General features: G+C 43.7%; 6 protein-coding genes and 2 long non-coding RNA genes across 28 annotated transcripts in view; 4 read left to right on the plus strand and 4 right to left on the minus strand.

Moving 5' to 3' along the window:
- Positions 1–1,754: 1,754 nt before the first annotated feature.
- On the plus strand, positions 1,755–47,261 carry ZNF532 (zinc finger protein 532). 13 transcript variants are annotated; one of them, XM_080571906.1, is made up of 11 exons: positions 1,757–2,082; positions 2,810–2,972; positions 4,590–4,699; positions 17,172–19,528; positions 25,261–25,442; positions 28,485–28,661; positions 35,142–35,304; positions 38,949–39,227; positions 42,963–43,075; positions 43,955–44,102; positions 45,376–47,261. In XM_080571906.1, the coding sequence occupies exons 4-11, from the start codon at positions 17,192–17,194 to the stop codon at positions 45,868–45,870; spliced, it is 3,894 nt and encodes a 1,297-aa protein (XP_080428032.1). In that variant the 5' UTR covers positions 1,757–2,082; positions 2,810–2,972; positions 4,590–4,699; positions 17,172–17,191; the 3' UTR covers positions 45,871–47,261. The 13 variants fall into 13 exon arrangements, with proteins under 13 accessions (XP_080428030.1, XP_080428026.1, XP_080428029.1 ...); XM_080571908.1 differs by lacking the exon at positions 2,810–2,972; XM_080571905.1 differs by lacking the exon at positions 1,757–2,082 and having other exon boundaries at positions 2,498–2,972.
- LOC308184657 lies at positions 46,368–61,120 on the minus strand. The gene is made up of 2 exons (XR_013942762.1): positions 59,898–61,120; positions 46,368–56,946 (listed from the first exon to the last, which is right to left on the minus strand). It is a non-coding gene; the product is annotated as an uncharacterized lncRNA (long non-coding RNA).
- Positions 61,121–61,366: 246 nt separating this feature from the next.
- SEC11C (SEC11 homolog C, signal peptidase complex subunit) lies at positions 61,367–68,675 on the plus strand. Its single transcript, XM_080571944.1, has 6 exons — positions 61,367–61,526; positions 61,715–61,824; positions 63,077–63,226; positions 65,458–65,577; positions 66,804–66,861; positions 67,265–68,675. Exons 1-6 carry the CDS (start codon positions 61,485–61,487, stop codon positions 67,316–67,318), a joined length of 534 nt encoding a protein of 177 aa, XP_080428070.1. The 5' UTR covers positions 61,367–61,484; the 3' UTR covers positions 67,319–68,675.
- Positions 68,676–79,913: 11,238 nt separating this feature from the next.
- GRP (gastrin releasing peptide) lies at positions 79,914–86,041 on the plus strand. Its single transcript, XM_080572489.1, has 3 exons — positions 79,914–80,226; positions 82,045–82,295; positions 85,666–86,041. The coding sequence occupies exons 1-3, from the start codon at positions 80,079–80,081 to the stop codon at positions 85,717–85,719; spliced, it is 453 nt and encodes a 150-aa protein (XP_080428615.1). The 5' UTR covers positions 79,914–80,078; the 3' UTR covers positions 85,720–86,041.
- Positions 86,042–88,107: 2,066 nt separating this feature from the next.
- Positions 88,108–96,368, minus strand: RAX (retina and anterior neural fold homeobox). Of its 2 annotated transcripts, none has more exons than XM_080572025.1 (3): positions 96,031–96,368; positions 95,698–95,912; positions 88,108–94,917 (listed from the first exon to the last, which is right to left on the minus strand). In XM_080572025.1, the coding sequence occupies exons 1-3, from the start codon at positions 96,305–96,307 to the stop codon at positions 94,465–94,467; spliced, it is 945 nt and encodes a 314-aa protein (XP_080428151.1). In that variant the 5' UTR covers positions 96,308–96,368; the 3' UTR covers positions 88,108–94,464. The 2 variants fall into 2 exon arrangements, with proteins under 2 accessions (XP_080428151.1, XP_080428152.1); XM_080572026.1 differs by having other exon boundaries at positions 95,686–95,912; positions 96,031–96,347.
- A 352-nt stretch (positions 96,369–96,720) lies between these two features.
- Positions 96,721–138,355, plus strand: LOC308184700. 8 transcript variants are annotated; one of them, XR_013942873.1, is made up of 6 exons: positions 96,721–97,654; positions 99,418–99,522; positions 99,658–99,939; positions 100,076–100,747; positions 109,793–109,939; positions 137,861–138,355. It is a non-coding gene; the product is annotated as an uncharacterized lncRNA (long non-coding RNA). The 8 variants fall into 8 exon arrangements; XR_013942874.1 differs by having other exon boundaries at positions 96,721–97,290; positions 97,469–97,654; positions 99,658–100,747; XR_013942875.1 differs by having other exon boundaries at positions 96,721–97,070; positions 97,469–97,654; positions 99,658–100,747.
- On the minus strand, positions 100,741–126,380 carry CPLX4 (complexin 4). Its single transcript, XM_080572027.1, has 3 exons — positions 121,646–126,380; positions 118,520–118,607; positions 100,741–105,208 (listed from the first exon to the last, which is right to left on the minus strand). The coding sequence occupies exons 1-3, from the start codon at positions 121,810–121,812 to the stop codon at positions 104,981–104,983; spliced, it is 483 nt and encodes a 160-aa protein (XP_080428153.1). The 5' UTR covers positions 121,813–126,380; the 3' UTR covers positions 100,741–104,980.
- Positions 126,522–141,710, minus strand: part of LMAN1 (lectin, mannose binding 1) — a 20,023-nt gene continuing 4,834 nt past the window's right edge. Inside the window, exons 5-14 of the mRNA XM_080572007.1 lie at positions 141,142–141,241; positions 139,518–139,641; positions 139,084–139,142; positions 138,362–138,494; positions 137,472–137,665; positions 137,284–137,354; positions 131,980–132,133; positions 131,157–131,278; positions 129,446–129,514; positions 126,522–127,131 (exon numbers count right to left, since the gene is read on the minus strand). Coding sequence (XP_080428133.1) covers positions 129,478–129,514; positions 131,157–131,278; positions 131,980–132,133; positions 137,284–137,354; positions 137,472–137,665; positions 138,362–138,494; positions 139,084–139,142; positions 139,518–139,641; positions 141,142–141,241 — 994 coding nt within the window. The 3' untranslated portion in view covers positions 126,522–127,131; positions 129,446–129,477. The remainder of the gene's footprint in view (positions 127,132–129,445; positions 129,515–131,156; positions 131,279–131,979; positions 132,134–137,283; positions 137,355–137,471; positions 137,666–138,361; positions 138,495–139,083; positions 139,143–139,517; positions 139,642–141,141; positions 141,242–141,710) is intronic.

The raw sequence follows: 141,710 nt of genomic DNA on the forward strand, positions 1-141,710 counted from the left end.
ACTTGCCTTGCAATTTTCTCTTACTTTGTGTGCTTGAACAAAAAGGCCATTGGAGAAGGGCCGTCAGCTCGGCGCTGCTTGTAAACGATACTTTAAATTCTCTTAATTTAAATTCTCTTAAATTTTATTATTTGAGAGTTAAATATTTTGGGTGACAGACTTTTTCTTCCATGGAGCTGTCAAAGACACCTGGTTGGAAAGAAAACAAGTAGATCTGTATGAAAGACTGCACACACAGGGACCTTTAACAGGGACTGTATAAACTGTGAAATCAATTAACGTTTTAGATATTAACATAAAAGTAGTAGTAGCAGCTGCCATCTTCTTTATACTATTATGCAAGCAGACCACAGAAATCCAGTGTAAGAAAACAGACTGCCTTTTTCACCTCTTTATCAGTTTATTGGTTAATCAGGGAAAAAAAATGTTAGAAGTATTACAGTCTGGTTCTACAAGTCACTTGCAGAATGAGCCCTAGGCTTGTGCGAGCTGAATTTTGTGGCTCTTCCTGAACATTATAACTAGTGCAGAACACAAATCTATTTATTTTTAATATAATTTATCAATTTATGATATTCAAATCCTACAAACTTGTTGGACTCGCCAATTGCATAGCTGGTAATGTAGCAATTTGCTGGGGTTTTGGTTAAGACTGGAAACAAGTTAGAACTGGTATCTGATGAAGTCCCACCTGCTGGGGTGCGAGCAGCCCAGCCAATAACGCCTGTAAACAGAGCTTCTGGCAGGGCATCTTCCCAGAACAGGCTGCTTTAGGAACAGTGCAGTAGCTCTAGGTGACTTGCTGCATTACCAACGGGCTTATAAGAGGTGTCAATACAACACCACTGTTTCAAATAGGATACGTAGTTATTTATACAGTCTATAAAAAGTCAATTTATATCTTAAACTTGATATGGGTGTTACTGATTCACTGCACTTATAGCCATTGCTATCATCCAATAAAGCAATTCACACGTGAAACTTTAAATTCCAGGAATCATGCTGCACACTTGTAAAAATGACAGAAAGAGAGAAAACTTCATTTTGATGAAAATTTCATTTTAACTAAAAATCGCAACAATGGAGTGACGTCAAGCTGCCTTGCAGCAAACGAAAAGCAGCTTGTCACAGAGATGGCAGCCAAAAAGCACAGGCCGTCTTCAGGAGGGGCTGCGGAAACTCGTGTTAATCTTTGTTACTGTGAGACGTAACAGCACCAGCACAGGAGAGCTGCGGGCTGTGCTCCGCTGCGTGCAGGAGCGCGCAGAAATGGCTCGCCGCCGCCAGCAGGCGGGGGGCCCGCAGGTGCTGCGCGCTCCGCCGGGCACGGGGCCGGCGTGCGAGGGCCGCCCGCGGCGTGCGGCCGGGCAGGGCGCGCTCCCTAAGCCCGGGGGCACGAGGGCCGAGCGGCGGCGCCTCGGGCGGCCGAACGCGGGCCGGGCCGGGCCGCTCCTTCGCCCCGGGCCGTCCGCCAGCCGCAGCCCGGGGACGCGCGGGCAGCGCAGCCCCGTGGGCAGCCGCTGAGAGCGGCGCGGCCCGGCCCGGCCCGGCGGGACTCCGCGGCTCCGGGCCGGCGGTTGCGGCGCTGCGGGCGCGCCCGGAGCTGCCGCGGGCACGGCGGGGCCCGGGCCTGCCCCGGCCCGGCCGCGGCCTTAGCGCGGGGAGGGCTCGGGCTCGGGCTCGGCCCCGGCCCCGTCGCCGCCCGGGGCGGGCTCCGTGACCGCCTCGCCTCGGCGCGTGCCGGCGGCGGGAGGCCGCGACCTGCCCGGCGCCTCCCGCCCGGCCTCGGCCTCGGCCCCGGCCCCGGCCCGGAGCCTGCCCGCGGAGCGCCGGAGGCCGCGGCAGCCCTCCCCGCCCCCGGCACGCTCCAGGGAGCCGTTTCACAGGAATCACACGGGAGCGTCTCCCCCATCTGTGCGAGCCGAGGCACCCCCACCCCCGCCTTCCCGCAGTCCCGCAGAGCCTCTCTGCCATTATGCTCCGCCGTCTCCCGGCCAGGCCCCTCTGCAGGCGGCCGGGGCGGCGCGGACCCTAGCCATGCCCGCCTGAGGCCCCGGCCGGAGCAGCCGCGGGCCGCAGCAGGTGTGTTTGCATGGGGTGCGGAGTTTGCATGCGGGGGGGTCGCCTCCTCCCGGCCCGGCTCCCGCACCGCCTGCGCGCAGGCCCCGCCGCGCCGCGGGCAGGCTGCGGGGAGCGGCCTGCGGGGCCTGCCCGGCTCGGCGCGGCCCGGCCCGGCCCGGCTCTGCCCCCCGGGGCGCTGCCAGGCCGGCGGCGGCCGGAGCCCCGCGGCCACCCGAGCGGCGGCGCCGCCAGGGTCCGGCGGCTTCGGCCCGGCGGGATCCGTCTGGCCCGGTGGCCGCCCCGCCGGCGCCTCGCCCCCCCGTCCCCGCCCGCCCGCCGCCCGAGGGGCCGCGGCCTCCCCTCCCCGGGCTGCCCCGCGCGGAGCGGGCCGCTCCCCCGCCACGGGCTCGGCGCCGGGCCGGGCCGGGCCGGGCCGGGCAGCCAGCGGGCCCGGCGGGGGTCGGCGGCGCGGGCGAGGGGAGGGGGCCGCGGTCCGTGTGCGAGGTGCCCGGGGCCGCGGCGGCAGCAGAGGCCGCAGAGGCGGGGGCAGCCCGCCCGGGCTGTGGGGCCGAGGGAGGGCCGCCTGGGGCCGCCTGTGCGGAGCAGAGGGGCCGAGGCGGCGGCAGAACGTGGCAGCGTTCCCCGGGGTGGGGTGGGGTGGGGTGAGGGATGCGGAGAAGGTGCCAGCTCTCGGCCGTCTCCGCAGGGGAAGGGGGGTGCGGGTTGTGCCCAGGACCTCTGCTAACAGTTGCAGGTGCAGCCTGGAGAGAGACAGGGGCTAGGTGCTGTAGCCTGGCGTGGCAGCTCCTTGGAGGAAAAAGCCTCGCCGAAGAGCCATCCCACAGCACATCCCGGCGAGGATGGGGCTTGGCACGTAGCAGGAGGTAGTTACGGGTTGTGCCAGTGCAAGGGTGAGTAGCCAAACAGGAACGGGGTGAACAATGCCTGGACCTGAGGCAGCTGTCAGCCTCGCAGGAGGAAAGGCCCCGGGTTGCAGAGAAAGCGGGGGGCACGGGCCACGAGCAGCGCTGCGTCGGGCGAAAGCGGGCACAGGGCCCTCCTCTGGAAGGAGGCTGGCACCGTGGGGAGCCGTGCCACGGCGAGGCGTGGGCCCAAGGCGGCCGTGGGACGCAGCGCAGGGCTGCAGCCAGCAGCCATCTTTGCGGGGTGGGCCCCGGCCTCCCACGGCTGCGGCTGTGGGAGCTGGGGGGTGCTGGGGCGCGGGTCCGCAGCCTTCGTTTCGGTGCCTCAAGGAGAAGCTGAACAGCAAAGAAAAAAAATCGGCTCAGCAGCCAACTCGGTGCTGTTAGGAGGGGGCAAAGGAACTGTTTTGCAGGCATCTCGCTGCTGCGGAAATGGATTTCTTGAGGGGAGGGAGGTGCGTGTGTGGGTAATCTTTGTAGTTAATGCAGTACGGAGCAGGGAGAATGCCACTCGAGCGGCCCCAGATGCAGCGAGCAGTGGGGCGGGCGGGCGCAGACCCCCATCAGCCGTGGGCATGAGGGGGCAGATGTGCCGCCGAGCTGCAGCCACCCGTGTGCCGTGGGGAGCGGGGAGGGGGAGCAGCCCTTGGTTAGCAGCCCGTCTCCCAGTGCTGTGGCCGAGCCTGCCTGGTGCTGCAAGAGAGATCCTGTGAGGATTTTTATTGCGGTCTCTTTGTTAGCTACAGACAGGCACGCACACACTCACAGCTTTCAGCCAGGTTGTGGGAGGTAAGTGGGGGAGGAGAGGAAGGGGCGCGTGGGGCGGCACTGGGGAGCAAGGGGCCGCGCGGGCCGGCCGGGCACGGGCTCGGGCACGGTGGGAGCAGGGGGACCGGCTGCAGTCGGCCCCACCGCCACAGAAAGCAGAGCCCCTGCAATTCCAGGGACTTGTTGGCAACTCAGCGAGGGTTGCCATAGCTTTTTATGTAGGGTGACCAGAACCGGCTGGAACTGGTTTGAGGCAGATCAGCTCCTGAACACAATGCAGTCACTGAGCTGCTACAGTGGGATAGCTTCCTCCCTTCATGGCAGCCAAAAGCAGAGGAGCTTGCAGAAAGATACCATCCCAAAACAGTATGTGAATGCACACTTTAGACACACAGCACTGGTATGTGGCTAATGTAGTCATAAAGGGTTCTGTATATAAATGTACATATTTGCAGTAACTGAGATTACTTTGGCTTTTTGTGCCTTTTTATGCTTAAGGAATGGGCAAGAGCTGAGATTTATGACCCTTATTAAAATATTTTTGCTTTGCAAGGGTGGGACACTGGTTATGCAGTCTATTTTAAAACTAAACTAAATAAAATTGATTGAATGATTTGTAATTGTAGTTGTGCTTGTGACTGAAGAATGCTGCTTTGCATGCTGTTTTATTTACAGGGTGCTGTCTTGTGGTTTTCTTCTTTAGGAGACGTTGGGGGGGGGGGTCTGTGCCTTTCTGAAAGGCCAAAAGGAAACGATATTGTTGTAGAATTGTGCATAAAAGCATTGCAAAGATGCTGTAAGGCATACTCGTTTCTCCCTTTTTTTTTCTCCTTGTAGGCCTATTGATTGGGGCTGCCTTTAACCCTTTCATATTTGCAGAGGTAATGCATCTGTGGCAGTAACTGAGCATTGGCTAAAAAAATCTTTCAAAGGTCAAGGTTCACAAGGTGAGATGCGGTGTTTTGGGTATGAATATAACAATAGTACGAAGGTACTTGTATATGAAAAGTAAATCTGGCTCCTGATTGCACACTTGGCACATTAGTAAAAGAGACAATGGTTTAAGTGTTAGCAAAGAAATACTATTAACCTCCAGGTTTAATAGGATTAAAGCCATTGTTTGTAAAGTCTTACGGATACCTTAGATAAATACAGTATTTTCATTTAAATATCTTATATCCAGATAGACGTTTTTCACAATGTGGTGATAAAGGATAGGCCTCTGAGTGACAATCATAAATTGTGGACCACATGGCAGTGAACCGTTCTGTGCTGCTTTGCAGCATTGCACATTCAGAATTCGCCGTCTAATTATTTAAAGGTTGCTTGTTTGGCCATATGTGAGTAACCTGATGTTTATTTCTGAGTTGAGGTCTTCGGTGTTAAACATGTACTTAATATATCCGACACAGGAAAAAGAAAACATATAAAATAAATAGTAAGCATGGTGTTTCTTACTATTGTAACCCAGGGAGAATTTTGCAGCAGCCAAGTGGAAAGATGTATTTTAGAGATCTGATGGAGCTCCAGTGGATTATTAGTTGCATGAATTATAATACTGTGCAGTAATGAAATAAGAATAGGATACCGGATGGGCAGTGCATCAGCTCCTGAGGGATGACTACTTTTAACTCAAAGCAATGGATAATGGATAGGATTTTTTATTTACTTATTTATTTTTCATCTAAAAATAAATGTGTACTTAGGTTCGAGCTGGCATTTGCATCTTATAGTGAAAGCTGGAGGATTCAGAGAGAGGGAGAGGGGGAGAGAGAAGAAAGCAGTAATGAATATAGCAAAGGGAAGAACAAAGGCTGCTAGAGCTTGCACATTGGAACACTAAACATTTTGCTTTGGGGATTCTTTTGCCAGAGCTGTTACTTCCTATAACAGGAAATCAGCAGCTCTAGAATCTTATGCAGTGTTATTTTAAAAAAATCTGACCAGCCTTGGCTGTGTTAGCTGGTTTGGTAATCTACAATCAAGATAAATATGGAGGCAAAATGGTGAAAATGTTCTGGTCTAGTGTGAAATGATGCTTTTTTTCCTCTGTTCAGCAGAATAAAGTAGACAGTCTTAAAAGCCTTGAGAGATTGTGGATATTGGGTAAGTTTTATGGTGGCTGATGATAGGCAGGGTGCCTGCATCAGAGTGTGACAAATACAAGAGAACCTTTTTTATTTCTGACTGCAGCGGATTACATAAGATACTTAGATATTAGTTGTAGAAAAGTGGAAGTAGCATGCCGATGTTTAGCTTGAAATTAATGTTTCTGTGGTTTTTAATGCAGCTGCAATGTATTGTTTCTCAGATTTGATAGGGCAGTAAGTAGCTTGTGTGGTAGAGCAAAATGCCTAACATCACTGTGCTGATTTGTGTCCATCTTTTTCTGTAATTTGTATGCAGAGGTTCTATATATATTTGACTGTAGACATCTGTAGCAAAATTATGCTTACAAACATGAATTCTTGTTGCATGATAGGAATAGTATCTGTCGCTGCTCTTAATGCTCTTTTTCCAAGTGTCAGCTAAAATGCATGTAACATGAGAGCACCTTTTAGATTTTTTTTCCCTCAACCAGAATAGAAAGGTCCTTAAAGTTTTAAGTACTTGAATGGTCACCAAATTCAACGTATCTGTTTTATTCGGATTTTTAAACAAGATCTGTACTATGAATTTTTATTTTTAGCAAAGGATTTGAATTTGCGGGAACTTTGTAGGCAGTAAGATAAGAAACCTGAATAGATGTTGGAGTCTGCAGTATTCTTGGTGAGTTGTTTTTTTTTTTTTTCTTTAGACTAAAAACGTTTGCAAATGCTCTTCACCGGGTGATTTTGATTTTGCACATAGGCCAGCTTCTCAGCAGAAAATGCTGCTTAATGTTTGAGGGTTGGTCTTCTGTCTCAGCAATCATGAGCTCATCTTCCGTTGAGGCTTGTCTCGGGAACTTGATCTTGAGAACAGGGGTAATGACTTACCAAATTCCAAGTCTCTTTTGAATTAATTAACTAGGTTTGTTTTTCTTGGAAGTATGAATGTGTGATAAAATGTAAATATGCACACAGATTGCTGGGAATGGATGTTTAAAAAAAAAAAAAAAAGTTGACCCTAATGTTTTAGGGTCTGTTCGTTGCTAGTGTTGCACGGGCAGGCCCTGCCTGACTTGGAGCGCTCTCACTGGGGTTGTCTGGAGCTGCTTCACACAGTTCTCAAGCAGAAATTGACATCCACTTAAAAAATTAAAGGAAATGGGCAGGAAGCAAGTGTAATTTAGAACGTGATTCAGAGTTGATTAAATGACGTGATTTAGCGATGGGACTCAGTAGGTCAGGCTGATGGTTGGAGTTCATGATCTTGAAGGTCTTTTCCAACCTAGATGTTTCTGTGATTCCAGACTGAGAATCTCAGAATTCACGTTATTGTTGTACATCCACTCTAGTCAGGTTACTGTACCAGCTCACTTTACATATAGAATTATAAAACTAAACCATTTTAAATGGCATACAAAAATAATGGTTTGAGGACCTACCTGCTTTTTATTAATTCATCTTAATTTTAAAAGAAATTCAGGAAGTTATGAGGCCCAAAACTTTAACAGGATCTCTTTGCAAATGTAGGTAGTTTTTATTTGGACAGCTGTAGATAGAGATGGTCTGTTCAGCTCCCTGTGGTGTGGGAAAAGAGATAACCTGCCTCCATGTTGAAATACTCCCTTTCTTTTTGCCAGCCAGAGGCTGGTAATAGTGAACTTTGAACCCATTGCTTGTGGTTCTCTTCAGACTCTGCTAGAGGTGTTTCAGTGGCCGTGTGCGAGGAGACATTGGCTAGACTTCAGAAGATGGCTCTTCTTTTTCCCTTCCTGTACTGTCCTACTCAAAGAGGAGAACTTGAGATAACCCGTTTTGAAAAAAAAAAAAAGTTCAAAAAATCAGTAGTTAGACTGCAAGATGAGGCTTCCAAGGAGTTGTAAATTACAAGGGATTTTATTTTGGCTGTGAAAAAAAAAAGTGGGATTTTGCATAAGAAAATGAATAAAAACTCTAAGGCCTGTCTTTACTTAATTATACCTATTGGGGGAAAAAGGACTAGAATTTCAAAAGGTAAGATATATAGGGTTGTATTCAGGTGCAGGGTAGAGTAGAAAAGAGGACGAAGTCGATTAGCCACTCGTAGATAGCCAGTTATAGGAATGGATATGTTTTGAAAGAATGTGGTAACATTCTTGTAATTGTAAAGCAACTCAGGCTGCTTTTGAGAATAAACACCTGACTTGCTGGTTTGATAAGGCTTTGCCATACCTCATGTTAAAGACTGAATAAGAGACTCTTCTGCAGAGATCTTGTGTTCCTAAAAGTTCTACCTGCACGAACCAACAGCAAATGGCAGTGTAGGTTTTCAAACTTCATTCTGGCTGCAAGAGCATCTGCATTCTGTATGTGGAGATAAGTATCATCCTCATGGCCTCTGGGGACTCCCACATAATTTTGTTTACTGGGAAAAGACAGTGTGCATACACATGCAATGTAGGTCTGTCTCTATGCCAGGTTTTTAGCAATATGCTGTGAACATTGTGCAATTGCACAAGTCCCATTCAGGTCTTTTTTGTGTGTGTGATTTTTCTGTAACTTCATGTTCTGCTATCCCAACTGTAATTTGTTACGGTTGCTTTCATTTCTGCTGTCTGTGATTTTGAACTTCCACATTTTTTGCGAAAGACACTCCAGAATTGAAAAGTTAAAAATACTGTAAACAATTGCAACCAAACTGAACTTTTGTACAAATCAACAGAATATGCTTGGTGACACATTGACTTTAGTGCTTTACTACGGGTTTGCTTTCAGCAGTCGCCGGTTTAACACAGCTTTTGCAGCCTGTGTGCGGATTAACAGGCCTCAGTGATAGTCTAGAACTAGGCAAACAAAAGTAGAGTGAATGGAGGAATCTTTTTTTTATTATTTTGTAAGTATTTTAGCAGTTATTACAAATTAACGTCTTTTGCATACAGTACTGGACAATATTTTGGATTCATGGTTGAGAAGGATTGATGTTCTAGTTATTTTCCTCCTTAAGGCATCCAGATTTGTTTAAAGTGTCTTTATTGAACAACTTGCATGAAATTAGATCAAAGTCACATGTGAACTGGTACTGTCTGTTGTGGAAGCATTTTCTTTCTACGCTTCAAATTTCAGAATTTTCCTTTAAAATACCAAATCTGACTTTCTCCTGTTACACTGTATACATTTCCAAATTATGCCCAAAGTTTTGAGAAACAAAATCAAGAAGCCTGAACTAGCTCCAGTGCTGCTAAGCAAGGCTTCCATAGCCAGCGATGGTCTTTGCTTGAAACCACATGCCTGCAGTTGCTCAGGGGTTGGGGATAAAAGAGAGGAGAATGTGGACATTTCCCCAAAGTTGTTTTGGTTAGGACCTGACTGCATATAGCTAATTATAGTTTCAGAAAACTAAAGAAAAACCATTATGTATACTGAGTTGTGCCATCTGCTTCTGTCTGTACGCTTTTGGCAATGTATGGTAACATCTACATTTGTCTAGGCTGGTAGAAATAACTTCTGTTGAAAACCAAAATACTTCATTTAATCATTTTATTACAGTAAAGTTGTGCCTTTGACTGGTGGATACACGTGCTTGAATGGTCACATTTTATAAGGGCAGAGCAGTTTATTGTGAAGGGTGCAGAGACAGCCGTATAAATCACAGGTACTGGCTGGGCATTGTGTAGCATCTTACCTTGTCCCAGTTCCAAAATGTTCTACGTGATAGTGCTGGGAGCTGGGATTGTGCTCCAGATCAACAGTTTATGGGCAGTGTTTCGAAAAGCTTCCATAGCTTGCTTCCATTTGATGGAGGACACTAAAGACGTGTTTAGATACTGCCATAATTGGGTAATAGGGCAAGTGTCATAATTGGGTAATAGGGCAAGGTAGGTCTGGATGCTCATTACTGATTTAAAACTATGGTGAGAGTGGTCAGACACTGGAACATGTTGCCCTGAGAGGTTTTGGAGCCTCCATCTTCAGAAACACTGACAGCCTGACTGGACAATGTCTTGAGCTGTAGCTGACTCTGATTTGAGCAGAGAAGTTGGAGTTCCAGAGGTCCCTTTCAACCTCAGTTATTCTGTACTTCTGTGAAATGGCTGTTGGAGACTTCTAGGGGCTAGTAAAGAATAAATCTTTAAATTCGTCTGAAACTATCAACAGTTGCTGTTGATAAATTTAAAAAAAAATTTTAATACTTGAAATATGTTGATACTACTTGCCTTCCCAAGCTTTTTTGAAGAGGAGGAAGAGGAAGTAATAAAATTGGTAGACTGTTCTCTTAGAAAACCAGAAATGCAAATTCAAATTTGTCTTACTCATTGAAGGTTGTATGTGGAGACAAGTGGGATTTTCCTTTTGTAAGGGAGCTACTGTGCATAATGTTGAAATATCAGATTGCTTGGTATAAACGTTAACTGTAAAACACACCAGTACTTCAAAAAGATGGTCAAAAAGCTAAGGACTGGCACAACAGCTGCCTGTTATGAAAGTTTTATTTTTGGAAGCAAGAATCTGCCCGATTTTTTTCAATACTAACAAGTCATGGGATCCTTGATAAACCAAAAGGAGCCTGTATTTTATGTGAATATGATCAGCATTGCAGATTGTGGTTAAAGCGGCCTCTTGCATATCCTTCTTGCCTGCTGAGTATTTCAAACCACACTGAGTCATGATTTGAGATGTGGTTCTCATTTCCTGGAAGAGTTTTGGTGGTTGAACTAGCATATTGCTTTTGTCTCTCCTTAGATACTTAGCTTTCAAACTAGTCAGAAGTGTTAGTCAATCGTCATTGCTAATATGTCGGATAACTAATGAGCTGCTAAAATTTGTGTCAGGCTAATATTTGCCTAAGGTTAGGATATATTACTGTAATTCTGGTTGAATCACTTAAGTCTTCTCTGTATGATGAAATTTCTTGGCATAATGATACAAAAATAAAAAATATATATTTTCGTGCAGGTGAGGCTGGTATTACTCTCTGTGCATGCATTTTGTTCCAGAGTGAACGTGTTGCTATATAGGTGTCATAACTTGCATTTGAAAGCAGAATAATTACACCAGATTACCAGATATTTGTTCTGGAATACCGTGTCTAACTGGGAATTTATAAATAATTATTATTTTGCTATTGCCGTTTCATAAATCTTCTTACAGAGGCTAGGCGTTACCATGTACTAGACACCAAAAATGCTTTCTCAGTGCTGTTGTTTCATGGTACTGAAAAGCTTGCTAATTTTCTTTAAAGAGTGTACAAAAGGAAATGTGTCTGCCCTAGAGGGAGAACAGTCCACAACTGTACGTTACACAAACTGAAGTAAAAACGGTAGGAAGTGTTTAGGGAAATTAAAGGAGTGTAGTCACAGGAACATGAGTTCCATAGGTAGATGAAAATTAACTTTTTTTTTCTTTTTTTTCCTAAATAGTGAACAGATTTGTTGCTGAAATAAGCTTAAGTTGCGTATTTGAGCAGGAGCATGGAGACATACAGTCTGTGTAGATGGTCAGGTGGGATTTGAAGACAAAAGTTGGGAATTTAATACAGCAGAAAGGACAAGGCTGGTACAGGCAGTTAAAACAATTGTGTGCTGCCATTGGATTTGTTGTTGAGAAATGAAGAGTTGGATGGGCAAGAGTGTGTGTCAAGAAGGAAAACTTCTTCAGTTTTTTAAAGGTTAATGATGAACAAAAGAATAAAAACTGAGTATGTTAGACCATGCTTGTGATTAAGAATATGTTGCTAGAAACATTAATGCAAAGAGAATGTTCATTGGGTAAGTACTGGAAAGGCAGTTGGATTCTTTGTCAGTGCTGGGTCTGAAAAGCTTAAATTGTTCTCGTACCTGACAGACAAAATCAGTGTTTTGAGCAGTTTGGAGCTATAACCTGTGTGGGAGCTGGCAGATCACTCTGTTTTTCTGCCTTCATTACGGTGGTAACTTCCCCCAAAAGTCTGACTGCTTGCAGTTGCTTAGCTTTACACCAAAAAGTACCTTTTAATTTCTGCAGCAATTTAAAGACAGCTTGGTCTGTCTTGTGGAGAATAATGTGCCCCATCTGCAACAGTCCTAAAGCCCAACTGTAAGATGGATCATATTTAGTAACTGAGTAAAAATATTTTCTTCTGTGTTTTTTTCCCCTCGGCAGAGTGCGTGAAAAGGTAGGTTTGTTTGTTTTTTCTCATATGGCTAGAATCCCTCCACCTGGAACCAGCACAGATACAGGGCTTGAGGAGGAGCGACAAAAATTCCCTATAGTAAAACAAAACTGCCTTTAATCCTTCAGAAGCAGCTATTTGCTTCTAGGCCCTAATGTTTCTTCAGTTGCTATTTATGTCATCACGTTTGAGCCTTCCTCACATCTCTGCAAACAGTCACTGTAAGAAAGCTGTATTTCAAAATAGTATCTTGAATCTATAACAGTAGAATAGGAGCTTTCACATGTACTCCATCTTGCCCATGTTCTCCCGTTTTTCTGGAATCAGCCTTAGAAAACCCTTGCATGCATCCTTAGGTTTTCCATTTTAACAACTAGGATACGACAGCGCCAAAAGGTCTACAAGGATGTAACTATTCCTTATGGGTAAGGCAGCAGATTCTTGTCCTGCTCGCTTACTGTCTCACAGAGAGTTCTCACAGAGGGGTTCTTGTTTTGACACAATTACCAAGCGAGTGCTTCACTGGAACGTGTTACCAGATGAGTGAAAAGGCTAACTGGGAGAACAAGACAGTGGAACAGCAAAGCAGTATCTTCCTTTGGCTGAAACCTGGGCCGTTTTCTCCATGCTGTTCATAGGAAGCCCTTATTTGGGAAATGCATTTCCAAAGAAAGAAAAAATTAGGATCATGAACAAATGCTTTGAACAGGGAAACAAAATGATCTTTGTGTCTCCTGCAGCATTTAATTCAGACCTTACATTTCATCAAGATAATGATGTGCACCTAACAGTGGACTTTATCCCCAGAGAGACTGACGGAAACCATGAAGCGAGGATATCCTTACAAGTCTCAGAGTCCTTTATCTTCTGGTCTTAAGACTCACTGGTAGTCTTACCAGAAGTCCAGTCACCCACCTTCAAAAAACAGACCCCAGAAGCATCATTTCTCAGTGCACTATGGCTTTCTAGCTGTACAATTCCTGTTGGGCATATCCAGTTTTTTTTCCCTCTTCTCTTTTATCACTGGATAATCAGGAATGTAATGCTTAAATTTTTAAAGAACCTTTTAAAATTATTATTTTTCATAAAGTAATTCAAATTCCATTGCAAATGTGGCAGGCTTTTTGTGACATTCTCCTGGTAACAATCAGCAGACAGCTGGGTGGAGAGGCAGGAAATGGAGTTAGACCAAGGGAAGTAAAAGGAGTTTACGAAGTGCAACCACCATCGGAAAATGAAATGGTACTGTGGACAGAGAGAGAACATCTAAGAACTGTCTCTTTATATAAGTGCACCCCAAATTAGGGATATTTAATTTATGGTATAATCTATCCAGTGTGTTTAGTAATATATGCTTCAAGTTAGTAGTCCCATGTATTGATGTGATTTTCATTTCTGTTATTTAGAAAATAAAAAGTATTTCAGACAAAGATGTTTGAGGAGGAGGAGGTCTTGCAGGTTGTTTCTTTAAATATTTTTGTTTGCTTATTCTTGGTTAGACATGTTGCGGACTGCTTCTCTGTTTAATTCTGAAGATCTTTCTTTGTTAAGTGCACTGAAAGTCATTAGCAATAAAAGAGAGAATTTTAATGGCAGCCTTTTGATGCGAGGTGGTTTTTTTTTTTCATCTTTGTATGTCTCTTGGGAGACATTGAGCTTTGCTCACAGCAATTCTCAAAGAAAGCAGTTGTCAAAGAAATTCCAGTTCCTGGAAAATCACCATTTCCTAGGGAACCAGGAACTTGCCTCATTTCCCATTCTGAAGTATTTACAGGCTTCGGGCCGGCCCAGAGAAGGAATAGACCAACAACTCGTCTGGCAGCCAAGGCATCAGTCAATTTCAATCTGAGATAAAAGGCAAAGTTTCATCTTTAAGGGGAAGGGTTATTGAAAGGTGTTTGTGGAAGCCACCTTCCTCTCTTTTTAATGAGTCCTGCCAATTGTGAAGGAAACATAGTTTATATACTGAGTCTTAAATTCATACTAGAATAACAAGGAAAAAAATAATAAAATGTCAAGGTTTACAACTCTGTTTACTTGTGTAGCAAGACTTGCCATGCCTTTTCTCCCTTCTTGTTTAATTTAGATTGCTTTACAGGTTTGAAGGATGGGAGAGATCCTCTGCAAGGTCAAGAGCAGTTCTGGGTGCCCTGTGTAGGTGAAACCACTCCATTCGTGTGCTCTGGTAGAGTGCGGGAATCGGTCTGGATGCCTGAAAGACAGTTGCAGCTTTATGCAGTGTGCTCTCTGTGGATAAATTTATGATCTCAGCTTAAAGCGTCAGACTTCTTTTGAGATATTTTCCCATTTTGGAATTAGCCTTAATGAAGTTTCTTAGTAAAGAACAAATGTGTCTCCTCTGTTACGTAGTTTTGCTCTTAAAGATACATGGATAAAATACTGTGTGAGTGGCCTTTACTTAATTCATTGCTATTGTTAAATGTTAATGAAACTCCGTTACATATAATTGGAGGAAGTTTTAGACAAGGAACATTTTATAGTTCTTTTTAGCGTGTTTAGTAACTGCAAAAACACATCCATAGATAGATGTACAGTTGGAGTGCAAATTAGTATATCAAATCATGAAAAACTGTCAATTAAGGCTTTGTTTTTGTGGGTTTGTGTGGATTTACATGCTTTGGTCTCTAGAAACTTCTTCACTTAAATCTTACAACAACTTTCTTTGTAATGTTAATATTATGTGTGTATGTGATTCTTCCTCTTTGTTAAATAAATAAAGTAAATTAATTCATAAAGATGTTAACAAGTACCTTACAACCCAGCAACCTCTGCTCAGTAATTTGTAAGCAGAGTGTTAAAGTTGCAGTTCAGTCAAGGTGAACTATTACTTAAATATCCACTGTCTTTTTTTTTTTTTACCAGCCTAGGTAGCGACTTAACTCAGAATTGTTCTCGTGCCTGGTTTATGTTACCACAGTTGTGATTATTTACATTGTGAATAAAACATAGCTGGGGCAGAAAAAAAAGGTCATTTTAGACATTTGTCTTTCAGGTTACGTTCATTATGGTACATTCAGTGTCTTTTCTTAATTCGTGCTTCATTTATGATAAGGTATGCATCCACATGGAAACAAGGGATAAAATCAGACTGGTAGCTCTAGATAGTCTTCTGTCCTTGTCTGCTGTGCCAGGTTCTGTCACCAAAGACAGAAATGTTTTGATCTGTGGTGTTCACTGTAGCTTAGTATTCAAACTAGCAAAGTGGCTTTTCTTACATTTTAAGTATTACTCTTGAAGGAGTATCTTGGCAGAGCTCCTCTTCCAATGTCTTTACGACGGCCGAAAAGCAAGAGGAAGCAGGCAGCAGGACAGCACCTTTCCGAAGCTGTGCTGCGGCCAGGCTCCTTTTGAGTGGGCCCACCTTCTGGTTGGCAGCTCTGTCCTGTGCAAGTTACTCCTAGTGGGTAATTCAGCGTCATGTAATAAATGTGTCTGGTCTCCTGGGATCTACTCTGGGTAAGGGCTGATGACACAGTGGTACACAGATACCTGAGACAGTTTTAAACTGAGTAGTTTAATGTCCCAAGAACAAAGCAGTCACGACTGTGCATTTAGGCTAACTTACTCTTTGGGGACATCTGTGCAGGGAGGATTTTTTCCCCTATTGTGCTTTATTAGACAATTAGAGAAGGCATTCTGGAAAGGTTTCAATTTCTTGTTCTTTTCCGTTATTATTCTCACTGATGTAGGGTAAGTGATTATTGCAGTCTTCATCCATGGATTATATAAAAGTCTTTTGCATTTCAGAAATGCTCATTTGTCTCTTTCTGTCTTGCAGGGAATAACTTAATGGCTTTTAAGGTTAGAAGGGACCATTATGTTTAGGTAGTGCGACCTTCTGCAAAGCTTGGACCAAAGAATGTTTCTCAATAACTTTTGTATCAAACCTGTGTGTGTTCTGTATGTGGAGCTTTTTGAAAGAAATTGAGAATAGTCTTAAAAACATAAACAGATTAAAAAGGAAATTATACCAGTGCGGGATTCCTTTTATTACAAAATCACAGAATGATTGAGGTTGGAAGGGACCTCTGGAGGTCATCTGTTCCTCCCCCCCCCCTTCTGTAATTGATCTTTTTAGACCTCTACAGGTGATTCATTTTGCACACCTTTGCATATTCTTGAAACGTATGTGGAAAAGGCAAATACCATAGTGGGATTTATGAAGGAAAAGTGCACTCAAAGTTAGCTTTCCTTTTACACAGCATTTGCAAGGTTTCAGTTTTTAGTTATCTATTGGGTTTTGGAATGGGAAGGAAAAAACAGTGATAGTGGCCAGTGGTGAACAGAAAGAATGGGATCTGGAAATTGTTATCAGTAAAGGGGAAAAACAAACAAACAAAAACAACAAAAGAAACCCCTAAGGATCTGGTATTGTTTACCCTAAAAAGTAGACTAAAGGGAGGTAATGGTCTCAGCATAAAGTGCTGTTGCAAGGAGTATAGGTGAATAGAACCGCACGTAGTTCATTCAGGTTGCATCAAGAGAGATTCAGATTATTCAGTAGGAAATACAATGGTGAAAATTGTGAATGACTGGAATAAATTGCATTGGAGGTTGTAGAATGGGAGGTCTTTAAAGTCGATGAGACACCTGGCAGCAGCAATGCAGATACAGTAGATCCTTCGTTGGAGTTACTGGAGCAAAAAAATGCATTGTGGACGCTGGGTGACAGATATTCCGTTATTCATATAAAGCAATTTAGCTTATAGAAAACAGTGCATTAGTCTTGAACGGTTAGTAGAAATACATCTGTTTTGCTCACTTTGAGAAGGTTCATGAGGTTGATAGTGCAAATGTCAAGTCAAAACTAGACTTACGAGGAATTGCAAATACCTCATTTTTCTGAAAGTCTAGGTATCTTGCTATAATCATAGCATGGGTGGGAGATGGTAGCAGGGAGTGTAGGAGAGTGGACAGGAAGAAGGTCACTTGAAGAGAAAATTTGTTTGTAGAATAAAAATACTAGGTTACAGTCTGTGAACTTGATGGATTGCTGTAGCTCTTGGCATTGTAATCCAACTGTACCTCTGCACTGGGATACTATTCTGTAATGCGTAATTTCTGAAAATACTACTTCAGAAGTGTAATAACACCTTTTTGCATGGCATATGTGAACATATGCTTATTTTGTGTGTGTGCTATTAGAACTTAAAATACTGAGATGATTTTCTGCTTACTTTACAGACTTGCTTACAATCAAATACATGACCATGGGGGATATGAAGACCCCAGATTTTGACGACCTTCTTGCAGCCTTTGACATACCAGACATGGTTGACCCAAAAGCAGCTATTGAATCTGGACATGATGAACATGAAAGCCACATAAAACAAAATGCTCATACAGATGAAGATTCTCATGCACCTTCATCATCTGATGTTGGTGTGAGTGTCATTGTGAAAAATGTACGTACAATTGATTCTTCTGAAGGAGTGGACAAGGATGGCCACCATTCCACAGGCAATGGCTTGCATAATGGCTTTCTAACATCATCAGCTCTTGATAGTTACAGTAAAGATGAAGGGAAGTCATTTAAAGATGATGGGTCAGCTTCTGAGACTACATTGAAGGATTCAGCTTTCAACCAGTTTAGCCCAATTTCAAGTGCTGAAGAATTTGATGATGATGAAAAAATTGAGGTGGATGACCCTCCAGATAAAGAAGAGATGCGTGCAAATTTCAGGGCAAATGTCTTGGCAGGATCTGTATCTCAGCAGGAATATGACAAACTAAAAGCACTTGGGGGGGAGAACTTGATTAAATCTGGTATCCCAATTTCAAGCAGTATAGATAAAAGTAAAGTTGCTAAACGAGAGACAGAGACAAACTCTGTGAATTTAAGTGTTTACGAGCCTTTCAAAGCTCGGAAAGCAGAGGACAAGTTGCTAAAAGACAATTCTGAGAAGCTTATTGAAAACAGGATACTTGATGGAAAACTGAGCACAGAAAAAAGTGAAACAAGTCTTGCCAGCATTTCACAGTCCAAAGCAAAGTCATCAGCAAAGCTTTCTTCATGCATTGCCGCGATTGCAGCACTGAGTGCTAAAAAGGCAGCTACAGATACCAGTAAGGATTTACAGTCTAATTCAAGAGAGTCTTCTCCATTACCAAAGGACATGAGCGAAAGTCCCCGGGCTATGGAAAAATCACCTGAATCTCAGAGTCTTATTGATGGTGCTAAAAAGCCATCTATTAAGCCACCTGATAGTCCCAGGAGCGTATCAAGTGAAAACAGTAGCAAAGGGTCTCCATCTTCTCCTGCAGGGTCAACACCAGCAATTCCTAAAGTTCGCATAAAAACCATCAAGACTTCCTCTGGGGAGATAAAGAGAACTGTTACTAGAGTGTTGCCGGAAGTTGATTTGGACTCTGGTAAAAAGACAGAACAGAGTGCTTCTATGGTAACTTCCATGACGTCTCTCCTGTCCTCTCCAACTTCTGCTGTTCTTTCCTCTCCTCCTAGAGCTCCTCTCCAGTCTGCAGTTGTCACCAATGCAGTTGCATCTGCAGAACTTGCACCAAAGCAGGTCACTATCAAACCTGTGGCTACTGCCTTTCTCCCAGTTTCAGCAGTTAAAACAGCAGGTTCACAAGTTATTAATTTGAAGCTTGCTAACAATACTACAGTGAAAGCCACTGTAATATCTGCTGCTTCAGTGCAGAGTGCCAGTAGCGCCATTATAAAAGCTGCCAATGCTATACAGCAGCAGACTGTTGTGGTGCCAGCATCAAGCCTTGCCAGTGCTAAACTTGTGCCAAAGACAGTCCATCTTGCCAACCTTAATCTTCTGCCTCAAGGTGCTCAAACCACCTCTGAACTCCGCCAAGTGCTAACGAAACCTCAGCAGCAAATAAAGCAGGCAATAATTTCTGCAGCAGCCTCGCAGCCTTCTAAAAAGGTGTCTCGAGTCCAGGTGGTGTCATCTCTACAGAGTTCTGTAGTGGAAGCATTCAACAAGGTGCTGAGTAGTGTCAATCCTGTCCCAGTTTACATCCCAAACCTTAGTCCCCCTGCCAATGCCGGAATAACGTTACCAACACGAGGTTACAAGTGTTTGGAGTGTGGCGACTCATTTGCTCTTGAGAAGAGCCTGACACAGCATTATGACAGGAGGAGCGTGCGAATTGAAGTGACATGTAATCATTGTACAAAGAATTTAGTTTTCTACAACAAATGCAGTCTTCTTTCCCATGCTCGTGGACACAAGGAAAAAGGAGTTGTAATGCAGTGTTCCCATCTGATTTTAAAACCAGTCCCAGCAGATCAAATGATAGCATCTCCTTCAAGCAATACTGCTACATCTATGCTTCAAAGCCCTGTGGGAGTCGGCACGCATACTGTAACAAAGATACAGTCTGGCATAACGGGGACAGTAATATCAGCTCCAGCAAGTACTCCCATCATTCCAGCTATGCCACTAGACGAAGATCCATCAAAACTCTGTAGACATGGTCTAAAGTGTTTGGAGTGTAATGAAGTTTTCCAAGATGAGACATCTCTTGCTACACATTTCCAGCAGGCTGCAGACACGAGTGGACAAGTAGAGTATCATATGTTTAAATTCCAATGTTTCACCTATAAGCCTAGGAGACTTTGGATATGTTTTTCTTTCATTTAGATGTTAATTATCTGAATCTCCATGATTAAAAACATAAACTAAAACCACAAAAAAAGCTTGCGAGCACTTTTATAGTGAACGTCAACGTTTTTAAATAAGACTTTTCTTAGAGTTGCTTAGGTCCTGAAGTCTAAAATTTCCATTCTATATTTTTTACTAGAATTTAGCATTAGCTTTTTTACAGGTGAACATTATAATACTGAAATTGATAACGGCCTTTAAGATTTTTTAATGACTATCTCTGTGCTTTGAAATTCGATTATCCCGTGGAATCCACTTAATTGTCACCCTCATTAACAGCACGCTTTTTAACCTGAGAAATATTTTTAAGTGATTCATTCCTGAGCCGTCTTTGGTTTTTGTTATTTTCATATAGCACTATAAGTGAGGTTGGCATTCCTATTACCTACAGGGACTCTAGCCAGCAAATAAATGGCACACTGATTGTACTGAAAGGGTACGCGTGCTGTGTTCTTCAGGTCTTTCTTAAACAGAAAGTGGTGTTGACTAGCACACATTACTTGCTATGTGACCATTTACATATTTGTGTTGGTTTTCCTTTCCTCTCATGATTGCTAATGAATTAAACTTACTTTAGTAAAGAATTCTAAAATGGTTTGTGTGTGGCCTAATCTGAAATGCCTCATTCAATAAAAGTTAGTATTAATCAGTGTGCCATGTATTTTATAACCCTGTAAGAATTAAGATCGTTAATTAAATGATATAGCTGGATTTCCATCGGAGTGTGCCAATTAAAAGGGATTCTGGCACGTTTCAAAGCATTCAGTTGATCTTGATGTTGCAGCTTGTTCCTGTGCATCAGCAACGAAGCTGAAAGCCTGCAAACAGGCTCTGACTGATCAAGTCAGGGATGCCCTGGGAATATTCCTGGGACTCTCCCAGCAAAGTGCAGAGTAAAGGATTACGTCCTGCAGCTAGGAAGAAATCCGCTAGTAATAGAAGTGCAGAGAGGTCCTTGTTGGAATCTCTTCACTGATCTTAAGACCTGTTACGTGGCCATGAAGCAGGTACGCTGTTCCCACCAGTACAAGCAGTGATGCAAAGAGATATGAATGTGGAGATGATCTTGATTATATGGATTATGTGGCTCTGCCTCAGCTCCTACTTCACGAACTGGTTAGCAGACTTAGGCTGAAATTGCCTGGATTCATAGTGAATTGCAATGTGAGTGAGTTTGTGTTCGTAATGTACTACAGATAGGCCTACCTAAAGCCAGCTTATTTAAGCCTTATGTCAGAAAGAGGTTAGCAGAATGTATTCTGTCCTTAGATCTTGCTGCAGTTTTGAACATTTTCTAATAGCTGACCAAGAGCATGTTCTGCACCAGCTCTCAAGTTGGCCAGTATGCAGTAATTGTTTTTAGCTAACTCCTCTGTTGGTGCATGTTAGGTTTATCTTTTTTTTTTTTTTTCATAATAGGTCCATTAATTATCATTTGTGGTATGGTAAGATCCAGTAGTCCTTGGGAAACCCCTGTTGTGTTTGGTACTATGAAAATGAGTAATTAAGAAGGTAGTTCATAAGCAGAAAGCCTCCAAAACAACCAAGTGAGTAAGACAGACAAAATAGGTTGGGAGGATGGGGCAAGGATAAAATGGAAAAAATAGAGAACAACAAATACTTAAAAAAAAAAAAAAAGTATTGTACTTGCTTTTGGGGGGGGCCTTTTTTTTGGTATGGACAGGTAAACAGGTTTGTAGAAACACCTTTGGCCTTTCTTGCTACCTCTTATTGGTGCTTGTGCTCTGTTGCTGCTGAGTGTGCTTTGTATGCATGTCCTCTTAGATACTGTTTACCCTGGTGAATTTACTGTGGGAAAGCAATGAGATCTTCATACAGCATCAAAATGTAACATCAGTTAAGCAGAAAGATAAGTATGGGTACACAGATACTGCTGTTTAAGGAGGAAGCTTATGAAGATACAGAAAATAGCATTGCCTACAACCCACCAATGTGTTTCTCTCTCTTGTTGGAAAGCCACTGTCTTTTAAGAGCTGAGGTGTGAAGAAGGCATTAATACCTGCTTACTAGGCCATGGTTTTCCAGATTTCAAAAAATAAACAAAATAAAGAAAAATAAAAGCCTTGTGCTGCAAAACAGAAAGGAAAAGAAGCAATTTTCATGTTGTTCCATTTTAAAAGAACACAATCAACATTGTTTAAATGTTTGTTGAACTACCTCTTAAAGCTGACTTAAATATTTTTTATAGTCCTTTTAATAGATCAAGCAGCAGTTTTCAGTTGTGCGCTTTTGTTTATGTTGTGCTCTATTACATACTGTAATGACGTAGCTCTACTGCTACATCATGGTAGCTGCTTAACTGAGCAGTTGCTTTGTAGTGAGAGCAATGCCTCCAGCTTTCTTAACAAGTTAGCTTCTTGTCCCCTCTTCAGTTAGCATGAGCATCACTACAAGAGTAGTGTTTGCTGAAGAAAGTCTGTGTACAGGTGTTTATTAATAGTATGTTTCCCCTTTAAAAGCTTGAAAAAGAGCTTTATTGGACTTCTGTTCTATTAGTGCTTGGCACTGGGTTTTTGTTATGAAACTACAATTAATTTGGGGGGAAGGAAACATGAAAGTTATATAAAATAGATATTTTCACTTGAGGAGGAAGGAAGGAAAAAATATTTGGAGTTTGAAAAAAAAATAGAAAAAATAGTTATTATTGGCAACTTACCATTCTTTCTAGTGCCTACCTCCTTACTCTTGAAAAGGAAATTGCATACTGCTTTGTGGTAAAAGTAGGAAGTAGCAGTTACTTCTCTTTAAACTCCTGTTATAAAGGTAGAATGATTCTTTTAGAATAACTTTAAAAAAAGTAAAACATCAATTAAATGAACAGCAATTGAACAGCAATTAAAAAATGTTCCCTATAAAGTTGTTACTTTTCTGTAACATCTTCTTTCTGTTAGTAGTCCTATTGAAAAGAACCAGACCACTCACTGGTAGATTTCATGGCTGAATGTAACCCTCACCTACTTAGTGGGGAAACAAAAGCAGCAGACCCGGACTAATTCGTGTTAATGTTTGTCTTACTTATAGCTATAAGTGTATTGCTCTCGGGGACACTACACAGTTCATTTACCTTCATGTTCATAGTTCTTGTGTATCTTTATTTTCCACCTCCACCATTTTTTCTTCTAACCTTTTTTTTTTTTTCTGGAACTTTGACTTCAAATGCAGGCAGGTGATGATTTTCACAAACTGTGTTTTATTTTGGTATGGGTTGGAATGAGAGAACTGGAAGTTAATGCCACCTTAAGCCCAGAATAAAATGGTAAGCAAATGTGCTGAATTTCAGAATTTTGCAGTAGATTATTCTTGATCTACTGTAATCAGTTACAATTAAACATTTTACAAGTCAAAATAGCAAACCAGTAGCCTTAACAAATAGCATTATTGGCATTTCGCGTCAGTCTGAATTACTGGCATTGCAGATGAATCTTGAAGACTGCTTGTTGCAAAATCACCATCTGGGATGCGCTTAGCTGGGGTTGGAATGTTGCATGGCTTTTACGTGGCATAGCACCAGGTTTCCTTTTGTAGTGCTGCAGACAAAATGCTTGGGAAGGGCTGTGAAAACCCCGTATGTTTCTGTGATTGGAGTAAGAAATTTTGTTTTGCTGGTTTCCTACATAATCGAATAACATTCCAGGCCCTCCAGTATTATATTGCTACTTATTAATACATATATGACAGAAGATAAATTTTAGGAATGGTACTGAAGGCTAGTAAATGTGGCAAGCACATTTTAAGTAGAGTTATGGTTAGTCACGCGTTTGCAGCCCGTAAGCCTGAGCTGAATACAAAATTCACATCCCAGACCAGTTCTGTTCAGTGTCGACAGGCATGAGTCACTGGTTCGGACCATGGTTGTTTGGTCAACTGAGGACAAACTCTGACATTTCAGAGTGGATAATATGACTGTATATAGTCATGTTTGTATGACTGTAAAGCCTTTTTGCTTCCGGCACTGGAGTTAGTATTTGTCTTGCATTGATTAAATGGGTACAGGTGATTTTTTGTACTGGCAAAGTTTCCAATACTAGTAAGGCAAACTCATTTGAAACCTATTTGTAACACTGTAGTATTTCTTCTACAATGTTAGCTTTGATTATGCTGTTATATGCTGTGAATCTTACTGTTTTTTAAAAGACACTTACAGGTTAGTGGCCTAAACTGGAAGAAAGGGGTGTCTCTTTGTGAAGCCCCTGTCTTTCAGTAAGAAACTGTTTTATCATGAGGGAAAGGATTATTTCTTAATTATTTGAGGATTTCTTTATACGTAGGTTAGTAAATCATTTTTAACACAACTCTGGAGATCTTGTTTTTTCTACATTCTTGCAAAATGTACACATTACTCCATCTGCAAGACTCTTAAGGATAACATTTCTAAAAATACATAAATATCTTGTTCAAAAATACCCATGCCACGAAGGAGTCTTAGTTTTGCTTTTAAATCTTCATATGTCACTGATGAGATTCATAATTTCCAGGTCATAAGAGAGAACAATAATTTAAAAGGCCTTACAAAGCAAAGTTGTACAAAATGAAGTCGTTCTGCAAAGACTTTTATTTGTGCTTGACTTTTAGCCAGTGTTTCTGTTGAAGTCAACGAAGCAGCAGCTTCTGTGATAAAAGTTAAACAGAAGTATTGCTCCATACAGACTGTCAACCACCTGCTTAGAGATCTTAGTGATGTAGTACTCTAAATGAAACATTTTCACAAATGGTTTTACAGGTTCTGCTCTTTGTGCTCTCCAGTAATGGAAAGCAACTGCGAGCAGAAGTGAAGCGTATTTCCAGCTCAGTTGCATCATTTACATTTCACCCGAAGAATGACACACAGTACCCAAAGAATTCCGTGATTCTGATTTGGCAAATGGTCAACATGTAGTTGAAGGGTTTTTGTTTTTTTTTTAATTATTTATGTGTAACAAAATACTAGAAAAGAATTGGTACAGGAAGTAGTTCCTGCACTTAGAAAGATTGCCCTTCAAAGAAAAGCTTCTGAAGTATTCCATACATCTGCAGTTTTTACTCAAATGCACAATATTTTGATATTTTACAAAGCAGATGCTGTAGTCTAGCCTGAGAAATATATTTTGAAATTATTTATAGACTATTTGATTGGTAATACTCTGTTTTATTGGCATTGAGAATATTGCCAATAGAATTCATCAAGAGCAAGTATCAAAGAAAGTGAAGATAATATATTTTGTTGGTTTTTTTCTGTATTTATTTTTTTTTCTTGTCATGGTGCTTTTAGATAAAGCTGCTAGGTTTTTTTCTCAAGTTTTACTTAGACCCCTTGCACTATTAAGGTAGTCTTTTGAGGCACCTAATAAAATTTAAATAATCTGACGTGCATCTTCTATGGTCAATGGTATGTGAACGAGCTTTGTTTTGTCAGAATCTGGCCCAAAGTGCCAATACATCCCGTTGCCAATATTCTTCACCTCAGTCCCATGAGGTTAGTCAGCAGAATCCAGAATTTAGTCCTTGACTACTTCTTTTGGTTCAAATCACAGTCACAACATTTAACCTTTTGTTTATATTACAGTGTTTGACACAAGAAATAATGTCTAGCTGAACCAAACCTTTTGTTTCATCTATTTTGGTTTATCGTTTAGAAGACATGCAATATCTGCCAGATGCTGCTTCCTAACCAGTGCAGTTTTGCATCACACCAGAGAATTCATCAGCATAAATCTCCATACACGTGTCCTGAATGTGGAGCAATCTGCAGATCTGTCCACTTCCAGACTCATGTTACTAAGAACTGCCTGCATTATACCCGAAGAGTTGGTTTTCGGTCAGTATTATGATTACTTTGTTGTCAATTTATATGTAATTTATGCTTTCAAAAGTAATTTTCCATTTTCATAAGCATTGTTTGTAGAATACAGCTTCATGGGTTTAAGGTTGTCATGGAAACAATGCTATTAGTACTACAAATTTTGGAATAAATACTGCATTAGAATTCAGCTTTGTTTTGGGCATCCGCTTTTGTATGTTATTAAATCAGAATATTAGCTAATCTCATCCAACCATAAAATGTCAGATTCAGGACTTCACAGTTTCTAAGGTCTAGAAAATTCAGATGTATTTTCTTAATTTCAGGTTCATAACAGACTTCTTGAGCTTTTTCAGGACATTGAATTTTAGGCTGTTCTTTCTGGTAGAACAGTCGTTTTCAGTATTTATTATCAGGAGAATTTATTATCAAGATGTGGATGGGCATACCGCACCAGTCTGGTAGCACAGCAAAAACAACTTTGTAAAGTCCTTTTTGCTCTTATTTGCTGTGGGAAGTCAAGATTTGTCTCTTTACACTGCTTGAAAATTATCTTCTTCATTCAAACAGCCTGCTCTTCTGGTTGTTCATTGTTAACTCCTTCAGTTTTCCTTTTATGCTTTCCTTTCCCTGTAATGGCAACTCACTGAGAAAATGGGGATCAGAGGCATTTCATGGAAATGTTAAGTTTTGAAAGGCTTGAAAATTGTTTTATTGTCAGAACTTTACTGACTCTGAGTGGCGGGCAGCACAGCAAGAGATCGGAAGAGCAACCCGTACAGCTGCGCTTTGCTCAGCAGTCCTCAAGCATTTCCATTTCATCCTGTCTGACTGGGGAAGGGTGATTTAAAGTCCTACCCACTAGAAAGCTTCTTCCCCTTCAAGGTACCGCAGTTCCTTTGCTAGGATGGCTGTGACGTCCTTCCACGAAGGGAAGAAAGCATTTTTCCTCCATCAAGGCAGCTGCTGTGGCAGTTAGTTTTCAGACTAAACCTATGGCCTGACACAACTCTCAAATCTTCATGTTTCTTTGGATTCTTTTATTTTATCCTTTCCTCCAAAGCAGTGGTCTGTCTTGTCCTAAGTTTCTTACATCTGCTTCCTCCACTCTACTGCCCTTCCCAATAGTCTGTACCTCTTTGTATCATCTTCAGGGACTCTTGGCCTGCACCAGTAACACCAGAAGATTCATAAATCCTTCACAGTGAATCATGATAATGTTCCTAAGCTTTCTGAGATTTATCATAAACATCTCATGTCACACTAAGTCAGAATTTATTTGGTGAGAAGAAACCAAAAATACTTAGGCAAGGAAAAGCAGCATCTGGGAAAGTTTAAGGTCTTCCTTCATTAACTCCTCAGCCCCTCGTTATCACCATGACACATGCGCTGCTGAAACGCATGGTATGTCTTGGACCAATGGATCTTGTAAGGCCAGTTTGGTTTCAGTGGTTCAGGCTAACTGTCTGAACTAAATAAGCTGAAAATGTCAACCTTAAGTTTGATTGCATCCTAGTGTGTTGAGAACAAGAAGGGTGATACAACAGTCAAAGAAAGGAAGGCTTGGGCCTTAGGAGTTGTTTTAATATGCAACGGTGGATGCTGAGGATCATTTATGATTTTGCATCACTAGAAAATAAAATCCAGGCAAAATGGGATGGAGAAGGGAGAGGAGGGATGTGCCCCAGCTCTACTGAGGTGACACCATAGCAGTAGAGCTGTTAAGGATTCACTGCAATGAGAGGGCCACACTTTCTACTGCTATGAAGAAATGTTCATCTCTATATGAACAGAGAAGAGCTTAACAGACCCCAAGAAGGTGAGGACCATTTACTTTAGAAAATGCACTGGCAAGTGGAGACTAGATAGCTATGGACTTATTTATTAGGATTTACTAGTTATTTACTTATTTACTAGTATTAGGGATGTAAATTAAGTGCTTAAGAAAGAAAGGGTAACATTTCATAAAATTCCATGAAGATCTATTTTAAAAGGAAAGCAGGATTGTTAAGTGCAATTTATAACTATCTAATGCTTTATTGCTATCATTAAGGCATTAAAACAGTATCCAAAAATTATTTGATGTTTATACAAAAATGATCATGCTAACATGATAGATGCCAAAGTTATTATTTCAGAAGCTAGGGGCCTTCCAAGTTGAAACTAAAACTCTTACTGCAAAACACTGATCACTAAGAAATCTGTTGATTTGACAGGTTACGTTTTAATTGCTTATTTCAGTATATTCGCAGATTTACTGGGTATATATACTAAGACTGGACTGGAGGTGCATGGCACTATAAAAGGGGCCATTGTGGGTAGAAATTCTCATGTGCTAATTTTAATTCAATTTTTTAATCATTTTGTTTTAGAATAGATGCGGAAAGGTCACAAATTTTCAACATTGCAGAAGTACGTTTTTGAAAAATACTTTCAGAATTCCAATCTGATATACTGAATTGATTGTAGAGATTCCGTTTAGTTGTTTTGAATTTAGATTTACTTTTTTGTTTGTTTTAATCCAAGCATTGATTTGATTACTAGCACAGAAAATCATTGCCATTATGTTTTCATTAAGTCTAAACAAGGGAAGTGGTGAAAATGTTTTGCTTACTAGTTTTCCATTTTGGTGGTAGCTTCTAAATTACTGTGGTGTACCTTACATAATCCGCTGCATGTGAAAAAAAATGCATTTTATAAAAGCTCTTTACAAATTTGCAGAGGATTGAAGCATTCTTTTTATAATCAATAGAATATTTGTCTGACTCTTCTGTCTATTCTGTTGTAATATCATAAAACGTGCTCTGACTTCATATCTCTTAGATTTTAGAAGTTAAATTTGGGAAAATCCTTTTTTTTCTCCTTTTTGATATGCAAATCTCTGCTTATAGTGATTCTTACTCTGTTGTTTATACTTTTAAATTGACAGTATAATGTAGTTTTAACTGGTTGTATGTATATGCTTAACTCTTCCACTTGCTTGAAAATCAGTGTTGATTCCATTTCTTTCAATACTGCTTTATGCTAGGCTGAACTGACTCTTTTCCACTCTTTTTGCAGCTGCGTGCATTGCAATGTTGTATACTCTGATGTGGCGGCACTCAAGTCTCATATTCAAGGTTCTCATTGTGAAGTCTTTTACAAATGTCCTATCTGTCCCATGGCATTTAAATCTGCTCCCAGCACACATTCCCATGCCTATACACAACACCCGGGTATCAAGATAGGCGAACCAAAGTAAGCAAAATTACTATTTTTACTGTACTTGCTTGCGTTCTAATAACCTTTGAAATTGCGTTCTGTCCTGTACTTACAATCTTAATTCAAGTACTGAACAATCAACAGTTTGTCATCCATTTGGTAATGCGTGTCATTCTTCTAATATTTTCAAGAGGTTTTAGCTAGGAATTTATTTGGCAAAGGTTAAATTTCCATGAACATAGCAATAGCAGTTCTTTAAACACAGCACTACAATAAAGTAATGCAGTAATTACAAAAACAATTCAGCCTGCTCGTGTGCTGCTTCTCCTTGTTTTCTAATCCACTTAACCTCACGTGCATTTTTACTGTGAATTGAGATATAATGTGATTCCAAAAAGAACTGCTAAGGCTCACCGGCGCTTTTGTAGTGATTTTTTTAATGTCTGGTTGAAAAGGCAGAAAAAAGTGATTTTATTTTTTCTGTTATGTGTTTACAAATAGTTGTCTAGATGAATTTGGGAAATTGGTTCTTCTCATGCCATCAGCCCTCGGGTTGGGGTGCATGCTTGTGGCCGGGGTGTTAGATGCAGCTGCAGTTGTCTCTGGGCAGACCTCAGGCAGCTCTTGCGGGCTGCAGCCTCCTGCGGTGCCACAGAGGTGGTTCTGATCAGGCAGCTGCTCGCTTATCAGGCGGTGTTTTCCGCTGTCTGCTAGATGTGTCCTCGGGAAAGCTGTAAGTTTGGAAATGGTGAGCTAGGTTTTAGCTTCACTAAGACTGTCGTGTCTAAAGGACAACAATCCCTGTCTGGTAAGTGAGAGGTGCCAGCCTTTAAACCTTTTCCAGCCTTGCCCTGAAATTCAAAATAAATACAGAGCTATTTTTATATAAGCTTTTTTCTGATACAAAATCTCTCTTTTCTGGATTAAGGCAGAAGCGTTTCCATTCTTCACCTGGGATGGTGGTATATAAACACAGAAAGTCGTTTACTGAAGGCAGTAAGAAGGGGCATAATTCAGGGTCTTCATTGTGAAAATGTTGAATAATCAAGGCAGGGGGAGCTGCAGGTGTCGACACGTATGAAAATCAGACTTCAAATTGCGTAGGCCTTAAGCCCAATGCCTTCTAATCACAGGCCTTTTTCTTCTCTCTTCTTCCTCTGCTGGTATGAATGCAGAACAGAGTAAATACTCAAATGTTTAACTCTGTTTTGTTTCTTTAAACTGCTTGGAGCACACAAGTACATTTTAACAAGTTGCAGAGTCGAGAAAAATATAGAGCAGATGAAAGAAACAAGGTATCCTGCATTGTAATAACCAGATTTCACAAGAATCTGGCATAACACTTTTTCTTCTAGCCTGTTAAAAGGAGATCTGTTTTTTCTTTTTTCTTTAGCAAAATAGCAACAGACTTACTGTGTCTGATACTAAATTCAGACATTTCCACCAGTGACAAATGATACCTTGTTTTAATTCAGGATAATATCTTAGTGAGAGGCTTTGACATACCAGCATTTAATCTAAAACTTGTTTAAGGTTCGCATGATTTTCATTACAGAAAACTGAAAGATGAAGATCACCAACTGTGTAAGATACTCCACATATGAAAAGTACAGAAGATTTACTGAGTTGTGCTTTTATCTGTTGAACTTCTCATAAATTTGGTGAATTAAGTATTTTGCATTAGTTTCCTTTCCATATGAGAAGGAGTGTTTTCTTTAAATTTGCCCGTTTAAATCAAGATGCTGTCTCACATGCTTGCAGAATGACTAGGAAGGTTTTCCCAGTCTTTGCAATGTTTGGAGTTCCTTGTTTCTGTTTCACAAGCACCTGTAGGTAGTACAGTGTCAGCACCAGGGCTCAAGATGCTCATTGATTACTGTCTGACCATTTAATAAGGTCTATTTCAGGCTATCAGGACCTGTGGTTTTCCTCAGAATTAACTGAATGTATTTATGCTGTTCAGCACCAATGTAAAATGGAAAGTATTTTCTTGTTTGGATTAACTGGTTGCTGAGGTTATTTCTCACGTATGTTAGTCAAGTGACATCAAGTTTTCATAGCTCAAATTCTCTTTTATCTACTGTAGTGTTCCACATTGTACTGGAAGAAATTTATTCTTGTTTGACGAATATGCCAGTGCCACTGCTGGTTTACCTGTCGTGTGTTACCTGCTATCTGTGCTGCACATGGCCAGCATACATTTTGAAAGCTTAACAATTTGTTGTAAAGAAGCAATATAATACAGTATTATAATACTAGAGATATTACCATGAAAGTTCAACTGTTTGTTGTTATGAAGTAAGCGTTTTAAAACAAATGAAAAGCACTGTACAATACCCTTTTATGTTTTAAAACAGGAAGCTTTCAAGCTTTTGTGTAGTGCTTGAAGGTCATTTAACCCAGATTTTTAAATGGGAGTTTCAAACCTTATGCTGATAGGCAAATGTTTTTGAACTCCTGTCTGACCACAGAGCCTGGTTTCTAGAGGCCCTGATCACGGCGGTGCTGCGGGAAATGAGGCTGTGTGTGTGAACGAATCAGGGGAGCTGGGAAGGATTTATTAGTTCTCCCTCATAAATGGGCCGAGACCAGCTCAGTCCTGAGGCTCTGTTTATTTGTTCACACAATTTTTGTTTACAGGAATTAGGCTTAGCGGGTAAATGGCTGTGTGCCTCTGGCATTTACTGGAATTGTATGATTTATAATTATATTACAAATGGTTGTTTCAGAACAGATATAGTAAACTATTTGCTGCATGAAAAATGAAGTCTATATGCAGTGATTCTCTAACAGTTGAAATTAGATTATTTTAATATAGGGAAATGGATGGCTTTCAACTTTGTCAGCTCTCTCCTGTAACATACCTAGGATGTTTTGATGTGAAACCAAAGCTTATATGTGATTTTGTTTTTTCAGTAAATAGTGGAAGTCCATAGGAACAGCATAAAGGTATTTTTCATGGCTGATCTCTTTTTGGATATTGGAGAAGTTCTTGTTTATGAAGCCAGATTATGAATATATACTGTACTCTCAGTACAAAATGTATTATCCTACAAGTACTTTTTTTTTGAGGGAAAAAGTGCAGGAAGGAGAAATACCGTGCTCTGCAAAAGCTTTCAAAATGCTAGACATCTTTAATGCGATATGAAAGTATTTTTCTGTGAGATACATGTGTGTTCATTCGAAGATAATATATGAATATTTATTACCCAGATTTTTGAAAAATGAAGAAGTATATGTATCATGCCTATTTTGGTGTGTACTGTAGAGCAGGAGTAGTTAGTGAGCGTGTGTAACTACCCTGGTTGTGCAGTGGCAGTTGAACTGGCTGCCCTTCTCGAGGATCTTGTTGAACTTAGGCTATTGTAAATTATGTCCTAAAGAAGCATAACTGCCTTTAAACTTTGGGCAGGGCTTTAAGCTGATGTATGTTAAATACCAATTACCTCAGTTTTAAAGCAAATCAGCACACTCAGTTGCATGTGTTTAGGATGAAAGTCATGCTTTCAAATGTGAGTCAAAGTAAAACTTGGTGGATGTAGTCACAACACGTACTGTTAGGTATCTTGGTATGAATTTGAATTAAGACAGAGATCTGAGTTTTAAAGTTAGATCTATACCAGATAATTCTTTTGCTTTTGTGAAAATAGAGTAATGTCATTTAGCTTTCATAGAAAATATAAGTATTCAGCTCCTGGTGTTTTTAGAGAGAGAATTTTTTTATATATGGTGAATTCACAAATAAGTGAATTTTTTTTGTAGCAGATTCACTTTCTGCTGCCAGTAGCACCTGTAAGTGTTAGTGAGCAGTGCATTACTCAAGGTGGTGGTCATTAAGGGACTGGGAAGAGCATTGGCAACAAATCAAGGGAGATGATCCTTCTCTTATCTCTTCAGTGCTGGTGAGACACATCTGGAGTACTGGGTCCAGATCTGGCCTCCCTGGTAGAAGGGAGACGTGGACATAGTGGAGTGAGTTCAGCACAGCACTACTAAGGTGATGCAGGGCCTGATGCATCTCACATGTGACGAGAAGGTGAGAGAGCTGGGACTGTTCAGCCTGGAGAAGAGAAGGCTCAGGGAGACCTTATCAATGTGTATCAATGCCTACCTGATGGGAAGGAATGAAGAGGAAGATGAACTCTTTTTATCAGCAACCACTCACAGGACAAGAGGCAGTGGGCAGAAATTAAACCACAAGAAATTCCATCTGAACACAATAAATTACAGGTTAGTGAGGGTGGTGGTCAAACAGTGGCACAGGTTGCCCAGAGAGGCTGTGGAGTCTCCACCTGTGGGGATGGTCAAAACCTCACTGGACATGGTCCTAGGCAGCTGCTCTGGCTGACCCTGCTTGAGGCAGGGCTGGACCGAATGACCTCAAGAACTCCCTTCCAACCTCAATCATTCTGTAATCTTGTGTTACTTTAGGCACATTATGAATCTGAGCCATATAATAGGTCATAGTTTATTTGAATGAATTACGTAAGCCTGCAATAACAAATTTATGTTCTACAGACCTGAAATTGTTCCAACTTGGATGACTGTCTAGTTCCACGACAGATGATAAAGCAGGTTTTCTAACTTCTCTTTTGTCTAATTTTATTTCCAAGATATTGTTCGAATAAAGATGTCATGAAATACACAGAGAATAATTTTTAATTCTGCCAGTATTTATTTACATCTCATTAACCCAGAACACTGTAATTTTACTCATCTCTCATTAGCACTTAGCAGTGGCATCGAGTACTCAGTAAGAGGCACCAAAATTCTGGAATTGTGGTTGTTATCAGTGGTCCATGAGCAAGGAACCAGAAGGGTGAAAAGCGCCCTGCCAGGGGCAAGGCTTTGATACAGTCTTATGCCTCGGGTTGTTTGCCTGGTTAGTTAGCGATCAGGTTTTGACATTTTGTTACTTTTGGACAAAGTTGTTGAGGAAGATGTAAAACAGTATTATAAAAGAAAGGACTTAAAGGACGGAAGAAAAGTATTTGGTACCCCAGAACCAGGAAATATCATCAGGCAGTTAGTACCTGCTCTCAGTTTGTGTTCACAGACATATTAACTACAGAATTGTAGCAAGTACTTCTCTGAGGAAATTACATTTTTTCTTGGGTGTAGCGAAGGCAGCTGGCAGTAAAATCTTTGCTTCAAATTATCTTGAGCTGTTCTGCTGAGAAAGGATCGAGATGTTGGTTTAGAGTGCTGAGATGCTCAGCAGCTGTGTGCTGTGGCTGGGGGAGATGATCTGGTGCATAGTAAATCTTTAGGCTCTTGCTTTTCTGTTTCCCTTAAACAGTGCATCCCATAGCGAGTGTCTGTAATAGTGCCCTGTGCCTGGGCAGATTCACATTCTCTCCATTTCAGTCTGCATTCACTTCAGCTTGTCTGCCAGGGTGGTAATCCACTGACTTATTTCCCCGGGAGTTGTCTCTTACAATCTCAGTTAAAACTGTTAGTAAGATAAGTGAGGTTTTATTGATGTGAGATATATGAGGTGAAACTGCATTTTAGAAACCTCTTTTTTTTCCTTACCAATTAATATCAAGAAACATTTCCTATTTCTGGCAAGCTCTTTAACACCTTCCTTACAGGAACTTACGCGGGCAATGAGAAAACTTAGCGTGCTAACAAGCAGGGGTTTTGTTTGTTTGTTTGTTTTTTAATGGAAATCCATTCTTTAGGACAGAGATCGACCTCTAAGTGATGGGCTTTCACAGAGGAAGTGCCTGTCTTGGTACTCAGCACCTGTGCTTGAGTTTCCTTTATCTTATCTGAAGTTTTTCTGAAGTACCACTACAGATGGTTAATGGATTTGATTTCTCTCTCATCTGAAGATCTATGGCAAATTTCTGTATTCCTTTTCTTTCACATGTCATTTCCTTTCATTCATTTTCCAAGTTTAAAAATGCATATGCTTTGAGAGAGGAAGTTGCGGTTTTGGTGGTATCTCTACATTGCTGTGATAGACAGATTCTTAAAGGCCTGTAATTGCAGAACAGGGAAACATCACCCTGTGAAGTCTCAGTTTCAGAACATTAACAGAGTCTAGACTTGTCATTCAGGAGGTTCAAAGCCATATACATTGACAAAAATAAGTGCATCGTGAAGTATATTACTGATTATAATCAAATCAGTAACTCCCTTAAAATACATTGCCTTTGCAACTTGAAACAGGTGTATTCTTTGTCCTTCAGTTACAACATGAGTTCAAGAGCTGAAGACCTATTACTTCAGCGTACTGTAAGCAGATGTTGGTGTTATATATGTAACTGGCATATGCTATTGTTTTCTGGCTTAGTCATTTTTTTCTATTTTTCTGCTTTTTCTACCACTCCTTTATTCTGAGTTTGGAAGATGTTCTGAATTAGTTTCATTTTACCGTTTTTCAGGCAATGCGAAATAATTGCTTAAAGGTGTCAGATCTTGTATCTGCTGAGAAAAAAGTTAACGTCATGATTCTTGGTGATAGATCATAAACATGACTGACACTGTTTATTGTACTTCTATTTTTAGAATAATATATAAATGCTCTATGTGTGACACTGTGTTTACTCTACAACCTTTGCTCTATCGCCACTTTGATCAGCATATTGAAAACCAGAAGGTGTCTGTTTTCAAGTGTCCAGACTGCTCTCTTCTGTATGCACAGAAACAGCTTATGATGGATCATATCAAGGTGTGTAGGCATCTCTTGTTTTATTCTTAGATACTATTTATCATGCAATATGTGTTTTGAGAAAATGTTGTAAAAAAGGCTCAGAGTAACAAGAAAGTTGCTGGAAGAAAGAGATGTTAATAATTCCAAAAGAGTAAACTGTGAATATTCTTTTCAAATGTTAGTCTTATATTTCATATGGTTTTCAGCATCTGTGATGTAACCACTTACTATTTCTATGTGATTGTTGGTTTTGATATACTAGGAATATCTCAGTACATTGCATTCAGTCTGTCATTTTATGAAAATTAAATGAGGAGATAATAATGTATAATAATAATTTTGGAGTACATTGGTCCAATCCTAATAACTGTTGAGCCTTATTTACAGTATTTAAAGTATTATTCCAGTTGTTAGGAGTTGAGAATGCTGAGCACGTTACAAAATGAAACCTTTGATATTCAGAACTAACTGGGGGGAACCCATATGTTTCTTGAATAGATGTAGAAATTGTGTGCGTGTGTGTGTGTGCACATGAACACATGCACGCTTTAAAAAAAAAGAACTTGAAGTGGATTTTTTCATCAATATCCTTATAACTGCTTGAAGGAATTGACTAGAAAAGACTTACTGCCATCCTTGCAAATCATGTTATTAAGAATCAGAAGTCCCCTGGCTCTAACTTGCTAGCTATACATTTTAAATACTCTGTTACCTTGTTTTAAATACACCAAGTCTGTTAGCAGTGCTGAAATTTCTTATACATTATCATCATCATAATCTGGCAACTGTTGAAGCTATTTAAATAGTAAAATTTGTACAGAGTAGTGAAAAATCAGACATCTTTCTTGCCTGCTAAAACTATCATTTTGCATTTTAGCCTCAACTATGGTACTTAGAACCTTAGAAATCACTAAAGTTGCGTTGAAAAGAAGATCAGAATTCTTGCAAAAACAGCTGGTTTTAAAGCCAGTTTTAAACATGAATTGGAGATAGGGAGAGGTCGTCCCAAGATGTTCAGAAATACAAGGACAGTATATTTTCTTTGTTTCTGAACTAGTTTATGTTTACAGTAAGAATCATCTTAGACTTATGTCAGATACCTTAAAGGGTCCTCTAATGCAGCAATGCAAAGTCATATTTTCTAATTCCTTCAATCTACTTGTATTGCTTCTTTTCTAACTAGTTAGGCAAATTCCATATATTGGAGTGTATGTCTTATGTACATAATTAGTTTTTCTTGAATCACATATTTTTGTGGAAGTGATGTTACATATGTATTTCTTTAAGACCTGAAAACCACTTTGGGACGTGATGTGACTGTAGTTAGAGACAGGAGCTATTCTTATACAAGTTAGGGTTGCTCAGCATCTCTCATTATAAAGTTACACTCAGTTACCTATGTTTTGGATACTTTTTAAGATTTTTGGCTATAGTTTTCCATGCCAATATTTGTACTTTTGACCAGTATATTTTCAGCGTGTTTTACTACAAATGATGCAGACAATTCTGAGAACAAAACTAGTGAATTAGAACACAGGCTTTCAGTAACAGCATTACAGCTTTTGTTCAGAATTGCTAGTGCTTCTACATTTAGGATGTGTGTAGGGTATTAGGAACAACAGCAGAAGAGTGTAAATTGGACTTGACTCTAGGGGGAAAGAAAAAGACAGTAACAGGGTATAGATAAAAGCAGAAAAGGACACGGGGAGAGGAAGAGTGCTCAACAAGGGCAGAGCTCATCCCAGCTGCAAGAAAAGTAATTGTTTGATATGGCTAGACATAAAGCAGCAAGGCAGAGAAGACTTGGATGAAAATAGAACACAAAGGGTTAGAAAGAGGCTCAGAAGGAGGTTATTTAAAGCTACAAAAATGACCTAGAGTAATTCCTGCAGATGGGAAGGTATCTTGTTGGCAAAATGTATGTCTTATTTTCCTCTAATGGCTTGCTACAAAAAAAATGGAACAGCCAGTGATAACAGGTAGTGAAGGTCTGGACTGGAGGACTCAGTTCTAGTGGTGGTATATACTGTCACTGTGACTTCAGGTTATGCTTTAATGCTTTGGGATTATTTTTAAGAAACTAAATTTCAGGTATTACATTTAAAAGACATATAGAAAGTTGAGCACTGATGTCTTACATGCTCACAAGTTAAGATGGGATGGAATCTCCAGATCAATCTCCAGCTGCCTGAAACTAGAGGACTCTCCTTCCCCCCACCCAATGCTTGTGCTTCATCTCCTAGTGCAGTGGGATACCCCAGAAAACTTCTTCCTTTACTACACAATTTTAATTTTTCTTAGAAGCTGTCAGTCAATCCTGTGCACTTTGCTTTTTAATAATGTCTTAGCTTTTAAAAGTACTGGCTTTCTTTTCCAGTCGACTATTCAAATAGAACACGTTCTACAAATCAGGTTGATATTTGTAGTACAACCTGCAGGTAGTCCCAAAAGCCACACGATTTACAAAGAACTTGGTACTATAGTGTTGTACTGGAGAAGCAGATTGGTATACTTAACATTCTCCGAATCAAGAATGTATTGGATGTTTTTTGTTTCTGAAGTTACCTGTAGGTTTAGGGTGGCCAGACACATCATCCACGATAGCTATAATACAGATCAGTATATGAGATGATTAGAATGCTGTCAATGTAAAGGGCAAGTCTTTTGGATGTGAAAGAGACCTTGACAGTGGATCCATGTTCAACAATACGTTAAGCCTGGTTTGCAGTCATCTTTGTTGGCCCAGAACCCTGCTGACTCATTCCTGTTGAGTCCGTGGTCATATATGAAACTCAGACACACAGCTGAGGTCCAGGTCTTCCTGCAGCAGTCATCTTCTCTGTGGGCTGAGGTATCATGCCGCCATGCGACACCGGCTCCATAAACTGGGGAGGTGGAAAAGTTTTTCCCATGTTACTAATCAATTACCTAATCTTAAAGGCTAGAAATATATCAGTGGGGAAGGATCACTACCTAAGAGCTGCAGGGTGCTGAGCAGCTTGTCAGGCACTTCTTAGCTGTCCCCGCCAGCCCTGCGCACCTTTGATTCCAAGGACTGTTAGCAGTGTGTAGCCCTAAGCAGTTATAACCCGAGCATGCAGTAAGACTGGGCTTAGCACAGGCTTAACATAAAACGTTAATATATCCTAAAAAACATAATTGCCTGATCTTTCCAGAGTTACCTTTTCTTGTCTTATTTACCGATGCTCCAAGTCAAAACTTGTCAGTAAAAACCCTGCCTTCTTGGAAATCTCTCTTTAGACACACAGTTTGAAATGAGGATGTTCAATAAACTACATTAGGTAAGTAAAGCAAGAAACTGAACTTAACCTAATGTACTTCTTGAGCCCTTTTTTTCTCCTTATTCAACAGCAATTTAAACTTAACCTACATAGTCTCATTTTTTGTGAAAATATCCAGCCACTGAAGAGAACTACTACTTTAGCTATGGCTGGTGCCAGTGTTGTTGGCTAGTTTCTGCCTATGTTAGACATTGTCTATATTTAATCATTGTTTCTTTAAGTTAAGAATGTGATCTGATGAAGTATGACAAAGAAGTAAATGGAGACTTATGTTTCAGTAGGTCTTCTGCATTTTGTCAGTACAATTGTACACATCTATGTTAATTGTTTGCTTATATTTATTTTTTTATTTTATTGTAGTCAATGCATGGAACTTTGAAAAGTGTGGAAGGGCCACCAAACCTGGGGATAAATTTGCCTCTCAGTACGAAACCTACAAATCAGAACTCAACCAGTCACAACAAAGAGGACACAAAATCTGTCAACGGAACAGAAAAGTTAGAGAAGAAATCTCCTTCTCCTATAAAGAAGGGAGAGCCTAAAAAAGTCACTAGTCGTGGCTGGACATGTTGGGAATGTGATAGGTTCTTCACTCAGAGGGATGTTTACATTTCCCACATGAGGAAAGAACATGGAAAGGTAAATGAATAATATCTAATTACAAAAAGTGAGTTAAACCTGAAATATTATGTCTTTTTTTTCAAATTGTTGTGGTTTTGTAATTAATTCCTTTAAGTTCCATCATTATTTTCCTCTGTTCTTACATGTATGTCATCTTTCTCTCGTTTGCTTCTTGGTTTTTGTCATTTTCTACATAGTTCTTTTGAGAAAATCTACACGTGCTTAGTTAATTGTAGGCTTGTTCATCCAGTACCAACATTTCTTGAAGATGGAAAGAATGAAAGATGTTCCACCATTTCGTCCAAGTCATCTAATCTGATCCAGGTTCTTATTTTTTTCCTTTGTGCTTTCACAGTTCCTTCTGTCTTGAAAATTCATTAGCTGTTGAACTTAGGGAATGGAATCTCAATTTGCTGGTCCAATGAGCACCAAACAGCATTTCATTTTAAAGCTAGACTCACTCTAACATCAAATCATTGCTCTAATCTTACACTTGCGGGCTCAGGCAACAAGTCAGCTGAGTTGAGCAAGGTGACATTTTTATTTAAGGCAGCTAGATGTGAGATAGCTTACTTAAAACTGACTGAAAGTGAAATATGGAAATGTTGTGGTCTCAAGTCAGCAGAAAGACAGCTTGATGTCCTTGATGCATTCTATAACTTTTCCACTTTAATTAAATTAAAAGGACTGGCAGGTGGACAGTGGTGAAACTGAACAACTTTCCTCTGCTACTGCTTGCAGGGAAGAGAGCTAAAAAATTGACTTTTTAAATTTAGCTTAAAAAGGAAAAGAATAGTGAAAAACATAACCTGTGCTCCAGTGCTGCAAGCTAGAGTAAAGCGAAAAAGCAACAAGTTTTGTTATTTAAGATGAATTTTCCATTTTCAGTTCAGACTTCATTCTTCCGCATAGCATCACATTGTGGATTTGGATACCACATTCTGTGAAGTCAGTGAGATTCTTTGGGTTGATTCAGTTTGAATCAGACCCTGTGCTACTGCTTGTAGCAAACACATAAGTAGTGGGTGATTCGTATATGTAGCACGTATGATTTGTATGAGGTTACTCATGTGCATGAGTATTTACAGGAGTGAGGTCAAAGTGCCGATTGTCAAGCACAGAACCAATAGGGGAAACATAAATTTCAGTTCCTTTATTGGTTTGTTTTGTTGGTTTTTTTGTTGTTGTTGTTTTGCTGCAATAGTGTCTGTGTCCCCTGTTGCGTTGCCTACATTATCTCTCCTGATGGTACTAAAACTGTTGTACCCACCTAGAGCAAGGGTTGGAACCAGAAGGCAGTTATCAAAGTCAAGGTGAGCCAAGACTGGGAAACACAAAAGCTGAAGGTTGCACTGACCCAAACATCAAAAATGAGCAGGGGCTGCATGGGAGGAAAAGATGCCAGGGAGCTGGGCTTTTAGGCAGGATTCAGGGCAAGGAGAGCATGGAACTGAAGGAAAACCAGGCGTGTAGGAATTAAAGGCCAGCTCCACAGAGTCTGGACAAAGGAGCAAGGAGTAGCAGGGCAGCATTAACCCAGTGTCGTGAACAGCCAGGAGCGGTGGCGCTGGGAGCACTGCAGTTCCTCACCCCCCAGAAGGCTGGGCGCTCTGCGAGGGTCCTCAGCTGCACCCTGCGTAGCTGTGGGTGGGACCGGCCAGGGCAAGGTGCAGCCCGATGCTGCGGCACAGCGGTCATCTGCTGTCCAGTCCTGGCCTTTGCTGTGTGCCAGGAGCAATGGCCTGATTCTTCCCTCAACAGAGAAGCAAAGAATTAAACTAAAGTACTGTGCTGCACTGAAGAGAGAGAGCAGGGCTGGAAGGGACAGCAGATTTATTTTGTCTAAGTGGAGAAGAATCACCCAGAGTGGAAAAATCTGTAGTTTTCAGGATGCTAATATGCTATAGTAAATGATAGCACATTTCCAGAGGTTTCTGTCTCTTCAAATTTCAGTGCTTATCTCTAAAGCTGTGTTGTGAAAATTGTTTTATTCTGTTTCTAAATATTTTATGGAAAGGCTGAAAATGCCAGACTGCTGAGTGTCATCTCTAATTTTCTTATGACAAGTTCAAGCAAATAGCTCCCAAGCCTGACTGAAAGACCGTTTTCATGCTCATCCTTGCCTTCAGTAACTCCCACTCTGTTCTTTCAGCCATGTCTGAGAGATACTGCCTTCCTGCTGTACAGAATGCTGTATCCAGGCTGCATAGCTACATTTCCAGTTGCCCCTGGAACAAAACAGACAAAAACAAATGATTATGATTCACAGAACTACATTTTATTTTACCCGGTTCTCCTTTTACAGCTTGAGGGCATGAAAGTTGGACAAATATCTCTGGTTTCTCCTGTTGCTTTAGAAGCCCATTTTTGCATTTCTGTCTGTTGAAGTCACTGAGGAATTAGTGTTAATTGCTTCAGTTTCAAGCCTAGCAGGTATATTTGTGACACTTCTGCTATGGAGTGTCTATAGAGAAACTCCGTAAAATATGTTACAGTTCCTGTAGTATGACTATGAACTAATTACTTATTTCTGATCCTGTAACACTCATACAATCCTACTTTAGTTTTCTTTCAAAGTCAGTCCCTTTAGCAGCATGTAAAACGTTTTGCCCATTAGTGCAAATACTAACTCATCAATGCTTTTAATGGCAAACAGAAGTAGGTTCAAGATCAGATACACTTACATTTTACACTGATACAATTCTTTAAAACAACACAAAGCAACACACCTCCCCGTAATATTTTCTCTTCAGAATGAGATGGAGAATCACATCCAGTCTAATCAAATCTACATCAGAGTGACAGAAGGCAAGTAAAAAAATGTTAGTACCATATAGATAATGCTTCTTCAATTAATTACAGTTTATACAGTATAGTCCAGGGCTGTTTTTTGATTGAATCCTTAATATGCCTTCACATTCTGCTTTAAGCATCCGTAAATTCTTTCCAGAGTACTGCAGTCAAAAGCATACTGCAAAACCATGCTGCAGAATGTACTGATTAATGCATTTAATTAATTTGTTTGGGAATATTTCGGTTTCCTTGCTGCAACTACTTGGGTTGGTAAGACAGGCCGTTTGGACTGAGTTCTAGGGTTGACGATGTGCTAGTAAGTTTAAAGGATAGGACTGAGTCATTCGTTCTTGGATCTTTTATAGCTGACAGTTTTGGAGACGTTATTTCTTCAGATACTATAGCTCCTGTGGCTGCGTTCAGCTGGAATGACATGGGTGGAGACCACTCCATCATTTTTAACTTCCTTTTCTTTCCCCTTACACTGAACTAATAGTAATACAAGACCCATAGAACTCCCCAAGTAGATGTTCCTCAAGTTGACATCAGACCATCTCTCCTCATGACTTTTTTGAGCCCAATGATCACATCAGTATTCATGATGTTTTGCTAAGGTCATTATTTAGTATGTGCCATTTCGCCCCTTTTCTTGTTGGTGATTGGTAACCTCTCCCTATCAGCAACTGCAGAAGTAATTTGGTGATGGAAAGGGTGAGATTACTTTATAGTGAAAGCAGAGCTTTGACCATGCTGCCTTTAGTGGTCCAGAAATAATCCACTGATCTTCTGTGCTTCTTTGATGGAAGAACTTCACTTCACCCACAGTTTGTGGTACAAGTTTACAGTCTTTGGTAGGTGCGTGTGTAATTCATGCTGGCCACATTGTGCTGAAAGATTTTTTAATGCATGCACTACTTTTACTTAGCTTTATTTAATTAATGCATTTTTCTTCTTTTAAAGCAAATGAAGAAACACCCATGTCGACAATGTGACAAATCTTTCAGTTCGTCCCATAGTTTATGTCGTCACAATCGTATCAAGCACAAAGGCATTAGGAAGGTTTATACATGCTCGTAAGTTCTATTTGTTTTTTAAACATACTAGAGGCAGAGTATAAACCGACAAAAACATTGTTAATTGAATTTCTCTTCTTAACTGTATAAAAGCAAGAGTCTTGTTCATTCAAATCAATCAGTTATTTAAATAAATAAACAGTCCAAACTATTTGAGCTGTTCTGCCTGCATGAAACATAACAAACTACTCAGAACACATGTACGTAAAGTCTGCTGTTTTTCAGGAGCTTTGGCAAGCAAGTCAGGAGTTCTACTAAGCTGAGAGTTTCCGTGGCTGATAGTTTTACAGTGGTGAACTTGGTTTTTAGTAGTCTCTGAAATACACAAACCACTCTTCTAATCTGCAAAAGTCAATATTAGTAGTATTTTTCTCATGCATAAAACAGTGTGTAATGTCTAAAAGTCCTCAGTGATATTTAAGGGGCTGGAGAGAGGACACATAATGTAATAAAAAGACCCATGTCAATCAGATAAAACATATAATAAGAAACTTTCTGCTCTATCTTTTTGTGTACATATACATATATTTGTATTTGCATACAGTGGAGCTAAATTTGATGTTATGATAAGGATGATATGCTCATGAGTTTTATTCTGACCCACTCTTCCTACCATTTTGGATATTATCTTCAGAGAACTTTTTTCTCATTTGCTGTGAATACAAGTTGCTCAAACATTTGTAGTTTTATTTTGTAGTTGTTCTCCTTTTCTTATAATACTTGCCTGTATGATTGATTGGAAAAGCATTGTCACTGTCTTTAATAGATTGTCCTGTTGTCTGGATTTATTTACTAGTTCTGCTCACATTCTTCAGAATATTACGTCTTTTTTAAAACATGACATTTGAATCTCTGTACATCTGCTTTGTGTTTGTATAGACACTGCCCAGATTCAAGGCGTACTTTTACCAAGCGGTTGATGTTGGAAAAACATATTCAGTTGATGCATGGCATTAAAGACCCTGATGTAAAAGAAATGACTGAATCGGCCAATATGGAAGAAAGGGAAGTAAAAGAAGATACAAAGGTAATTTCTTAGATTTCACTGAAAGTGAGATTTTTTGTGAGTATACATTCAGGATCTCCAAATAGATGCAGATATTTTGATCCCATAAAATTTTGATCTGTGAAGTAGAGCCCCCAAAATGTCTCAAAGGTTACTGCAACAAATTCTATCATGCTTGAGCTAGAACATGTTTTTTTTGAAAGACTTACAGTCTGATTTAATCACTAAATGATAGAGAACGTAACTTACTTTTGGTGGTTTGTTTCATGAGCACCTTTCAAAACTTCTGCAACCAAATCCTCTCATAGCTGTAGAAAAGCCAAAGGTTGCATAGAAGCATTATGAGCTTATTCCAGGTACCCAGCCTTGAGCTTATTTGACATAAATTTTAGAGTGAAACTGCTTTCAGTCTGATGATGAGCATTAGGAGGAAAGCAAAAATAAGAAGACAGCGCTGTCAAAAGACTTGTTATGTGCAGAGTTTAACAGCTTTTTTTTTTTTTTTTAAGTGTTAGGGGCTCTGTATGATGAGGAATTTCACATGTGATGGCACAACCAGAGCTGACAATAGATACACAGACATACATGTTTTTTAAAATTTACTCATCTTTTACATGACTCTTTTTTCAGCCCAACATAGTGCCTTTTTATTTAAGTGTTAAAAATATGGCAACTATATACATTGTCTTCTGAAATATCATGGAGTATATCCAAGCTACATAGGGTGTAGAGGATTGTAAAGAAATATTCATGTCAGAAAACTAACAAGAAGAATAAAAAAAAAAGATATGTTTAAATAGTTTAAAAAAAAAATATCTTGCACGTATTAGTTCATCCTTTGCCATTGTGTTAATTTGGCTACTAACAGCCAGTAGATAATCCATCAGGTCAAATTTCAGTTATGAAATATTAAGTGCAATTAAAATACAGTTTCAGAAGGTGGTGCTGAAAAGTTCTTAGACTGATACTCTACATTCTATGCACAACTGTAGTCACATTGATGTGTACTTGGATGCAGTTACACTGGCAAATATTTAATCATGTTAACACAGTGCATTAGATACTGTTGCTTTATCAGAGCTGACAAAATAAAATCTGTGTGAAATTTATAGTAAAGAAAACCCTTACTTTTCTACCATGTGCAACATATATTTGCAAGTATTATTTCATATACTGTATTTTTCAAAGTTGTACTGGAATCTACCACTGGAAAGTTTTTGAAGTTTGCAGTCACAGTCACTGAAGTCACTGCATATTTATGCTTACACAAAATGCTGTTTATGGCTTTTTTTAGGTTCCTAGTCCAAAGCGTAAATTGGAAGAACCTATACTGGAATTCAGGCCTCCACGAGGTGCAATCACGCAACCATTGAAGAAGCTAAAAATAAATGTTTTTAAGGTTCACAAGTGTGCTGTTTGTGGCTTTACAACAGAAAATCTTCTCCAGTTTCATGAACATATTCCTCAGCATAAATCTGATGGCTCTTCATACCAATGCAGGGAATGCGGACTCTGCTACACATCTCACGTGTCTCTCTCCAGACATCTCTTCATTGTACATAAGCTGAAGGAGCCTCAGCCAGTATCAAAACAAAATGGGTCTGGGGAAGATAATCAGCAAGAAAACAAGCCCAATCATGAGGACGAGTCATCTGACAATACGGTATCAGACAGAAGATGCAAAGTGTGTGCAAAGACTTTTGAAACTGAAGCGGCCTTAAATACTCACATGAGAACACATGGCATGGCCTTCATTAAGTCAAAAAGAATGAGTTCAGCAGAAAAATGATCGGATTATTTGGGACACAAAAATTTCTCTCCACATTGGAATACTAATGACACTTTTGTTACAGAAATTTCAAGGTATAATAGTGTTAACAGTACTGTTCAGGCTGTTGCAATATATTCTGCATAAAAATGTCCCCTTCACCTCATTGTCTATACCCTCAAAACCATTGAAGCAGTATTTGAGTTCAAAAGAGTTTGTATATATTTAAACTAATAACTTTTATACTCTTTGTTACGTGTTTGTATTGGTATCTAGTGGAAAATTGTTTTTTGTTTTGTTTCTGTTTTTTGTAGTAAGATTCTCTAAAACAGAGTTCTTAATGCTGGGGCAGTTTCTCGGGTTTCTTAAATGAATGCTTCTGCAAGAAAGTTTAGCTAATGGGAGTGCATCAGAAGGCAATGCTTGGAGGGGAAAAAAATGAAGAAAGCAAGCAAGCCAAGGAGAGATTTTAAATTCTACAGGACTAGTGCTTCTAAATGTGTAAGGAAGCTTTTAAACCTTCTCTCTACAAAGGAAAGAAAAAATAAAAAAGAAAAAAAAAAGAAAAAGAAAGAAAAATAAAAAAAAGTATCACTGCGTGTGTAAAGTGCAGTGCTGGTTTTAGGTGGCAACACCAAAAGAGGTGCAGACCCCCTAGAATGATAAAGTACTTTGAAAAGTATAATTGCACAACTATATATGTATCATGAAGTAATTTTTAGACCATCAGGTGCTTGTGATCAAAGCTAAAATAGTTATAAAAGGGCTGGGCTGCTCTGGATTAAACAAATAAGGTGTAATTAGAGGAATAGGTTTATAATTATGATGTTTTTTGTCATGTAATTTATTAAACATATAGAAGCAAGTACACAGCATTATGTATTTTCCTTAATTTCTGGTTATCAACAGAAAATAGTTAACCCTTGCTGCAGGGGTTGGTGTTTCCCAGCTCTGTATGCTAATGCCAAATGTTCTGGTGCTCAGTGTTACATACAGCCACAACTGTCAAGAAGCTAACACACCAGCCTATGTAAGTATAACCGGGGCTTTCAACTTTAGCACAGATCTTATGAAGCTAGTTCAGCCATTTCAAAAGTGTATCTAATATCACTAGTTATGCTTTCACAAAGTACAAAGAGGTACCATACTGTCCCTTTCATATATTGGTCTCTGTGAGAGTTATATTTTTGGTTTGTTTTTGCATTTTATACCTTGTATGTATCCCTATAAAATTTTTTGTACTTTTTTTTAAAACAAATCATGTATATATAGATAGCTGCATGATATATGGTAGTAATTGTTTGGTTCCTTAAAAGTCTTGCTGCTGTCAGATGTTACTATACACTATGTCCATTACAACTGTATTAAACACATTTCATATGTAAATAAATGTGGAGCATTTTGCCCCTAAAGATTTGTGAGATTCTGTTATTTATCATTAAAGTTTAACAATTTTAAAGATTGAAGTGTTTGAAAAAATATGGATCCTTCTCAGCCACCTCTGTAAACCTTCTTAATCATTCTGGAAATTGTGTATCAGATACATTAATTCTGCTTTGTCTCTTCATCCTCATTCTTAAATTGATTCATTGGTAGATGCTTCTTATCCCATTTATATTACTCACCCGTTGAGTGGTTATGAGGAACTCCATCCTAAAACAGCTGGCAATGCAGGATCTTAGTGTGTAATGTACACTGGCCATCACTGCCCTTCTCATTAAGTGTATACCTCTTTAACACTTGTTTGTTGATGTGCACTGTCAACTGTACAACAAATGAGTTATCACTATGCAGAATGGTGTTTTGTACACAGTGAACAGATAATAAAAGTTAAATTTTCACAGCCATTATTAATACTTCTGTTTGTTTTACATAGTGCTGCACCTCCAAGGGACGCTGTGAACCAATAATTTATGTCATTGTTGGTAGTGCTGAGGCGCAGAAGTCACTGACAAGCCAGTAGTGCTCGAGTCATCTGAAAGCTGTTGGGGACTATGTGAAACCGTTCGGTGGTCACAGGCCTCTTCCTGGGTCAGACACATGCAGTGTAAGGTCCCACGCTGCCTTCTCCTTGTAATTGGCACCAAGTGGCCACGTGGGATTTCTTTTTGCCTGGGCAGTTGAGTAGAGTTCAGCTTCTTGGCAGTTGGCTCTGTTCGACCCTTTCTAAGTGGAAGAGGGATTTAACTCTACTTCAATTAATCTTGTGAAAGGTTCAATGGAAGGTGGGTTTTGAACTGCCTGATAATCTCTAGGCATGTTTCTTCTGTGTCAGTTTCTACCCACTTGGGTACACCGGGAAAGTACAGCTTTTTCCTCCAGGCCAGCAGTCCGCTCTTCCAACTGTCTCCTTTTGACAGACAGAAATCCTCTCAGCTAGATAAGGGGACAGGAGTTCCTTAGATAAATGTTGCTTCTTTAAACAAACAAACAGTAAAACAGACCTAAATAATAATAATGATTTTTAAAAAATAAAGGAAAATAAAAGGTTTAGCAGGACAACTAATTTCATGATGTTGATCACCTGTATTTCTTACCTAGTCCCACAGAGTCTGGGAATTTTCAGTCTGTATCTTCTGAGTAATTAAAGAGTCATCAAGATTCATAGGTATTAGTAATGAAAAAGGCCTGTTAGGTACTTCTCTCTCTTTCCACGGTAGATGGAAATCCAATCCCATTTCCAAGCACTACTCAAAACAGTTTCTCCTGTTGTGACTCTACTGCTTGGAAGTTGGTCTTGTCCAAGGGGAGATTGCCTGGTAAAGACCAACCTGTTTGGTATTTGGCTTGATCATGGGCAAAGCAAGTTTTCATGTTTTATTTGGCCTGACCCTTTCAGAAGTTATGGCTCCTCTGCTGTTGAAACCACACAATACAAGTTTGTCATGGTCCTGTGCATGCTGGTCTCATCTTCGCTCCAGCCCTCAGGAGTCACACTTGCTTACAGAGGGAAAAGCAAAAGCAAGTAGTGCCCAAATAGCATGCAAAATGCAGGCACATTGGAAATGAAGTGGCTTATTAATGAAATATGTTTTTACTGGTGTGGAGCATGGCTGGTCCCCTGTCCCCTACCAGCAGCTGCTTGGGTGAAGGTTTAACTCTCTCTGCTGGATGAGAGGCTGAGCAGAGCCCTGTTGCAGAGCAGGGGGCAGTGCCACCATCCTTGCTGTGAGGCATGGCTTTCAAACAGAAAGCATTTTAAGGGACAACGGTGCTATGTAGCCAGCAAGGACAGCACAAAGAAGAAAATGCCTAAGAGAAGATGTCTGTGCATTTTCATGCCAAGGAACCAGTAGCAATCAGCTAGGTGCAGCCACAGCACTCTGGGAACCTGGGGAGAGCTGCTGGAGGGCTATGGTAAGGGAAGGGGGTGAAAAGAAATGAAATGAATTTGTGCCCTCTTCCCCTCTTCTGTCCTCTCTGTTTGGTTGTCCAGCTGATACTTTGAAAAGCATGGACTAGCCTCCAAGGCTTCTGCTGGTGCGCGAACCGAGCAATGACATTCACTGGGGGGGGTTCAAATTAAAGTCACTTTGCCTGGTGTATGTGTGTTGTGAGTTTATGGTGCTTCCCTCAAGACAAGGAAGCAAATCCCAAGATACAACTTCGCCATAGATAAAACATGGGAAAGCCAGGACAGACAGGAGTGACAGGACAGTGCGTCTTTCAGAGCACGCAGTGGGACCCCGCCGAGGGCAGCTCGTTGCAGCCGGTCCCCTGGGGCGGGCGAGTAGCCCTCAGGCCTCCGGCCCTGCAGTGAGCCTCGGGTGCAGAAGCCAGGACCCAGCACCATACAAACGGAGCCCCAGAGCCCTGCCAGGGCTTCCTAGGGAAGATGATTTCCTGAGACCAGGCAGTGAACAATACTTCCTAGAGCAACGTGAGGTACAAATGGAATGGCAAAGAAAAACTCATTTTGCATGGCTAGGAGAATCATTTACTCATGTAAACTATACAGAATATATTTAAACATATTTTTACTTGAGATCTGACATTTGAATTGTTTGCTTTTAATTAATGTTGTGACACTGACAGTCAATTATAATGATGACATTAGTACACCTCTTTGCTACACCTGCTTCCCTCTGAGGACTTAACAGTAATGAATTAAATCTCATAGAGCCTCTCTGTGAGGTAGGAAAGGGATCGTTTAGCTTCCACTGTTTTGCAGCCACTCTTTTGGTTGAACACAAAGGTACTTAGCATTGCGCATCAACTCTCCAAGCAGATTAGAATGGAAATACTAATTAAGGCTTCAGGGAGCATTTAGGCAGGCAGAACAAAGGGTTAGTGTCAGGTCTGGGGTTAGCATTTGGCTGATTCACTCAATTCATCCAGTAAAAAGGCAGGAATTTCAGATTTCAGCAGGGGCCTGTCAGGTGTATATGTGTGTGTGTGTGTGTGTGTGTGTGTGTATATATATATATATATATATACATTTATATATATATGTATGCGTATCCTCCCACTTGTTATGTGCATTCCCAGTCAATCCTTTCTGCTCTTCAGCAAGGTAGGAATTTCCCTAGGACCTCTTTCTAGGTACCCAGCTTCTTTACCAGGACTGCAAATGCCTTTTCAGAGATGTAATGACCACTGACCAGAGCTGTGGCCCCAGCAGCGTGCGCCTGTCCCACCTCTTCCATTCAGGATCAGAGCAGGGCAGCAGCCACGTACCCACCGCCCAGCCTCGGCAGAGGCGTGCAGGCGTGCCCAGCGCTGGTGCCTCCTGTCCCAGCGGTGGGCCACTGCGGGCCGTCCCTCGGGCAGGTCTGTCCTGCGCTGCTGGCCGTGGAGTGCCAGAGAGAAGATGAGATGTCCTGGCTCGGCGCTCTCTGTGTGATGAACGGCCAAACCCACTGGCAAACAATCGGAGCAAGGACTGGTGAAGCTGGTGTGTTTTGGGCTAGGGAAAGTCTCATTACAGTGTTGGTGCAAGTGCTCCTGATTCCTGTGATGAACTTGTTACAGCATTGGTGGTATTTAGTAGGAAAAACATGTATTTCCCTCAAGGGTAAGATAAAAACAATGGAGTTCAGCTTGTCACACTGCACCACTCAAAAGGTGGCAAAGCTTCTGGGCTGCCTCTGCCACTGCTGGGAAGTCCCCATCCTGTCCAGCCACTGGCTTCTTCTGCCTCCTGAACGCTTATCTCAGCCCCCAGAATTTTCCAACCGAGGCTGAGAATCAGTAGTAGAGACTTCAGGGGAGCATGATAGAGTTCATGAAAGGTGCTAAGATAATTGTTTTTATGCTAACATTAGCAACTGTGTTGGGTAAGAAAAATCAGCACAAATTTGTTGTTGTTGTCAAGCTATTTTGGGAGCTCTGGATCTCTGGTCCATTCACCAGTTCCTTCATTTTCCCTCAGACTGTAACATCATGCAGCACAGAATGCTAAAGAAAAAAAAATAAAAATCAAGCCTCCACCCTGAAGTACTGTGAGCATTAAATGTTGATTTCATACAGACAAGAAATGTGATTTTTCTTTTTACAGACAAGAATTCACTGACAAGAAATGCGACGCTGTCGTCATTGTCCATTTCAATAAAGAAATCGCAGGATCCGTGGCAAAACAAAGTAAGAGCCAGGGGCTGCACATGGGCACGGGGCAGGGCTGGGGCCCCCAGGTGCTGCCATGCCCCAGGGCTGCCCCGTCCCAGCGGGCTCTGCTGAGCAGCGGCCAAACACGTTCTCCACCTCACACCCCTTCAGCCCACCAAACCATGCTTTAGTGGTCAAAAGCAAAGCTTTCAAGAGTGAAACTCTCCCCCGCTCTTGCAGTTCGTGGTATGTACACACTTTGCTGCCTGGTTTGCAGGTTTGGATGGGCACAAGGCTTTCCCAGGGCTGCGGGTGTGTGGGCAGTACCTGGCGGGTCTTCAGGCAACAGCACAGAAGCAGGCCAGCAAGGACGTAGTACACATTAAGAGAAAAGAAAGATCAGGGGAAGCTTTGAATGCAAACAGCTTCACGGGGACACTCGCCCACTTACCAGTGGGAAAGTGATAGAAAATGACAGCATGTGAGTTTACAATAGCACAGCGTGGAGCTGGCCCTTCACATTGTGCATGGGGCCACACTGAGACATCAAAATGTTCAATTTTCCAGCAACAAAATGCCCTTGTGAAAGGCTGTGAGAAAGGCAGGACAGAACAATGGGCAAGGGGAAGTGGGACACTGGGTCAGCCAGAGCCACCGCATCCAGGGCAATCAGCCCCACTAGAAGCAACACCCCATGCTGGGGAACAGCCGCGGCGGGCCCCGTGCTTCGGGGCACCACGGGCACTGCGGGCGTGCGAACGGCGCGAGGAGGCGATGAAGCCTCCTCTGACTTCTGTACAGGGGACATCACAATGGGGTAAGGGATGGGCAAAGCAGGTGTGACAGAGGTTATCAAAGCCACGGTGATGATGAACAGGGAATGACGTCTCCCTTCATGAGACACAGTGGCATCTAAACGAGGTGTGGTGTTCAGACGTGCTACATCCAGTGTGTAGTGAAGCTGGGAAACTCTGCAACAGACCCTGAAAGTTTATATGCACCAAAAAGTAATTAGACAAATTCCTGGAAGAAATACTCACTCAGGGAGCTTCAAATGCAAAGACAGCTTGTCTGTCTTGGGCAGTCCCTGTTCTTAGAGCCTCCTCTGGGCAGACGGTAGTCTGGGCTTTGTCAGAGACAAGGCTTGAGCTGGACAAACCTCTGCTCTGATCTGGGCAGGTTGGCTTTAGACTCCTTGCGATCCTAGCTGTAGTTTTCTCTTGGAGGCTGCGATGCTGTCACGACCTCCTCCTGCTGTGCTGCCAAGCTCGGCTGCTTCCTGCCTCTGGGGGATATTTGCAGATGAAGAACTCGACCTGCCGAAGGCCCAGATGCTCTCAGTTCTTAACCGCTGCTTATCCATGGGGAATCCAGCATGCCAGGCCTATTTAGTTTTCAAAGGATTTTTATATAACTCTGACCTTTTCATTCTGTTAATATTACCTTTCTCAGCGCGCCTGGCATGCACGCACAGCTGCCAGGCTAATAACGGGACACAGAAAAGCCTATTTTATTTTAAAACCTTTCTCAAATATTAGGGCAGTTCAGGAGTGAACTCCTCGTATTTGAATTTCAGATTATCACCAAAAGGTTACCCGTCCAGGCTCCCAGAAGGACAAAGGCTGAGTAATGGAGTGAAAAGAGAAACGAGGCCAGAAGGCGGCAAACAGCAAGCGGGCAGCACCCGACCCGCAGCGTGGCTCTGCGGCTGGGGCTGGGCGCGGGCGCACGTGGAGCCACGTGCCTCCGTCCTCTGAAACGGTTGCGTTTTCTCCACGACAGCGGCCATACAAAAGCTGTTTCGTCAGGATTAATTTTTGAGCTTTGCAGGCCACCAGCAGGCAGGGAGACGTGCGGAGGATGCTGGGCACGGTGAGCACGCCCGCAGCGGCGCAGGGAGCTCTGCTGCAGGGCGAATGCACCGCCCGCGCGAAGCACTGCACTTGCCTCTGCTGCGACAGGGCACGTGAGAGGCCCAGGGAGAGCAGGGCGCTGGAAATGACTTGGATTCCTCTAGAAGATGAACTGGAGGCTCTACAGTTGTCTTTTCTGACACCCTGGTTCCTTCTCTGAAGGGAAAAAAATGTATTTGGAGCAGTAAAGTGACTACTAGCAAAATAATCTGAATGTTGTCTCCCTCACAGATGTGTCCCCTAATGTGATTTGGCAGAAGCCTTTATCCAGTTTGTTTATTTTATATTCTCAAATTCTGCTGTTTTGTATTCACGGATTCTAATGTGATAGTGGTGATATGGACGCGCTGCATCGTAAGCAGTGCCCTGAGTGTGCCCGCTAACGCCACCACAGCACTGTGAGCCAGATTGATATTCGAGGTCAAAGACGACGATATTTCCTACTTTAAGTGACTGTCACTTTCCCAGTTAAAATGCAGAGCAGTTCTTGATGAATGGAATCAGACCGCAACTGGAGGAGCTACTTTCTCAAAATACCACTTGACCATTACATTTACATACTGTTGCTGTTAGCAAAACGAACAGGGCCCTTTATGTGCAGAAAAATGTCTCCATCATGCAGCTCCAGCACTGGCTGGTTTACCTCACCGAGACGTTTCCCACACATGCTGTGCTCCAGTCATGTAACGTTAAGCGCTTTCTAAATGCTCATAAAAGTCAAGACAAAAACAAATAGGAGGCTCTGTGGCCGGAGGCCAAATTCATCTCCAGTGAAGTCAGTTACCATGGAGCAGATCAACTTATGTGCTGCTATGACTGAGGCCTCCAAGAGCCATCACACGTATAATTTCTTTTCTGTTTTCTTGGGCAGTGCTTTAGCCTCTGTCCTTCAGCGCAGGTTAAGCAAATAGCAAAGTAAATGGGTGTCGTTATCAGCCTGAAACACTGCTGATCTTCCCAGGTAAAACAGTTACAGAAGGGAGAAGAGATCATGGAGGAGGCACTGATAGTTCAAGACGTGGTGACAAGAAATTAAGAGCTGCAAATGAGATTCGCCAAAGAAGTCAAAACCGTTTAGGAATGAAAATGCGCTGTGACGGCCCAGAAGTGTCGTGAACTTTGCTCCACACAAACGCTGCCGCCAGCCTCCCGGCTTTGCAGCAGCCCCAGCTGCGGCTCGCACCGCTCCAGAGCCGCGTCCCCCCGGCAGCAGGGGGGCTTCGGGGTGCCCCCGCGCCCCCCGCCGCCCTCACCCCTGCACCCAGCCGCCCGGGGCCTGGGCAGCAGCTGCAAGTGCCCGCACCAGACACGCTCATCACATCCCCGAAACGCAGGGACATCAGCGCATCGGGGCCTGGGCACACAGCACCCCAAAAACATCAATCCTTACTGCTACTGCTTTATCGCTGATGCTTTCTCTTTTGTGAGAAAAAGAAACAAAAAATCCCATAAGCCAGCTCAGCACCCTCCCCGTCCCCAGCAGTAAAGTGACACCTAACACATTGCACACATCTCAGGCTCACCAAGAGATTCCTGCTGGAAAAGGATGAAATATCTCCTTTTGTTGGATTTTTTTTGAACTTTTTTATTGCCCCCTTATTTACTCTTAAGTAGTTTTAAAAATTAAGAACACTTTTCACCTGAAAAATTCTAAACAAATTTTTCCAGTTATTTCTGATTTTTGTCTAGTCCTTGGAGAAAGGGGAATGAAAAGAGTGTATTATTATCTTCTAAATTCAATCAAATGTTCAGATAGTTTGATTCCTCCCTATTCCCCGCCTCCCCCCCCCCCAGCAAAAACAAAACAAAAAATTATTTTTACTAACAAACGATTCCCTGAAACACATCCACACAGCTGTAACCACATTAGCTATCCAGATAATGGGTTGCAGAGCAGAATGAAAATGTTGACTCATACATTTAGAAATACAACCTTGCAAAGTGACATTTTGCTTGAAAATTGTGCCTATCAGTAGATCCTCGACAACTACCGAGACAGATAGCAAGATTCATGAGAGAAGGTACACAAGCCAGATGCCATATGTGCTCCGAAGCAGGCAGGCTCCAAAGCGAGGTGCACACAAAAATCCATTGGGGTGCAGGAGAGGAGAGGAGAGGAGAGGAGAGGAGAGGAGAGGACAGGACAGGACAGGACAGGACAGGACAGGACAGGACAGGACAGGACAGGAGAGGAGTTCTGAAAGACTATTTAAAAAGAAATTGTTGCTGAGATTTTTTAAATTAAAAAAAATATATATATTGCTGTCCACCTAGCATTTATTCTTAAAGCAAAGAAAGGAATTTTATTGAGATAAAGGGCAGATAAATTTAAATGTAATACAAAACCAAAATAAGACTCCATGGCAAAATACAAATGCCCCTCGGATGCATGCACTGAAAATAATAGATAAATCAGGGCCTACACCAAGCCCCAGGGAAATGCCTATACTTAGGTTTTCAGCCACTGAAAGAAAACCCTCTCAGAAGAGTGAGACTTAAGTCAGAAAGGCCCATTAATAACCCAAACATGAAGGTCTACATTTCCAACAATGACAGGTCATTTTGCACGTCTTGCTTGTTGGGTGTCCAGTTTTAAGGAACTTTAATGGGATTTCAAAGGAAAGACATGCAGCATTTCCTGAGTCTACTTGATGTGTGGTTGAACAGAGGCATCTGAAATGACTTCAAAATCACTTCTGGAAGAAAAGATGTGTATGTGGAGTCATATTATACCGTACCATTTTTCATGTACAGAAAAAACAGTCCTTCAGCGTGTCCATGAATATTGTGCACGTGAAAATGAATGCGACCGAAGCATTGAAGATAACAAAGCCAATAAACCACACATCAGCAGCAATGGGTAACAAAGGCTCCTGGATGCTGCCGCAGGGGAGCAGTTAGCATCCCCGTCTTTGTCAGAAATGTGTTTTTTTGCAGATGGAGGCACCTGAGGCAGGCTTACATTCCAGCAACCCGTCCAGCCCATCCCCTGTCATCACCTCAGCTTTGTGCCTCAGAGAATGGTACAGTGACCAGTGACTGATTGTATGGAGAAGCTGAAGAGAAGTACACAGAGGGGCTGATGTGGAATCCTCCAGGGCTTGGCTCAAGTATGTAAAGTTGGATAAAAAGTTCTGAACACAGAGACACCTGGTCTTGTGTAGCTCCTCTGACAGCAAACCAGAGGTAATGGGTGAAAGTAATCATGGTCCTGCTTATGAACATAGCAAAAGAAAATCAAACTGAGGCTGGCCAAGCGGGTGAGGAACAGTATTGTCTGCAGTGTAAACACAAGCCAGCGTTACTTCCAAAGCACAGGTTCAAGGGAGACGTGTTTAGTGCATACACAAGCTGCTTGTTGACGTTCACAGTTCAATCCCTTTCTTCTGAAATACATCCTTTCTCTGGCATGCATCTTTTCCCTTTCAGAGCTGTTCCTTGGCAGATATAATGGAAGCTTCTTTCAGAGCAATGAAGGTGGCTTTCCACTTAATTGCACTGCGATGCTGCTACTGCTCTGGGCAACTTAGTGCTCCAAGGATGAGGAGCCAGAAGAGAGGGTGAGCCAGAAGAGATCGGTGTGAGTGGCATCCCGTCGCTTTTGGACAGCTCTGCGTGCATTACTGACTGCTCTAATAGCCTGTTGAGTGAGAGGAACAGGAAGGAGAATAGGTCCAAATGTACGCAGAAAAAAAAAAAAAGTGCTCACTCAGGAAGTCAGTTATTGCTTTTTTTGTGTGTGTGTGCTTTACCCTGAGTGGCTGCAAATGGACTTCTGCAGCTTTCTCTATTAACCTACATTTTTCAGCTCAGGTGCAAGGTGCTAGCTATTTGCCCACGACCAATCTCTTTGAAAACAAAGAGCTGTAACTCAAATATTATATATATATATGTAGGTAGCACTAATGCCTGGATGTTTGGAAAGGTCTGGCAATACAGACAGAATGTCAAGAGCTACATTTTTCTGTGGACTAAAAAAATTAGCATAATTTTCTAGCCGTAGAGCTTCAGAAGATCTGCTATACAAATATTGAAGTCAAACATCCAGAGAATGGAAAAATTCAAAAACACACGTAACCTTTAATAATCAAAACCATCCAGACAGTAAAATAACAAAGCCACTGGCAGAAGTGTGGGTGAATCCTAGCGTCTGTGGAAAAGTGTGATCCTGAGACGGTTCCCTTGACTGATCAAGAACAATGGGTGCCTAAAAGTGTCTTCTGAGCTTTGGAAAGCTAAGCAACAGCAAGTTGTTTCCCAAAGGTACTGTCAAATGTACTCTGGTCTCAGAATTAAGTGTAGATTTGTGCTTTAGAGAAAAGAATGTAGCATTTTCTGTGACAAACAAAAAACAAACAAACAACAACGACTAAGGGGCTTCAGTCCTCCTGGGTCACTCAAAGTTGCATTCTTTCTTTTCTAAATTCTCTAGAGACTAGCTCTGCTTTGTCTTTCTACTTGTTGCCAAATTAGAATTTACCACGAGTTTCCTTTTTTATTTTCTTCATCGGGAGTGACTGCAAAGAACCATTCTAGCACTGCCCAGTCTCTGGGCATTTATTTCCTCTAAGATGCTGCCATTTCCTTGCTAAATGGCTTGTCCTTAAACCTAAGAATTCATGCATTCCTAATTCACAGCAGGCAAGAATAACTTTTGCTTTGTGAATGTTTTATGAATTAAATCACTACCTACATACAACAACAGAGATCATTCTCCTGTCAGCCATTTGGCTTCATGCAGCATTGCAACTCTAGTCTTGGATGCAAATTCAGCCATGTATTTTCAGCCATTCATTTTGTGACTTCTTAACTGCAGCGAGACTGTACAGAGCTACATTTGCAGGAAGCTGTAAGAGCACAATAGCCTCCTAGGTCTTTGCACTAGCGAAATCCTGAAAGAAACCAAAAGAGAAATCATAACTTCATAAGCCTCATGATTTATTCTGGATTGCAGCAACCACAAGAGCACAGCAAAACATCAGCTAGCCCATGGCTTATTGGCCATGCTTTCTTGTATCTGTGCAGTCCATTTTTCATATTGCAGCTGCAATATTTGAGGATTGCAGAGTTTGTTTGCAGTTGGCCAGCTAGGTTTCAATCATGCATCACAGCAGTGCACTGTTCAGTTGTTGAACCAGTCTGAAACAGCTTAGTGGAAGAGATGTGGTTAACCAACCTGAATGGCTCTCAAAATCACAGCCAGCATAACTTTGCAAATAAGTTTTTAAACTTGCTTAGAGGAGATGGGTAATAGAAAAGTGCCAAATTCTCACAATTATATATAAACATATCATTAAATGCAAAGTAAGCTTTAAACTTATTCTACTTTAATAGGAATTTGGGAGTGGTACACAGGATTTTGGAACAAAAGCTGTTATATATATATATTTAAAGCAAATATGATATTCTGCATTAATATCATGAATTAATAGCTAAAGTGAAAAGTCCCTCTATAACCACAAGAAATAATGTAAAGATTTCATTCCAATCACACAGTAAATTTAACAAAGACTTAACTGTCAGATGATTTATCATTGCCTATGACTTACGATGCTAAACTCAATTCTGCTGCCTCAGTGTAAATTAATGGTATATTCAATTAAATTTTTAGAGGTACTCCAGGTACCTCTAAAAGTACCAGGCTTTTGGTGTAAACAAGTATAATTTGGACTTTTTTTTTCCTTGAACAATTTTCTGGGAGAGAAATGCAATTAGATAGTAAGTAGCTTGTGTGTTATATTTTAATCAGTAGCTTTGTGATCATCATTTCTCAGTTGTATAAATATCAGTCTTGTGGGAAATGCGTTTATGGGAGCAGTCAGCTATTGAGAAGGAGGATTTCACTAGTACAGGCTCATAAATAGGCATGGATTATAAATCATCATCACAGTACGCACCTAAAAACAAGTCAGCAGCCGTTACTGACAGTTTACTCATCATGAAGAGACTCATTTCAAAAAGGAGAACATGTGAGACACCACGAGCTCTTTTAAGAGAATCAGTAATTAACTATTTTTAATTAGAGGAGCAAATGAAAAACCCCAAAGCCATATGATCACCCTCGCACAATAACAACTCTCACGGTTTCATCGTGGGCAGAAGGTAACCAACAGGTGTTTGGGCTCTCCATAAAGCTTCACTGAACTACTACCTTATTTTGCCTTGCCTCTGTCTTATATGGGCACCTCTGCAAAAGGACTCAATACACCATAGAATATGCCAAAAAAACAATACGCAGCTACAGATTTTGTGGGTAGCAGAATCACCTGCAAGAGACTGTGACTTGCTAATCCCGTTTACATTGATTGCAATCTATGATCACGTTGTCCGAATCTTTATTTAAAAAAAATAAAATGCCAAGCAGATTTGTACACGGAGAAGCTCTATTGTTATTTTTCTAATCAGTCTAAGTAAGTAGCACGTTATGAAAGCCTACTCCAGGGGAATTACAAAAAACTTTTTGCTGGGCAAGAATCTATCAAGCGTTACAGTGGGCAGATCACAGTCTTTTAAAAATTAAATACCTCTGTTCCACAGTGTTTTAATTCAGAGCTTAATTAAACAGAGAAAACTTGGAAATCTTCTAGCCACCTCTGGGTTTGCTCTTGTGCGTTTTCCTTCCCCACGTCTGTCTTAGCAATTACTTCTGAACGCTGCACCTGCTCAGAGGGGCACAGCGACAAACTGCATCGTGGCCAGTTGTGGCGGCCCGAGGGATGCGCAGCGGCCCCGTTCTGGGGCGACGCCCCCGCTCCTGGTTTCAAAGGGCAGCTCTGGGACTCGGGCTGAGCGGGCGGACGAGGCGGCCGCGCCAAGGCCCCCTGCAGCAGCGCCACAGCAGGCGCGCCGCGAGCGCAGCGCGGTGCCGGGGCGCGGATGGGCGAGGGCCCTCCCGGTCTCGCGACGCGCGAGCGGGCTGCAGGGCTCCCGGGTTTCGCACGAGCGGCCCGCCCCGGTGCCGCCCTCCCCGGCAAGGGGAGCCCTGCGGGGAGCGGCCTTCCCCGCGGGCCAGTCTCTGCCCGGTGCCTCTCGCCCCGCGGCTGGCTGCCGCCGAGCGGTCCGCCTCCCCGCCTGCTGCCTCCCCGCGGGTGCCCGAGGCCGCGGGCAGCTCCCCCAGCCTCCTCCCGCAGGCCGAGCAGCCCCAGCGCCCCCAGCCCCTCCTGTCACTGGGGGCACGGCTGACACGGCGTCACCTCCCGTGCTGACCCGCCTCGGGGCACCTGCAGGGCATCAGCGAGAGGCAACCTGAGCAGCGCGAGCCTGGGGGCCACCAGTGCGGAGCAGCAGCAGCCCGGTGTCAGGGCAGCAGCCCGGTGTCAGGGCAGCCGCCCCGGTGCCAGGGCAGCAGCCCCGGTGCCAGGGCAGCAGCCCCGGTGCCACGGCAGCAGCCGGGTCCGGACGGCGGGGCGCAGCCAGACGCGGCCACCTCCTCGCCCCGGAGCGCTCTACTCGCCGCTCCCGCCCTTCGCCACTCGTGGCGCTGCCGCGGGACCGGGCAGGCCTCGGGCGGTGCGGGCGCTGCCGGTGCCCCCGCACGGGCGCGCTGCTGCTGCCGCCCCGGCCCCGGCCCCGGCCCCGGCCCCGGCCCCGGCCCCGGCCCCGGCCCCGGCCCCGGCGGGCGCTCGGTGCCCCGGCGGGACGGATGGCGGCGCACAGCCCCCGTTATTTTTGTTTTATTTCTTTGTGCCGTTCTGTTTTGCCGGAACCGCCCCACCACCGCCGCCTGCCCGGCGCCGCCCGCCCTCCCGGCACCGGCGGCCCCGCCCCGCCCGTCCGGCCGGGCCAGCCAATGAGCCGCGCCCACGCCTCCAGCGAGAGCTGCCCGGCACGTGCCTGACCGAAAAGCGCCGGCCTCCCGGGCCGCCGCCGCCGCGCCGCCGCCCCGCAGACGGGCCCGGGTCGCTCCGCGCTGCCGCGGGGCCGCGGCTCCCCGCCGGGAGCCCTCCAGGCAGCAAACCGGCCGGGCACCTGCGGCGGCGGGACGCGAGGGTCCTCGCCCGCGGGGGCCTCGTGCCGCGATGCATGCTGGGAGTTGTAGTCCAAAGCGGTCGCGGCGACACCGAGCGCGAGCGGGGCGGGCGGCGGCGGAGAACTACAACTCCCGGGGAGCCCCTCGCTCGGGGCAGGCGGTAGCGCTGCAGAGCCGCGGCGGCCGTTGTGGCGGGCGGCGGGGCCGCCATGGACCTCTTCGGGGACCTGCGGCGCATGAACAAGCGGCAGGCGGGTGGCGGCGGGGGGCGGCGGGGCGAGCCGCGGGGGCGCCGACCTAGCGGGCGTCGCCAGGCGGAGCAAGCGCAGCCCGTCTCGGGGCGGCCGGGTCTGGCCCCGGGGCCGCCGGCCCGGCCGCCCGCCGGGGCTGCGCGGTGCCCCCGGGGCGGCGCGCAAAGACGTGCCCGTTGTCTCTGCAGCTCTACTACCAGGTGCTGAACTTCGCCATGATCGTCTCCTCCGCCCTGATGATATGGAAGGGGCTGATCGTCGTCACCGGCAGCGAGAGCCCCATTGTGGTGGTGCTCAGGTGGGTGCGGGTGGGGGTGGGGGCGGGGGCGGAGGCGCTCCTGGCCACGGGCAGCCTTGTCACAGCCCTCGGGCACCTTCCCGTGCCCTCTGCTTACGTGTGGGGTTTTGAGCGTCACCTACGTGAAGCAGGCCACAAACACTTATTTTCTTCTATGTCTGTGTTCGGGCGCTGAGCAGAAGCTCCTCGTAGTTGCGATCTAGTTCAGTGAAGTTTATGGAAGCAGTAATTGAGTGAAACCTTTGAAAACGTAGGTTTGTTCCCTTAACGTACCCATCAACAACCCGAGATTGGTCGTCAGTATTACTATCTGGGAATAGCAATCCTTGGACGGAGGGGTTATGATTCCAAAACTCAGTTCTGCTTTAGTAGGAATACGTGTAATGCTGTGAAGCTTCTGTTGCCTGAAGAATTCAGTAAGCGTATTGCACTTTCTGAAGGCGTTGAACAATTTCAGGTTTATTTGTTCATTTCTTTTTTGCCATTTCTGCATTTAAAATTCCATTACAGTAAAGCTGCTTTTTTAGTAAATTACGCTTCTGCATGACTTCTATCACAATGCTAACTTACTTCTGGTATGTAAAGACCCAGTCCTGGAGGCCCCTGAGTGCTGACCAAATACACGAAGTTTAAACACACGTTAATGGAAAATTCAGCCCCGTAGAAATTGAGTGTGCATCAGTAAGGAACATACGCGGGAAATAACAGCATTTTGATGGGAGAAGTCTGTTAGTGCAGGTGGTAATGGGATCTGGAGTCCTACATTAAAGGATGTTACCCATATCTACTGTGTCTGGCTTTGGAGAAAAGGCATGGACTTTTCTGGTCATTAGTAGTAATCACTGGTGCAGCTACGAGTCTTGCTCATGTTAGCTAAACTCAATGTAGAGAAGTCTTTCCAGTGCTGCTCTGAAACATCTTTTGGCTTTTTGCTAATGGATTAGTTGTCTTAAGCAGAATGGCTCGTTTTGTTCCTTCATAATAGCTACAATACTGTTACTTTTCTATAGAGCTTATTTGTTTTATTTGTTTCACTGAGGCAGTGGGAACGTCTTCTATAGGCTGGCTCAGCTTGGAGCTTAATGAGGTTTCGGTTGTGTGTTAAATGTCTGTATGGTGTGGCTGAATGGTGGAAGCTACAGATTTCTGTTAAAATTGTGAGTTTATCCATAAGAATTAACTGCTTTGTATTTGTGGTTCTTCCTCTGTTTGCTATAATGCTAATACATTTTCTTTTTCTCTTTGTTTGTAGTGGCAGCATGGAACCAGCTTTTCACAGGGGAGACCTGTTGTTCTTAACAAATTTCCATGATGACCCAATCCGAGCCGGTGAAATAGTTGTTTTTAAGGTTGAAGGCAGAGACATTCCAATAGTTCACAGAGTAATCAAAATTCATGAAAAGTAATGCAACTTGGCATTTTTCTTGTTTCTAAATATAGTTTTCTACACCATGACTTTCACTTACGTTATAATTAGGTAATATTTTGTGAAAAAGGCAGGCAAGGATTTGCTCTAAGATACAGCTTGTCTCTAGAATGTGATCTGCTTCTGTTCCCTATTCTGTGGCATGCTTCTTGAGACTCTGGCTCCTGTCCCTCAGCAAAGTTGGTCAGGTTCAAAATAGGTAAACCTATGCCAAAGAGGAGTCCAGAAACACAAGCTGTACACATCATTTTTTTTCCCATCGGTAGCAATGTGTGTGGGAGCAGACTGCACTGCATAGTGACTGTTGTAGAACTGGGTCTTTGGTTATGAGAAATAGCTATTTCTCAGGGCAAATTGTGGAAAGGAGGCAAAGACAGAGAATCAGAGCTATAGATAAGTCTGACAAGTACGTGACCTTTGCTGTATGAGGTTTTCCAGAAGACTGAGATTTGACTCATTGAGAAAAGATTTTTGTTTTAGTCACAACACCAACAACAATTCTTGCTCAAAAGCAACAGGCAGATTAGTTGTTTTTACCTTTATTGAATGCATCTGGTATGATAAACAGTCCTTTCCCAAATGTAGGAAGGGCAGGTCTATTTCTACTGCACACTGAAAAGGTAGCGTGGAAGTGGCAAGAGCTGTCATATTTGTTTCTCGGGAGGCCTGGGCTATGAACTGCAAGTCTTCGTCTTTTCTGTAGCATCTTGTCTCTGGTGCTTTTTCAAAACAAATACTTATATCCAAGAATTACCTCTTTTTTTTTTTATATACTTAATTTGTCTTCATAAAAGCTCCTTATTTATTGATATCAGTACTGGCAATTAGCAGCTTTTTGAGAAAAATAATTTTGAAGACTGGAAACCTACTAACTTTTGTTTGAATGGGAGTGTTGAACCAAAATCTTGCACGTATCATCTGCACATGCATAATGCTTAAAAGGGAGCAAAACATGGCAAGTTTTCTAACAGCAACAGTTAAACTATATCATGTTGAAAACAAAGTCTAAGATACTCTGCCCATTTGAAACGGTAGGGAAAGTCAATGATTTGTGTTAAGGGTTTAAAACCTGTATTCCTACAAAAGGAATGAGCCGTCTAATGGCCGGGAGAAGTCAGAACATCAGCTCTGGCTGCAGGGGAGCAGCCAGGCTCCGAGCACTGCGTACGTTTATTCGTGTGGGGGAAAGAGTGCCACCTACTGAAGCTGTTCGCATCACTTGGCTTTCCCCATACATGTCAGTAAACACCGCACCTAATAGTTTGTTCACCCAATGCTATTTCAAGGCTTGTTACGTGTATTATTTCTTATCTGCCCCATTAACAAATAACAAAGATAAATGAAGTTTTGCCAGGAACTTCCTGTATTGTTTAGCTAAACAATAAGTGACTTGAAAGTGTATTGCAGTGACAAAGTATTGACAGAATATTTAATTTTGATGCAGATTTGCAGCTGTGTTAAGGGGTCCTCAGTATTTACTTGCATCAAAAGGAGGACAGGACTTTATTTTGATGAAAATACGATTACTAGGAGTTAAATATATAAAAGAGAAGTACTTAAAGCATTGTGTTGTTTTGCTATTTACTATAGGAAAATCTGGGGGTATACCTCATGCTTCATGAACCTCGTGGTTGAAATTCAGTTAAATTCATTCTGCAGTGTGCGATGACTTCATGGGGTCTTACTCAACATTTTGTCATAAAAAGAAAAAAGCACAAGCCTTTTAACTTTTTGCACTGTTGAGATCTTTGATAAATAAAATACTGTTTCTAGGTTGTTTGTTTGTTTGTCTTATTTTTAGCTTAAAATTTCTATTCTATTGCAAATAGAGAGGATTTTTTGTTTTCTTTTGTTTTGTTTCCCTCAGATTGCCCAGATTGGCATATCCTGCTTTTGTTAAGGAAATTTAGTGCCAGTTCTGGACAGAAAATATCCAATCATAATATCCTTTCATATTCATTGTGTAATTGCTTACATCAGATGACAGCCTAGGAAAAATATCTCTTGTTAAAATCTGTTGACTCTGTCAGTAAAGACTGAAATGTTAATGATTTAATGGTGTTTGTTAAATAAGCAGGCCAGGCAGGACTGGAAGTAAACATTGTTATCTAATCTTGTAGTACTTTTCATCTTCATTGTGCTTTGTAGATGTCAATTGTAGTTTTAAAATTAAGTGGTATTTACTTTATCACCTCGTTGCCTTCTAGAGAAAATGGGAACATCAAATTTCTGACCAAAGGTGATAATAATGAAGTTGATGATAGAGGCTTGTACAAAGAAGGTCAGAACTGGTTAGAGAAGAAAGATGTTGTTGGAAGAGCAAGAGGGTGAGTAATGCAAAGTCTGTTCTTTATAGCTAATATAGAAAAAAATTAAACTTAACATCAGTTCCACTCTTGGATTTATTTGTTGTGGTATTTATTGAATTTCATAAATAAAATGGTAATAAAACTAATTTACCTGGCAAAGTTGCGTTCTGTAGTCTTCTCACTAATGCAGACTGGGAATAATTTTTTTTTTTTTTTGAAAAACAGCACACAACGTAAATAATTCGCCAGTGAATAAAAATTAACCAATCTATCCTTGCAATTGTTAGAATTTACTAGGAAATGTTTCCACATCTCATGGGAATCTTATGCAAAGTTTGAGCTTTTATCTTCTTCCCCAGTCGAGATAAAAATTCAACCTCTTAAGATTTTTCTCAAATAATCTAAATTTTTATCTAAGAAATACATAGGCGCATATATATACACATATATGTATGTATGTATGTTGAGATATATAAACTTAATTCCCACCTCAGGTGCGCATTACTGACAAGTGTAAATGATGGTTTTACACACTTGTGATTTTGATCACTTTTGCTTAGAGCCTGTTGCAAAGCATTTTTTGGGCTAGGAGAATGTTAGTAATGCAACAAGAAGCTCGATGCGTGTTCTGCCATGTTCAAGTGGGCGAAGATTAACGGCATGGGCCAACCCTGGTAGAAAGTAGGACTTTCTGTATCAGGTTATATATCTGTATTTTTCTTGCCTAAAATAAGTGTTCCATAAGCCGTCATAAGTATGGTAACGCGCATAACAGTACAAACTACTTTTCTGGAATAATATTTATTTGCTTGTTATGTTAATTTAAATGTTAATTTAAGTTCCATATTCACTTAAAACTCTTTCTGTTTTAGATCATGTGGCTTTTATACCTTCACAACAACTGAAAAACTGATTCTGATGTGTTGCAGGATGTTAGGTTTGCTTTTGCCAGTACCCCTCATTTTGGTGATACTTGCCATTTTTGGGGTGCATGTGTACTTTTAACGCTATGAATAATATTCAGCAAGTTGAAGCATTTACATGATGGAAGGAGTAGGGAGTCAGAAATCTTGCTCCCAAATTTGCATTATCAAGTACATACTGTCTTTAAAGCCCTTGCTATCTGTCTGTTTTTGTTTTCTCTGAAATCCGTTATCTAAAGTTTTCAAGACTGAGTAACATTGAAACATGGCCATGTAATTTTTGAGGGTTTATTTTACATTCATCTGTTTTGTCAATTACAGATTTTTGCCCTATGTTGGTATGGTAACTATAATAATGAATGACTATCCAAAATTTAAGGTATGTATACAAATGCTTCGAATACTTAAAACTATAAAATAGCAAATAAAGGTAATATGAAAGGAATTGTGATACATGCTAATAAATTTTTGTTGTTAGCTAATATGAAATAAGTAGTGTTCTCATGCTTTCTTATTTTAGCTTGACTGTTACCCAGTAGAACTGACAATTTTTAATCATTTGAAAACCATGTATAGAATGTAATGAGTTAAGCATATACGGTTGTGATGCCTATTTATAAAGAATACGATCACACCAAAATACTGCTGTAATTCTACAGGAACACAACTCAATAACTGTGTACTCATCTAGAAGGTGTAGAGGGCATGTTTCAAACAATTTGTGATTTCAAAGCTTCTCTTAAAAGAAATTGTAATCAGTCTTCATTCTTTTTCTTCTGCAGTATGCTCTTCTGGCAGTAATGGGAGCTTATGTACTACTGAAACGGGAATCCTGAAGGAAGGAAAAGGAAAAAAATCACTTTTCCAAGAACAAAGTACGAAATTAAATATACAGGAGAAAAAGCCTAATATATTTCAGATGTTTTACTTTCTGTATACTGTTACAAAGCTGTGCAAACTTTTGTCTTGTCTAAATAAACTGTGCAATTAAAGCTATTGGCTGTTGGTTAATTATGTAATGGCAAATTTACCATCTGAAATAAATATCGCTTTGTTAGCCTTTTGCAAAGGGGAGACACTGACTGTTGTGCTAGAGTAGCTTATGGCACTTCTTAACATGCTGTAGAATACAGTGATCTCGCTGTGGTTTGGTGAAGGTTTTTTGTTTTAAAGTGATACTGCAACTGAACCTATTTTGTCCTTCCTGCGTGTTCAGTTATTTTGCTTGATTATTTTTGATCTTTTGTCAACTCAATCTCCTCACAATCTTGCAAACTATTTTATCATCACTAATAAAGACATAGCATATGGGTTGGAACAGGTGGTGAGTTGTAGGAGGTTAGTCATACTGATGCCTAAAGAAAGTTGTCTAGATACGGTCTGAAGGGGAGGGAAATGAGAAATGGGCTTTCATTGCAATTAAGAATTGAGAAATGGAACTGTAGTGTGTTTTGTTTTGTTTTGTTTTGTTTTTTTTGTGAATGTGAAACTTTCTCCTTCATGGGCTAGAGACAAAAACAATTAATGGCTGGATTTTTAGGAACTCTACATGATTCTAGAATTCAAGGTATTAACCTTTCTGCCTTTACGTTCCTGGCCGTAAGACCAAGCTAACAAAAAATCTTTGTGGGGATTTATTAATACTTATGAATTACTAAATGAGAAGCACAGTTGCGTGCTTCAGAAATATTACCAATAAGGGAAAAACATAACCCAAATTCCTGTTTTGAGGATGTATTGTTCTCTCCTGTCTTATGACACCTGAAGACTGTTGAACATAAAATTGATTTTTTCATTTTAAAACTTACCTGATAACCATCTTACATGAAGTTCTGGATCTTTCTCTTCTTGGATTCAAATGTCAATTTTGTACCATCAACAAAGCAAAACTTGTTTTCTTTACTCGCTTTGTTTTTGTTTCTTTGATAAGGAACAGCATGATGCTTTTTTTCCTATGGAGTTTTGTTTCTTCTGTAATCCCTCACCTCTACAAAAATATGCTATTATACAATAATGACACCCTCTCTGTTGTAACTGCCAGTGCTGAAAGGCAGGTAACTGCTGAATTTTTCCAAGTAATATTACTTCTTTTGTGTCCTACTAAGCAGTCTAAGCAGTTTTCACAACAAACTGTATTACAAAAATGACTTATTTTGTATCAATTTGTGTAGAAATAAAATCGAGTATAATAAATAGCATGTCAGAATAATTTAGGTATTCTTAAGGCAGTCTTTCTGGAAGTGTACCATTCCAGTTAAGAAAAAATAATTTTTGGAGGCAGTGTATGGGTAGTAAGTCCTGTTCCCCCGGACCGGTGTTCCTGAAATTAGAATTTATTCCAACTCCAATACAATTGCAGTCAATTCTACCTTTGAGAGTGGGATTCTGGACAGACCTATAATAATGGGCCAAGTTTATCATTTGGGTTGTTTTATCTTCATGGAATTGTGAAGTGGTTTGGGCTGGAAGGGACCTTGAAGCCTATTGTGTTCCAACCCCCTGCCTCCCGCCAGCCCAGGCTGCCCCCAGCCCCATCCAGCCTGGCCTTGAGCACTGCCAGGGACAGGGCATCCCCAGTTTCTCTGGGCAGCCTGTGCCAGTGCATCACTGCCTGCGTAGTAAAGAACTTCTTCCTAATGTTTAACCTAAATCTTCCCTCTTTCAGTTTAAAGCTGTTTCCCCTTGTCCTATCGCTATGCTCCCTGACAGAGTCCCTCCCCAGCTTTCCTGTAGGCACCCTTTAGGCACTGAAAGGTTGCAATGAGGTCTTCCTGGAGCCTTCTCTTCTCCAGGCTGAACACCCCCAGCTCCCTCAGCCTGTCTTTGTAGGAGAGGTGCTCCAGCCCCTGGATTACATTTGCGGCCTCCTCTGGTCTTGCTCTAACAAGCCCACGTCCTTCTCCTGCTGGGGGCCCAGAGCTGAGCTCAGGGCTCCAGCTGGGGTCTGACGAGAGCAGAGCAGAGAGGGAGAATCCCCTCCCTTCTCCTGCTGGCCGTGCTGCTTCGGATGCAGCCCAGGATATGGTTGGCTCTCTGGGCTGCAAGTGCACGTTGCTGGCTCAATCTTGTGTTGATTTCCTTTTGAAGATTTCTTGTTTCCTATGCTTGATAGTGTAGGAAAGAGATGTCTAATGCTGACTACTTCTGTCTCCTTGCTTTACCAGTTTGTTGAGGTGTCTGAGAATTCAAGAACAGACTATCTGTCATAAAATGAAGTGAGGCCTTGTGGTTTACCCTTTGGACATAGTAGGTTAGAGAGCTGGTATGTGAGGAACTGCGTGGAGCCTCTCTCCAGCTACATCTGTAGGTGGGAACATTACTACCTGAAAAGCTGGAGAGCTGAAGGACAACATGGTTGCATGTTCATCATTTTCTGCATTAGAAGGAAATAAGCACTGAACAAATTAATCTATGGTTGTACAGAACCATATACAAAAGCTTCACTTCCAGCTTGGAAAGCTTCCCTTTTCTGTGGATAAACTGCATTAGTTTGCTAACTGGTGCCGCTTTGATCAGGCCTATTTTGTTGGCCTCCTGTCCTGGCCAACTGGGTTGAGCTGCTCTTGATTCTGTTTTTGTCCTGCATTTCCATTACTGTCTGAGCCACTTTAAGCCAACCATTTATGTCCCTGATAATCTAGTTAGAGAATACTGTTCATTAATTTCCTTAGATTAGAAGTCAGGGAAGGAGCACAAAAAGTTTTCCAAGAATATAAATTTCTGATGGAAAGCCTTTCATTTAGCTCAATAAATGTAACAAATACTTTAGTTCTTAGGTTGATATCAATGATAAATGAGCTGCAATGGTGAAATGCTTATCAGGAGAATGTTTCCTTTCTGCTGTGAGTATATTGCACTGTACAATATTTGAATGATTTAGTCTCCTAAATATTAGTGTCTGCAGTGGAGAGAATGCAGTTCGCTCCTGGATACATTTCATAACTGGATATTGCAAGCTTTTCCTACTAGTCTTGCTGAGAACAAGTTTGACGGTGACTTTACGTGCTGCAGCTGGACTGATTTTCCATGTTCCTGTTGCTGAGCCCAAGCAATCCTCCTACTGCAGGCCACATGGGAACATCTGCATCAGCTCTCGTGTTCAGTGGAGCCAATGCAACGTGCAAACCCAGGATGAAGTTAGTAGCTTTCTGCTGGAAAACAAACAGGAGAAATATAAACGCAAAGGAGGAGGAGCAGGTTTAGCTTTTGGGAACTGTGAGCTGCTAGATTTTCCCAGCTGTAGCATGTTTTTCACTGCTGTGCTTCAAAACCAAATATGCTCTTGCTCTAAGAATGCATTTGTATTTGCTTTGAGAAACAACTAATGGAGCAGGCTTCTAAGGAACACCAGGGAAGTAGTGGAAGTAATACCACGTACTATGGAGCTGGGAAGTCAAACCGTGTAGCAATGTGCACCCTTAGATTAAGAATTCTCCAACAGCAGCAGGAAATGAACATTAATACTTTGAGATTGATCAGACCGTGGCTGAGCTGATGCTGTGAAAGCTCCACCTGACCCAGTCTCTGCCCATAACCCACTGCGTGTTGCTGAGCAGTGGCTGTCGTAGCTGCTGCGAGTGGTTTGCATTGCACTGTCCAGTGGCAACACTTCTGCAGCCTAAGGCTTCCTGAAAATGCTAGGTAGCCTGAGCTGAGAGGATCCTCCATGTCTGGGGTGGGCGGATAGGAGAAAAGAAATGTGATTAGATAGATCATGTGTAAAGCCATAAGACACAAAATTCTAAGGACACCACCTGACCCCTTCTTGCTTGCTCTCCTGATTCCCAGCCCACTTTCTCTTTCTTCAGCTATCATTTCCCCACCATGTCACTGAAATTCTAGTTTGCGGCAGTGCACTGGCATGAAACAAAACTATCCAGGGGTTTAGGATGTCTTCCGGGTCCAAGACCATAGATAACTATGTTAGATCTTTTGAGCTGTAATCATAACACTTCTGTAGAGTGTGAAGTCTTTTTCTCAGTGGAGAGGAAATGATGTTGTATATTAAGCTTCGTTAATCACATCTCTTTTTCTCAGAGGATAAAAAAATGCAAATTATGCAGCACATGCTTTTTACAGGAGAAGTGCTTTGCAGTTCTGCATAACGTGAATAGCCTAGCTTTTTAAGATGTTTGTCTTATTTTGAACATCAATGCTGCTGACAGGATTTATCACTCAGAAAGAAATGCTTTCAGCACTCACCTCTTAACATATCGGAAAAGATGATTCAGACTTTTTCCTGCCTTTTCCGTTAATCACACATTTTTCCACATTTTTTCCACATCTTTTCCACATCTTTGTCTTACTGACTTAAGAGACCCAGGCCCATCACTGATAGTTCCTTGAAAGGCAAAAGAGAGAGAAGGCACAAGCATCCACAGACAGCTGTATGTCTGTCCTGAAATGACTTTTAGTCCTCATTTACTCCTACCCAGGGGGAGAAGAGTTGGCATCCCGAAACCTTCCCTGTCTGGCTGCGAGGGGCCTGGCATCAAGTGCTCGGTGCTAGCAAGATGTACACCCCTTAGGCTGATTTCCACAGGAATTCAGGTGTCAAGAGCTGTGGATAAGTATGTTTTCTGAAGCCAGAAGGTAGGTTGCACACCTAATTTCCATTTGTTTCTATGGAGCTGCCTTAGGACTTCACAGTACCCTGGTAAGGAGCCTTCTGAAGCTGGAAGCCTGAAACTTTCCAGTTTTAAAAAGAAAGGAAAAAACAAGTTTTGCTATGTTTAATTTGACCTCTGGTATATCTTGGCCATAGTATTTCATACAGCTTCTAACAGCCCCAATATTCAGGTTTACCTGCAGCCTGCGTTGGTAGAGATAAAATGTGTGTGGAGTAAATGCAGAGAGAATTCCAGTTCAAGCCTTGTTAGCAAGTCATTTCTCTCTGTGTTTAATCAAGATAGCAAGCAACAGTGATGAAAACAACATTTTCACTGGTGTGCATGGATTTTATCAGTGTTTCTTTGAACATCTTATGGGCCTAAAGCAAACAAAACGTAAGCCACATAAATGACAAACAATTCAATACGTTTCCCTGCTACACAGCTTGGCTTAAATAAGTATATTCCATCTCTTTTGTCACCATTTATGCTTCAGTACATTACTTTTGCACATGGAACCAACTCTGCTTCTCTATCATTTGCGTGTAACTATGCTATCAGCAGAAATTACAAACACGTATGGTGTGTACATGTAGTCTGTAGCTATATGTAGATCTATAAAAACCTGATGTGGATGTGGCCACCATCTCAATTCTGAAGCTGTTTGCAATATGAATATCTGTCTGGATTTGAGTTTTACCAAAAAAAAAAGCCATTATGGACAAAGCTCCATTTCTTTTGTAATTATGTTAGGACATCATTTTCCAGCAAGTTGAAGGTCACGTTTGTGGGAAGGGGAAGGAAAAGGGGAGGGGGAAAGGAAAGGGGAAGGGGAAGGGGAAGGGGAAGGGAAAAGAGAAGGGGAAGGGGAAAGAGGAGGAGAAGGAGAAGGAGAAAGAAGGAGAAAGAAGGAGTCCCACCTGGGTTTTTGCTGTTTGGCAGGCAGGGCACGCAGCATGGCTCTCTTGAGGGAGACCCGAAGCCTTGGTTCACTGCCCTAGCCAGGGCCATGCTCCGACAGTTGCAGCACAGCTGGGCTGTGTTTGGTTGCCTGAAGGTAGCCCAAGGGGCTAGGGGCTGGCCACGCTGGCCCCTGCTTCCAAGAAACATCCACCTATTTGCCAGCTGCTTAGTGAAATGCTGTTTTCCTGCTTTGCTTCTTGTGTATGGAGTTTGGGGCCTCCTCATAGCCTTGTGGCTTGCAAATGCCTGTCCCTTCTGGCACCTACAATTGTTCTGCGCTTCATCTAATAGCTATCTAGACTTCTGTCATGCAGTTTCCTCAGCTCTATTTTCTCAAACATGTATCATATTTATAAATCCAGCTTTAGCCTCTAAATATGGAAGAAAGTTGACATTTGGGAAACAAAACCTGTAGTTTTATATTTTCATGGTACTTATTTTCCATAGATTTAGTTGCAAATTGACAAATTGGCAGATGAGTCACCTGCTGGGTTGCTGCACAGCTCAGCCACAGCTGGTGTGGAAGTCCAGCTGAAACAGCTCAGCCTGCATGGGGAGAATGTCCCTAAACTGCTCCTGTGCCCTTCTCTAGACAGAGGTCCTTGCATGTTCGCAGGGCTCACAGCTGTGCCACATCCTCCAGCTTTCCCAGTGGCCCACCAGGGTCTGCCCCCCTCACCTCCAGGCCCCGGCCACACTGGCTGGAGAGCCCCAGCACCTCTGTGCGCCAGCTCAGGCTGCCAACGACCTGTCCCAGCCCTGCGTACCCGCAGCTCGCGTCCCATCGCTCTGTGCTCCCCCAGACTGCCAGCACAGCTGTGTGGCTTGAAGCATTTGGTCTTCTCTGGGAAGGCTCAGCTGGGACTGCCTGCATCTGGCCAACAGCAGTTCCCAAGAATGCAGAAACATAAATGCTTGCCACTTGGGTTCTCAAAATATTGAACCCCTTCACCACAAAAAAATAAAATAAAATCACAACACTAGAAGGGATGGTTAACGCAGCCCTCTGACACACACTAAATGTGCAATAAGCCATCACCTTAGTTAAGCCTCAACTGTCAAGGTCTAGGACTTCCTAAAATGAGGTACAAACGATGCCAAATATCTTAAACTGTGCCTTGTTAAATAAATGTTTATCATTTCACGTTGTTCATCCTCTGCAAAGTTGTGGAGCTCCTTTCTGAAAAAATGTCTGCAGTTCTTCAGGGAACTGTTGCTGCTGAGAGTCAGTGCTCAGGTTGTTTGCAGAACGCCTGCCCTCAGTACAGGTTCGGAGCACTGAAGACTAGTCCATTCAGCATCTTCAACATTTACAAAGTATTCCTTAGTGATCATGCCCTATTATTACATTGCTGATATGCTTAAACCATTGTTTGCTCTGTATATATGCCATAGCTACCTGTAACGTCAGAATCACTACAAAGAAAACGATGAAAGGTACACCATTTTTCTTTTATCCCTTTTTATTTCCATAAAAACTGCCTTGCCGATAGAACAATCATATTTGTCTAAAATGTGAAGGAAGCAAAATAAACAGTGCTATTGTGATATCAGCATTTAAAGCCCATTACTGTTTTCTGCCATGAAGTGCAACAGTAGTTCACTTTGCCACAGGGAAAGAGATACATGGCAAGTAGAAAGGTATCTGAAAACACAGAAAGCTTTTTCTTGAAGTTCAACCATGAATTTCATAGAGTCATGGAATCATAGAATGGCTTGGGTTGGAATGATCATCTAAATCCAACCGCCCCCCCCCCCACCCCCACCCCCCCGTAGGCAGGGATGCCACCCACTAGATCAGGTTGGCCAAAACCTCATCCAGCCTGGCCTTGAACACCTCTAGGGATGGGGCATTCACAATTTATGTTATTATGTTATTACGTTATGGGAATTTATGTTATTGGATTTCTTCTTTAAGAAAGAAAGGTTGTCTCATATGAACAAGTCACTTAAACTGATTGCATATGTTTACTGTACCTGGATCCTTTCCTGTTGTGGGGGTTCCAGTACATTATTTCTGTATATTATTAAATTATTTTTTTTTCCTGAAGAGGTTAATAGAAAAAATAAGAATTAGGATAAATCCATGTTACTTTTTTATCCTTATGAGGAAGTAAACAAAGACATGCTTGTAATGCACAAACATGTCGAAGCAGTGGGCCAGCCCTGTTGCTGGGCTGAGTGGTGGCAGCGAGGCCAGGGAAGAGGGCTCATCCCTGGGCCCATCCCCGCAGCCCTGGCCAGCGGTCCTCAGCCTGCGCCTGGTCCAAGTTGTGACCCAAGGACAAGCCCTGCCATGGCGATTGGACTTGGAGCACATCCTTCCCTGAGTGCCAAGACCTCACCCCTGGCTGCTGCTCTGCTGCCGGCGAGGTGCAGGCAGGGCACACGGCTGTGCCTCATGCCCCTGCTGCCCTGGCACCTCGGCTCCCGGCCGCACTTCGCAGGAGCTGGGCCAGGCTGGCAGCGTGTGGGCTGCCGGTGGCAATGCACCGCCCCGCGCTCCACTGCCTGGCTTCTTGCTGTCGTGGTGGAGGTGCTCCCAGCCGCCACAGGGCCTCAGATGCCCCTCTTGCCCGCTTTATGCATTTGCAGATGGGAATTATTCAGCATCCTTGCTGTGCTTTGGCTTAGTTTTAAATGGAGGTTTGGGTTTTATGTCCTAAAGATTGGGTTTTTCTGCTTGAGAACTAGTACTTGGTTCTTTTTGCAGGTGTGTTTTCCATGTGCTGCGCTGCTCATTCACGTGTTTGCAGCCCAGTTCTAGCTACAACCCCGTGAAAGACGAGGCAGGGTACACAGTGCACCAATTCATGCCCCATCAGTCCGAAGATGCTGCCATTTTCTCCTACTCCATGAAAGCCACTAAGGACCTGGGGAGGGGGTTGTCAAGCTGCATGAGTTTTTATCGAAGAGATTCAGTTCATTTAATTAACCTGTCTGCCTAATTCCTCTGAGGCCACAGGCAAGCAGCATCACTCAGGCACGTGCTCCCCTGGGACTGAGACGTCCTGCACCCAGTGACACGGCTCACCCAGCGAGGTGCTGTGTGCAGGATCAGCTGCTCACGTAGCAGGCCATAGCCTGCCTCCTTCGAGCAGCACCTAGTGGGGCTGTGATAAACAACCGCCGGCTGTCGCAGAGTCCTAGTCTGGTCAGGGCCGGTGCTGCTGCCTCTCCCTGCCATCTGCACGCTCTGTGCCCGCCAGTCGTGGGGCTGTCCTCAGTGGTCCAGGTGCAACTGTTCAAGCATCACCTTCTCTTCAGCCCACTGCAAGGCATGGAAGAGCAGGTCAGCTCACCTCTGCTGGGCTCTCATGGATTAGATTTGCCAAAGTGGCAGCCAGACATTCTGACAGAGGGTGAGGAAGGTCCTGAGAACGCCGTGATGGATGTTTTGATCCCCAAAGAAAGGCAGCTTTTCACCAGGCAGCTATATCTTACAGACAAATGAAGTAGAGTTTCTGGTGTGTCCAGCACATACTACAAACAATACGATATGTTCTGGGGTATGTGTAAGCCTAGGCTCCACAGAGCCTAGGCTCCTTTGGAAAAGCACAAGTCTGTCTCTGATACTCTCTGTAGATATGTTGAGGGCTCTATATTTAAGTTCCGTCTTCATGGGTTTCAGTTGAGTGTGTGCATGAATCAAGATACATGTGCAAATTGTGGGACTGAAGATCTTACTAAGGTCTTTTTCTCCTGAAAAGAGCGAGGATAAGCTTCCACTGAATACAATGATGAGAGCAGGCTGTCAAGATGGCTGTCAGTATAAAAGCAAAGGTAGAACCTAAAAAGATTAACAGGCCTCTAGGGTTGCTTTAGTTTAGGAAAATTATTGTTTTCCTTTTCCAGAAAGACCAAAAACCCTCTTGGTGGCTTGCTTCAGGTAAGCCAGTTGAATGTCTGGGGTAGTTAACATGATTTTAAAATGCATCTTATGACAAAACCCTGAAGATAAGGTTTTGTTCTTTTTTTTTCTCAGCAAAAAATGTCCCTCAATTCAAAAAGCCAATCCCAATTAAAAAGAAAATTCAAACCCAAGTTCAATCAACTCAGTAGATCTGTACTTTTCACTGTAATTTTAATGATCTAAAGAGCAAACAAATTAAGACCATAATGCAAGATATAAAAATGGAAGTGCATAAGGAGAAAACTCAAATTAAAGTAACCTAACGCAGGGTGAAATGAGATTTAATGTGAAGGCACATCCTTTAGCACATGAAATGTACAAAGACGTAGTACGTATACAAAATCTGAGAAAGGTTTAGTTGTTTGGATAGTGTTTGTAGCAAGTGAGACTTAGGAGTGCTTGACAACAACCAACTGAGTAAGAATTCATGCTTTGGCACTGCTAGCCAAAGCCTGCTAACAGTGTAGGTCTTGTACACAGCCATATGTGACTTTTTGATCAGAGGGTTTCAACCTTGGTTTATGCTGTTCATCAGCAATAAACCCGACAGAAAGCAACAGAGGCAAAACCACCAGAAATGGCTGAAAAGTAACAAAAGCACTGTGCAGAAGGTAGTGGCAGAAAGCAAGTGGTTTCCCAGGTTAGCCCGTGTGGATGTGGCAGTGCCAGCAGCCGACCATTGCCCTGCCGATACCGGGCCCTGGCCCTACGGGGCCATGCCATGCGGGGTTGTGATGCACCATGCTGTGCTCATGGGCCCGGGGGCCATGGGGTGGGAAGGCCAGGGCAGCGGGGAGCCCGCTGGGGCCCCGGCACAGTGGCTCCAGAGCAGCAGGCGGGGAGGTGAGGACGGCTGGAGGGCTTCCAGTACGGCCACTGCGACTTAGAGAAGCCAAACGTTTTGCTTTGCTTTCTTCTGAAAATAGACAGTTTTCTGAATTTTCCATTTCCTGTCTCGAATTGCGATGAACAATTAGAATTTCCCACGGGTGGCAATGCTGTGGCTGATCATCTGTTGCTCAGCACAGAGCACGTGTTTTCCGTAGCTGTGCCACAGGCTGCGCACTGAAACTCCTGATTGAGGCATGGAAATACTATTGTAAATTAAACAAGAATGCATAATTAATAACCAAAATAAAGGAATGAATCGCATGAAGCAGTAAAAGGAGATGCAATAAACTAAGACTAAACAAGGGAACAATTCAGCTCATACAGTAGGCCACACAATTGACTTCAAAAGTGATTGTGCTAGATGATTTGCCCACTAATTATGTTAGTTTACACCCACGGTAGTTTCCATTAGGAAAGAACTATGGGTATAGTTCGGTTCCAGATTTGTGGGGTCAGCTGAAGGACCTGGCAAGTCCCTTGCAGTCAGCCCCGTAAACTGTATCATGACACATTTCTCTAGACACTAAACCAGCACACAAACTGTGCCAGTTCCACACGACTACATCCCTGTGTCTGTTCTCTTCTGGGACAAACAGCACATCAGGACTCCACATGCTTCTACTACTCATCCACCTTCCCTCCACCAAATCTACGTACCTGAAGCTGAGTACGCACTTAACTGTTCCAGTTCTTCATGGCCTCCACAGTCCTCTGTTGACTCCTTCAGCGACTCACCCACCCTTTCCTCTTCAGCATCTCTTCAGGATGGAAATCCTTTCACCCGTTAACTATCAGGAAGTCAGCCCGTTCTGGGTGCCTCAGAGTGCTGGAAAGTTTACAGGGTCTCTCTGCAAGGCAAGAAGAAAGTCCTGCAAACCTGAGAGTCATATTCATAAACACCTCTGACAGTAAATTCATGCAATGCTGAAAATTAAAAGGAACTCTTTGCCCAAGATCTTCTCTCTCAATGAACTTAAAATGATGCTGTCCTTTGCGTTTTGTCATTTTACAATGGTTTCTCTGCCTCAAAAAAATGCTGGAGCAACTTTTTCCCATAAGCTCTTCCGAAAGTTGTCAACCTGTTCGGTCATCTCAGGCTAGAGCAGCAAATCAGTTCTGGGGACATTGTCATGCTTTCTGTATGCGGGCAGATTTATTTGGACCTTAGAGTCCTTCCAAAAAGCAGTTGTGCAACAGAGAGGGAAGGCAGACATGGATGTTAGGAAGTACTTCTTTACCGAAAGGGTTATTAAGCATTGGAACGGGCTGCCCAGGGAGGTGGTGGAGTCACCATCCTTGGAGGTCTTTAAAAGACGTTTAGATGTAGAGCTTAGCGATATGGTTTAGTGGAGTACTTAGTGTTAGGTCGGAGGTTGGACTCGATGATCTTGAGGTCTCTTCCAACCTAGAAATCTGTGATACTGTGATACTGTGATACACCCTGGCTCCCGGGTCCTGCAGCCTGGCCTGGCAGCGTGAGAGCCTCCCCCTGGGCAGAGCCGGGCGCCTGCACCCGCGCTCCCTCGCCCAGCTCCTCCGCTCCCGCCGCGGCCCCGCCGGGCTGCCCGGCGCAGGGAACCCGGCCCGCCCGCGGCCGCCGCAGGGCAGCACAGCCGCCAGGCGAAGGGGGCGAGGGGAGCACAGACTTCTCTGAAGTTGCTGGCTTGCAAACGCAATTAGAAAACGGCTACGAGCGAAATGGCCGGCGCTCTCCGCAAGCACGGGACCCCCCGGCGCCCCCGTGAGCGGCCGGGACAGGGCGAGCGGCCCCGGGGCAGCCGGTGGAGGGGCGCCGGGGCTGCGGCGGGGGCGGCTGGGGAGAGCGACCCGACGGGGCGGCCGCAGAACCCCGGGAGCGGCGTCCCCTCGCCTCCCCCCGCCGGAGCGGGGGGGTCCGGGCTGCGTGAGGCCGCCCCCGCCCCCGCCGGAGGCAGGCCGGAGGCACGGGGGGCCGGGGGCGGCCGCAGCCCCGGCCCCGTGAGGAGGCGTCAGGCGCGGGAGCTCCGCTCGCGCCCGGTCCCGGCTCCGTATAAAGGGGGGCGGCGGCGGCAGCGCTTGGCCCAGCCGCAGCCGCAGCCGAAGCAGGAGCCGGAGCGGGAGCCGGAGCCCGGGCGGGGGCCGGCCCGCAGCGGAGGGCGGCTCGACGGCGGCACGGGCACGGGCAGGGGCACCGGCACCGGCACCGACACGGGCAGGGACACCGGCAGCGGCAGCGGCAGGATGGGCGGCGGCGGCCCCCGGCGGCCCGGCGCGCTGCCGCTGCTGGCGCTGGCGCTGCTGGCGGCGCAGGGCGGCGCGGCGCCCCTGCAGCCCGGCGGCTCCCCCGCGCTCACCAAGATCTATCCCCGCGGCAGCCACTGGGCTGTGGGTAAGCCTCCGTCCCGTCCCGACCCGTCCCGTCCCGATCCGTCCCGACCCGCCCCGTCCCGTCCCGTCCCGTCCCGACCCGACCCGACCCGTCCCGCCCCGTCCCGTCCCGTCCCGTCCCGTTCCCTCCCGCCCCGCCCCGTCCCGACCCGTCCCGATCCGTCCCGTCCCGATCCGTCCCGTCCCGTCCCGTCCCGACCCGACCCGACCCGTCCCGCCCCGTCCCGTCCCGTCCCGACCCGTCCCGTCCCGTCCCGTCCCGTCCCGTCCCGTCCCGTTCCCTCCCGTCCCGTCCCGTCCCGACCCGCCCCGTCCCGTCCCGTCCCGACCCGCCCCGTCCCGCCCCGACCCGCCCCGTCCCGACCCGACCCGACCCGTCCCGTCCCGTCCCGTCCCGATCCGTCCCGACCCGCCCCGTCCCGTCCCGTCCCGTCCCGTCCCGATCCGTCCCGATCTGCCCCGTCCCGTCCCGTCCCGTCCCGATCCGTCCCGACCCGCCCCGTCCCGTCCCGTCCCGTCCCGTCCCGCCCCGTCCCGTCCCGTCCCGCCCCGCCCCGTCCCGTCCCGTCCCGTCCCGTCCCGTCCCGTCCCGATCCGTCCCGATCTGCCCCGTCCCGTCCCGCCCCGACCCGTCCCGTCCCGCCCCGACCCGTCCCGTCCCGCCCCGCCCCGTCCCGTCCCGTCCCGTCCCGTCCCGATCCGTCCCGATCTGCCCCGTCCCGTCCCGTCCCGTCCCGTCCCGACCCGACCCGTCCCGATCCGTCCCGTCCCGTCCCGCCCCGTCCCGTCCCGCCCCGTCCCGTCCCGTCCCGATCCGTCCCGATCTGCCCCGTCCCGTCCCGTCCCGTCCCGTCCCGACCCTTCCCGTCCCGTCCCGTCCCGTCCCGCCCCGTCCCGCCCCGTCCCGTCCCGTCCCGACCCGCCCCGTCCCGACCCGCCCCGTCGGGCTCCGGGCCACCTGCTGCGCCGGCCGCCGCCGTCCCCTCGGTCGCCGCGTCCCCGCCAGGGGCCGTCCCGTCTCCCCCGCGGCCGGGAGCGCCGGGCTCCGGTCGGCACGGGGTGCCGGTGCCGGGACTTGGGAGCGCACGGGCGCTACAGGAGGGGCGACGCCGGCCGCGCCCGCCCCGGTGCTGCCGGCCCCGCCGCGCCGCGCTCCGCGGTACGGGGCTGCGCTGCACGAGGGCGCGGGGTACGCGGTGACCGTGTCGCCTCCCGCTGCCGCCGTGCTCAGACCGGGAACCAGAGGCCAGCCCGAGGGCAGCTGGGCAGGAGCTGGAGCTGCCCAGCGCCGAGGCGCAGCCGCTGCCCTCGGGTGCTCAGCACGGAGCCGGCCACTCCCGGTGGTCTCCTTCGCAGCCCAGCGCCGATTACGATTGCGTTTTAATGGCAGCAAAGCATGGGATGGCAAAAACGCGTCCAGTTCAGCTGCTGGAAAGGCACTGGAGCGTAGACTTTAATATTAGAGTTCCCACATCTCACATCAAGGCAAGGAAAGTCTAAGACTTTCAGCTTCTCCGTCCAGTCCTTATTCCAGCAAATCTAACCAGGTGCCTCTCCCTAGCTCTAGGCAAAATGTGTGGTCATCTCTGCCCAGTTTGGAGAAACATTCCTTCTGCCAGTGTAGGAAACCAGTTGTGCACAATACCGACAACATCTCCAGTCCCAGCTGTGCTTCAGTTTCAACATCTTCCCTTCTCTTCTCTCCCCTTCCCTCTCCTTCCCTCACACTATCGGTCAATTTGAACTTCCAGCTGATGTTTGAGCTATCAAATCCATGCCTGTCTGGGTGAATTTCATGCTACAGTCATTGTTCTTACAGGACATTTAATGGGGAAAAAGAGCACTGGAGATTTTCCTTATGGTTATGAAGAAGAAAGCAAGATCCCATTTTCAGCACTACCTGAAAATATCAAGCAGCTGGATGACTCTCTGCAGTGGGAAGAAATGTCCAAATATTTGCTACGGCTGCTGGAAGGGAATGAAAATAAAAGTGCTCACTTCTTAAAAGGAGGGCTTCCCTGGTATACGAGGAATACCTGGGAGACAGATGACAATAGCAGCTGGAAAGATGTAAGTAAGACAAAACCTGTAAAAATATTCCTTAAAGTCAACTTCTGTGTTACAGTGACGTATTGGCTTCCTCTAACTTGTGTGTTGTCCAGAAAATTACTAGAAATGTGCCTAATGCACTAGTCATTCAGTCAAGTAGGATTTTACTCTTGATTAGAAATTGTCAGTCACAGATTATATTGCTTATGAACTGATTTGCTGCTGGGCATAAATTCGGCAGGTGTTCAAGAGATTGCAGTGTCTGGATTCCCTTCAAGTTGCTCGGTTGTTATATTCTTTTATTTTCTAGCACTTCATGCTGAGATGACCACATCAACAGCAAGTTCTGTATCAACTCAGCAAAAACAAGCTAGTGTGAAAAACAGGCGTGCATGCAGAGAGAAGGCAAAGAGCATTGTGTGCAAAGCACATCACACCAGCTGTTCCCTTCTGTTGCCGTTCCAGGTGCCATTATCATGTTTGCCTTCAAGGCGCTGCAGCCCCAGGGGATGGAGCAGCTGAGCTGGAGGGTTTCTTCAGCTCCTAGCTCTGCATTTGGCTCACGCCAAAGTCTTTTTCCCCCAAGCATCAGTTTCTCTGGCTGATGATGCGGACCACTACTGTGGTCATCTCTGGTCACGCAGAAAGAATCTGTGGCTACAGACAAGCTTTAATGTGCACCTAGGACCAGCCTCTTCCTCCCTGAAGTTAGTATACTTATGAGTCCTAGTTCACGAGGTAACAAGGCTTTGGTACAAGTACAGATTCACCCCTGTTCTTTTGGAAAATCCTGTGAAATGCACTCAGAAGGATATCAGTGAGGTTTTGCAGAAAGTACTCTGAGTCTAAAAGATTTATCAAGTAAACTGCAAAATGTACTAGAAAACTCCTTTCTTTATAACGCATGAGATTCAGAAATGGTGATAGAGTTGCAGGATTCTTCTGGGTGACATTGAAACAGTATAGAAAGAATAACACACACCATTAAAGACATTAGCGGGAAGAGTTTTTTCTTCCCATATTCTACAGTGATATTACATAGTTAATATTCCTCAGCTAACTTCACCTTGGTCTCCCTCTTGAAATCCTAGTGCAGTGGTCAATGAATACCTTGTCGCTGACTTGCATAAGGATAAAGATTTACTCATTAAATTAAGTCATGATTTACGTCTCTTACACCACTGATATGAATGCTGTCCATATGTTTCTTTCTGGCTATGGCTTTATGACAGTGATGCTTATAATAACTGTGATTAATACTATCTAAAAAGTAAGCTATTTATCGCATCCTCAGCTCTGCTGTGTGCAGCTTTGTAATCAAATTAGACAAACAAATTCCATTATGCTATGTAAAGAGGGAAATATTTTGACGTCTATAACTATTTGGTAATAAATCTTACTTAAAAAGGCCAGATATTGCCCTTACTGAATTCTATTCACGTGTACTTTTACCCTAAATTAATATCCACAGTTTTGGGGTCAGACATTGAACATATACATGGAATAATGAGATTATTGCCTTAAGTCTCCAGAATTCTCAAATGAGGGGTAAAATAAATATGTCTTTCCTGTAACTAAGACATACAACAACTGGCAGAACCTCATTTTGCCATAGAACCTTTTGTTTCCAATGCATAAAGTTAGCTTGTCTCTATTCTGAAGTAAAGCATAATCATGAAAGGAATGCCAAAGCTGTCCTTTCTGTCTGTTGGACACAAACAGCTGATTATATGCAGTCTAGAGAAGATGGAAGGTATTTTTCCCATTGGCTTCAGAAAGCAAAAACCCAGCACCTAAAAATCAAACTATATATCTATATATATCTGTTTGAGATCTGCCTTCCTGATGCAGAAGACCTGAAGATTAAATGTAAGCTTTGATTTTAGAAGACTGTGATAATTTCCTAAACCTTTAAATAATGGTAATTGTTATCTTTTTAAAAAGAGGCAATGTTTATTTAAAAAGATGGAATTCTGGTACATACAAAATTCGGACATACGTATATGCAGTGACAGAAGAGTGTAAATGACCGTTGGATTTTGATTCTGTAGATTTTTCTGGATGGGAGGAGTTCCATGTTGAATATACTTGGTGCAGGCAACACCTTCATTTAAAGTGCTGCTGTACCACAGCTAATGAAGGTGTCTGTGTACAGGAAGGATGAAATTAGCTACCTGCCTAGGTGGAAGGTGGCCAAGTAGAGTAAACTGATGATGATGGTGGAGTGGATATGAGAAGTTTGTACTCGGCATTGGATACTTTTCCAGCCATATTGTGTTTGAGTTGAAATAGAAACCAGCTCTAGGAGGAACCAGCCACCATGTTTACAGTGGATTAGTATTCACTGTGAAATCGTCTACTGAGTTGCGGTGCTGAAATGTGAGCAAGAAAAGATGAATCACGAACTCTACTTTCAGCTGATGAAATAGCCTTCCCAAGACCAAATCATGATCAAGGCAGCTGTAATTGTCGTAGACTGGGTAAGCACTCATGGAGATGCTAACCACAAGGAGTCTCTCACCGTGTGTGAGCAACCCTATGCTCCCATCTGCTGAACGTAAGTGAAGACAGGCTCTGTTGGGAAGCAGTGTATTGATACAGGCTTTATTTCATGGAATTTTTCAAAAGTAACTGATGTAGTTTAAATTTTGAACTTTAAATTTAAGGTCAGAAGTTACTACCCCCAAAGTCAGAGGCTGCAGAAGTAAATACAGATATTTCCTTCAGGTAATTCAATTCAGGGTCTTGTTTCTTAGCTCAAATTCACTCAGTGCGTTCTTCACCACTGATGCTCACACTGTGCTGTACAGTTCTCAATAACAATAAAATAATAATAATAATAATTAAAAAAACCCTTTCTAGTGGACTGAACCAAAGGAGGATAAGTATCATTGCACACAGACAGTCAAAATGGCCAAGAATTGAGCATAGCAGGAAATTAGGCTTAGGGTGGTGTGCCTGAGTTAGTTTCTCCTATTTTCAGTTAATGCAAATGAAATTAGCAAATGAAGACTTCGCCTGCTCTTTATTCAGTGAATAAACTACAATTAAAGTAGTTAAAGGACAGAAAGGAAATCTCTTCTGCAAGCTGGTCTAAGTGTAAAAAGTAAGTTGGAAAATAAGCTTTAAATTGTTTCTGTGACTTGGCTTTTTATCACTAATGAGACATTATATAAATGAGATGGCAGACTGAATTATTCAGGAGAACGACTTTCCTCATACTTCAGCAGTTGGTTATTAAGCTGAGACAAATGAGGTCTGTTTTGGAAAGATTATTAGGAATTTGTTTGTTATGTGAATACACAGAGCAGCCTGTGTATTAGACTTATTAACTTAGTGAGTGACTTTTGTCAGGACTCATCTATAAATACTATTTTTCTCTCTTTATTAGATGATGGAGTATTTGCTTCAAGTTGTGAATATGAAAGAGAACACTCCAAGCTGAAAGAAGGTCTCTAAACCTTGAAGAAATGGAATACTTTCCATAAGAGACTATGTTTCACAAGCACTTGATTGTATCAGATAATCAACAAGGTTTCCTTTCTGTAAACAATATTTCCTTTGAGTAAAATATCTAAATACAAATATTCTTGTATGTTTCAGCAATGACTACGCTCTACTTCATTTTAAAGGTTGCATTTTCTCACTTAAATGGCTTTGATATGCATAATTGTCGTGGAAGGGTCTTCCAACTAATTATACAACGTCTATCTAATCAGTTCATCTCTTAGTTTAAAATTACATGACATTTCAACATTTGCAATAAATAGTTTGAACAAAAAGGCCGAGTTTATACTTTTATTTAATAAAATGGAAATTGGCTGTGTCGTAGCTAGTAACAAAGATACAATAGAATGATTCACTTTCCACTGAAGCTCTTCTTGAATTGCTCCCTGGCCTGTCCTTTTGTTCAATAAAGGGGAGCTGACACTGCCTTCCCAAGGTAGCTCTGCACCAAGTGCAGGAAACGCGACGCACTGCCACGGCAGGCAGCAGGCAGGTCTGCTGAGCGATGCTCTGCCTCGTTTGACTCAGAGGCGAAGCGGCAGCTGAGCACGCTCCCACACACGCACGCACTCCTACAGATGTGACTAGCAGGTCCAGCACCATCGTGTTTCCACAGGAGTCTAAAGGAAGAACATTGCCTCCCAGGAGAACAAGTGAGTGACACCTTTTGTGGGGCTACAACACATTATAGCTAAGCAATGCTCCTTGCTTACTTGTAGTTTTCATTACCCAACTGGAGAGTGCCTTCATCAAAGACCCAGACAAGGAGATAATGTGCTGCCACCTCTCAAATGAGAGCACTGACAGACCAGACCGTAAGGATGAGGGGAAGCCCAGCACAACGCAGGAGAAGCAGATCTGGACAAAGGTCAATCTTCAGTGTAGTTTCTACCTTCCTTGGCCCATGCTGTGGAGCAGGAGTGTTTGTCCAAGTCATGGGCTCATAGCTGTGCCTATCTGATGCAGCTACAAGAAGGGTCTGGAAGTTTTGGTAACAGACTGACTCATCGTGACAGGAGTAACAGACCTGGGTCAAAGAAGAATGAATAAGAAAGAAAATGGTGCCTCCTAAAACAGCAGTGCCACAGCCCATGAGCTGTTTACTCACCACAACAGCAGAGGCACCAGCCTTTGCTGTTCATTAAACACCAGAGCACAGGCTGAGGCACTGTGCACTTGGGGATAAAAGATTAGGAGGGTTAAGGAGAAAGTAGGCAAGAGAGAACAGGACTTGCACTGGAGGGACCTTGCAAGGAACATTCTTGCAGAGCAGGGCACTGCTAGGCTGCCAAGATGTTAGGCAAGTACAGGTCAGAGCCAGCTGTCAGAGCGTCCCATTTTTCAGTACCGCTGCTGAGACATCTTCATCCCTTTCGGAGCATCAAGCCTTGTAGCTAGTGGTCTGAATACATCTGACTCTCTGATGCAGTTGTTTAGGGACTTCTTAGGTACACCGGTGTGCACTGACTGCTGGGGAAGGATCTGGAAAAGGCATCACTGAGACACTCAGGCATGAGCTGGCTTCCACATTGCCCACTCTAGGTTCAGGCAGTCGTGTGCAAGCCCAGACACAAACTATGCATCTAAGATGCATGACTGATGGAAACAATGGACTCCAGGCACTCGCAAGCTAGCTGTGCAGGTTGGAGGGATCTCATGATGGGAGCTGAGCATTGAGGCCGGCCAGGCTACAAAAGGCAATTCACAGCTCTGAGTTTGGCACTCTGTCCAGGCAATGGGATGTACAATATCCTGCTCGTTCGCTGCTATGCCCTCCTTTGGCATAATTGTACGGTTGAAGTGCATGCTTAAGGGGATGGAAGATTTGGCTTTAGGACCTTTAGGACCAGTTTAAGGCTAGTGTGAACATCCAGTTTCTATCTGAGCGGCACAGCTATGGGGATATTGACTGTGATAGCAAATAGCATCTCCCGACTCTTCTGCGGGCCGTAGCGGAGCCCCGGCGGCTCCCCCTGCCCGCCAGGCCGCACTTCCGGGCCGGGCGGGTGCCGCAGCCCCGGCCCAGGCTGCCCAGAGAGGGGCTGGGGGCTGCTCGGGGAGGTCTCCAGCAGCCGCCTGCACGTGGGGCTGGGCACCCTGCTCGGGGGGCTGCCGGGCCGGGGGGGCCAGGGGCACCCGGGGGAGCCTCCGAACCCAGCCGTGCCGTGGAACGGTGAGCCGACGACGCGGCGCATCGGCGAGGCGCCTGCCCTGCCGCAGCACGGGCCCGCCTCACGGACCTGCACAGCCGCCCGGCGGAGCAGCTCCTCCCGGCCCCGGCAGGGGGCGCCCCCGGCCAGCGGATGCCTCGCAGCGGACGCAGCCCCGGGCCTCGGCGCCCCCGGCCGCTCCCGGCCGCCCCCGGCCCTTCGCCGTGCAGGCGCACCGCGGCGCCCAGCGCCGGGCTCGTCGCTCCAGGCTCTCCGCCGCGCCGAGCAGTCAGTTGGACCGCTGGTGGTTACCTGCGCGCTTCGCTGCAGATATCCTGGGCTCCAGGGCAAATTCCGGTCACCACAGCGCGCATCCCAAATTCCGCCAGCCCCGGCGAAGACCCGGGGTACTTACCCGCTGGCCCAGGGCTTTTGGCACTCAAGCTTGCTTACCGCTTTCCATTTCTCCTTTTTCTGGCCGATCACCGCCGTGCCCTAAGACAGCGAGAGACCTGGCCCGCAGGTAGGATTAGCACCTCAGCAAAATCCCTCTGCTCTCACGATGTTCCAGCCCTGCCTCCCCTCCCTCACACCGCACGAGGCAGAAGGACCTTGCTCAGCATGTTGCAGCTCAGCCAGCACCACACACCCTCAGGGATATGGTGCCATCCCTGGAAAGCTTTACTTATACATCTAAATCAGTCGTCCCCCACCCTGCCCTGTCAGTGATGAAGGCAGAGTGGAGCAAGGGGTTGAGCCAAATCAGAAGGGCGCTTGGGAAGGTGGCTTTGAATTTTCATGTGGCCAAAGGCACTGGAGTGAAGGTGTGCGTGTGCTGCACACCCAGGAAGGAGAAGAAGCCTAGCCCAGAGGCCGAAGTGCCATCCAAAGGCTCAGGCAGTCTTCGTACAGACTCCAGGTGGGATCCTAAGCACAGCACCTACTGCTGCCAGCAGCCTTGGCCTCTGGCTGTGGGTCTGAGGGAGCAGGGTTCTCTCTCTTGCAAAGCCTGTGTGGTATGTGCCAGGCCTGTGTGGATGGCTCAGGCTGCCCGAAGGGGTTCCTAAATGTCACTAAAAGCATATGCATAGGTAACTCAGTTGTACCATCCCTGTCTCAGCTTGGGTAAGTCATGTGTTTCTGTGCCTCAGTTTCTCTGCATGTTAAATGGCGCTCTCCTGTCCCACAGAGGCAGCATCTAATAAACTAGAAAGTATTTGGCAGGATCTTGCAGGGAGGGGATAGGGGAGCAGCATGTTTATGATGGGTTCACCATAAACACTGGTTTATGGCATCTGCATAACCATCTGCAGATTTGCCTACCATACAAGCCATGCTGTGTTTGAGCTATACTGCAGCCAGCAGTGGCATTTGAGCAGGAGAGGGCTGCTGGTGGGCCAGACTTTCTGAGGAGCCATCTATTTAAAAACATTGCTTAAAACTAGCATCCCCTCCTTGGTATTCTGGGTTTGTCCAGTGTTCTTACTCCTTGCAGCTGCCTCCTTGCTGAGAAGGATTCAATAGAGGGACATCTGACCTACCTGAGATGGTCAGCAACTGGAACACCATCCTCTTTGTTTACCCCAACACTCCCTTCTTTGAGTATCAGTTGCCAAAGCTTCAGTTCTTGCCATCCAAATTCCTACTGCCTACAGTTAAACTCTTTCTTGAAAGTCTTGGCTAGCTGACTTTAACTTCTTTTCTATACAGAGAAAAGCTTATTTCACAGTTCTTAGTGGGGCAGAAATTTCATATGCCAAAGAGATGACAGCCGCATGTCAGCCAATTTTCACATCATCCATTGGCAGGATATGGAGATGCTAGGAGAGAGGAGACACCATATTCATTGTGCCAGAAAAGTTGGTAATGTCAGGGTGATAATGTCCTAATCAGTATCTCCTTCCTTGCTTTTTGTTCTGCTCTCTTTTGTATGATTTATTCCAGCATTTGCTCCCATGACAGGATTTTATAAATGGGTACTCAGTGGCTGACAAACTATAATGAAGGAAGTCAATAAAGTTTCAAGTTTATATCCCATGGCATCAGTGACACAGGACAATGCTGACTGCATGGAAGACAGAACTTGAATGTCTGGCCCCAAAACACTGTAGATGAAGGAAAAACCCTTGAATTAATGCCTGTTGGAGCTGGAATTCACAGTATGTCCCAACAGATTGAACTGAAGACAGATGTGGGCAGGAGATGGGAACAGGTACTCGAGGTTATTGGATAGTAGGTAGCTAAAAGTTCTTACTTGCAACCCCTGTCAGATGTAGCTGAGGCAGCTGGAAAGAAAAAACTTCAGGTCTCCATCTCACCTGCAGACATTAACAAGTCCTCAGCAGAGGAAGGGAACAAAATTGCCCCAGACCCCACAGCTCAGAAAATAAATTTAAACTGTGACTGACCTCTGTGTGCTTTCATCTCTGGGGCTGTGACCTGTCATGGCTGTGGAGCAGACACAATGGCCAGCTCGCTGCTGCAGAGGGGTGACAGCTGGGGGTACTAAGGAGTGCTAACCTACATGGCCACATCTCCTGACCCCATCCAGCAGGGACTGAGAGTCAGCCTGGACAGAGAGCCAGTCTTGCTTCACTGGAAAGCAGCTGAGCTGAACTGCAGGTCAGAACTCTACTCAACTTAAATAGGTCAGGATTCTTTGTGAGTTTTCTTGAATACTGACAGGATTTTGAGCAGGGTTGTGAAAGAAGAGAGATTAGAACATACTTTTTGCTGAGAAATGGTGGCATTGAGACCAAGTTTCATGATGACATTTTATTTGTAACTACTAATTCAGAGATCTTCGAAGCTCTTGATGATAATTGTCTTTTCTCCTGCATAGCTCATGCTATTGACCTGTACAAAACTTTACAGAGCACTTCTCTATATTAAGCCCGGGATTTCTGTCTGGGTAAAAGCAGCCAAGCCTGGTGGAAAGACTTCTCAGGAAAAGCCATCCGCCTCTCCACATTTCATATCTTAATGAGAAATCACCCAGGATTAACCTCATTTGCAAGTGGAGAGATTGCTACAGATGAAGCAGATGCAGAGATAGCGATTCGATTTTACTTTTCCAAAATTCTGAAGCCCAATGCAAAGTGGGTGATCTCATGGTCTGTATAATATGAATAAATGTATATCTATCCATCCTCTCCCCAGGTAAAAAACATGAAGCTCAGACAGGTCGTGTGGGATTTACCTGGAAATGTATTGGAATGCTTTCCAAACATAGCTAGGGTCCTAGCTCAGCCTGTTCATTCAATTAAAATGCAACTTGGAAGGAAAGGGGAAAGAGCTCCTCAGCTGCTGATACTGGCTGCCTTCCCCAAGGCCAATTTAACTATGAGCGATTGCCTTTTGACCGGTAGCAGACATACACTGTCTTGCTTCCCGGTCCCAGCAAGGTTTGCCTGTCCCGGCTCATCACATCCCCTGAGCAAGGAGGTGCGGTACCCCCAGGCGAGCACCTGTGCACATCTGTGTGTGGAATGGTGGCAAGGATTTGTCCCCATGTACCAATCCCTCTCAGGAGTCTCCTGGGGCAGCCCCTGCCAAATGCCCCGTAACCAGGACACTGAGCGAAGACCAGGCCACTCTTCTGAAAACTCTTAAGTGTTTACAGCTTCACCCACCAAAGCCTACACACTGCCATGAGCGGCACCGTACCGCTGACAAACCCTGTCCCTACAAGTCCACCTCTCTCAAATGCCATGGTTAGCATAACAACGTTTTCTGTCTGAAATTGTCTTAATTGCAAGGGTGTAGAAATCTTAATATTTTCACTCGCAATCTTTTATTGGTATAATTCTTTCTTAGAACTTCATATGTTGCAAAGAAGTCAAATATAGACACTAACAATACTAGCTTGCTAATACAATTTAAGCAAAAGAAGAAATAGATCACTCAGAAACAGCCAGGCTAAGAGCCTTAGCAAAGTTAGAGTAAAGAAGTGGTTAAGGATCTAGATGATTTAATCCACTTTTAAGAAAAGGTTTTACAGTGAGCAATTAGATGCTGGTTAAGGAATTAATCACTAATGGGTCATTAACTCTGACTGCCATTGTACAGTTAACAAGCCGAGGCAGGATTATTAGACTCAGCACCCAATTAAGGAGGAGAAGATATTTACAACAAACTGAACAAATGAGCTTTTAAAATGGAATGGGACAATTTGAAAGAAAGTGTAGGAATACAGGAAACCAGACAAGGTAAAAGAGAGATGCAAGTTCTGTCCCTTTATTGGTTTTAAAAAATATTTACCTCTCTGTGACCACTCATGTTTAGCAGATTAGAATGTTTCTTTTTGGCAGTAAACTTGTCACTTTCCTTGAAGCACACAACTTATCTTTGTGTGTAGATAATCCATTGCAGGGTTAACATTTACAAAATGCAAAAAAAAGACCTGCTTAATATCCGAGTAAAAGAACAATCGCTGCAGCTTGACGTAATTATCATTTTTTGCTTGCAGATTTTGGATCAAGTGCTTGATAAAAGTGAATAGGTGTCTTCACTTTGCTGTCCTGTCACTGTCTCTTACTAGTGCTTCACTCTCTCAAGTTACTGAGCATCAATGCTGATTCCGGTGCTGAACAGAAAGTCAGGGGGGGTCTTTCAAGTGACTTTTCAGGCCATAGGAGAATGGGAGGCAACAGGGAGGAAGGGTAATAGCGGCAAAATGTGGGAGAGCACCACTGAAATCTCGGGGTCTTGCTTGCTAATTTGAGCAACAAGCACGGGAAATAGGTTTTGGGTGACAGTTAAATGCGTTCATGTGCAGGAGGGTTTTAAGCCGAGTAACACCAAGTAGGACTGTTCCTGCCGCTGGGGTAGCAGGGTGTGTGCAGCCTGTGTAGACATCTGTTAGCATGTGTCTGCTTCTGACACAGCCCAGGTGTGCAGGCACATCTCAAACACAAGGAGACATCCTTCCCTCACAGCCACTGGAGATGTGTCTTACTGCAAGCCCTGTATTCTGGGCATCCTTGGTGATAGAAACAAAGCTCACCTGTAAAAGGGGCAGCAGGGCACTCACTGCACCTACCTGCCCCCCAGGCCAGCACGGCTGGGGAAGGGAAGCCCAGACACAGCACGGGGCCTGATACAGAGAGGCAGGCTGGATGCACACAGAGGCCAAAGAGGGAGGGAAAGGCGTTTTCAAAATAAAGGGATTCTCATTATTATCTGCAAAAGGAGCTCTCCAGACAACGGATGGGGCTGCTGTGGAGGAGGCTGTGAAGGGATGTTTAGAAACTGCTGTCTGAGGTTAAAAAGCTCCCTGAAGTGAAGCTGAACAAAGCTGACATACTTGTTTCTGACAGGACTCTTAAAGATACGCACAGATTGTGAAAATATAATTAGAAGCCAGCCTTTGTCTGGCCACAACGAGTGGGAAATGGTGAAAGGAGAGGTCTCCCAGCCTGCATTGAATCATCCCCAGGACACAATGAGGGCGCTTGTGCATCCTTCTCCCTTCCCTAATGAGAAACGTTAATTGCCACAACCTCCAGAGTGTGCAGAGCGCCCCGTGCCCAGTGGAGGAGAAGGGGTGTTTCATTACAGCTTCTCAGCCCCATTACGGGCAGTAACGGAGATAATGGAAAATAAAGATGCCGCAGATTTAGTTTAGGCACCTCGGGAAGGGTGCTGTGCAGTGGGGGGATGAGCGTGGCCCAGCACCTTGCCAGCACCCCAGCCTTGCCAGGCCAGCTGCCTCAGTCAGCCCCCAAGCAGCGGCTGGGCTGAGAAGCCAGGGGCCTGCAGGACCTGCCAGACCCTTCTCTGAGGTGGTGTCGCGGGCCGGCAGCCCAGGGTGGGGGCAGCAAATCCCATTGGCCCCCGGGCTGCCCTGCTGAGTGCGGGAACGCTGCAGCTGGGCCCTGGTGGACCCCGGCCGCTCTTTGCAGAGCATGGAGCCACTGGCTGGGTGTGCGCCCACCATGGGACCACATCTCTGGCCCCGTCAGAGCCCCCAGCAGTGGCTGAGGGGAGCCACCACAGCCAGGGGCAGGGGGCAGCAGGAGACCCCCAGCAAGGCTGGGCTGCAAGGAGGGAGAGGGCCACGGCCGGGCCTGCCGCTCCCCACCGCACGCCAGAGGCAGCGGAGGGCCTGGCCTGGGCAGCCCCCTTGTGCAGACACACAACGCACAGCCTTCACACCAGTTGTGCCATTTAATGGTGCAAACAGAAAACCCTCCCCAGATCACACAGGCCTTGGTTCCCAGCCACCCTACGCCACTCTTCGCCCTACTTCAGCTTTTATTGCAACTAAAGCATCCAGCCAAGAAGGGAGAACGAAAGAGATTTTTTTCCTAAGCTATGATCTGACCCCTAACTCCGCAGGGCATGTGGAAAAGGAGATTAAAATGACCACAAAATACAAAGCAAGCCAGGGCATGGGGAAACAGCTGGTGTGAGGGACAGCCCTCCGTTGTCAGGTCCTCATCCAGAGGAGCCAGAGCGGGTCAAGGGCATCCCTTGGGCATCCCGGTACCAGCCTTCCCAGTGCTTTTGTCCCAGGTGCTGGAAGAGGGAGCTCAGATCGTCTGCCAGGGTTTGCCGATGGACTGGATGTGCTCCTTGGCCTTCATCCGCAAGGCAGCAATGCTGGTGTTGCGTGGGTCCGCCTCGTCCAAGGGGAACTTGTCCACAAAGGTGGCCCCACACTGGTAAGGCGGCGGTGGCCCCATTGCCCCCAGGGGCTGCAGCGCGTGGGTCACGGCCGGAGAGTTCAGGAAGGGCGGTGGTGTGTAGCTGCCAGGCAGGCTCTGCGGAGAGGCCACGAAGCCAGGCAGGCTCTGCAGGGCCGTGCTGCTGGGCACGGGCGGGCTGAGCCACGTCTCCAGGGGCAGGCTGCTGCTGAGGGGGCCCATGGGGGTCGCCTGCGATGAGCGGTTGAAGGAGAGTATAGGTGAGTCCTGAAGCTTCATAGAGGTCACCTCCAGCTTCTCCTGCCGCCGCCACTTGGCCCGTCTGTTCTGAAACCACACCTGCAAGCACAGCCGTGTTAGCCAGGCACCGCTGCCCCCGGACAGCGCTGCCACTGCCGTGGAAGGCAGAGGTTTTCCCAGGCACAGAGGGACACGCGAGATGGAGCAGAGGGAATGGACCAGGGCAGGGCAGGGCAGGAGAAGGCACCGGGGCAGGAGCGGACTCGGAGGTGCTTCCCGTGGGCTCGGGGAAGAAGCGCGGTGAGGGCCCCGTGGAGACACCCTGCCGCTGTCCGGGCATGGGCTGCACGGAGCCACCTTGGGGCCGCGCCGCTCCCAGGTCTACCGCCCGGCTCTGCCGCTCCGGACCCCTGGAGCGCGACACGCCGCTTAACCGGCGGCGGCCGGATGAGAAACGGCCCCGGCCTCCGCAGGTCTCTGCCGGCGGGGCCAAGCTGCGCCCGCCGCGGCGGGGCCGTGCGAGTGGGGCCGGCCGGAGACGCGCCCGGAGCTGCGGCGGAGGCCCGCGCCCCGCGGGGCCGCTCGGCCGGGCGCCGGCCGGGGCTGGCGGCAGCGGCACCGGAGCAACGGGGCCGTCGGCGCGGCGGGGCTGAGCGCCTCCCGCTGCCACGAGTGAGGGGCCGGGCCGAGCCGGGCCGGGGGCTGCCGGCGCCGGGAACGCGGGGCTGCGCCGGGTCCGGCCGGGCCGTGCTGCACCAGCACTCCCGGGGCCGGGGCCGGGGCCGGGGCCGGGGCCGGGGCCGGGGCCGGGGCCGGGGCCGGGGCCGGGGCCGGGGCCGGGGCCGTCCGTGCGGGCGCGGGCGTTACCTGCACGCGGACCTCGGGCAGGTTGACCTTCATGGCCAGCTCCTCGCGGCTGTACACGTCGGGGTAGTGGGACTTCTCGAAGGCGCGCTCCAGCTCGTGGAGCTGGTAGGTGGTGAAGGTGGTGCGGTTCCGCCGGTGCTTCTTCTTGGGCTGCTCCTCGTCCGACGGCTTCCCCTCGCCGCCGCCGGCGGGCAGCTCGGGGCTGGCGCTGCCGGGGCAGTACGGCTCTGCGGGGGGAGAGAGGCGAGTCAGCGGCAGCGCGACCGCCCGGCCGGGCCCGCCCCGGGCCGCGGGGAGAGCCGCCCGCCCGCCCGGGACCCGGCGCCCCTCGCCCGCCGCGCTCACCTTGGAAGCGCTCGGGGCGGCCCTGCCGCTCGGCCGGCGGCGGCTCCCCGGGCATCTTGGGGAGGCCGTGCCGGGGACCCCGCCTGTCCGCCTCCTTGGCGCTGCCGGCGCCGCCGTCGGGCGGGAAGGGGCCGAGGAGGCCGTCCTCCTTGGTGAAGCCCAGGATGGCCTCGATGCTGTGCAGCCTCGACGGGTTCCCCCCGGGGCTGCGCGCCGCCGGAGCCGACAGCGAGAAGGCGCCCTCGGCCATGGCGAGCGGGGCGCCGGGCGGGTGCATGGGGCGGCCGGCCTGGGGTCCCGGCGCGGCGGCGCTCCCGCCCGGCCCCGGGGCGGCGCGGGCAGCTCTGGCACGGCGCCGCCCGGCGGGCTGGCCTCCTCGGGGCGGGGGAGGAGTGCCGGGGGGCGGTGGGCCAGAGGGAAGGCGAGGCCCCGCGCCGCTCCGGCCTGGCGGGGAGGCAGGGCGTCCCCAGGGCCCCGCCGCCGCCGCCCGCTGACCCCCCGCCCCCCCCGTCCCCCCCAGCGCCGCCACTGCCCCCGCCTCTCCCCGCCCCGCCGGCCCCGGACGGCACCGGGCGACGCCACCCGAGGCGGGGCTGGGGGCCCCCCCGCTGCCGCCGGGGCTGGCGCTGGCCGGGCGCCCCGCCGGGCCCCGCCGCTGCAGCCCCGCGGCCGGCCGAGCGCCGTCGGAAGCCGTCGTGGGACGGGCGGGGGCACCGACCCGGCACGGCGGGGCCCGGGGCCGCGGGGGCCGCTTGCCGGCAGCGCGGAGGACGGGCCCGGGGAAGGGGCTCCCGGAGCACCCCCGCACACTCGCTTCTCTCCCCGGCAGCTCCAGCCCACGCCCGTCCCGTGCCTTTGGAGGGCGCCTCGGCCGCGGAGGCGGTTTTCATCTCAGATGAGAGGCGGGAGGGGGCCGTGGCACTGTCCCGCGGCTAAATGCAGAGGGTGAAAAGCACCGGGGCTAAAAGCTGATGCTGTGGTCCCCCGACGGGGTACTTGCCCTGGGTCCGGCAGCCTTCCAAGTCATGTTTACTGACCAGGTGAAAACGCACGTGGGCTTTTCGGGAGGATGGGCTCCGGAGGTGTCGGCGCGGGGGGGATGGTGTCTGGGCTCAAGTTGTTGGTATCACTCCCAAGAGGACAGAGGACAGGCCATGTGAGCGGAGCCAATTCGGCATCCCTGTCCTCTGCTGAGGGAGTGGGGCTGGAGGCTAGAGGGCAGGACAGGGTGCATGGGACATCTACAGTTTGCTTTTGAAGGTGAGGTGGAGAGCTGAATCCCACGCCTCGCTTTGAACCGGGCTTGGTGGAGGGCATGGGCTCCGCACAGTCCTAACTGGGGAACAGCATCGTGTCTCCTGCCTCCAACTTACTTCTTCCTGCATTATTATTTTCCCTGCCTTTCTCTTTCCTTCTCTTTATCACTTTTTCCTGCTAGCACCTGCCCATTTCTTTGAGGTACCAACCATCTTTTGTCCCAGCTAAAGTAAAAAACACAATAGCGTCCAGAGTGGTTTTCAGCCTGCATTTAGCTTCGAAGATGCTTCCATTTCGAGCCTGAGGAGGGTGTATGTGAATGAAAAACATCAGTACTGCTTCTTCCAGATACATTAGCTACTGAAAGGTACGACTGCTTCCCTCAGGAAATCTTCACTGCATTTTTGTGTCTTCCTCCTGATTGGCAGTGTTTGCTTCAGCCCTTAACCACACCTTTTTAAGGGTTATGGTCAGATGTCGCAAAGTTAATTTGTTGTAGCTCAGCAGCTTTTCCTAATAGTTCCAGGTGAGGTCTGCCCTCACTGACTGCTTCCAGGGGGAGGTGGAGGGGGGGGGTGGGAGGAAGCTCAGCCATCCATTGGCAAAGAAGGAAGAGGCCAACAGAAGAGACAAAAAAAGGTTAGTATGGCTTTTGTGCACGATATAAAAAGCAAGTCAATACCATTGTAGGGGCATTGGAGGGTACTCAAAGCAATCAGCCAGGGGCCATTGTGTTCCTTTAATCTACATGTGTATTTCCCAAGAACTCCATTAGCGAAGATGAATGAACTGTGCAATGTCCCTAATTTCTTCTAATTTGGAGCTGGGTTTTTATGGCAGTCACAACCAGAACAAAACATGCCTGTTCCTCCAGAAACCCTGGGCACACTTGGGAATCCTTTTTGCTTGTTGTAGCACACAAACACACACACACACACACACACACACACACACACAAAAAGCAAGGTAAGCAAGGTGAGATGAGGCAGCATAAGCCTGTCGGTCAGACCCTGGCCTGGCAGTTAAGAGCCACTAAGGGTATTGGATCTTGGCACAAATGCAGCTTTTCAGGTTCCTGTCAAAACTGGCAAATACAGGAACAAGACTCAAAATTTTTGCTATTGCTTGCAACGTGACATACAGCAGAAGACTTCCACCCCAAAGCAGGGTACACATTGCACACCGTACATGAGAGACCTTCCTCCCCAGTAGAGCAGGCTCCTCCCTCCTCAGCAGTAGATCATTACAGGTGTATTTTCTGTCTAGAGCTGTTTGTGTCATTGTAGCATCCTTTTTGCAGGGGAGTGGAGTTGCTGAAGGAAGCAGCAATTCCCCGGGTCAAAACATGTAAAAATATGGAAAAAACTGTAGCAGAGCAGAGACCAGCTCCGTCTCTTCCAGCTCTGGAGCTGCCTTTTCTCTCTTGCCCTGCTTTATGCACGCAGAGTGCGGTGCCTTGACACACACAGGAGGCATCAGATGGCGCTGAGGAGGGAGGTTCTGACTGCAGCACAGAAACTCTGATGGTTTCTCTAATAGTCAGAGACTAACAGAGTTTAGGGTGGCGAATGATAGGTAAGCATCTGAACATTTCCTTTTGGGTCTAATGCACTGGCTGCTAGCTAAATCCTGTGCTGTCACAGTCTCCTGGGATATGTCTCATAGGTATGAAGCCTGAAAAATTGATGCTGTGGTATATCACAGCTTCACAAAGACCATTTCTCTTTGGAAATGTACAGGGCAATCAGATCTGAGAATATTCATTAGGTAACCAAGTAGGTGGGATTTATTACTTGCCTTTCCAAAGGTGGCCCCTGTTCCACCACCTTTTTAATTTATTATTATTTTTTTTCAATGCATTGTTACGACAGTTATTGCTGAAATTATGTTTGGAAGCTAACAAGAATTCTTGAGATGGAGAATCTCTAAAGTACAGCTGTCCCCGATGCCTACTTCTGGTTTATGCATAATGAAGAGTAAATGGGAATAATTTTGAACCTGTTGATGCTGTTAAGACAGGTGTACCGGATGGGGCTTTGCACAGTGAAATTGGCACCATAAAATGCCCCAGATTCTTGTTTCCTTTTCTCCTGTCTTTATGTCAAGCTGAAATAATTTACTGCCTTGTAGAGAAGACATCTGAAGCTGAAGTCAGTCTGCAGGTGGGAAATCATTCTCCAGACCAGTGATGTTCAGCAGGGACTGCCACCCTGAGAGATGAACAGGACTTTCAAGGTCAGACAGAAAATTGACAATGTGGGGGGAATATTCATCCAGCAGGAACCTGTACCCTGCTGCAGTTTGCATGCTCTGAATCACATCACAGATTGTTAAAAGCTATAAAAACTGACTTTGCTTTTCTCTCTGCAGAAGTTTGGAAATTTGCAGTTCAAGAACCTCTTTGAAAGCATGATGTATGAGAAAGCTGCTGCCTCCCCATCGCTTCAGCACTTGTACCTTGACAGTCACCTCCTGATTCCTTTCTGGTGGGATTTTTCTCCTCCGTCTCTAGGAGAGCTGTTTTTTTTTCCCCACCAGGACAGAAACCCCAGGGAGCACTGGCTGGAGCGAGCTGCTGCCAGTGCTTGCCCTGGTGGCGGGCACGGGAGCAGCCATGGCTGCAGCAGGAGTGGGGGTGGCCACGTCAGGACGGTGAGTGGCACGGGCCTGGTGCGAGGGCTCGGGCATTGGGTTTGCCACGCTTGAACATCCGTCCAGGGCGGGGGAGTGGAGGTTCACGCTGTATGGCTATATTAATGAAATCCTTCTTTACTTGTTTTCCAATTAGCCTAATTGAATTCGGATTGCTTAAAAGTGGGCACCAGAGACATTTATCTTGATGGGATGACGGCCTTGAGCTCCAGCGATCCTATTAACTGTAAGAACCCAAATCCCAGGTAGGGCAGGTCCAGCAGTAGCTCCCATGTGACCTAACGCTTTTAATCTGCTGCTCTTCCGTGCAGCTCACACACACATGTGCACATACAGCCCTGTACTCATATGCACACACGCGCACAGGTGCATGCACATATATACACATGGATTTGCATACACGTGCACAAAACACACATACACATGCACACACAAACATGCATGCACATGCACTAACTCTTTAGGTTCCAGCAGCCTTAGGAGAAAGATTATTTAGTGAAAGACCTTACTTTATTGTCCTTAAGACTTCACATAATCAGAATCCCAGACTCACAGACCGGTCGGGGTGGGCAGGCAGCCCCGGGTGCCCCTGGCCCCCCCGGCCCGGCAGCCCCCCGAGCAGGGTGCCCAGCCCCACGTGCAGGCGGCTGCTGGAGACCTCCCCGAGCAGCCCCCAGCCCCTCTCTGGGCAGCCTGGGCCGGGGCTGCGGCACCCGCCCGGCCCGGAAGTGCGGCCTGGCAGGCAGGGGGAGCCGCCGGGGCTCCGCTGACAGGAGCCTGCTTTTTCTTCATTGCATCGTCTCTTCAGGTATTTATGTAGATTGATGTAGTTATACACACTGATGTATTTATATACATTTATTTATATCCATTGAGTCAGATCGGGGTCAGCATGCTGCTCGCCTGCCCGCTGTGCTCCAGGCTCCCTATGAATTGTCCCCAGGGCTAAGTACCTAATGAGCTGTGGGGAGGCCTCAGTGCTGAGCCCCTGTGAATGCTTCACCCCTGAGAAATGCTGCACCCCTGAGGCTGATGGCTGTGCCCAGCTCTGAGGGATCCCTGCACTCCAGAGGCCATGCTGGCTGCTTGGGGATGCGGGCAGCTGGGAGTGCTGCGGGCCCTGCCGTCTCTGGGGTCCGCTGGTTTCGCCCCAAACCTGCTGCCCTTGCCCACGGGTCACTGGGAGCTTCCTGTGGCAGAGGTGCCACCTGGCAGTGGCGGTCCTGGGGTGCCGGCTGTCACGGTTGTGCACTGTCAGCCCCTCTATCCTGCCCGCAGCCCAGCGGGGCCTCAGCACTACCTCTGCTGCCTGGCACCACCACTCCTGCCTTCTAAAATAAGCACATGGCTCCTCCAGACAGCGCCTGGGGCAACTTCCTGAATCCCCAGACAATTGTGGGAGCCAGGGCAGTTTTTACCCCGTAGTTCCGCAGCTGCTGCAGGAGGATGGGGACAGCTGGTGCCAGAGGGATGAGCCGCGCTGCTGCCCGGGGTCAGCCAGCAGGGCAGATTTGCGGCCAGGCCCTGGCCATCATGCTGACCCACACAGAGCTGCGGGGACGATTTGGTGCGGCGGCGCCGGCCCCACCAGCCCCAGGCACGCCCAGTGCCAGCCCGGGAGCAGGCGCAAGCCCTGGCAGCCCAGGGAGATGCCAGCTGGAGCAGAGGTCAGCACCTCATGCGACCCAGCCTGGCTCTGCCATGCAGGACTGAGAGTTTTTACATGTACAACTCTAAAAATGGTGCCAAAGACAGCCCAGGCTGCTCCAGCAGCAGATCAGCTTGGCTGTGGCCAGGAACAGGGCCAGGCAGCATCCCCTGCCATGGATGGCGGGCCCTGACCCATCCCGCGCCAGCCCCCAGCCACCTCCCAGCCCTGCCTGCCTCTGCTAACCCTGACATTTTTTTGGAATCTTGTTAATCACTTGTTTGGTGATTCTGACTGTACTTTCTTCTCTGACCCTTTAAACCGTGAAAATGCTGATCCTATATGTGCTGACGAACTTAATTAGCTCCTTTAAACCACCAGCTGCTTTCAATAAGATTTTCAGGATGTCCCAGGCACATTTTAATTCAAAGGTCAAAAGTCTTAGACTTGTTTACTGTGGTGTTTTAGAGATAAAATAATTCACCCTGTAAAGTAACAAAATGGTATGGAGACACCTACCAGCTTTATATAAATACAGAGGGAAGCATGTTTTCTTGGGGACTGCAGTGGGGGAAATGTTTAATAACAGGCTTTAAAACAACTTTGCGACTTAGATTTGAGTAGTCATTGCCAAGCTTTCCCAAGATGATCGCATGCAGCCAAGAACCCTCCTGCACAGAGGTGTCCCATGGACGACAGGGCCAGCATCTGCCACCTCTGTCTGCCTCTCCACTGGCAGCTCTGGCATCATGGCCAGCTCCCAGTACCAGCAGCTCCCAGCGGGATCGGACCAAGCAGCGTGCACAGCTGGCAGGACAGGGACTCTCCAGCCAGGGCTGAGCCCTGCTCTGGCTCGTGGAGGCACAAGGGCAGCCTGCAGGTGCTCCCTGGATTCACCAGAGAATCCAGATGGCCAAGCAGGATGGCGATGGGGAGGTGGGTCCAAGGCCAAACTGGGAAGTTTGTCCACAAGTCAGGGTCTAGGCCTGGTGAGTGTAACCAGCATCACACACAGCCCAGTGATCATTGTGCAGGTCTGAGGTCAAACTGGTACATCTGCTTGCAAGCCAGGGTCAGGATTGACAGGGTCTGTGGCCAGGCTGTATGTGCCATGCCAGTGCTGCAGCAGAAGGTGGTAGGGCGGTGCTCCGTGGCAGTCGTGGCACCAAGCACAGTGCTGGAGCAGGAGAGAGGTAAACCTCCCTCCTTACCGCACCCCCCCCCCCCCCCCTGCAGAGCTGGCTTTGCCGAAAAGGAGAATTTGTCCTCCTTCCCAAGTGACCAGTAAAGCACTGCACGCAAGGCACGTGGCAGATTCTGTGTCTGTCTGCCCCTTGGCACTGCCGCTGTGCATGTGGGTGGCTGTTGTCCCGCTCTGCAGGGAGAGGTGCCGTCCCAGTGCATGTGGCAAGCTGCTCTGTGCTGCCCCAGTGAGGGGACTTAAGTTGCCAGGTACAGAGGCAGGTGTTCTTCCTGTGCTTAAGTCTGAGGAGACCCAGCTGTCTTCTGCAGCCCCCAGAAGATCCTCCCTGCTGGTGGTGGGGCCTTCCACAAAGCCAATCCATAGGACCACCCAATTTTTCTCCACAAAACTCTAACTCACCAGGGCTTGGCAGAGCCACCACCATTCCACAGGTGGTGAAGGACATGACCCAGCACTGGCAAAGGGAACTCAGAACGGGGTGAATTGCACATCTGGAGTGCACTCTGTGCTTTGTAGACCAATCTTTTGTGCTTTGGAGAAGAGAAAGGAGAGGAGAGGAGAGCAGAGCAGAGCAGAGCAGAGGGAGGGAGAAAGGGAGGGAGGAAGGGAGAGAGGGAGGAAGGGAAGCTAGGAGGGAAGGAAAGAGAAAGAAAGGAGACAAATCATATTTAGTGGATTTATTCATATTGAATGAATATTTTTACTTGTTTGGGTGGAGACAGAGAAAGAGAGAGACTTATAAACCTGTAGGAAGGTGCTACACACAATCACCTGCATATTTCATTCAAGGACTAGCTCTTGCAGAACTTACAAAGTACTTCATTTCACAGAATATTTGGGCTCCTCATGAGCAGCATTGTATGCATCAGCCATGTGTGAGAGCAGTATGGCCCCTGTATGGGTTATCATGCGTGATAGCTATCATTGCCGTGCAAGTGCAGAGACAGACCGATGTTCACATCTGCCTTAAGCCCAGGGCTCTGCCCCGCAGGGCCAGAGAGGTGCCCTGTGCTGGCCCAGGTTGCTCGGGGCTCTGGGCCAGTGGCACACGCAGCCAGCTGGGTGCTCATATGGGGCTGGGCTGCTCTAGCTGTTACCCAGCATCAGCCCCCCTTGGTGAGGAGTGGGAGCTGTCAGGCCAGCACCCGCTTAGCTTCTCCACAGAAAAAAGAAAAAAGAAAAAAAAGAAAAAAAAAAAAAAGAATTTTGCTTGGTCCTGAACCTAAGGCTGTTGAAATGGGTCTGGCTTGTGCTGCGGACTCAGTCATTCAACACCAGCGAAAGACACACTTTTTCTCAGGGTTTGGGTGCGCTGCCTGGGCATAGTCTTCCAGGGAGGCCAGGTTTATGTTTAGCTCTGTGCGGAGCTACCTCCTAGAATAAATGCAGTGAGCTCATTTCAGCCTATACAAGTTACATGCTGGTATTCCAAGCCCCAGAATGTGGCTCACACAGAAGCCAAGAAGAGGGGCAGTTCTAACAGCTTAGATTTGAGCTGCATTTGAAGACCGGCAGGATGCGACACTGGAGCAGCCTGGAAGAATCTGCATTGCTCGTTGTTTGTGGTTCACTGATAGCTACCAAGCCTTGGTTTCCTACAAGGCCACTCGTTCCTATGTACAATGACATTATTGTCCCAAGCTGTAGCATTTTATGCTTTTTGCCTTTTGCTATATGTAGTACAGAGGTGTCCAAAAACATTTTTTTTAAAAAAAAGGTCTTGCAAAAAATGTCAACATTTGAATATTGATTTTCTTTCAAAATGTTTGGAACAGACATTTTATTACAGATATATATATTTCCTTCTGAAAGCAGTATTAAATGAGTGATTACCTATATGTTATGCAACAGAAGCACAATTTTAATAAAAAATATACATTTAGTAGCATTTTGATCAGTTTGAAAAAATGGAAAAAGGCACATCTTTTCCCCAATATTTGCTTTTTTTTTTTAAGCCATCTTTTTCCCAGGGAAAAATGTCATGTTAAAAAATTAGGATCATTTCTAACTTTGCAGTAAGCAAGTCACAGCACTTAATTTTTGACCCCCTGGAGGTTTTAAAGTCTCTCTCTCTCTCTTTTATATTTACATTTACTTCTATAGAGCTAAGTGCATTCCTCTGCCTGCCCTCACCCCCCACTCCCATGAGACAAGGTTGAATTCACAGCCCTGGGATAGCGGTGCCTCTTCTACATCAGAGAACACTTCTGCTCAGCAGCCTGTTTCATTTCAGTGAAGGTGGCTTGTGCCTTTTCTTTGATCGCATCCATGTCCATATTCTGAATATTCTGCAACTGTCCCAGGATAGAGTCCTTGTCCTCTTCTTCTACCTGATCTTCTGCCACCATCTTCTGAAGGTCTTCTGGCAAACCCACATCATCTCCAGCCATCTGTATTTGATTCTCATCCAATTCACTCTGATACAAAACAGAAAATAAAAGCAGTACATGAGAGTATTTCTGCTTCCCCAGGACCTAATGAGCCTCTTTTTTGTTCGTTTGTTTGGTTGTTTGGTTTGGTTGGTGTGGGTCCTGCCCGCAGGGCAGCAGTACCTGGCACACCTCATTAGGGCGCTCACCACTAGGCTAGTCTTTCCATGAGGCTTGCGGCTGTCCCACTGTAGTTACCTCCTTGAGAAGGTGAACAGCCCAGGCTGTGCTGCTGTCTTGCACAAGCTTTGGGCTGCATCTTGGTTACCCTTCCCTTCAGCACTGGACGCTTTGGGTTTTGCAATTTTTCTTATATACATATATATATATGTATGTATGTATGTATATAGGCAAATTAAGATACTACACTTTTAAATAAAAGGCTACTTTGTGCTCCACATGCATGCCAGGATGGCTGTAGCTGTGAATCTGTAATGCTTTCAGGTAAAAGTAGGCGGTGTGTCAGTTTGTAGAACCCAAGCCAAGATCAGGAAGAAAACCACTGGTATTCCAGTGGCCTGCTGGAAGCTGCCCCGGAGTCAGACAGATGCAGGTACTGAGTGACGGAGGTCAACTTCCTAGAAACTGGCCACTGGAATATCATGGTAGGCGTTAGCTCTTCTTACCTAACATAGAAAGTAAACTCACTTTTTCTGCCGTTTCTTTTCAGGTTATTGACAGATTGCTGTTAATCCTCCATTCATTTCATTATATGAAAATAAGTATGGCATTTGCCTGATAGACTACTTTTTTGTTTTCATTACAGTTGGGAAGGTAAAATAAATGACAGTTAAAAACAGTGTGAATCTGAGCTGCTAAATGACGTATATTTTGCTTAAAGTAAAAATAGGTCCTATTTATAATGCAAGCCTAATAGCCACAGGGCTTTATTTGATCAGCTTTACTGCTTTCCACCTTTTGTATTAGGGAATGGATCAGCAAGTAAATTCACCATATAGATATTTGCATTGAAATATATTGTAGCAACAGGGCTGTAATCATGAATAGAATCTTCTGCCCCAGAACTGAATTATCTACCACTATCATGCAATGCGTAACTATCGCCTACAGTTACATAATGAATAGCAGCCCCCCTCCCAAATCAGGTGCTGTACACACATGTATGCAATGAGGTCTGCAAAAAGCTCACTATGCTAAGGTCTACAAGTACCCACAAGTATATCAGCAGCACTTTGTTCAATACTTCAGTTTCATTCAAGTCACACTAGTTGTGAAACTTCTTTTCTACTCCTGTTTTGGAGTTTCAACCTGGAAGGTTGCTACTACTTTTGTGTTTCATATGCTTTCTGTTAGGAAGCAATTAAATAATAATAGTTAAAAAAAAAAAAAGATAATGCTCATACTGTACAAGATTTTATATTAAACCAGAGAGCATTTCATCTGGATACCTGCCATTTTAATAGGTAGACATGCACAGGAGAATAGACTGGAAAATGGCCTGCAGCAGTTGCAATCAAGAGAGAGTAAGGGAGAGATGAGATTTGGTAATTATCGAAAACTGGTTTCAGCAAGGTTTGACACAGGCCCTGCAGTTTCTGTCTCGGCCATGCCAATGCCAAGCCCCTGTAGCAGCTCGCTGTTCTAGCAATGGGAAGGGACAGTAAATGACCTTCCCCTTTTAAGTCCCTTTGCATTGGAAGAGGGGCATCAAGAAAGCTGCATTAATGCAAATAGGATTTCTGACACAACTGAGGTCTTTCTAGGTTTTCAGTGAACTGTAAAAGGAGCCTGCCCAGTTTGAGCGTTTAATATGAAGTATCTTCTACTTAGAACTTCTCACAATACGAAGGTCACACAGTGTAAGAAAACTTAGAATTACTGGAGAAAAGGTCTCCATCTTCACCAGACCATGTCTAAACCTTATCTAGGCCTTTGGTTGGCACTCCAAGTTATGATGAAGAGCAGGGGCTGCCTGGCACATAATCAGAGCAATGCTGTAGTGCTGGTAAGTGGGATAATAGGAGGACTTAACAAAAGAAAGGATGGAGGTTTGGTGCACGTCTGAGAAAGCAAAAAGAGACAAGAGAAGGAACTGGTTAAGCAATTAAAAGGGCTGAGATACAGTAAGCACTAGGCACACTTGCTTCCTGCCCGCCTGTTGAAACACTCTATCAGTGGGGCTATGTCAATTTTTCAAACAATGGCGATTTTGTTCACATTTTATTGTGGATTCTGATGGATCCTGAGCTCAGAAGAACAGGATATTTTGACGCAGTTCACACATCAAAGATAAGCATTAATGCTTCATTACATCTCCAAAATGAAGCATGGCAGCAGCAAAGGCCTGATATGAATAAGTAGCAATGCTGTCAGCAGGAGGTGTTTTTGAGAGTGAGAGGGGTCTTGGGTTTGCATGAATGAATGAATGCAAGAGTGAATGGAAGGATGTATATGAGCAATGGCTGTGTAGCTTCAGGCTTTTGCAAGAACAAGCAGACTGGTATGCTTGACTGCATAGCCACTATTTATTGTTACATTTACTTGCACAGTATTATGCTTGTAATAATTATACTTCCCTTCAATCTGATTTCCCCCATTTCTTCTGAACAATACAGAGAGGTTTATCATGATTGATGCTACTCAATCATGTAGCTAAAATGAGTAAGGAGATCTCTTAATCCTGTTGAATATGGTTTGCTGCCATCAAATCTGTGGGAGCTAGTAACAATATCCCAATCAGCAGAATTGTTCTTTATTGATTGTGTAGCAGGAGCAATGGTTTAAGCTTTTAATCCACAAGCAATAGCTATCAGAGGAGTTTTCCTTTTGAAACTGTCCCACATTACAGTACAGGATGATAAAAAGATACTGGGCTACTTACTGAAGAAGTCCTCCTAAGCAGCCAATGACACATTTTCTTTCCTTTAGAACTACTTATAATTTATCATCACTGCATGCTAGCGTATATTATGTGGAGAAATGGCCATACAATGCACATGAAGGCAACTTTGGCAAGTTGAATTACTGTTTGGCATGTTTTTGCAGCAATGTCCCCTGTCCTGCTGAAGTCTGAGACATGATGCATGGCACAGTTTGGGGTTTCAGAGTGATCTCTGACCAAAGATGAATATATACAGATGTGGTGGAAAGCAGCACAATTCTGCCAAAGTCACTGAAATTCCACCTGCTTCTATCCTCTTGATATATAGCCTGGCCTTGAGTAGAGCTAATACGAGCTCCAACACAGGAGGGTTGCTCAACAGCAAGCAAAGAAGCCAGCAAGATGCACATTACCTCTTCTTTTTTCTTCTAAAAGTTGTCAGATCTGGTTCTGTTACTTGGATGTTTAAATGGAAACATTACCTTAAACATCTGATTTTACCCAGTGTTGGGGGGGGGGGGGGGGAGGTTGTTGTGTTGTTGTTGTTGTTGTTTGTTTTTAAGCCTGGTGGAAACAAGCTTTGCTTTCTCACAAGAAGAGATGGGACAATTTTCCCACAGAATGTTCTTAAAGTCAGGTAAATGCTGCTGCAAGTATCTGTGTACACAGTGAGCATGCAGCTCCAAGCACACACTTTCGGAAGCCCGGAGCAGGAATGCGGTGCTGGAAATGCACAATTATGTCTGTTAGTTGCAGGCAGCAGCCTGGGATCAGAGTGCAAGCAGGGTCTGCAGCTCCCTGCTGTCCCAACATGCACACAGGCGGGGACCGTTACTCGCTCAAAGCCAGGTACGGCTCCGGTAGTGATGGAGGCACTACCCTGCATCAGAATACACCCATCTTGGACCAGAGACAGCATCCCAGATAGGCAGTGCTGGTGGATAGGACAGGTTGGGGTGGCCTCTGACAAAGCCATAAAGAAAGCCCCCCTTCCCGTAGTAAACCTACAGCAGGCTGAATGGCCTGTCTCCTCGTGAATTAGCTCTCCTATCTCCATAGTCTCCAGGTCTCTGCAAGTGCTCAGCCACCCTTTTAGGGTCTCTGAGAACACAGAAACAACATCTATTCCTAGCAAATTACATATGCCTGGCACTGGTCTCTTGCCCCAAGGCCAGCTGGCCTGCAACAACCCACAGCTATGCTATTGAGCTCTCTTGCCCTACAAAACAGGGTGGTCCCATCTAACTCCCTGTTGGGAATGCCTGTCCCAGCTCCCAGACCAGCCCTGGGAACTGCTTGGGAGAGTGCCCAGGCCAAAACCGGGACAGACACTATTCTGACGATTCAACAGCACAGATGCTGGAGTCCAAGTGCCTGGGAATGTTGTTTGACCCCGATTACGCACCTGGTGCAGTAATGGGGGTCAATGGATCAGACTTGGCCAGATCCATTTTGTTAAGGGAACGATCCAGCACCAAGTTCTCTGTACAAACGTGGCAGGCAGCTGTAAGCAGAAAACAGGCTATTTATATCAAGTCTGTAAGCAAAAGTGATGAAAGCTTACTGACTAATCCCCAGTGGAGCCAAACTGTTTTCCAGCATCACTAAGTGATACATAATTTTCCTTTTGGTTAGCTTCCTGCCATAAAATTTACCTGTGCCTATATGCAGAGACCCGGAGGACCCGGGTAGGAGAACCCAGACCTGATCCTGTCCCTTGTCCCCTGCAGCGCACCAGCTGTGTACAGAACCAGAGCTCACCGACGACTTGACCTGCGAGCAGGAGCTGCCGCGAGCGATGCAGCATCACGGTGCTGGCCTGGCCTCTCCCCGCGAGCCTCTCCTGCGCCATGTCCATGGCTGTGCTGGGACTGCAGGTAGGGCACCGGGCAGGATGAAGTAGAAGGCAAGAAGTGAATAAAAGGGTTTATTGTTGGGTAGGGTTTTTTTGGTTGGTTGTTTCATTGGTTTTTTTGTTTGTTTGTTTTTTGTTTTTTAAGCACACGTTATTACTCGCATCACTACGCATTAGCAAGGTTTTAGCATACACATTTTTGGATGACACTCCTCTGACCATAAACAGAGCTCTTCAGGAAAACCACAGAGGGGACAGTGCGATTTCCAAATTTCAAATAAAAGGATGCTGAAAGTAATTTGTGTTCCCACAAACACAAACTCACCAGGACCATCTTCTTTTCCTGCCTGATCTTCTCTATTGTATTTACTAGTAATTACTGATATCTCTTCCCTGATTCTGGAAATGAAGTTTCTCAAGGTAGTTCCATAGTTAGTGGAGTTGCTCAGTCTGGTCCCACACTACTGGTATATTAGATGAAGCCTTTCTTTAAACAAAACTAAACTAGATGAGATCAAATCACTAGCTTTCAAAACATAGCTTATGGTGGAACATCTCTTTTCACCCTATCTTAGATACCAGATCTATGCTAAGGTGGCCCTGCCCTGCTGTGTGTGTAGAAAGCAGCTTACAAGAAAGCAAGTGGAATGAAATCAGCTGGCATGAATGTTCAAAATGAATGTTCAAACAAGTGGTAAAAATGCACTTTGTTTTGTATGGAGGTGATGCACTGAGTACTCTGCAGAGGCAAAAGTTGTCCACAGACTAAATGTCTCACGACTAAAAACATCTTTCTGATGACAAACCTAAGTTGACAATTCTGTTAATAGGATTAGGTTCATTAAGGGACTGCTTTCTCTTATAAATCTGTCCCAGATAGCATGAAGCTTTAGATTTTGAACTGAAAAGGGGGCCCTGCTTAGTCCTGAGTTTCATGCTTTCATTTGCAATGTGTGCTAGTGAATGATACTGGCAATATTCAGAGTTTCTATCCCATAATGCGCTACCTGCTATGACTTGCATTTTTCAGAATAACTAATGTAGCTGGTCTACATTGTCACAAGTCTGAGAGCATTTTGCTGGCATAATTTTGTGTCATAGAATTGTTTTTTTTTTCAGGGACATATGCTATGTATGTAATAATATCTTTTTTTTTTCCTGTTTTTATAAATGTTGGTGAGAAGAAAGGAGACCTTCATGCAATAAATGTAGAAGTATTTTCTATAAATAGAAGAAAAAAATGAAAAGAAAAGCATGTCCTGCCAAATTACTTGAAACCACTGCAAATCAGAGAAGCAAAGTATATGCTTAATAAATTCTTTGCTGGCTTAGAGCTCCTGTCCTACCTGAGAGGCAGGTCCTCTGTAGTTGTTACTGAAGCTGTGCTTAGTGTGTACCACAGCCAAATCCTGCTGGAGACAGGGCAGGCCACTGCTGCATGCCCTGGGCACGATGAGGCAGCAGTGCACCGGTAGGAGGTCAGCCAGGGGCAGCTGCAGAGGCCTTAACACCCTCCCAGAACTGGAGAGAGCACTGCAGATGGGAGACTTCCAAAACCACAGAGACACCTTGCTCCGCTGGCTTTTATGCGAGAGCTGGGTACGTGGGTATGCTTAAGCCTTTGGAAGTAGCACTTTTTAGGGCCTTACGGAGTGTGAAGAGGATGTGGGGAAAAGCTGTTCAGTAGCTGTCTCAGCACATGCTTCCAAAAAGGAAAACAAAGCCTAACAAATAATCTAATGTTATTTTACTACATGTCCACTAATGAAAATGCTGATGTCTAGAGATTTAGGCCAACAATCCAATCAACCACTTAAAATCTTGTACTTCCCTGTTTTGCATAATTAATCTTTCTGTAACTAAACTCGCCCCCAGGATATTTTTTTCCTCTTTCTGTTCTTGTCATTCTGTTGAGTACCTGCAGCCCAGAACAAATGGTATATTGCAGCTGATGAATACAGAAGAGCATGGTGGATGCTCCTTATATCCCATGTATGACACGGGTCATGCACAGAGCTAACATATATCCACATTTCTCCAGGCATATCTCTTTCTCTTCTGGTTAGACATTCTGTTCAGAGGGAATCTGAAGATGAGTTGTGTTTGGCTAGACTTTCCAACGCCAGGCTATAGCTGTGAGCAGCTGCCTACTGCTCCCTAACACATCCCCTGCAGAAACAAAAAAATCAGCTTTATTCACACAGCATGGATCCCGCACGTTCCTCGGGCCCTGTGCTGTGTGCAGGCAGCATGCACAGTCTGTCTGTCTGTCTGTCTGACTGCCTCATCAGGACTGCACGGCTGAGCTGAGGCACTCAGCAGCTTCGGCTCAGCCCAGGCAGGTCCAATGTCTTGCAGACGGTCTGTGCAGTCCGTAGGCGGTACGCAGGTCCAGTACCTGCTGGAAACATCAGACTACACAGTGCAGACGTGTGTGTCTATTTAAAGGGACACTCAGCCATAATACCAAGACCTCTGGGCAGTGAAAAAGAGTAAAGTGTAAGTACGAGTCTAAGTACAAGTAAGTGTGTGGCCTTGGGAGCAACCTGCAGAAGGCCAATCATACTTTGATTTAAAGGAGTCACTTATATGAGAAGCAATAGGCGTAGCAGAAGTCCTCCATTTTTGAAAATGACAAACTGTATGTCTTCAGATAATTTTAAAAGCCAAATGCCCTTACAGAGTTTGTTGATCTGAAATGAGTTTTTATATAAAACTGTATTCACTTCAAATTTGCTTATGAAAGTTTTGTTCAACTTTGATACATTTGGAGGGAAGGGTGAGTGGAAGTAGCTTAGGCGAGGCTTTCTCCACAGAATATTTTCCCTTTTTTTTTTGTTTGTTTGTTTGTTTTTGGTTGGTTGCTTGCTTGCTTGCTTTTGGTTGCAAAAAGACAAGTTTTTAAAAGCTAGAGAAAAAAAACATTTTTCACCACAGATTATGAATGAGGCTTGCCAGACTGGTTAAATACAAATGGTGTGATTTTATCTAAGTCACAAGATTCATTCACTTTTCAACCAAATTGCAAAGTTTGCCTTTAGGTTCAAGCAAATAATTGTGATTTCACATAAGAGTGGTGCAGTTTTATGAAAATGGCACTAGAGGGCCTTTGACAGCTCAGGGTTAGACACAGCGTCTGCCACCTCATAGAAGAAATACATTATTTATAACTGGTGTTCACATTATATAATCACTTTCTGAGCTTAGGTTTCCTGATTTGTTTCCTAATTTGTAATTGCTTCACTGCTAAATCCTTTACTTCTGGCATTTTTGATGTTTTAGTAGGTAATTCTTTAAACAGTGCATCAGAGATGGTTGCCAACTTTTTAGTATTTAGTTGTGCTTTCCACAGAAAAAGCATACATATTCAATTTTATTCCCTACGCGCTCTAGGATAGGTTTTAAAATTACTCAGTTACATTTGACTTTGATCCCAGTACATGGATCAGGCCAGGTAATGTGTCTGAGGGGCTAGCAAGCAGAGGCCAAAACTGCAGTAAGGGCTGCTTATATCTAATCTAAATCTCCCCTCTTTCAGTTTAAAGCCATTCCCCCTTGTCCTATCCCTACACCCCCTGACAAGGAGTCCCTCCCCGACTTCCCTGCAGCCCCCTTTAAGTACTGGCAGGCCGCTGTAAGGTCTCCCCGGAGGCTTCTCTTCTCCAGGCTGAACAACCCCAACTCTCTCGGCCTGTCTGCATAGGAGAGGGGCTCCAGTCCTTGATCATCTTTGTGGCCTCCTCTGCACTCACTCTAATACATCCATGTGCTGGGGACCCCAGTGCTGAACACAGTGCTCTAGGTCTGCAGCTGTGCAACCTTGCATTTTTCTTCCTCACTTCAGTAAAACACTTTTCTCTGGTAGACATCAGAAGATATTATTGAAGCTTCAGCTTTGCACAACCACTTTGCAATGCTTGTGCTTTGACAAAGTTAAAATTGCAGGACTCGGCAGCTCCTGGGAAGGTTTTTCCTTCAGCTTTTCTTTAAGTTGGGTCACAACAAGCCTCGGGGTGACTCAGTGTTCCCTGCTGTTACGTGACCTCTGTGATGGCAACCCTGAGCAATCACAAATGAAATACCGTGGAGTATTAATAGTTTGTTAGTGGAGAATATTTTGAGTATGTTGGACTTCCTGTTGATAATTAATTCCATCACTGCTGCTTAATTAATATAGAAATGGAGAAGTTTCATGGATAGTTCTCAACCTTGACTAGGGCCATCATCCCAATTAAATGTCTCATCCCAGAACAGAAAGGGCTGGAAAATGTGGGCTACTTACTGCTAGAATATTGTAATTACACTGATATAATAAGAAAAAATCTATCTACCTGGGCTCAAAATCAATGAGGAAGATGGTTTCTTAATTTTCTTGAAATTCCTTGGAGTTTATCACCTGAATACCTTTGTAGTTATGCATCACAGAGCAAGAACATAGGACTTTAAACACAACTCAGTTCATCCCATTTGGAAGCTGAGTGACATGACAAGAGCCACCAAAACACAGAGAAATCCATATCTTCATGTGACTGATGGACCAGCAAGCCCCAAAATCTGCTGACTGCAGGAGAGGGAAAAAAACACAGAGACCACACAGATCACAAGGTCGTAACAATATTTGTGAAGGGAAAAGCAAACAGGGAAATCCAGGCAATGGCCAGAAGGCATTTTCAGGAGGCATTTGCTCAAATGACAAAATTTCAGCAAGTCACTGAAGTTGTATTTCACATAACGTACCTGAAGTGCATCTTAAGGAAGCTGGAAAAATAAATCTCTTAAGAAATCCTTTGCAAGCATTGAAAGAGTAACCAGGCTAAGAGCAGTTTAACAGCATATAAACCACTAGTGCTCAGGCTCAGTAATTACTGGGAGAACTCACATGACTTTTTAACAATACAGGAATAAGGAGGCTACACAAACTTGAGTCCGCAAAGCCTTTCCAGAAGTGACCTTTTCTCAGTGCCTGTGCACAGACCCGAGCCCAGGGACAGACGCAGCCTGGGCTCAGCAGAGGGAAGGCTCCCTGCAGGGCAGGAGGCTGCAGGAGTGCAGTCACTGCCGTCTGTATCAGGACGCGCTCAGGGAAGGGAGTGCTTCCTGAGCTTCCCCCCTTTACCCAGTGAATTTGCCGGGCCAACAACAGCAGCTGGAGAAGCTGTGTCACGGGCACCTCGTGCAGAGCCGCAGTGCTTGCTAGGCTGAACCATAGATGAGAAACCAGAGCATAGAATGAATAAATGTTATGCATGTGCATAGTAGAGAAATTCAGTAAGCTCAAGACACAAATATTCTTCTCCCTCCTTGTAAGAGTCCAAACTACACAGTCTCTGGGAACTATTTATAACGCTGCTTAAGACAGCATTGATTCAAGCAAAGATAAACTTCCTTGTTCTCCAGGAGATGTCGAAGCCTTTTGGTGCATTGATTTCCTCACTGTAGTGCTCTACAGTGCCTGACAAACAAGGCCAAAAGTTGCAAGGCCATCCAAATCTTCTGCTATTCACTGTCCTGTCAGTAAGACTTGAGATCACAGCCTGATCTCTCCTCTTAAAACCAAGCTGGCAATGCTTAGGGACCCAACCCAGAAATTCAGGACACCCCAGCATCTCACTAAGTTCAGATTCAAGCTCAAGTTTGTGAGCATAGAGTGAAAGATGGGATTGTTTTGCTAATTCCAGCTAAAGCAGAGTATAAGAACCAGTGTCTTATGGATTAGGGGTGGAATGCTTCTCGCCTAACTTCAGCTAGTCTAACGTAGCGATGTGACCCCTTCTGTGGGAGGCGTGCATCACTGGGAGGTGAGCCAACTCCACCTTAAACATCTATCTGGAGGTTTGGCTAGATGAGGCCAGAAGTGCTCATTTCTTTCCATTGATGACAGAGTCCCTAAGTGGCTGTATTGCATTACGTACTATTTTTTTTTGGCAGCTAAGTGTAGATATGATGGATTCTTCACCTTCCTCCATTTTAATTAACCAGCAAAACAATGAGAAATACTGATCAGAAAATAAATGGTAATGACTCAGAGCTGGCAGGCAAGTAGCAGTAATATAAGCAAACTCCAAAACTGCTAAGAAGAAAATGCTTCCTTGAGGGATATAAATTAAATTTTCAAAAACTCTAACATTTCCTGGCAGTAGCAGTTCTGAGCAAACACTGTTCCATACTACTGCTTTCCTGCCTGTTGAAGAAGCTTACAAAATAACATAAAAACAATTTTTCCAAGCACAGAATCCCGAGTTATTTTCTCTGTGTTGGAGCAAACAGTGCAGCGTACTCTGGATAAAATGGAAAAGCATAACAAATGGACAACACCCGCATGCCAAAAAACACTTGGTTGAACTAACTCATAGGCTTTCAATTCTGTGGCCCAGAGAACACTCTCAAATTTTAGGGAGTCCATAAGTGCACAGTAGTAATTTGCACAGATGAGTCTTCAGTTACTTCTTCAAAATGAATGGGAACCAAATATAACTTCAACTTTACAGATGTTTGAGTAGAGCACCACTAAATGCTTCCGGATGACAGGGAGATATTGCATGAAGTGGAAAACAATATTCCTTGTCCTTTGGGGGAAAAAAAGGGGGGGGGGGGGGGGTATTTCATATTTTCACTGTATATTCAGAGGAATTTAGATAACAAAAGTCAGAGCGTAGGGCACAGGGATGGGATTCATCTAATCTAACAACTATAAGAAAACAGGTATCTAACGTAACATCAGCACTCAGGCTTCCGCTAGTGATTGAAACTTTCTGTGGAATACTTGTGATTTCATCTGATGTTTAGAAATAGTGTATTATTGTTCTCTATTTACTTCCTTTACAATGGTCATGAATTGACACATCTCCATTGCATCCCCTCACAGGCATGTTTAACCAATGCGTGTGCCAAGGCCATTCGATACTTCAGATTGCTTTTGTTGTTCTCCTGTCATCTTGAGACAGAGTGATTAAAACTGCATTCCAGTTTCAAGTTGTTAAAGACTGCTAATGTAACCTAATAATGTTTTCTGATTTTGGTGTCTATCCCTTTCCTAATGATTCTTGAACTTTCTATTTCCCCTTAGACACCAGTGAGGACTCCTCTGATGTTTTCTGTGACTCATTTGCAATGACTTTGAGATCTCTTTCTTGACTGGTAGCAGTTCATTTGAAACCACCCATCCATAACACGCAGAGACAGGGAGGGTTTTCTTCCCCTTTCACTACTCTTGCAGTGCACCTCATTCAGCGTTTCACTGCTCATTCACTCACTGTCATTATCGTTTCCTGTAACTGCTTAAGCAAGATTTCATTTCAACACCCTTAACACTTCTGTACATTGAACTCCCCCAGCGAATTACTAAATATGTTAAACAGCTCATATTTTTCTCAAAATCTTGTTGCTTACCCTCTCCATTGTGAGGACTGATCATTACTGTCCTTTTTCTCCTAGCTTTTAAATATTTAGTACTTCATGGACCTTCCTTCCCTTTTTTTTTTTTTAACTAAAACTAATCATTTTCACCCGTATAATTAGTCATCTCATCAGAGCATGCTGATCGATTTGAAAGGTTGGGCTGTCTGACACAAAGGTCTTTTTTCTCTTCTTCCCATCACGTGCTTTTTGCCCATATATCTGCTAGCTATCTTTGGTAGTTTTCCCCACATTTCCTTTAAATAAGTCAGTTACTGATTTATTTTCCCCTCTATATTTTGTGGAGCTTTTTTTTTGAAAACATGTTCACATTTGCCACCTTCTGAGGTTCAATGGCAGACAGCGTACCTCAGTAAGCATGGCCATTCATAATCTGAAAGTCCTTTACAACTCTTGGGTAAATACCCCTTGGCCCTGGAGTACTGTGCATGGTGTAACAACCTCCTCTGTCAACCTTGAGTGGAGAAAATTCCTCTGATTCACTCCCACAGAAGAGACTGACTGACTGTTCGCAAAATAAGTGCCACCTAGGCTTTCTGCCACGATCCAGAAGCTATCACGGCTGCTTCGTGCTTTTAACAAACCTCCAGATTTCTGTTGTTTGCAGCTTCTGATATCTGTATTTTGTTTTTTTTCTGGGAATACTTTACAAAGTAAGGCAGCAACAAGGAAAAGCAGCACTAAAGAAAAAAAGAATGGACAGTTTGTTTGCCCTACTTGAAAGACGATAGTACAAATGAGCATTCAGAAGTTTGGAGAGTTCAAGTGTCCAGCTTGTAGAAGAGTTTTCAGTAGTTTTGCTTATTAACTTTCTGGTTTATTATTATTATTATATATATATATTTTATTTAACTGGTGTATGTTGCTGATTTAAGAACATATGTACTAGCTGTAAGGCTCAGACAGACCAAATGTCCAGCTTGCCCGGTCTCTTATTTCAGACCTGACATTACAGAGATTACTACAAGAATCTTTCCATTTAATTCATCTGCTGAGCAGGAAAAAAGGGGTCTAAAACCAGCAGTCACTAGGAAAATCCATAGCTGTGGCATCCTTGGGTTCTGTACTGAGCTGCAGCAGGGATCTTGCTAACGAAGGCAGTTGGCTGCTTTCAGAGTTCTGCACGGGCGCTGTCTGCTCTAAAAACAGCCACTGAGGTAGGTGAAGTCACAAACTACAGGCTTACCTTAGGGAGTCTGTACTTTTCTCTCAGATGAACCCTCAGACAGGCTCTCTCTGCCTTTTTCTGTGCAAAGGCTGCATCTCTTTCCATCCTGGATATCAGAAAGGAAAAGAAAAAAAAAAAAAAGCTTCTTCAAGATACTGATAAAATACTGTCTTTTACAATGGCCGAAGATATTCCTGAAGTCATGTAACTTGCTCAGAGGCACAAAAGGAGCGATAACAACAAAGTGATGCTCAGGGGCTCAAATTCCTGAATCCTGAGCTTGCTCTCGGTGCACCTCCCTTAAGTACTATGGAGAATGAAATACTGCTTGTCTGGAGTTTGTGTCAGTACAGGCTGTTATTGCTCACTGTAGCAATTCCAATACACAGAGCAGAAAATTTATGCTTGTTCCTTGCTTATCCCACCAGGTGCACTTACAGTGATGGCAATATTCCTCTTCTGCTAACAGGACATTCTTCTAGCTTGGAAACCCATGGTGATGGAACGTTTTTTCTAGGTCAGACCAAAAAGTTCACCTATCCTAGAGTCCTGTCTACAACAGTGGACAGTAGCAGACAAAGAAAGAATTTAAGAGCAGGATAGGCATCCTGTATCATAACTGTCCAGCTTCCAAAATCCAGTAGTTTAGGGACTGCTGGAGCTGGAAATTGGCCCTACATCATCTTCAATAGCCTTAGATGGCTTTTGTCATCTGTAAATTTTCCCAGTCTTTTCTGAATCATTTATTGCTCCAAAACATCCTATCACAACTAATTCCACAGCTTCTCTCTGTGGAAAAGTGCTTCTTCTGCCTGTGATTTTATAAAATGCTTTAATTCGATTTAAAAATTCGATTTAAAAATTCTTTGTTAGATTACTTAGATATTTATTTCAAACTGTGCGTTGTCAAAGATTTCTGGTAACATTTGATATCATTCACCTTCCCACTTTTTTTTTTTTTTTCCCAGAAGAAGCCTCATAGAAATTCTCAGGCAAAATTGTTTTTGTTCCAGTATAAATATTTTGTCATGTTGAAAATTTGTCGTGTTGAAATGAAATATTACCTTTCCTCTGCTTCCACATAAGAGTTTTTGCATCACTCTCTCTCTCTCTCTCTCTCTCTCATTTTTTAAAAGAACTAGTTCACATCAGCTGGAAGCCATCTTAAACTTCTTTCAGCCAGTAATAGATGGGATGATTGGGAAAAGGGATTTTTTTGCACTTCCAGCACATTTTTGCCTTCTTTCTCAACCTTCCTCTTCTCCTGCCCACTCCTTCTCCACAGGAGCCCTTACTGGCCCAGGCTGGTGTCGGGATATGTTCCCACAGGGTAGTGCTCCCCACGATGTTACAGATCCCTTTGGGTGCTCTGTGAGGCTTGGGGGCAGGAGGAGATTTTCTATTCAGGTAGATTTGAGCTTTTCACTTGTCCTGGCATCACAGGAAGACTTGGCAATCTTCCACCATTGCCTGGGCCCTGATCTTACACCCTGTTGTTCTGGAGGATTTAGCTATTCCCAGAAACGTGAAGATTTGTGGCTACAGGAAACGGATATAGGGGTCGTTGCATGACAGCCAGGAGCTGGTGTACAGCATAAACTGGTGCCCCCCTCTTGCTTTTACACTCCTGTGATGCTGGAGACAAACTCTAGAACCATGCTGGAGACTGCTGGCACAAGCCAGCTGTTTGTCTCTGCATATCACGCATTTTGCTGAGAAACAGCCGTCCTTGCATTTTTGCGGGTTAGTCACAAAACAAAACAAAAAATAACTAAAGAAAAACAACAAAACAAACAAACAAAAAGACAGGACAGTCATGTATCAAGGGCCAAACGCTGCCTGAATATGACTCCAGCAAGGCACTTCACCTCCCTGACCTCCACTCTGTACAGCTGAAAGCGGGTTAAAATCCAGACAGCCCTAAAGCAGATGTTCTGCCTGTGCCAAAGATTTCTGACACACATTTACATAACCACACAGCATGTGCTGTCCTCGGCCACATCTTCTCTCTGAAAGTACTGCAGATGTTCCTACTGTAGTTCCAAATTGTACTTTCAGAAGTGCTCCTGCAGTGACTCCTCAATACACTTCTGTATGTAACAGACGTGCCACACTTGAAAACTTCATACAAATAATAGTTTTTCCTGCATTTTTCCCATTCCAGGAATCCTGGCTTGATTCTCTCTCTTTCAAATATCCTGTGACAAAAAGACATAGCAAAACATTCTGCATTTTATTCAAAAGTGAATGTTACCCACCTAAGGTTTTATGATAGAAACGGCTGCTGCTAAATACAGACCTGGATACCTCAAATTCCATCAGTCATTAACCTTTCACCTATAATCATCTTATGTGAAGGATTTACACAACCATTATGTAATTGATCATTAGAAGAACAGATGCACCTGAGATTTAAAAGTCAATTGTTTTCTTTGTAATTATGCATGATTTGACTTACACTAAAAGTCCTTTATTTTACTTCTGTTTTGATATTGGAACATAACAAGTGGTAAAGATTATAATTACAGAAAAAAAAATTACATTCATGACATTTAATCATCTGAAAAGTTCTGCTTTATTCAAGTAGATTTTAGGAAAAGTAACCGAAAATGCAACTATAAGAAATAACCATCTTAAAACTTTTCTCTAGATAGATATTAGCTGTTTTACATAGCACTCATTACTTTTTCTGTGTCTGCCATGATAAACATGGACCAAGAAAGAATTATATATGTAAAGTGTACTACACATGGAGTTCTAGGAGAGCAAATCATATGCATTTTAAAATCAACTGCTACAATATAACCACCTTTGTACATGTGAAAAAAATGTTATATATAAGGCAACTCCAATTAAGAATTAATCCAACACATCAAGCTGTGGTGAGAGCAGGACCGTGTAGGAAAGAGTTGTAGGATGAGGTGGAGAAGGGGGAACACAATAGTTTATCATTTACAGTTGGTGAAGTTTTATTTTGGAAATCTGCTTCAAAAAAGACTTTTCTGCTTAAACGTAAATAAATAAATAAATGCTTGGAGTGCTAACCCTAACCCTAGGAATGTCTGTCTTTTCCTTGGGTTATTTTTACCTGCACAAAGTTACAAAGAATCAGCCCCATACTGGTAATAAGGATCAGGTACTCACTTCTCCTCAACCACTTGCTTTTGATATTCCTCATACTCCTCTCTGGTCATTCCTGCAGCGGCTGCTGGGTCGGAAGGAGTGCTTTCTTCTTTGTTTTCTTCCCCTCCACCTCCAAGTCCCAAATTCTTTACCTGGTTGCTCAACATACTTTTCATTAGGAAGGCCATCCTCTTCTCAAGAAAAAAAAAAAAAAAGCTACAAGAAAACAACTACAAGAAAGCCAAGCCAAACAAAAAAAATGTTTTCAAAACTGACAGTCATAAGAGAGTTTCTACAGCCACAGCAGCTCTTCAAGGGCACAGCGCTAGTGAAACGTGAATGCCAAAACCAGTTTGTCAGCCATAATCTGGATTAAAGAGTGAACTCCTTAATATCTAGAGGCAGATGGTTCAGATTACTCAAAAAAAAAATCATTTGATGCAGCTACCTACTTTATATATTAATACTGTAAGCTAATTATATATATGTGTATATATATAAAAATTACTGTGTGCAACATCCCTTTGACATCTTCCATCTCAAAAGTCTCACTTTCACAAAGAGAAAGACCAAAAAATTTCCAAGGAAACAATCAAAGTGAAATAAAAGCCTGGTTGACTAAATGGCCATAATAAAACTGCAAATTTTGGGCTGCTGAGCAGAAAATCCTTTGAGGTTTACACAGTCCAATGAGATTTGAAAACTGGAATTCTTCATTAAGCAAAAAAAAAACCAAACAAAACTAATCATTTTTATCCATTAGTATGTTATCACATTGGACAGAAAGTACATGGAATTTTAATTCCCTTTTCATACGGTTTGTTTGTCTCACAGATGAATGGGGCATTACTGTCATCATTACTTTTTTCTTTTGAAGGAAATCACATTGTGTTTTCTTAGTCTTCATTCCTTGTGGCTTATTTCACTCTTCCCTAGGCTCTATCCAATTAGATCACCACCTTGACTGGTGCTGCATAGAATAAAGGAGAAATAAATCTTACTGAGCTATTATATAGCCTCGATGTGGACTGCTGGTGCTAGGTTTCTAATCTTTCAAACTTTTGTTCACATCATTAGCCTTATCAGGTTTATTTGGGTGAAGATTTGCAGGATCTACTACCTAGATCATAGGCTATTTGACTACCTACTAAGTCTGAAAAGTTCATGATTTGGAGTTTTGAATATTTATTGTACTACGACTAGCTGCACATGGCATAATGAAGTATCCTGTAGTCTTGATTATCTAAATGGTTCTCCTAGCACTCTCATAATTTCACTGAGAGATGGGAGGATTTCTAGTTTGCCTAATGCCTTAATCTGTATTAGAGCTTTTCTAATTAAAGCAGACCTGTTACTATTTTAAAATGGAAAAACAAACAAACAAACAAAAAAAACACCACACACACACACAAAAAAAAGCAAACAAAAAAAAATACCAGAACTTTCTGTAATCCTGGATTATTAGTGATTAAACAAGAACCTTTGAATTTATTTTTGAAACAGAGTATCACTCAGCAGCAAGAACTCCAAATCACAACAAAATTTCTTTGATAGATTAACTATACCTAGGAAACAGTTGTGTTTTTTCTAAATAAAAATTGATTTTGATAATCACTGTGCACTTTCAGAGCTATGCATATGTTGCAAGAATTTGTGGGAAGAATCACCTTTTTGCATCTGATCAACTTTGACCTTGATTTCCAAACCTTATTGTACTTGTCCAAATGCTTAACAGAACTGAGATCATGCAAGTCAGATAGCTCATCCCAGTTTAAGTAGAGAATGCTAAACCTGAGTATACCTTACTCTGAAGTTGAATGTGTAAAACTAAATAAAATTTATGACCCGGCAAAATTTGAAAACTAAAAATCCAGCATTTAGTTTATACATAAGATGTCATTGCTTCTACTTCACAGAGAGTTACTTCAAAATGGACCTGGCAATAGTTAGTCTGATTTTCTTTTGCACCCAAAGACTTCCCTGTTTCAGCTTGCTGCCCCTCTGAGGCATCCAAGGGCAGAGTGGCTGATGGTATCCTGCATTTCCCATCCTTCTGCATTTTAGAGAAGCCTCTGTTCAAGTGAGCTGACAACTAGCCAGCACTGTGGGCCTACTGCAGGTTCCCTGTAGCTGTGCAGGCATGCTAGTTCCACCGGAACATGACATGTTATTGCCTCATCATTCTGCACGTGTGCTTTAAGTGGTGCTTTTCTACTTTTTTTCTCCACTTACTGGACTTGACGTGATACATACAAGCAGGGATGGCTCTAACCTGCAACTCTTCTGCCTTCTGCTAAAGCCAAGACCTCACTCATTTTGGCGGTACTTGGAAAGCCCAGCAAACTGGCCTAATCTAGAGTCTGCCAGGAAGAAGCCAGCCTTTGGGTGACCACTCTGACTGTGAGCAGTACAGCAACCCAATACGGAGAACAAGACCACAGGATCCCCCTTCCCTTATGCAGACAGCTTTGAGGTGAAGAAGCAACAAGAAAGGGCTATTTATAGATCATTTGACTTGAAGTTGACAAGTCTAAGAGGAAGCCTCTGAAAAGAAAAAATATTTATAATTTTTTCCTGAAGTGATACCTGATTCACAAAGGTGTCTTGCCCCATGTTCCTCAGAACACAGAGAGAGCAGAAGGTGCTTCATCAATTCAGGTATCTCTAGCAATAGAGATGGCTAGAGAAAGAGGACATCACAACTCTGGATAAAAGTTTTTGTCAGGCTGACCTTCACACACACTGCTTGAGCAAGGCTAACAGAAATGTGAACATCAGAAGCTGGAGGATCGTCTTCTTGATCTGCTTCATCTCCAAGCTATATCTCACCCAAGTTCACAGGACAAAAGGGTACCATACAAACCATGTACATATCACAAAGAGGCTTTTAGTGGCTTACAGAAGCGTTTGAATGGGCAGCCTAAAGTCATACGCAGGCAGTGTTTATGCACAGATCCTAAAATGCACGTAAGCAGTAACAGTATGGTAGGCATCACAGACAATCATGCTACAAGGGAAATTTAAGATCAGATAAAAGTACCTTTTGATTGTTAGCATGTTCTCTGAGCTTTGACAGCCATTTGATTAAGTGTTAGAATGCTGGCCCACATCACCCCTTACTGCCAACTGCTTCTCAAGTCCTCTTGCAGTGTTTGGCTCATCTTTATCAAAAACTCCAACAGGAGCAGTGCATTTGCGCAGTGCGCTCACAAATATGACATGCAGCACTGATTTCAATTACTAGGCTTCAAAGACTTCTATAGGTGTGTCTGTTATTCTTTGAGCTACTGGTCTTTACTGATGAGAACTTTCCCTGACTTCGATCACTACAGAAATATTGCTGGCACCCCTTTCTGCCTAAAAGAGAAAGGAGAGGAAGGCTGCATAAGATGCATTCGCACAATGAGAAACTGAGAAGGCAAGAAAGCTGAAAACTGTCTTGGGAAGTGGTTGCTGTGAACCTGAGATCTTGCCCTCCAGGTCTTGAGATAGGTCTCATGAACCTAAGAGCAAAAGGGTTTCTCATGTCTGATTTGAAATGGAAGACAACAGAAAGTGCTTTAAAAGTTATTGACACTACCAACACTGGAAAACACTAAGAAACACAGACTAGCTGTGAAACTTTGTAAGACTAAATAAAACTAGCTAGTGAACTGCTGACTTCATAATGGATTCAGCAAATAATAAACACTCAGTCCGATAAGGAACAAATTGCTCACAGTGCTACCTAGTTACCTACCCTGGGTGTCAAGGACTGGCATCTCCAGGGTAATTCCTGCTCTTGAGAGGTACTGTAACCACTGCCTATACTGGTTACAAACCACTTACTGCTTTTTGTTGATTACAGGAATCACAGGCTTAATGAAAACATACAGTCGGCTGCTTATTAAGTGCTGGTGTTGCTACTTCCTCGGCTTTAAATCAATAACATTTCCCTATAACTTAAATGAAAACATAATTAAAGGCTCATTTCCTGTGTTATCTGAACAGGACAACATGAAAAGAAAAAAAGCCCGAGTTCAGTATCTAAAGAACAGAGGCATCTGCAACCTCAGAATAGAATTTGGAGTCCTGAAACAGGCAATACACAAAGGGCAAAGTCCAAAAGAAGAAGACAGCACAAAAATGCTATTGACAGGCAAGCATCCAGACCTGAGAACGTGTTCCCAGAACAGGGTCACAGCAGACAACACCAACCACGTAATTCAGAAGTAGCTAAGCATTCTTTGAAAGGGCCCAGACTCTCCACCTCTTCATCCCTCTAGAACAGGATGATGCTTTTATGTAAGTCTGAACTTTAGACCATTTGTAGAGAAAGACAGAAATAGGTATTTTAGGTCTTTCTCAGCTTGAATAGGTTCAAGTCAAGACCCACCCACCTATCAGGCAATTTGTTCCTGGTTGGGGAAAAATCATAGTCAATGAAGGGATGCTTAATCTTCCTGTGAGAGATTACCACAGACGACTCAGTTTACTGGACAGAACAGTATAAATTAAAAAAAAAATGCACACAAAACCCATTGAGACTATCTTGTTTTGGTAGACATGTTGTTTTTTAATAAACCAGGGCAGAGCACCCAGATGAGGGCAGTTTGGGGAACTCTGAGAATGAACTACAGACATACCAGCAATCGTCAGCTCAAAAAAATTAGGTACTTTGTATGATCAAAGCAGCCAGCAAACAACTTGATTTACTGTTAAGAGACTTCGAAGTTGACACAGTACTTTTCACCTGACCCTACATATCTGATACTCTTCACACAAGCTTTTGAGCGAATCCGGTTCTGATTAGAGTTATGTTTGAGTTGTATTTTTTTGTTCTGAAGAACAGCGTCAAGAATGCTTCCAATACACTGACTTTGACTTCAGTAACACATACCAGATTAAAAGAAAGAAGTTTACTAAAAATATGCATCTTTATTCAAATAAGGTTATCTCCAAACTCCAACCACCAGTTTACATCATTTAGAAACAAACATATGGAAATGTCAGCTGTTTTTTTTTTTTAAAAAAACAGTAGACAGTCTTCTGTGTTACAGTAATTGATGCAATCAATGATAAATGTCAGATTTTCTTCAAACAGGAAGTTAGGTAATTTAGAACTACTGAATTTTGCTTGAAAGATTCAGGTATGACCATTTATTTAGTATACTCTAATACAATGAGATTCCCTTGTGACAGCAAAGTATTTGCCGCTTATCATTTACACTTCAAATACTGTTATTAGATTCACTCTCCCTTCGTATTGTCAAATTGGATTGCAAGTTGTCTTCTTCTCTTAGTCCTGAACTCTTACTTGGCAAAATGAAACACGTTATCGGTGTTGAGAGAAGCTTCTTGTAGGCAGCCATATCAAAAGGCTACATTGACTGACAAAAATTCTTAAAATCCAGATTTGTTGCTAGCACTTCAAGAGCAGCCAGGACAAAATTTGGTCTGGGTAATTGGGAGTTTTCCTTTGATCCAGTGAGTTGTGAAGCAATTACTGATGTTCCAAGGAGCAATGACTGTGAAATGAAGCATGAAGCAAAGTTATCACTTGTAGGATGTTACACATCAGACCTTCTGCTCCCTAATGCAAATGGTTCCCACACGGGAGACAGGTCAGATATACTAGCAGGGTAAACAGAGAAGCTGAACCCCATATGGGATACGACTGTAGATTCAAGTTTATCCCTAACCCCCAGCCCCATCCTTCCCTTTTTCCCAAAAAAACACACAACAGTATGGGGCGTCCAGTTTTGAAAGAGTTATAATTGGAGAAATTCACAGTAACAAGAAATACAGGCTTCCTCCAATGCATACACTGGAGCTGTTCCTCATTACGCCAGACCTATATGCACCTAATTCATTAGAATACAGTCATTAGCCTTTCTGTACAAAGGGTCTTGCAAAGCCTGCTTTGAGGGAGGGAGTTCATTTAGGTGTTGCACTGATGCAAGAAAGCTAGCAATTGACAAGAACAACAACATGTATCTTCAGAACAATTTAAGAAAATATATTAAGCTTAGTGAAAAAAGTCAGGGTTGTAATAGCTTGGAGTCAAGGCACCTGTAAATATTTGCTGGTGTTAGAACTGAATAGATAAATTCCTGTGCGTTACTCTGTATTCTCTGAAAAGGTTTTCATTGACTTATCCTATTTATCCAGCAAGATGAGCTTGAGGCAGTAGTTTCTCCAATTAGTACACCAAAATCTCAACCTCAGAAATGAATCTATAAAACTATACCAGTATACTACATAGCGTAGCTATGTAAATAGGTGTGTAGGTAGTATAATTTTATTGGTATAGCACAGACACCCACTTTTTGGGCACTGCCTTTTCAGTAAAAAAATGCATTGCATAGATTTATCATTTCTCCAAATTGTCAGGCACAATGCTAAAAGTGTTCTTCGTAACAGTGAATTTGGCAGCATGCGTTGCACTCCTAAAGGAACAGACTGGAGAACTGCAGGAGTAGTATACTAGATTCCAGAAAAATTTTGCAGGTTTTCAGACAAATTTGGGATTAAAAGTGAAACATCCAGAGACATTTGTGGATTTTACAGAACTAGAAGAAAAACAAAACTATTCTAACTCTACACGTAAACAACTTAAAGACAAAGTTACCACAGATATGTAAACAAGTCAAAACAAATTAATTTCACATTTCTAATTTGGGCTTTCTGCTTTGTTTCATTTCTGAAACAAATGTTCACCTAATTAGCAACATCAAAAAAAACACACACGTTCAATCTTACACGTTTGGTATTAAACCAGGAATTGATACACAATACTGGTTCTACAATAGCTGTTGGACTAACAAACATGTCTGAGGCAACAGCTTGCAAGGAAAGTTACTCACATTCAATATTTGTAGTTTAGAATACTTGCCATGTCAATGTTTAAATCAAAGCATCTGTACTTGATACATGATAGACACAAGACAGCTTTATAACAGTAAAGGCATATTTCCAAATTCAATATATCTTAAAATCAGATAGAAAGTGGTATAAAGCAATGGCATCTCTGTTGAAAAAGTTCCAAAAAATCTCCAAACAAAATTACAGACAGACTTGAAACTACAAAAAAGAAATCTGAAGAAACTACTTGATCATGTGTTTTTGCTCACTGCCTAAAAACAGAACCCAAAATAAGGAGATAAGCTTTTGTTTGCTTATCTTGTATAGTTTGTTATATAACAAGTATCAGTCTAACCTAACAGTAAGCAGACCTGTCTTTGTGTCCATGTACTAAAGAAAAGTTAAAATCTGTATATCACAAAGAGTTAGAATTTCCAAAATCATTCTTAAGCCATTAGATCCAAATAGTAAAGAAATGAAATGTTTATAACAAGTTTTCCTCCCTCACAATAGAGAGGTGTAGTTTTGTTTTGCTTTAAATTTTTGGTTTTAGAGGGTTTTGGAGAGCTGTGTGTGTTTTGTTGTTGTTTTCTAAATCTGATATGGATACTTAGTGGCAAGTTTTCTGCACAAATCATCAATTCACAAATTACCACTATCAACAGCCACCAAACATGCTTATTTTAAATCCCTCCTCTGAAATTCTAACAAAAGAAGAGGAATACAGTAAACACTGTACAGTAAACACCTTCCAGTATTTATCAGAAACCTCATTGAGAACAGAGCCCTAGATAGGGTCCGCAGCCTTCCCCTACCTAGCATTTGCTCTGCTGCTCCCCAGTCCATTTTTAACTTCAATATTAACTGTTGAAATGAGAAGGTGGTTTACCAAAATTAAATAATTTACAATATTGAAGTATATCAAACACTATGTTTTCCCTCATTTACAGAACTGTATGATTTTCTGTGCATACATACTGCTGTTATGTACACACAAAAGGAAGAGGTCATCAAAAGAATTTTTTGGCTGCTGCTTCTTGTTGACTCCTGAAAGAAAAACCAGAAGAGAATTCATTAAGTATGTACAGTAGAAGATTACCTAACTGGTTTAGATAGATAGTTCTTTTATTTTGGGATTAAAAGATTCCATTCCCGTTCAACAGAAGCTTAAAGAAATCAAACATAAGTTGTATCACAAAAACAGTATATAATTTACTCTATTCACGAATATAAAGGAAGCATGACTGTAGTTCCAATTTTGCATCACATGGAAACATTCTGGGTAGAAAAACTGTGGAACAGCTTATTAATTTATTAAAATTCTCTAACTGATTTTCTCTAAAGCTTCTCTATATCTGATTTTCCTAAAGATCACGACAGAAGAGGAAACGTACAATTAAGCAGCGTAAGAACTTGCTTGAAATAGGACTTTTTCACGCTGGCACAGAAAATAATTATTTTCCTTAGTGGATACAGATACCGTAGTAGATACAGACACACACACAAAAAAATAGAAGTACAATGGCATCTGAAAGAATTGAACGTGACCAGCTCCTCATTTATCTTGGAAGTCATTTCCCAGTTGATGACATAACATGACAAATTTAAAAAACACAAAACAAAACAATCTCTCCACTTTGTGGAGCAGCAAACATACAATAAAAGTTGATGCTATCACAGCAGCATTTACATTATATTAATACTAGTTATCCTTCCACAGAGGTAGCAAACTGCATCTTCTCTTTGAAAAGCACTGCAGCTATTTTGGTCCTTTTATTCCAGAAAGAGTCCATGTATGAGAGAAACAGGAGACAGGACCACCAAACAAGTAAGTCCATATTCTCAATAGGTTTTCCTTTCCACTGACATTTAATTTGAACATTATGACGTTACAAAGAAGAAGAGAACAGAGCAAACATCCCAATGTAAAAACAGAACTACACCAACCAAAAAAAAACCACACCCCTCCGACATTAAGAACTCTATAAAACATCGGCATCTCCTCATCTCTCTCTTACATAGGATATGTATCATAAAAAAAGTTCACTGACAAATCTGTCAAATCGGACAATAGCTGTTAGCCACATGTAGCAAAAACTCAGATCACGTCAGATTTTGTTAAGATATTAATAAACGTCAGTAAGTCCAGTAGGGGACCACAATGATGGTCAGGGGCTGAAGTGCATGCCTCAGGAGGAGAGGCATGGGGAACTAGGCTTGTTCATCCTAGACAAAAGAAGGTTTCGAGAGGTCTCATGGCAATTTCCAATACCCAGAAGATGTCATTGAAGAGACAGGAGCGGTTTATTTAGAGATGCATGTTATGACAATGATAGATAACAATCAAGTAGAAACAGAACAGGTTCCCACTAGATATATAGGGGAAGGGGAAGGGAAATAAACTTCATTACAGTAATTAAATATTGGAAAATGGGTCCAGAAGAGAGGTGAATTTTCCATCCTTCGAGGTTTTAAAGACCTGACCAGTCTGACTAAATGACCTGCTCTGAATTCAGTGTTAACTCTGCTTTGAGCACAAGGCTGAACTGAAGACCTCAAAAGGTCTCTTCCAATCTGAACGATTGCTTGTTTTAAAGAAGATTAATATAATCATATCATCGCAATTGCATTTCTACTCAGAAGTTCTAAAATCACTTGCCCTGTTGTCGTTAAAGAAAGATATACTTACCTATACATGACATAAGCAATGAATAACACTGTTTGCACCGCTATGAATATGAAGAAGTGCATTGTAGATAAGCATGATGGAAATGGTGGCAAGTCTGGACACTTTGATTTCTCACTGGATGGCTAAGAAATAAGAAAAGTGTTATCTGAGAAGAGAAACAACATGCCATCAAAAGATTGCTACGCAAGAAACAAAACGAGATCTTTGCACCATGATCTAAAAATTGAAACATAATCAGAAAACAGACAAAAACGACAACTACTTTGAGAAAGTTAATTTAACTCCCTGTTTTTCACTTTCCCCTTTCCCCTTTGTTTCTCAGATAAGCTGACTAACGATAACCTATGGACCACAGGGGAAAGAACAACCTTGTATGGGTTCATAAGCTAAGTCAGCTTAATTGCTATCTAGGTAAGACTAAGGTGTTCCTGAATGTTAACAGAGTCATCTTTAACATTTACGTATCTTAGGCAGAGCTTTCCTAAGTTTCCCCTGTTTAAACCTCTCCCTTCTATGCAGAAGCTTAAAAAGTCTCCTATGTATAGAGCTGTTACGCAGCGGTACAAACACAAAAGCACCTACAAAACTTAATTGCTTGACCTTGTTTCCACAAGAAGCTAGACTAAAAATCATGCTCTTTGTGCAAAACTTCTCATCAAGACACAGATCATGCAGTTGGGTCAGGGCAGTGCAGTTTCAGCGAAGCAGCTTAATGAAGGATTAATTGCTCTGTAAATTGCATACTGGCTCATCCCAGCTTTTTACCAACAGCCAAATAAAAAAGCATTACAGTCATGCTTTACACTAACAGCACATAAATTACCATATTTCGTTGTACTAAATGCTCTATGTCCCTTTTTACTACATGAAGGTGTTCTTTGATGTCATTAAAGTGCTGACTTGCTTCATAGACTCCTGCAGCTGAACCAGGATGTTGAGCTCCACTGATCAGCCTCAGAGTATCAGCCATGGAATTCCTAAAGCAAGATGGACAACAAAACATCATTCAATACAAAACACTGTTTATATAAACAGCATTTATGTTGCACACATTTCAGTCCATTAAAATTAGTCTGAAATACACAAGTACCCAAAAAGGCAGAAAATATTTTTCTGGCTTCCAAGAATACTTCTCAAGAGGTAATTCCTTAACCAAACTATTGCCTTTAATATTTGATTCTACAGACAGTTTCAATTTGTATAGTGCGCTACCTCCCTAAGTCACACAGAAAACAAGATCTGGCAAATATTCTATTGCTAGACATCTGCTTTGCTTGACTGATCAAGTCTAAAACAAGTCTATCTAAGGCTCTTGCCAAAGCTTTAGGATAAACAGAGTATAATACAATCTTTGAAGAAAGCCAAAGCTGTTTTATAAAAATAAATAAATAAAAGCAGTCATGTAAGAAATAAAAATAAAGAAGAGGCTTTAGGGATAAGAAAAGATTTAGATACATCCTTGTTTCATGATTATCATTTATATGAGAAACTCATTTCCCATATGCATTGTCATAATACTTAATATTGTCTTCATGTGAATTCATTTTGCTGCTCTAACAAATCACATTAAATCCCTGAAAAGTTGAGGTTCCATACCCAGTTTTGTTTGAGGTGAACTAATCAGTGAGAGAAAAACACTTAGTCCTAGTCAATATGTTTATATAGTTTTCCCTTACTGTGATGTCTCTTTTCAGTTGCAAAGAGGATTATTTTCAGCTAAAATAGTTATCATGTGAATGTTAATCTCTTCGTTATTAACGGAATAAGCAATCAAAATGTATGTCTTTGGATTCCTGTTTAATTTACTTAAAACTTTACATTTTCCTTCAGATTAGAGCTTACTTTGATGCCTTCAAGGTAAAGTCCTAACTCTTTGTACAGTGGTCAGCAATTTAACTTGCACCTTAAGAAAAAAACACTAGAATATCATTCATTGGGAAAACCGGTAAAAACAATACATAAGCGCTACACAAAATTTTATTATTGATTTTAAATGGTTTATATTCATTATGAAAACTGCAAGTTAAGCATCAAAACTTAAGTGTTTACAAAGAATCTTCATAAAGATGGTGCTCATCTTTTAGCTTTGCATCAGTTGCTCTTCATGCCATTAAAGTTCAAAACACAGAATTTAAAAAAGTACCATACAGATTCAAAGGCACTACCACAAATCTAAGTAAAAACTGCAAACACAGATACGGTATTATATTAGTTTCACAGCTGCTGTCTCATCATGGCAAAAATTATGCAGCATGCTCAACTACTTGAAGTAACTACATGCTAAGTCAGAGCTACACGTTGAATTAATCTAGTCAATTATATCAAGCTGCAGATACACCACTTTAGAGGAAAAAAAAGAGGCACTTAGTAATTGTAGCCCCTATTAAATGTTGGATTAATGATATACTCTTCTCCAAACGGAAGACTACTAGTTTTTCCTTTTAAATATCACGCAGATAATCAACTTCACATGAGACAATCGATATTCTGCATATATCCATTAAAAAAAGATTTCTCCTCACTTCCAATAATGATCCAAGAATTCCCCTTTTCCTGCCATGTCTGTGAAAAGTCAATCCCACTTCAGCACACTGGAAGACGACCCACTTTCCAGTTTTATTTCTGTTAAATACAGATATTGTGCTGCACTCTAGGCATGCATGGATTTCTGCAAAACTCTCAGTATTTGCAATATTAAAAACAAAGCTACTGAAGTAAAGTTATCAAAAGGGTTTAAAAAAAGACAGCTGCTTGCTTCTACAAGCCGCTGCAAACAAAGATAGGTAAGACATCTCTCACTCATTCTACTATTTTTGTCTTTGAACCAATAGTATTTATACAGGCAAAATTAATGCAAAAAAAACCACAACAACTCCATCTGTCATGAATTAAATTAACATATCCTAAATAGCATTAGCATATAATCCAGAAGTTTTATATTTTTATGTTATTATTGTATAAAGTCAATTGGTTAATATTTACCTGTTCTTTGAATTAGTGTTGTAATAACTTATTTTAGAAGAAAGTTTTTCCACTGGAAATTTTTCCTAACTAACCCATGGAAACCCATGCAGTGAACAGCATGACCACTGCCTAATAAATGCTGATTGTAATTCTGTTCATCCACATCTGTCACATTGTTTATCTTGGCCCACTATTTTCAGTGCTAGAATGCAAGTGAGACTCATTTGGTACATCCCTCTCCTTGTACCAGCATCCCTACGTAATGAACAGAAATCGGCATACCCGCCTTCCCCCAGATTAATCCACTTTGTTAAAAGCAAAATAACTTCCCTAAATAGACATGGTCTGTATCAAATTTAATTTACTTTACTTTTGCATAAACAATATCATGCTGTTCGTTTCTACTGTACGAACATGCAAGATTCTTCTGTAATCAGATGATTAAGAAATCCCCAAATCTTGACAAGAAAATTACTTAAGACAGTAAGTCCTTTTCCTCTGGGATAACCAGCAATACCAACAGCGGGCTGTTCGTTTCTATCTATAAATAAAACATTTCTTTAATCTAAGAAAAATATTAAGACGTTACACAAGCTCATACCTAGTAAGTAGTCACTGAAAGGGCAGACCGCCAATGTTAACAAGAAAATCTAATTTGCTTGTAAGGTATAAAGATTTGTCAAGAATATTAATGCTAAAGCTTTCGTGGAAGAACAAGTGCAAAAAAAACAGAAGCACTCTAATCTTCATTGTACAAAAAAACCTGACCTACTTAGATGAATGACAAGATCTGCCCCTGAACTAATACCAGAGGGGAAAAACACCCCCCCCCCCCCCAAAAAAAAAGAAAACAACAAAAAACCAATTGCTTATACACTACAATATCAAGTTGTAGAATTGATTTTTTTTTAAGACAAAAAATAGTAAAATATTTTAACTTCTGAAAATGAAGTGGTAAACCAACTTAAAGACATTCCAGCTAACAGCTATTGTTAAACATCTTGGAAGCAGTATACAAACACCCCCTTGAAAGACAGGCATTTTCTCAAACCCACTTTAGCAGTATAGAACCTTAAAGATGGAGATCTTTGCTTCATTTGGTAACTTAATTAGAAAAGTACAGCATACCTCTCTATCAATTTAAAAAAAAAAAAAAACATTAAAAGCTGAACTATTAATCATTTGGGAACTTGCAAGTGTCCCTGCAGATACAGAAGCTTCCTGAGAAAGTTAAAAGTCCTGGCAAAAGTCCTCTGACAAAAGACAAAACAAGACAAAACTAAAATCAGGAGCCTTAACGTTTGATTCCGACAAGTCCCACAAGATTGACACAAAACTGAACTCAATCAGGCAAGTTCTGTGTCTGTCAGTCTCCTTTACTGTGATTATCTTTTGCTACAAAAAGATGCATCAGTATCAGCTGATAGGCAGTTTTCACACAGCAAATAAACGTTAGACCATTAAATATTCGCAAATTAGAAAAACTTTTTTTTGACAACTTCCCTTATCACTAAATAAAAAAAGGTATTTTCAGTCACAGTCAGGTTTCCAGCACCTCCAAGGATGGAGACTGCAAAACCTCTCTGGGCAACCAATCTAGAAGTTGTCTCACTACCATCACAAGCAAAATTTTGTTTTCTACATCTGAAGAGCAAACAGAACTTCCTGTACTTCAGGTTTGTGCCCACTGCCTCCCGTTCTGTCACTGGGTACCCAGTGAGAAGAGTCTGGCTCTGTCCTCCTTCCCCTACCACCCACACCCCAAATCTTCCCCAGCCCCCATCACCTCCAAAATCAGATGTTTACACACATTGTTAAGACCTTGCTGAGCCTTTTCTCCAGTCTGTACAGTCCCAGCTCCCTCATCTTTCATTGTGTGCCCTTAATCATTTTCACGGTTGTTTACTGGACTCCCTCTAGTACATCCATGCCTCTGTCATACTGGGGGACCCAGGACTCCACATGTGGTGCCACCAATGCTGAGTAAAAGGTGAGTCATCACCTTTGACTCACTGGCAACACTGCCTAATGCAGCCCAGGATGCCGTTCGTGGTCTTTGACTTAAGGGCGCACTGCTGTCCCACATTCAACTTCTTGTCTACCAGGAGTCAAGTTCTTTTCTACAAAACTGCCTTCCAGATGATCAGTCCCCTGCCTGTACTGATGGATGGAGTTACACAGCTGCAGGACTTTGCACTTGCCTTTAACTTCATGAGATTCTTGGAACACTTCTCCAGCCTGTCCAGGTCTCACTGAATGGTTGCACAACCACATGAGTATCAAACATTACTCCCAGATTTGCATCGCCTGTAAAACTGCTGGAGATGCACCCAGTCTTACTGTCCACATCATTAATAAAGATGCTTGAAGAATAATGGCCTCACTACCAACCCGAGGTGCACCATTAGTGACTGCCTTCCAGCTGAAGTTTGCATCACTGATGACAACCCTTTGCCCCTGGTAGTTCAGAGACTTTAAATTTTTAATTTATTTATTTATTTTAAGTGGTATCTGTGGATTTTTTTTTTGTTGTTTGTTCTTGAGCTCTTAGAAACAGAACCACCTTTTCATATACTCCATGAATAACAATTCCCAGTGGAAATGGAATCTGCACATTTTCTTTGCACAAAATTTCCCTTCAGAAGACTTACACGCCTTAACAGGTTTTGCTTACACTAAAAAAAACTATTATATCTTATATATTATGTAACTCCTATTGTCCACGTACTCCTGATAAAATGACAAGATACTCCAGTACAGCATTATTATTTTTTTTTTTAAGATTCACCAGCTATAATGTGAAGGCATTCATGCTCATGTTGTTACCAATGCTCTAAAAATCAGAGCAAGGAATTTTCATGAGGTAGCAGGTTACCAAACTAGCCATTCTACAGATACCGACTGTTTCCAAAGGCGCTCTCCTTACCTTGCTTTTGCAGCAGAACCTCATGATAAAGTGCTGCACATGAGGGGGCTTAACCACTGTATGGACACAAACTTATGTTTATTACAGAAATTGAACAATCATCACTAAGGAACACATATAGAAATTTCAAGTTTACCCATATTCTCCTACTGAAATAATAAATTTGGCTTAAAAGGTGGAAACTAATAAAATTCAAAACACAGCCTTAATATTTAGAAAAGAAAGGAAAGCATTTACCTCATTTCATTCACTTGTCGAATGACCTCTTCTTGAGTTTTCACAACGGTATCAATCTCTTGCTGGGAAACCTGGTGTCAGGGGCAGGAAAGGATGAGAAAAACAAATCAACATATCTTAGAAAAAGTAATTGATTGCCCTTTCGAAATTAGGCTGAGATATCAATTGCAGTTTACTTTTTGAGTTACCTGTACTTGTTGACCTGGAACGCCAGCTCCTCTTTTAGCAATCTCATCTGTGACTGCAGAGACGTATCTTCTCTGCTCATCCAGAATCATGTCCAATTGTCTATTCAGCTGCTTGATTTCAAGATGAATTCGATTCTGCCCTTCAAAGATTTGCCTCAGTTCACGATCATTTACAGTTTCAAAAGGATCATCCGCTGGTTTAAAAAAAAGCACAGGTAATTGTTAACACACATGCATTCATCGTAAGTTGCACTGCATCATTTTTCTTGCACCCTTAAAGTTTCCACACTAACATACTTTTCCAGTAATTTAATATATTTCTTCCAGTAATTGGATATATTTCTAAATTCTATATATGTTTCTGTTCATTTGTTTTTTTCTCAATACAGGCATGAATCAGAATAGTTCAGTTGGAAGGGACCTTCAAAGATCACAAAGAACAACTGCCTGACCACCTCAGGGCTAACCAAAAGTTAAAGTATATTACTGAGGACTCTTGAACACTGACAGGCTTGGGGCATCAGCCACCTCACTGGGAAGCCTGTTCCAATGTTTGACAACCCCTGCAGTGAAGAAATTTTTCCGAATATTCAATCTGAACAGCTTTCTGCCATTCCCATGCATCCTGCCATCAGCTCCCAGGCAACACAGTCCAGCACATCCCTCTCCTTTTCCTCTCCTCAGGAAATCACAGAGAGGAGTAAAGAGATCTCATATTACAGAAACCACTTCACAAACACAAGACCAAAGATTCTTAAATATGGTACAGGGATACAAAAATCAGTAGGAGCTTTGTAAGATCAGCATGCCACAATATCAGGCCCTAGTTTTGAACATCCTGGAAAGCAAGTATTTTCCTTGAGAAATCAAAAACTGCTCAAATAACTTGCCTGGCTGTCCTTGAACATCAGGATGCTCCTTTTGAAATTCTTCTTTCTTTTTATCCAATTCTTGTTGAAAGTGTTCAAACTCTTCTTGATACTTTTCTTTATCTTTTTGAGGAATTTCTGCATCTGGTGTGGGCTTTAAAACATTATCAAAGGTATGGGCGAGAGAAAAGATTTTCTTTCACTCCTGTAATCACACACTGTCCAGCAAATGCTGTCTAGACTTCAGATTTGATGGCATGACAACTTGTGAAACGCATTAATATATTAAGATAGAAGCAAGAAACCAGACATTCACATGGAAACTCATGGCTTCTTCCCAAAAAGCGTACTTTCTGCAATTATAAAGAAGTCAAGTTTTACAAGAATAGGTGAGGATTAACAGTACAGAAGTGTTCTACAGGAATGGAAAGTTGAAAGCAAAAACAAATTTGTCCACTTTCCAAAGTGTACTTTTGTTTGTTTTCTTTGCATGTTTTGTTTTAATATCAGGATTATCGTTGATTCAGTGTTACTTCAAGAGTTTTGGTCTTAAATGTAACTAAAAAACTACCGAAACGTTATAGTATTAATCTTATTTTTCCAAAACAGATGACAGTACAGCTCCATGCCAAAATTCAGAAACAGGGATGCTAATTATGACTGCAGAAAAAAATGCCAAGATCTGGTGCTATACATAAAACATGTATTAGCATATTGTACTAGTTATGCATAGAGACGCTTACTACTTCCTTCCCAGGCTCAGTCAACTGGAAAGTCAGAAAAGACAGGACATCGTGGTCATCTGGATTAAACAAACAAACAAAAAAACAACAATATTAAAGAGTGCTGTTAAATATTATAAAATATCCTGCAACTTTTCAGGTCAACCTTCCAACTTGTAAAGGGTCTCCAGCTAAGAGTATCCTCCCAAAGCCCTCCCAAGTTTATGCAGTAGCAAATGAGACTGATCAACATCTTAGTCAGGACAAACTAAAGGTATTTCTGTTCTAGGCGTGAAAAAGATCTACGCATTTCAGTGATCTGGGAACAGGAGGAGATTAGTTCAAACAGGAAGAGATTAGATCAAAAATTAGTATAATGGATCAACACCAGCCGTAAAAGAAAAAAAGTCTCTTGCAAGCCTCCACACTGTCTACTACAATTTAACATTTTCTACCTGCAAGTCCCCCTGTTGCTGCAGATATTCCAAAATATCCTTGTGATGGCAACACCATATCTTCCACTCTAGCACAAAATTCAAAGTCTTCCTTATCCGGAGTAAATCCATTGTTAATTAATACCTAGAAAAACAAACACCTATAGTTTTAACCACAAAAATCTATTTGAGAAATTACTCAGCAAGATCTGGTTAATTGCTTTGTTAATTCATACTAATGGACACAAATACAACTTATCAGGCAACTTCATAGTTTTTTGGCTTCTGAAAGCAGCTATTTCATTTCTGAAGAAGGTTCTACTAGGGAAATGCATAAGCTTACTTTTATTTTTTTAAAGAAGAAAGGCCTGATTCAAAGTTCAACATGAACAGAATTCCATATTTTCTATTCATCGCTTAAGAGGACATACTATACAGACATAAGAGATATAAAAACTTACTTATCTGTTTTAAGAAACAGCAAAACAAATTAACACATGGAAAAATTCATCAAGATCTAATAATACTAACTCCTGTTGAAGATATCCCTGACTCAGTGATCCTTAAAGGCCAATCTATCAAGTATACATCCCAATAAGACTCTGGGCAACGCATATTTTTGGTCCAGTCTAGTACAGTCATCCTTACTGCTCTTCGATTGATCCTAAGCTTAGAGATTCTCTCTTCCTCCACCAAAGCACTCCGAGAACTGCTAAGGTTAGCCACACCACTTGGGTGAGGAGCTTCTAGATAAGGCATCAGGGATTAGGCACATTCAAAAAGAGAGCATCCTCAGAGTCTGCAATTTAATTTTCATTAAAGTCTAACACACAGCTTTTAGCATTACAACAGAGTACAAGGTCCACTCTTAGGTGCCCTCATGTTTACTTTTGGAGAAACTTTTACTAAAAAATGATAGCTGCATGTTGTAACTGGCTAATGCCTATGAACAGTATCTTTTCAGTAGAAATCAGAAGCCAAGAAAGAAATACTTCATAGCTGTCCCAACCCAGCACCACATTACCATTTTTCTCCCCGTATTTAGGAGGCACTCACAATCATCCAAATAGTATTTAAGAAGTCTTCAACACCCCCTTACACCAGTGTTTTTCTATCTTCTTTAACATTCAAAGCCCTACTGCTTCTTGGAGGTGGGAATTCTCAAGCAACAAATTTAAGTGTGCTGTCAAAGAGCTCTTTTCTTAATCATATTTTAAGAATCCCCTACAATCAACTGGAAGCTCTCTGATCAGCTTGAGAAATGTGTTCAAGTTCAGGGACTGCTCAACTGCATGAAAGTTGAAGAACATATGCTGGCTTTGGGACACATTTACAGGCCGGTCAACAGCAACACAGAGGGGTCGGAGCACATATGAATACAGCAGCATGACTGAACCCCATGTAACGTCAGAAAAATCAGCAATACCTGCTAAGTCAGCTCAGAAAGCTACAGATGTGCTGAAAGAACTTGTCTAGTATTTGCACATACTGCACCTCATTCCAGCTTCCAAGCTACTGAGCTCAACATTTTCAAGAATATTGAAAATAGCATACGACGCCTTTGTAGCAACTATTTCAAACCCCCCAATCTCACACTTGAAAAGCTGAGAAACATGAGTTAATTAGATCATTTCAGAGTACTTACAGTCAGTGTTTTTTGGTAGTATGTAATTTTTGCTCGAACAGGATAGGGTTTATTACGGAAATCCCTCTGACATGAGGCCAATGCTTGAGTGGAACCATCACTATGCAAGAAGACAACTTGCATAAAACTATATCTTATGATTTATCAGCTAAGACAAAAAAGCATCATTGTATCACTAAGAAGCATCACACTATTTTTTCAAAATGTAAAAGCCGTTGCAAAAGATGTCTCTCAGTTGTACTGAGTATTGAGCTTTTCAAGTTTATTGAGCTTGAGTATTGGGCTCAACAGTACTAAATGCTTTACATGGGACACTATAGATAGAAACAGCAATGGGGAAGTCTGCTTTTAAGACATATTCCCACACACATAAACTAACTATAGGCTGGACCACACCAGGTAAACTAAATGCCTCTCTTCCCAGAACTACCTCCCCCCTTCCCCCTCCCCCCCCCAAAAAAGTAACTGTGCTGTTGACAATAGACCGTCAGAAATCAAAATTAAACCAATTAATTTACTAAGAATCAATTAGTTTTCAGCTAATCACTCTTGTCATCTATAAGCTGTGT

This window comes from Anser brachyrhynchus, assembly GCF_964034855.1.
Source record: "Anser brachyrhynchus genome assembly, chromosome: W".
In the NCBI taxonomy this organism is placed as follows: Eukaryota; Metazoa; Chordata; class Aves; order Anseriformes; family Anatidae; genus Anser; species Anser brachyrhynchus.

Coding starts and splice junctions, on each gene's coding strand:
- RAX (XM_080572026.1), bottom strand. CDS start 96,307: ATGCACCCGCCCGGCGCCCCGCTCGCCATGGCCGAGGGCGCCTTCTCG. Junction 95,913..96,030: donor CCGCCCCGAGCGCTTCCAAG/GTGAGCGCGGCG, acceptor CTCCCCCCGCAG/AGCCGTACTGCCCCGGCAGC. Junction 94,918..95,685: donor TGCCCGAGGTCCGCGTGCAG/GTAACGCCCGCG, acceptor CTGTGCTTGCAG/GTGTGGTTTCAGAACAGACG.
- CPLX4 (XM_080572027.1), bottom strand. CDS start 121,812: ATGGCCTTCCTAATGAAAAGTATGTTGAGCAACCAGGTAAAGAATTTG. Junction 118,608..121,645: donor AAGCAAGTGGTTGAGGAGAA/GTGAGTACCTGA, acceptor TCTGATATCCAG/GATGGAAAGAGATGCAGCCT. Junction 105,209..118,519: donor AAAAGTACAGACTCCCTAAG/GTAAGCCTGTAG, acceptor GTTTTGTATCAG/AGTGAATTGGATGAGAATCA.
- SEC11C (XM_080571944.1), top strand. CDS start 61,485: ATGGACCTCTTCGGGGACCTGCGGCGCATGAACAAGCGGCAG. Junction 61,825..63,076: donor CCCATTGTGGTGGTGCTCAG/GTGGGTGCGGGT, acceptor CTTTGTTTGTAG/TGGCAGCATGGAACCAGCTT. Junction 66,862..67,264: donor ATGACTATCCAAAATTTAAG/GTATGTATACAA, acceptor TTTCTTCTGCAG/TATGCTCTTCTGGCAGTAAT.
- ZNF532 (XM_080571900.1), top strand. CDS start 17,192: ATGACCATGGGGGATATGAAGACCCCAGATTTTGACGACCTTCTTGCA. Junction 25,443..28,484: donor ACCCGAAGAGTTGGTTTTCG/GTCAGTATTATG, acceptor CTCTTTTTGCAG/CTGCGTGCATTGCAATGTTG. Junction 35,305..38,948: donor TTATGATGGATCATATCAAG/GTGTGTAGGCAT, acceptor ATTTTATTGTAG/TCAATGCATGGAACTTTGAA.
- GRP (XM_080572489.1), top strand. CDS start 80,079: ATGGGCGGCGGCGGCCCCCGGCGGCCCGGCGCGCTGCCGCTGCTGGCG. Junction 80,227..82,044: donor CGGCAGCCACTGGGCTGTGG/GTAAGCCTCCGT, acceptor TTGTTCTTACAG/GACATTTAATGGGGAAAAAG. Junction 82,296..85,665: donor ACAATAGCAGCTGGAAAGAT/GTAAGTAAGACA, acceptor TCTCTTTATTAG/ATGATGGAGTATTTGCTTCA.